Below are 143,539 nucleotides of genomic sequence, written 5' to 3' on the forward strand. Positions count from 1 at the left end.
GGCAGTCAAGTGGAGGAAACAAACTGACATGGGATAGTACAGGGCTGGGGCTCAGAGGGACTGTGCAGGGTGGAGGCCAAGCATGTGGGGGCAGAGATAGCTCACAATGGCCACTGGAGGCCACAGAGAATATTGCATCCTCTGGCAGCATAGGAAGGGTTGGGTGTAGACTAACGGAGGCCAGTGAGGAGCCCTGCTCAGCTTAACCAAAAGGGAGCTCCCATGAGGAAAGAGTCTGTGAAGATCAGCAGTCACATTTGTCAAGGCTCATCTAGTGGCCAGGAGCAGACTAAGCAAGATAGCCGGAGCAGAGGGGAACAGGATGCCTGCGGCTCTCTCCTGCTTGCTCCCAGGGCTGTTTGCACATGACCGATTTGTTCCCACTAAGAGTTTGAGCTCTTCTACCCCCGGCAGACAACAAAATGTGAGGCATTAAGGGCCCTCAGAGTCTAGGGGCATCCACCAGCTGTGGCAGCCAGGTACCCTCCACTGTCATGTACAAAAGGTACATACAGGCCTTGTCATTGTCACCAGCCACTGCCACAGCCCCTCCCCACCCCTACTCCTCTCCCCTCTTGGGGAAAGAAATAGCAGGGGCTGGCCTGCCCATCCATGACAGGGGACTGACAGTGGACATGCTCCCAAAGAACACTTGAAAGAGCTCACACCTCCCCCCTCCATGAAAGAGCCAGTGTCCCTTAATTTTCCTGAAGACAATTCAGTGGCAGGAGGGTCTCAGACGAGCCATGGTTTCGGGGAGGCTGCACTGGGTGGGATGCAGGGAGGGGAGAGTCAAATCCAGTTTGAGACTGACATTTCAATAAGCAGAAAGAAGACACTTCTGAAACCTGCCCTCTGAGGACAATACTATGATTATCCCCATTTTATAGATGAGGAGACTGAGGTCCAAGTTCGCACAGCTAGTGAGTGTGGGAGCTGGGATTTGAGCCTGGGTTGTCTCCAGGGCCTGGACTTCTAGCTTGCACATCTATCACCTCACTGGGTTCAGATTGGGGAAAAGAAATTCCCTTGGGGAGGGTCTCACCTCCCTTCTTTCTGTCAGTTTCTAAGGAGGCTTTCTTCCTTTGACCAAAATTAAATTATCTGGATCCTGAAGCTTGTAAATATATGAAACTAATGCAACCTGCTACTTATGCCAGAGTTTAAACATCAATGCAAAATGCCACATTTGAAAGAAAGCATGTGTTTGACTCTTAGCAGGATATTTCTAGAAAGATCAGGGAGTGACTTGAATTTGGGCACCAGCCTCCAGCCAAGTTCTCCATGGTTGTCTGTTTTTGCTGAGGGGGCAGCTCCCTGTGGGTCTGAGCAGGGCAGAGCTGCTGCCCTGGCCCCCAGGTTGCCTGAAAAATGCCCACCCTCCTTCCCCACTGACTGCTGCCAGCACACATTAGGTGTCTCACCTGAGGTCAGAGGAGCTGTGACCCTTTCGGCCCCCTTTAGGCTATGGCCCAGGACACTTAGGTCATTTGGCCAAGGCCACACAGGTGACGAGTGGCTGACTCTGGACAGCAATCTGAGGCAGCTAGAACTCTTCAGGACAGTATCTGCTGGATCCCACGACATTGCCTCAGGAGATACAGCTGCCTGGCTCTGGAAGCCGTCAAAGGCACAGTACACACATGTGGACGCAGCTTTGATATTTGACAGATTCTGCTTCTCCTTTCAGTGAAAGTGAAAGTAGCTCAGTTGTGTCCAACTCTCTGCAACCACAAGGACTATAGAGTCCATGGGATTCTCCAGGCCAAAACACTGGAGTGGATAGCCTTTCACTTCTCCAGGGAATCTTCCCAATCCAGGGATTGAACCCAGGTCTCCTGCATTGCAGGAGGATTCTTTACCAGCTGAGCCACAAGGGAAGCCCAAGGGCACTGGAGTGGGTAGCCTATCCATTCTCCAGTGGATCTTCCCCATCCAGGAATGGAACCAGGGTCTTCTGCACTGCAGGCTGATTTTTTACTGAGCTATGAGGGCTCAAAGTTTGTCTTAAGAAGAGCCTATCTTGAGCTGCAGGGAACTATGTGCAGAGCTCCTAATTTTTAGCTTAGAGATGAGGTCTGACAATTCACATTTTTAACAACTCCAGAGACACGGGTGTGCTCCAAAGATTGAGAACAGTGGCTCCCAAGGCAGGTGTGCAGGTGGCCTGGGGAAATCTCAGGAAGTGATCCAGGCCAGCTCGTCAGGCTTAGGTCCTGGGGCATGAAGGTCACTGAAGGATGTGCACTGATTTCAAATTCATTTCATTAGAAAGTTTGACTGTTGGTGTGCTGCTTACTCCTCAAATTGAATTTCATCATTTACAGACATATGAGTTGTCCCTGTAAGATGCCAGCATGCTTGGTCAGAATATAGGATTCTTTGACTATGGTCACTTGGCTAATATTTTGCTGAATGTGTATGGGTGTGTCTGTGTGTTTATTGTAAGCAGAATTCGTCTATTTTCCTTTTCCATCCTATTATTAGGGAGTCTTCCTTCTTTTCCTAGTGTCTGGAAAGTATTGTTTTTGTCAGATTGGAATCGTTTCTTTGGATGGTTGATAGAGTTCACTACTGAAATCATCTTTGCCTGCAAGTTTTGTGTTGGGGAGGGGCGAGTATATCAGTCAGGGTTCAACCAGAATCAGTAGGAGATGTATAAAGAGATGTAGTGTCAGTAATTGAGGGCTGGCGAGGAAGCCTAGAATCTGTAGCGCAGGCTGTGAGGAAGGACAGGCTAGAACTTTCTGGCAGGAGCTGAAGCTCTACTCTTAGGGCTTTTCAATGGATTGAATCAGGCCCACCCAGATTATCCAGGATAATCTCCTTTAAAGTCTACTGATTATGGGCTTTAATCACACTTATAAAATATATTCACAGCAACAACTAGAAGGGTGACTGAGTAACAGGCTACTATAGCCTAGTCAAAAATAAAATCAGCCATCATGGGGTGGGGAAACTTTTAAATGCTCATCCCATTGTTAAACAGTTATAAGGCTATTTGGACGTTTCTAAGTTGCATTATTTCTATGAATTGTATTTTATTTCAAACTTTCTGTTTTTGCTCATATTTCTTATTATCGTTTAAAGTTCATAGCATTTATAATTACAGTCTCCATTCCATTCCTGTACCTTCTGTCTTCTTTCTTGATTAATCTCACCAAAGTTTTGCTACTTTTCAAACAATAAAATATTGGTTTTGTTCACCCTCTGTATTGATTGTTTTTCATTAATTTCTGTATCTTCGTTCATTCACTTTTTGGGGGGAGGGCAGTTATTTTCTTTTTCTAATTTCTTGAGAGGGATACTTAGCTCATTAATGTTAGCCTTTTCTTTTATAACCACACATATTTGTGGTTAATATTTTCCCCTAAGCACAACCTTGAATGTATCCCACAAATTTTGATATGTAGTATTTTCCCTATCAAAACATTCAGTATATTTTCAACTTTTATTATGATATTTTGACCTATAGTTATATAGAAGCATGTTGCTTCATTTCCAAACAGGATGTGGGTGAAAATGTCAAGATAGGAATTTGGGAGTAACATTATTCAACTCATAGCCCTTGATAGTGGTTGGGATATACTTTTATATCCTCTTTCCCTGGTCCCTACACCCAGCTTCAATAAGGGTCAAAGAAATATACATATTCAACTTTAATAGACAAGGTCAAATAGTCTTCTAAAGTTCTTGTACCCATTAAGCCTCCCTCTAGCCATGCATGAGAGTTCTAGTTGCCCTCACATCCTTGACAACATTTGGCATTCTCTGTTTTTTAAAAATTCTAGATCAGTTCAGTTCAGTCACTCAGTCATGTCCAGCTCTTTGCGACCCCATGGACTGTAGCACACCAGGCCTACCTGTCCATCACCAACTCCCAGATCCTATTCAAACTCATGACCATCTAGTCGGTGTTGCCATCCAACCATCTCATCCTCTGTCATCTCCTTCTCCTCCTGCCTTCAATCTTTCCCAGTATCAGGGTCTTTTCCAATGAGTCAGTTCTTCACATCAGGTGGCCAAAATATTGGAGCTTCAGCTTCAGCATCAGTCCTTCCAATGACTATTCAGGACTGATTTCCTTTAGGATTGATTGGTCGGATCTCCTAGATCTCATAGTTTTAATTTGCGTTTTCTGAGAACTAATGAGACTGACCACCACACAAAACAACGGTGTGTCCTGATGAACAGAAATTCATTTGCATGTAGTTTTATCTTTAGAATTTTACAGAGGGTGAATGCAGTATTTGGTGAGAGGATCCTTACAGAAATAATTAGGGAAAAATGAGGTAGTTACAGAGGGTCCTAGTCCAATACGGCTTCTTAAAAGAAGAGGAGATGAGGACCCAGACACACACAGAAGAAAGATCGCGTGAGGATACAAGGAGAAGTTGAGTGAGAGAAGCCAGACGTGTAAGAGCATATACTGTGTGGTTTCATTTATGTCAAACATAAAAATGGGAAAACCTAATGTCTGCTACTAGACAGCAAGAGAGGGGTTCCCCTCAGGGAGGTAGTGCCTAGGAGAGGACCTGGCAGATAGGCTTCTGGGGTGCTGGCCAGATTCTGTTTCTTGACCTGGGTGCTTTTGCATAGATAATGTTCTTTATGTGAGCTGACATCAAGCTGCACATTTATGTATGGTCTGCATATTCATTTTAGGGTCTATTTCACTTCTATACAAAGTAAGAAAACCACAAAGGCACCAAACTTGGAGTTTTGGGTTTTATTTTTTTTAATAATCTGAAGGATTGGAAGATAATTAGCAGGAATGGCCTTCCTTTCTTTGTTACTGGACAGCATCAGCTTTTTATTTTTTTTTCCACTGATGGTGTCACAGGGCACCTTGTTGGGATACACACGTGAGGGATTGGCAAGAGCAGAACCACCTGGTGCACAGAGCCCCTGGTTGTTGGGTGGGGAATAAAAGGGAGCCTGCATGGAGTCAGGGAGACCTGGTTAATCCATGGCAGAGTCCAAGTTAGGACTCCAGCCCCATCCTGGACTCCATGTATCACAGCATGCCCCCTGTCTAGTCTTCGGGGCCCTCAGTGCAGTGGGGACAGTGCCAGCCCTACCACTCCTTGTGTCCAGTGGGCCTTGGTCTGAGTTTCTCCCCACTGTGACTTGGGGTAGGCTCCTGACTCACAGCCTCACAAGCAGCTACTTGCCCAGCTCAAGTACTGCTTGCCGCTGAGGTTGTGAATATAAAGGTCAGGGGAATTCTCTTTGGGCTCTACAAGTCAGGAGGTGCATAGGCCCTGAGGGTCGCAGAGGCCTACAGGGCAATCCTGTGGGATACTTGAAGGTACGTGTGAGTGTCTGCAGGCTATAAGACATTTCAGGGCTGTGTGGTTCTCTCTCTCTCTCTCCCTCACAGACACAGACACACACACACACATGCTTAATCACAGAAACCATTAGGGTCACCCGTGCTTGATTGGCTAAGCGTGCCCACAGCTGGCTGTTTTCTGAAGCCCATGGAGCTGAGCGGGGAATGGGGCCTCCCAGACTGCTGCTCTGGGGATGGTTGTGAAAGGCACAACATGTTACCACAAGATGAAGCTCACAGCTCAGCAGTCACCAGACTTCGCTTGTGGCTAGATCCGGGCACACAATGGAGATGATGTCACTAGAGCTTCACGTTATTTCATCCAATTAACTGAGAGTTAATTAGTATGTCCGGAGTGCTTTGAAGCTGAAGGGCGCTGTTTATTCACGACTGGGGTGGAAGCAGTGAGCTGAGAGGCAGCACCAGGAGCATGGACAGTGGAATGGGAAGATGGGCCAGGTTTCTGCCCCTGACTGGCTGTGAGGTTACTAGGAGACAGGTGTCAAAGTGTTTGTAGGAGTGTTCTGAAGCTGCCACAATAAAGTGCCACCCATGGTGGGAGTAAGAGGGGAGCTTAAAACAACACACATTTATCTTCTCAAAGTTCTGGAGGCCAGAAATCTGACATCAAGGTATATGCTGGGCCATGCTCCTTCAGAAACCTCTTGGAGAGAATCCTTCCCATGTCTTCCAGCTTCTGGTGGCCCCAGGCTTTCCTTGGCTTGTGGCTGCATCCCTCCCACCCTCTGCCTCCATATCCACATGGCAGTCTGTGTCTCTCCTCTCCTCATTAGGGCATCATCTTATTGCATTAGGGTCCCCCTGAGTGCCCTCATCTCAACCTGCCCTACCAAGACCCCATTGCCATGTCAGGTCATGTTCAGAGGTACTGGAGGTTAGGGAGGAACACAGTGGCCCTTGAATGCTTCATTCTTATGACTTTCCCTCCCTTGCTACTTCCCTCAGCATAGGCTTCTACAAGGAGCTGGACAGAAGACTCTAGGAGGGGATTATCATTGTAATAGGTATTCTTTCATGAAAAGGCTTTTCTTCTTAGACCAATCTCAACCATCCCTGAGTGTTGGCCCCTTATCTGAGCAATGAAGGGGCTGACCTAGGTGCCCTCACTCAGTTACAGATCCTAGAGGAGAAAGCTTGGCCAACTGGGTGCTGGAGTCTGGCCCCAGAAGACTGCTACACGGAGCCTGGCTCTTCCCAGGCAGTCCTAGGCCAACTAGGATTCATGAAACATGGTCCTGGAGAATTTCCTCAGCCCTGGGTCATGCCTGTTTTCTCATTACTGTGTTGCTTGGTTTTCATGCCTGTGGCCTCCTATAGCAGAGGCCTCCTCTGGCTGATACCCCAGGAAGTTTCTGCCTCCCCTTCAGTTCCATTTAGCTCAGCTCTATGGAGCACTCACGCTGAGGTGGGGAGAGGTAGGCTCCATGGGGCTGGCACGACAGGGGTCACAGGGAGCTTCTGAGCAGGCCCTGTCTTGGAGGACTCTTTAGTCTAGGGGGACACAGGGAGAAGAGCCAGGAATCTTGGGCTAGAGCCATTGGTGGAGGAAGCAGGCACAGGGGGAGCTTCAATTGGCCAGGCTGCTGGCCCAGAAGAGACTTGTAGGAGTTAGCCAGCAAAGGGGACAGGAGGCATTTTAGGGAGGGGCCCTTACATGCTGCTATGGGTCTCCCAGTCCAGGGAGAGTCCCTCTAATGATGCTTGGCTGTAGATGTCAGAAGTTCTCTTGGGACCCTCCACACTGAAAATAGCCACTCAACATTCAGCAGTCTGAGCCAGAACTGGATTTGGAATAGGGAGTAATCTGGCAGTCATGTTAACAGGACAGGGACCTCTGGAGCCCTTGAGCTGCAGTGGCACAGGGCGCCATCTCCCATCTCAGAGCCATGGGACCTTGGGGCTTGTCCCTACCTCTCTTGCAGGGCCAAGTCTCTATAGGCTTGGTCTCGGTACCACCGGGGCTCATATTGGGAGTCCCCTCAGTTCACTGTGGCTAGATGGCCTTTGGCTGCATGGCCTTAGCTCAGCCTCTGAGCTTCTCTCTCCTGAATACTAATCCCAGCCCCAAAAGGGGCACAGAGAACATGTCCATATCCCAGTCCCTCCCCTACTAGGACATGAGGTACAGCCCCAGGATCAGAGGCCTAGTTCTGGGCCTGGAGGAAGTGCTGAATAAAGACTTGTTCACCTGGGACATTGGATTCTCAGGCCTTTCTGAACCCACCCTACAGATCCACCTACATTTCCCAGCATCTTCTAAGCCAGTGCTGTCATACTTGTGACCTCTGTACAGGTTTGACAACCATCACTTGGTGCCAAACCAGCCCAGTGAATGATCTGAATAGTATTTGGCAGACAGGGCTCCAGGGACCTAGCAGTTTGCTCAAAGCTCTTGGCCCATCAGAGGCAGGTTAGAGTGTTAGGTAGGCAGCCCTTTGGCATTTTACCAAGGGCCTCGCCTCTCTCTCCAAGCTCTGCGGGAGCTGCCGCACCCTGGATTCATGGCTGCTGAGCCTGTCAGGACTTGTCTGCCCTTTGGCCCCCTCTTCCAGATGGAGGCCTGCCACATACCAGGGCCTAGTACCTTCTCTGCTTCAATGGCCTGCTCAGCACCTTCTGTGTGCATCTACCCACAGGGCTTCAACTCTCCCTGGCCACTGTTTAAGTGAGTTGTCTCACTGTCTTGTCCTTGCATTCAGATAGAACCTCATGCTTGACTGGTTTTGGCAAACCTTAGAGGACCAGGACATTCCTGCCCCAGTGACCATCAGGCCATAGTAATCCTTTTCGGAATCCCATGTACCTCATTAGCTACCGTGATAGGTTGATTGATGGTTCCCAAAGATGTCTACATGTTGGGGAGAAAGAGATGTGGCAATGGAAGCAGAGACCTCCACTTTGAAGATGGAGGAACCAGCTACAAGTCAAAGCTTACAGGCAGCCACTGGAAGCTGAAATAGGCAAGAGAATAGATTTTCCCCCTAGAGCCTCCAAAAGCAACCACCCTGTTGGCACTTTGACTTTGTTTCAGCGTAACTGATGTTGAACTTCTGACTTCTAGAACCCTAAGAGAATAAGTTTGCATTGTTTCAAGCCACAACATGTAAATAAATGAACGTAGCTGTGTACCAAGAAAACTGTATTGACCAAAGCAGGTAACAAGAAGACTTGACACTGACTTCACAGTTTGCAGACCTCTGCTCTAGAGGAAAGGAGCATCTGAGTGGGACTCTCTGAGTAAGGGCTCTGTCTTGGTCAACTCTGTATCCCTTTGGACTTAGCAGGGAGTCTGTTAACAGTTTCTGAATTGATGGTCCCCAACCCCTGCCACACCCCCTCCATCCCATGGAGAAGAAAGCCAATGGCTTGTGCACCTACTAGTACCTGCTAGACAAGGCATCTTGCAAGAGTTGGGAGATAGGCTGTAGTATAAGACAAAAGGAGGGATACTCTTCTCTCCTTTTCTTCCCTACCTAGGTCCCTCTAGAAAATTCTCTGGGCTGAAGGAGCTAACGTGAACAAAACTCCTGGGGCTGAGTGAGAGTCAGGCCCAACAAAGGTAAGTCTAATTTGGAGTCCTCTGAAAAGGAAAGATATAAGCATCTGAATGCAGAGTTCCAAAGAATAGCAAGAAGAGATAAGAAAGCCTTCCTCAGAGATCAATGCAAAGAAATAGAGGAAAACAACAGAATGCGAAAGACTAGAGATCTCTTCAAGAAAATTAGAGATACCAAGGGAACATTTCAGGCAAAGATGGGCTCAATAAAGGACAGAAATGGTATGGACCTAACAGAAGCAGAAGATATTAAGAAGAGGTGGCAAGAATACACGGAAGAACTGTACAAAAAAGATCTTCATGACCAAGATAATCATGATGGTGTGATCACTCACCTAGAGCCAGACATCCTGGAATGTAAAGTCAAGTGGGCCTTAGAAAGCATCACTATGAACAAAGCTAGTGGAGTTGATGGAATTCCAGTTGAGCTATTTCAAATCCTGAAAGATGATGCTGTTGAGGTGCTGCACTCAATATGCCAGCAAATTTGGAAAACTCAGCAGTGGCCACAGGACTGGAAAAGGGCAGTTTTCATTCCAATCCCAAAGAAAGGCAATGCCAAAGAATGCTCAAACTACCACACAATTGCACTCATCTCACACACTACTAATGTTCAAAATTCCCCAAGCCAGGCTTCAGCAATATGTGAACTGTGAACTTCCAGATATTCAAGATGGTTTTAGGAAAGGCAGAGGAACCAGAGATCAAGTAGCCAACATCCGCTGGATCATCGAAAAAGCAAGAAAGTTCCAGAAAAACATTTATTTCTGCTTTATTGACTATGCCAAAGCCTTTGACTGTGTGGATCACAAGAAACTGCAGATAATTCTGAAAGAGATGGGAATACCAGACCACCTAACTTGCCTCTTGAGAAACCTATATGCAGGTCAGGAAGCAACAGTTAGAACTGGACATGGAACAACAGACTGGTTCCAAATAGGAAAAGGAGTACGGCAAGGCTGTATATTGTCACCCTGCTTATTTAACTTACATGCAGAGTACATCATGAGAAACACTGGGCTGGAAGAAACACAAGCTGGAATCAAGATTGCCGGGAGAAATATCAATAACCTCAGATATGCAAATGACAAAAGTGAAGAGGAACTAAAAAGCCTCTTGATGAAAGTAAAAGAGGAGAGTGAAAAAGTTGGCTTAAAGCTCAACATTCAGAAAACAAAGATCATGGCATCTGGTCCCATCACTTCATGGGAAATAGATGGGGAGACAGTGGAAACAGTGTCAGACTTTATTTTTGGGGGCTCGAAAATCACTGCAGATGGTGATTGCAGCCATGAAATTAAAAGACGCTTACTCCTTGGACGGAAAGTTATGACCAACCTAGATAGCGTATTGAAAAGCAGAGACGTTACTTTGCCAACAAAAGTCTGTCTAGTCAAGGCTATGGTTTTCCCAGTAGTCATGTATGGATGTGAGAGTTGGACTCTGAAGAAAGCTGAGTGCCAAAGAATTGATGCTTTTGAACTGTGGTGTTGGAGAAGACTCTTGAGAGTCCCTTGGACTGCAAGGAGATCCAACCAGTCCATCCTAAAGATCAGTCCTGGGTGTTCTTTGGAAGGAATGATGCTGAAGCTGGAACTCCAGTACTCTGGCCACCTCATGCGAAGAGTTGAATCATTGGAAAAGACTCTGATGCTGGGAGGGATTGAGGGCAGGAGGAGAAGGGGATGACAGAGGATGAGATAGCTGGATGACATCACCAACTCGATGGACGTTGAGTCTGAGTGAACTCCAGGAGTTGGTGACGGACAGGGAGGCCTGGCATGCTGCAGTTCATGGGGTCGCAAAGAGTCGGACATGACTGAGCGACTGAACTGAACTGAACTGAAACCATCAACTAGGCAATGCTTGTGAAAAGAGGTGGATGCTGGTGATGGAAGGTTGTAGTGTCTCCATTCCTAAACACCTATTTGTGTTCATTGGGCCCTTCACTTTGGAAAGCTGAGATGAGAACCTGTGTCCCTTGAATCTACAGCGTAATGTTGGGTGCACTGGCCTGGGGAACTGGGAGCAGTGCTCAGTGCCCTTGCCTGAGGCTTCCCCAGGTGGTCAATGTGGGTATTACTGCCTTTCTCATCTCAATGCCCATGAGTCTAGTAACAACTACTGATCACCTTCTCAGCTATGGTTCCCTCATAGCTCAGTTGGTAAAGAATCTGCCTGCAGTGCAGGAGACCCTGGTTTGATGCCTGGGTCAGGAAGATTCCATGGAGAAGGGATAGGCTACCCACTCTAGTATTCTTGCCTGGAGTATTCCATGGACTATACAAAGAGTTGGACTCTACTGAGTGGCTTTCACTTTTCTCAGAAGTAAGTACCACCCAGGACTTCAGGGACAGAGAAATGCATCAAAAGCCCCTGGCCCCTGGCTCAGAAGAGAATGGGCAGCTAAGGCCATGAGTACTGTATGATTGAGGAAGGGCTTTGATGGCATGTAGGGCAGGCTCTGTGGGAAGCCAGAAGAGAGACATCTTCATGGGGAAGAAAATGATGTTGGAGGTGAGGGTTGAAAGCAGAGGCTGCAGGCCCAGTTGTGCAGGGGAGTGGTACTCAGGAGCACAAGGAGCTGCAAGCCTAACCTTCTGGAGTTGGTGGAGGGACAGAAGGTGGGGGAGGTCACAGAAAGAGGCATTTCAGTTCAGTAGAAGGGATAGCTTCTAACACCAGGCTGTCTCACCCAGCAAGCAGAGAAGAGGCCAAGAGCTCCTGTCAGCAGGTAGAAATGCACACCATAGTTTGGAGGGTTGTGGCCAAAGGCCTGAACCATTCCTGCACTGTCTGCTGAGCCAGCCTCTGCCTTGGTTCCAGTCTTTCCCCAGTTTGGAGTCAGGGACCCCACAGATGGTGGAGCTGGCCATAGGCAGCCCCTGTCCCAGGCACACACTCTGGCCTCTGCCCCCTTGGCTTGTCCACTTTGGACCCTCCGTCCAAATCAGGCTTCTCTACAGCTGTTGGCCCCCTTCCCCACTGGCTTGAATTCTGTGTCGGGCCACAGTCATGTTTCAAAAGCTGATAATGGCTATGTGCCTCACCTGCCAAAAGACACACACTCACAGATGCCCAAAAGGCTGCATCCAATTTATGGGGTTCACAAGACCTCCCGAATCCACACAAGAATGCCAGGCCTGGAACCTCTGCTCCAACTAGGCCCGCTGGCTGCCCTGTTCCCCGCTCCTTGGGCTGCTTCCTTTGCTTGCAGCTGTCATTCTAGGATGCCAGGCCAGGTAGGTGGTGACCCGTTTCCTGAGCTCCGCTCTCCACTGTGGGGACACTAGTTGGCTCTGCCTGCAAGGAGCTCTAGGCCTGGGTGGGGAGAGCAGAGGAAAGACAATTTCCAGTGAGGAGAATCAGGGTAGCGTGCATGACAGGGGCAGAGAAGATTGGCTGCAGCATGGCAGGTGTCAAGCCAGGGGGAGAAGCTGGCAAGGTGGGCTGGGCACAGGCTGTTATGGATAGGTCACAGAATGGATTCAGGAGAAAACTGGGCCCCACTAAAGTGTTTTGGCAGCAGACAGACAGGGTGTAGATCTGTTTTAGGGGAGGACACCTGGATGGGTGTAGAGTCTGGACCAAAGCAGGCAGACAGATCAGCTCGCCGTCCCAGTATATCTGACCCAGGTATGGATGAGCCAGGGGCAGAACTAGGTCAGCCTGGCTGGGGAGGGGAGAGGGCCTGAAATGAGAGAGCTCTCCAATGGACATGAGGCACTGGGTCTGTAGCTGTTCCCAAGCTTGGAAACAAGGGCCTTCCCTCAGGCCCGATTCTGCAGACAGGTGCCACGGGGGAGAGGCACAGACTGGGTCAGTTACCCTGGGGTCATTTTGGGGATGTGTGCTCCAAGGCTATGGTGGCAGGAAAGAAAACAGGATGGTGAGGTGGGCATGTTCAGCCTTACAGGGGCTGAGGTGAGGTTCTAGCTGGACTCACTGACCTGCTGGGAGACTTCAGTGGTTCAGAACCAAAGGCGGGGCTTGTGAAACAGAATCAGTTCTTTGGTGGGCCCCCACTTTCTGACAAGTCCCCAGGGGTGTGCGGAGCCCATGGTTCCCTGGTGGTCACACTTTCCCCAAACAGGTGGGGGCCCAGAGCATTTTGGTCCTCGGTGCTCCTCAGTGAGGTCCACCACCTTCAGTCTTCCTGGCCTGCAACCTTCCTTCCAGTGGCTCCAAAAGTGGAGTCTTCCATTCTGTGCTCTGGCCTTCTCCTCCCTCTCACCCAGCAGAAGAATCCTACAGCAAGCTGACTCCTTTTCAGGGCCTTCCACCAAGACTCCATTTCTAGTTCCATAGATGGCTGCATCACTGCTTGAAGTGTTACTTCCTATCTGCGCTCCTAGGCTCTTTTTAGGGTGGCTAGAATGTTGGTGGCTTCTTGCCCCACTGCTTGAACTGTCAATGATTTCCCAGGCTGATAAGATAAAGTTTACCCAACCTCTTTAGCTTGACCAAACTTCTACTAGGGCTTCCCTGACAGCTCAGTTCATAAAGAATCTGCCTACAATGCAGGGGACCCCATTTTGATTCCTGAGTTGGGAAGATCCGCTGGAGAAAGGATAGGCTACCAACTCCAGTATTCTTGGGCTTCCCTGGTGGCTCAGCTGGTAAATAATCTTCCTGCAATGCATTAGACCTGAGTTCAATCCCTGGGTTGGGAAGATCCCCCGGAGAAGGGAAAGGCTACCCACTTCAGTATTCTGGCCTGGAGAATTCCATGGATTGTATAGTCCATGGGGTCGCAAAGAGTCAGACACGACTGAGCAACTTTCACTTTCAAACTCCTACTGCTCCGTGTTCCTCGAAGTCACAGGACACTTCCATACTTCAGAGACACAACACACTGCTAATGAAACTATGACAAACCAATGCCCGTGAACCCGACCTTTTACCTTGAAACACCATCTAGGGGCCTGTACCCAGTGACTCTTTAACCTACACGTTCTTGGCTGGAAGCCATGTATCCCTCCTCAGAACTTACACCACCTGGTCTTATTTCCTGCCTTGTATTACAGGGCCTTCTGAATGTATCTTAATTCCTCTATTCTAAGTGCCTTAGGCCAAAGATCTGTCTTATTTCTGTCTGTGTTCCCTCATCCTAGCAGTTCAGTTTTCCCCTAGGTTTGGATGAAGTTTGTATCACACACTGCACGGCATGTACAATACCTTCAGTTTATTCCAATCTCCCCAAGTGCCTCCCCACCCTTGGACAGAGGTAGAGGAAACAAAACAAAACAAAACAAAACAGATGTCTTTAAGATTACATTTCAATGAGTCTAAGAAGAAACCAGGTTCTGTAAGAACAACAGAAAATAAAGAACGCTGATTATGTGCTGATTTTTGAGAACTGTCCTAAAGGGTTCTGTGAGCATGAGCTGTGAGGAAATAGCCCTTTCTGTATCATCTCCAAGCAGATAAAGGAGAGGCTCTTCTCTCTGACCTTTCCCATGGCTTCCTGTCCACCTGCCCTGTGTCCCACCTTGCCATTAAAAGGACAAGAAGGCTCTGTGGATGATAAGAAAGGAATACACAAAAGAATGCTTTATGAAAAATAACGCAAGCAGGCACAGCAGCTGTACCTGAGAGAGAACTCGGGAGCATGCAAGGAGGTGAACAACCAGCAGTCTTTCCCCCATGGGGATTGGGGGTTTATAGTTGTTCTAGCTTTCTAAGCTTTTTCTCTCAACTCTGTGTCTCTTTGAAATGTACATTTGATGCCTCACATAACTTCTGCTTTTCTCTAGGGTATTTGTCATCTGTGGCTCCTTGAACAGTCTGCATGGAAATAAATCTAGGACCCCCTCCTCAATCAGCAAATGGCTGTTTCTTCCCTACAGCTTCTTCGGTTATGCACAGGGGACACTGGAATGATTAAGGAACCCAGGGGCGGAGAGAACACAAAACACTTCGAATAGGAAGCTGCTGCCCTGTTTTAAGAAATCGATATCCGGTCCCACGAAGATGTGTCTGCTAATTTAACTGTCCTCTTGGTCATGGAAGGGTGGATGTGCTGTCATCAAACTGGCTGGGGGAGACCTAAGCTAAGAAGACAATCACTGGAAGGAGGTTAGTTTATTGGTCTCCAGGGGAGAGAGTTATCAGCTAGGGAATGCATCGAAGGGCCAGGGCTGGGGGCACCTCACATGACCTTGCGCAGGTGATGAAAGCTCCGCACGGTCTTGTCCACAGCGTCATCCATGGTGACCAGCGGCCGGTAGCCCATGAGTTTTTTGGCTTTCTCGCAGCTGTAGTAGTGGAACGTGCCAGCCAGTGCGACCCGCATGGGTGTGAAAGTGGGCTGAAGCTGGATGACAGGACTGATCACCATCACCAGGAGGGACACAAGGAGGGCTAGATAGTAGGCCAGCCAGTAGGGGATGTGGTATGTGGGGGCCTCGTAATTGAGGCCTGTCAGGATTCGGGACAGGAAAGTCCAGAAGGGGATGGGCTCGTCGTTGGTAATGTGAAAAGCCTGCAGAGAGAACAGAAATTAGGAACTGCTTCCCAGCAGTGTGGGTAGCGGGCCATGCTTGGAGCTCAGCTGCAGCCTGCTGGCTCAGCCAAGACCAATATTTTGAGAAGCCAGAGGCCGCTCCCTGCCTGCCCACCCCAGTTCCTCCGCAGGGAAGCTTAAAAGTAAGGTGGAGATTAAGCCCACACAGAGTGCAGCATTTCTCATGGTCCTCAAGTCTGCAAATGTCAGCCAGTGAGTGACAGGCCTTTTGGGTTTGCAGCTACAGGCAACTTTCCGGCGTAGTGGGGAAGGTAATGAAAGTTTAGCTGTGGGCTAGGATTTCAAGTGAAGCTTAGACTGTACTTGGGAAGGTACGTTGGTTGTTTTAATAACTGTGTTAACCATGGTAAAGGATCTTATCTTCAGATGCTATGAATGGATCATATGACCTATCTCAAACGTGCTCTCTCCTCTCGCCATGTTGAGAGTTCTGAGTCAGAAAAGGGCCGAAATCCAGGAGAGAAAAATGAGACCCCAATGGGGAGGGGATTCCAAAAGTGGGAGTGAGAAACAAGGAAGGGGGACCAAGGAGTGTGCTCTCCCATCTCTGTGTAAGAGCTGACCATCCCTTGTCAGAGGGCTTGACCATGGCCCAGTGGGATCCTAAGGTAGGTCTACCAGGAAGCAGGGTCAAAGAAGCAGTGTGCCAACAGACGGCATCACAGGGACACACAGGAGCAGGAGGGCCAGCCACTGTTGAGCAGGTGGAAGCAGGTGAATTACCTTCCCACCCAAGGCGGTGTCCCGGGAGAGGTGCTCTGCAGCCAGGATGTGTCCGTGGACCACGTTCTCCACAAAGGTAAAGTCTACCAAGTTCTTCCCGTTCCTGCAGGTGCACAAGGAATGAGTCCCCTGTGCCTGGAGCACTCAGCTGCACACCTGGCAGAGCCCCTAGGTGTGGACTCAGGGCTGCGACCCACCTTAGCAATGCCAGCCCAGGTACACCTGGGCATCCATGAAAATGTGCTGGAGGCCAGGGCTCCTGGGCCTTCAGGGCCAGAGGGATATTTAGGGGCCAACCCATGAATCTGAAAGCCCCTAGCCCTGCCTGCCCCATCCTGGCATGGCCTATGCTAGTGGTATCTTCTCTGGGCTCCAGTTTGGACAGCAGCTCTCAACTCCCTCTAGGGCACTGTGGGCTAATGCATTGCTCTGGCCTCAAGATTTCTCTACTATCTCTTTCTAGTCCTGTGGCAGGGTGGCTGAGCGAGAGGCAGGGAGGCAAGGTGGCAAAACACAGGAATAAGGGGGGAAAGAAAGGAAGAAAAGAGAATGAAGGATGGATGGATAGATGAATAGAAGGAAGGAGGGAAGGAAAGATGTACTTGGGACACAAACCACTCTCATCACCTGCAGAGGCCCAGAGGAGGAATGTTAACACCTCCTCTTGCCTTCCTAGATGCAAGGAAAGTGGAGGGCCTAGCCCTTGACCCTGGGACAATTGTTTCCCCTCTGAGCCAGTTTCCTGAATTTCCCAATACGGACACAAATATTTTTCCAGCCTGCCTGAGAGGGTTCATGGGGAAGAAATCCATGTCTCCCTGGAACCTGTGACTACCTTATCTGGAGATGAGGTCTTTGAATATATAATTAGTTAAGATAAGGTTGTGCTAGAGTAGGGTGGGCCTTAAACCTAATGACTGGTGTCCTTATAAGAGGAGGGATCTTTTGGGAAAGAGATGCAGAGAAAAGCATGTCATGTGAAGATGGAGGCTGAGATTGAAGTGACATGTCTATGAGCCAAGGGTTGCTGGCAGCCATGTGAGGCTGGGAGCAAGGCCTGGAACAGACCCCCTCAGAGCCTCCACAGGGAGCCAACCCCACCAACATCTGGATTTTGGAGTCCTGGCCTCCAGCACAGGGAGTGAATCCATTTTTGTTATTCTCCATCTCATTTCCTGTGGCAGCCACAGGAAACGGACAACAGGCAGAAGACAAGGCCACAGGAGAAAAGGGCCGATGGTGACTGACCCTTGTTTCAGGGGCCGGTGGGCATGGAGGGCAGCATGGGGCCAACTTACCCAATCACGAACTTCATCTTGCCTTTCTTGGCTGCCTCGATGAGAATGGGGACCAACTGGGGGTCCCTTGGGCCAAAAATGCCATGAGGGCGGATGGCTGTGGTCAGGAAATTCTTCTCGGGATCATGGGCACCCAGGACTACCTGCAAGAGAGCAAAGGGAGTCTGTGGGTTGCAGACACTGAAGAATTCTACACTATTTCTCTGTCCCTTTCTCTACCCCAACACCCACATCTGAAGACACAGGACAGAGAGCTGTGTCAAAGCCAGTAAGATCCAATAGAAAGGATTGGCCTTAAAGTACAGAGAAACAGGGTTTGTCTCAAAAGGAACAAAAGTTCCCAAAGATCTGTTAGGTTGTTGCTAAAAATGGAGATCGTGATGAAATGAGATGGCCCATGTCAACTCATTCTACCGCCTCACTGAGGGTTTCTACTCTATGGTGGCAAAATCCTTGCTCATGTTTCGGTCCGAGCAAATTCAAATTACTTGCCGACTGTTCACAATGATCGGAGTTACCCAAAGGGGTCTCACTTGTGTTGACTCGTTGGGTACTCTGCTGGAAATAAGGTAAGCCTCTAAATGCCTCTGGGAGGCTCTCTGTGCTCCAAGGAGCAAGGGGACAGACCCAGGACTGGAGCTTGCAAATGGCGAGGCCTCCACCTCTGCACTGAAAGGCCCTTGGGTTTCCCAGCAGATGAGCTCTTCTGGGATGTTCCAAACTGGAATAATATTAAACAGATGGGGAGGCGGGGGGTGGGGGGGGTGCTGCAGCTGGTGCTCAGACTATGCAGGGAAACTCAGGCCAATTCAGTGTTAAGCTTTGCTTCCATATGTACTGGCTATGAAAGGAAACCTCAGTGGGTGCGGTCCACTACCAACACCTGGGAGAGTCACTCACAGCTGCCCAGCTAAGGCAAGCTGCCCGTGGCTGATGACACCCACAGTCCGCAGTGTAGGGTGTCCACCCGGTAAAATTCTCCCGGATGTTAGTCCTGGAGCTGGTGAATGTCAAGAGTCCCCGTTATGTGGCCCAGACCACTGCTAAAATCAGGAGCTCCCTAGTGAAGCTGACTTGCCAAGTGGAAAACCACTTTCTCTTAAAATAAAGCAAGATCCTTCCATTGTTTGCTTTTTTTTTTTAAAGAGGAGGGGGTGCAAGAGTACTAGGAAGGTGTATTCAAATGAAAACACACTTGAGTGTTTGGCTGAATTTTGCCTGCCACTTTGGATTATCATAAAGTCTGATTTCTGGAGCAGAGGTTGAGTGCAGGCGTCTAGAGCTGCATGGCCTCAGGAAGCTTCTGAATCTCTGTGTATCAGCTGTCCTCAACTGTCTTCTGTAACCTGGTGAAGATCACAGTACCTGCCTTAAGGGGTCATCATGAAGCTTAAATGAAGCAATTCCCCGTAAAACACACAGAGTAGCGTCTGGCCATATTAGCATATTCTGTTACTGTTTTTTCTGTTATCATCTTTAGAACTGAATTTCATCCACAAATTTTATTTCACAAGTTATGTAGTTAGGCTTCAGAATACTAACATTCTATGCTTACAAACATTTTTCTTAAGAATCTAAATCCTGCAGATGTTCATGGAACTCTTTTGTCACTGACTCAACCAATTGTCAGGTACGTACTCTCTCTTGTAAGATCTTTGTCTCTGTGTAGTAGTCAATGGGTTTCATGGCGTAAGGGCGGTCTTCAGTTCCATTCTTGATGTCAACACCCTCAAAGGTGACACTGGCACTGCTGGTTAAAATGAGTTTCTAGTAGAGGAGAAAATTAGATGTAAAAAAATGAGTCAGGAATGATCACTATATAAACACCATGAAGGTCATGTAGGAAAGGAAATCAAACGGCACATATTCACTTTCTTTACTATGATGCCTTCCCTTTTCAGGCCTTCTTAAAACAATGCAAAGATCACTATCTTTTGCAGGTATGAGGATTTGAGACGCATTATGGTATGACATTCTAAAACAGTAGATTTTACATTTTCCCTCATCTTATCACAACTGAGGGACAGAAGACACTTCTGCTCCCAACTTTGGCACATCAGTATACATGCACAGGCATGGTGAAATGCTGTTTGACAGGAAGGTGCTTTACTTATGAGGGTCCCCAGCTTTCAGCTATCTGGTTAAGGGCAGGCCATCCTAAATTGAACAACATTAGTGCAAATCACATCTCTATCACTTTTATTCAATGTGGTCCTGCAAGTCCTAGCCAGCATGGTAGGATAAGGCAAACAACAAACTATTAAATATACTGATTTGAAAAGAAGAAACACAACTATCACTATTTCCAAGTGTTGGAAATGTCTATATACAAAACACTACAAACATACAGAAAATGTTAGACTTCAGCAAATTGCAGAGTACAAAATTGATACACAAAAATTAACTGTGTTTCTATGCAGTAGCAGTGGAAAATGAAAGATATTTCAATCACCAGAAGTGAGGTATATGGAATAAATTTAACAGAAGATGTACAGAACCTTTATGAAGTAAAGTCAAAGGTCTACTGAAAGGCATTAAAGAGAGAGAGAAATACATAGCAAGACTCCATATTGGAAAAGATGTCTATTCTCTCCCAAATTAGTTTTAGGTTTGATGCAATTACACTAACATTTCTAATAGGCTTTATCAAGAACTTGACAAGCTGGTTCTAAAATGTGTATGAATGAGCAAAGGGCTAGGAATAGTCAAGCAGAACAGAGTTGGGGAGTGACTTGTCCTACACTAGATACTGAGGTTCATCCTAGGGCAGGGCACAGGGGCCTGGGCACAGACAGGGCCACGAAGCACAAGAGCCGGGAACAGGCCCGCAGAGACAAGCTGGATAGGGCTCTAACCATCAGGGAAGGAACGATGGTACAGTACATGCTGCTGAGCACCCAAACATCCTCTGCTTACCTCAGAACATATACAGACAGAAATTCCTAGTGGATTAGAGACGTAAATGTGGGAAGTAACACTTTAAGCCTCTGAGAAGAAAAGCAGTCAATGATCATTTCATCTCTGTTGAGAGAGATTCCCTAAATACCACATAAAACCCTCACTTCCTACACGGCTACCCACCGAGCTATCCTGCCACTTCAGTGACTATACCAGACTGTACTGTATTTCAAGACAAAGAAATCTCAAAAACATAATGCTGTGGCAAGAACAAGTGCTTTATGAAAGAAGGCAAAAAAGGAATCAAGAAGAAAGTGGTTGACCCATTTTCTAAAAAAGACTGGTGTGACGTGAAAACATCAGCTATGTTTAATATAAGGAATATTGCGAAAACACTGGTCATGAACCAGTGGTCAAGGAACCAAATCGCATCTGATGGCCTCAAAGGTCATGTTTTTGAAGTGAGTCTTGCTGATCTGCAGAATGACAAAGTAGCATTTAAAAAATTCAAGCTAATTACTGAGGATGTTAAGGGCAAAAACTGCCTAATTTCCATGCTATGGATCTTACTTGTGACAAAACGTGCTCCATGGTCAAAAAATGGCAGACCATGACTGAAGCTCACGTTGATGTCAAGACTACTGATGGTTACTTGCTTCGTCTGTTTAGTGTGGGCTGTACTAAAAAATGCAACAATTAGATTCAGAAGATCTCTTAAGCCCAGCACCAGCAGGGTGCTTACCTTAGCTGGGCAGCTGTGAGTGACTCTCCCAGGTGTTGGTAGTGGACTGCACCCACTGAGGTTTCCTTTCATAGCCAGTACATATGGAAGCAAAGCTTAACACTGAATTGGCCTGAGTTTCCCTGCATGGCCTGAGCACTAGCTGCCCCCCATCTGTTTGCTATTACTCCATCTGGAAGAAAATGATAGAAATCATGACCTGAGAGGTGCAAGCAAATGACCTGAAAGAGGTGGTCAATAAGTTGATTCCAGATAGCGTTGGAAAAGACATAGAAAAGGCTTGCCAATCTATTTATCCGCTCCATGATGTCTTTGTTAGAAAAGTAAAAATGCTGAAGAAGCCCAAATTTGAATTGGGAAAACTCATGGAGATACATGGTAAAGGTAGGAGTTCTGGAAAAGCTACTGGGGACAAGACAGGTGCTAAAGTTGAATAAGCTGATGGATACGAGCCACCAGTTCAAGAATCTATTTAAAATGCAGATTTTTAATGGTGACATATAAAAGATCTAATTTGTGGTAAAAACAACAACAACATAATGTTGAGGGGAAAAAAAAGCAAGTTGCAGGAAGATATATTCAGTATATTATTTTTACCAAGTTTTAGAATTTCTGTGTTGGCTGTGCCACATAGCATGCAGAAGGACAGCAACGACACTGAGGATGGGTAAGGGCGGGACTGCAGCATCACTAGTAATACTGTCACCTCAATGTTGTGATGAGTGTATGGGCGCTATGTTATTCTCAGATCTTTTCTGCATGCCCAGGATGGTCGAATGAAAAACAGCAGAGTGTAATTCACAGAGCTCCAGTTAATACAGGCAACAGCAGAAAGCAGTAAGGAGTGAGATTCACAACTGTCACTTGATTTGCTACTCTACAAGTAACCAGGGGCTACTAACGTTGCTTAATAGGTGAGGAACCAGATTTGGAGAACTAAGTGATGCCTCTCTGCTAGTACCTCAGACCAGAGAAGGAACAATTTCCACCATAATGTAGCTTGCTGCATTGTTATAAACCCTGGTTCTCTGGATCATCATAATGGGTACCAGCCACTAGCAAAACAGCGCCCCTATCAGCCAAGCCCCTGATGCTTGGGGCAGTGACAGTGACATACGCCACAGATGCCTTGCGAACAAGAGAAGAAAGCTGTTGACCAGCTTCTGGTGTCATCAGTTGGCACAATAAGAACAGGCAACGTCTGGAAAAATATATGACAGTTCCTTAAGACAGTAACAATGATCCTGTATGCAAGGCAGCAAAAGAGACACAGATGTAAAGAACAGACTTTTGGACTCTGTGGGAAAAGGCGAGGGGGATGATTTGAGAGAATAGCATTGAAACATGTATATTACCATAAGTAACATATGACCAATAAAGGTCGATGCATGAAGCAGGGCACTCAAAGCCGCTGCTCTGGGACAACTCAGAGGGATGAAGTGGGGAGGGAGGTGGGAGGGGGGTTCAGGATGGGAGACACATGTGCACCCATGGCTGATTCATGTCGATGTATGGCAAAAACCATCACACTATTGTAAAATAACTATCCTCCAATTAAAATAAATAAATTTATTTTTTTTAAAAAAGCTTAAACACAGAATTACTATATGATCCAGGAATTTCACTCCTGGATATTTACCCCAAAGAAGTGAAAACAGAAAGTGGAGCAGATTACTTGCATAAACATGTTCACAACAGCATGATTCACAATAGTCAAAACAGCCCAGGAATCTACCAAGGGATGAATGAAGAAACAAAATGCAGCATAGCCCTCCAATAGGCTGTTATTCAGGCTTAAAAAGAAGGAAATTTTGATCCTATTACAGCATGAATGAACCTGGAAGGTGTTATGCCAAGTAAAGTAAGTCAGACACAAAAGGGCACGTGTTGTATGATTGCACTTGTGTGGGGTCCTTAGAGGAGTCAAATTCATAGAGACAGACAGCAGGATGATAGGTGCCAGGAGCAGGGAGAGGGGGAGTTAGTATTTAATTGGTATAGATTTCAGCCTCCTTAGGAAGATAGGAAGATGAAAAGGTTCTGGAGATGGATGATGGTGGTGGTTGACAGCAGTGTGAATGTGCTTAATACCACTGAACTGTACACTTAAAAATGGTTAAAATGGTAAATTTTATGTTTTATATATATTATCTATATTAAAAACATGTTTTTTAAAGCATAACAAAAAACACAGCAATTTCTAAATTTTGTCACCCTTTAACCAAAGACTAATAAGGCTTAGGGTCTTCATATGGTTTGCTCAGCAGCTCCCAGGTCGAAATTTTAGGCTCTTTGCAACACTTAAGGAAGCAGGCTTGGTTAGCCCAGGAAGTGAACAAAAGCCCTGGCCCCCATGCACTTGGGAAAAGCCATCACACGTTCTTGACAGCACTCATTCCAGCTTTCCCCTTACCTGAACCCCAGCCTCTTTGCAAGTTTCAATGACATTCTTGGTGCCAATGTAATTCACTCTATAAAAGAGTTCCCTGTTGTTACTGGATGGTGGGGGCGATGCGCAGTGGAAAACTGTGCTTACACCTTTCAGAGCTGGGTACAGGTCCTGGAAAGCAAACAAAGACAAAAAAAAAATCACTCCTGCTTTATACAAGTAAACAGCCTCCTTACATTCCCAGTGTCCAATCTGGGGCATGAAGGTGTCTTGCCCTTTTATAAATCTCCAATCAACACAGAAATACATTCTCACTGTAAAAGATTCAAAGACACAGAAGTATATTAGGTAGAAACCATACTGTCCCTTTAACCACCTCCCTCCCTACTACCATTGCCCCAATAAAAATTGGTTTGGGGCATGAGAAGCCTGTGGGATCCAGAAAAAGTCAACATCTGTGCCTTTGTGCCTCATGGGTGGTGGATGGTGGGTGCCAGGTGGGTGGCAAAATCCAGGGCACCTGGAGTTAAAACTCCTGGGAAAGATGAGCCCATAGATACAGATTCTGCACCATATCAAGGTCCCATACTTCAACAGTGTAAATATCCTATACACAGGAGTAATCCTTTCTGTGAAACAAGACATACAACAAAGAGTAACTGGAGATGGATTGCTACCCCTGAGAGATCTGGGGCTGGAAACAGACAAGAATGAAAAGGACTCCAGAGCCAACTTGAAGACATGCCCACTGACAAAAGAAAGATGGGACAATCTGATCAGCAGTAGTCATGGACGGATGTGAGAGTTGGAGTACAAAGTAAGCTGAGAACCAAAGAATTGATGCTTTTGAACTGTGGTGTTGGAAAAGACTCTTGAGTCACTTGGACAGCAAGGAGATCCAACCAGTCCATCCTAAAGGAAATCAGTCCTGAACGTTCATTGGAAGGACTGAGGCTGAAGCTGAAACTCCAATACTTTGGCCACCTGATGCAAAGAGCTGACTCATTTGAAAAGACCTTGATGCTGGGTAAGACTGAAGGCAGGAGGAAAAGGGGATGACAGAGGATGAGATGGTTGGATGGCATCACCCATCAGTGGACATGCCGCTGCTGCTGCTGCTAAGTTGCTTCAGTCGTGTCTGACTCTGTATGACCCCATAGACGGCAGCCCACCAGGCTCCACCATCCCTGGGATTCTCCAGGCAAGAACACTGGAGTGGGTTGCCATTTCCTTCTCCAATGCATGAAAGTGAAAAGTGAAAGTGAAGTCACTCAGTCATGTCCGACTCTTTGCAACCCCATAGACTGCAGCCTACCAGGCTCCTCCGTCCATGGGATTTTTCAGGCAACAATGGACATGAGTTTGAGTAAACTCCGGGAGTTGGTGATGGACAGGGAGGCCTGGCATGCTGCAGTCCATGGGGTCGCAAAGAGTCAGACATGACTGAGCGACTGAACTGAACTGTACTGAAGAATAAGAATTCCTTTTGCAAAGTGGCAAATAGAGTCAAGCATTGAAAAAAAGGTGCTGGAGTGGCAGCTCCATGGTGGTGGAGCAGCTGTGAGGAGATACCCCACGTCCAAGGGCAAAGGAGAAGCCCTAGCAAAATGGTAGGAGGGGAAAAACTGCATTTAGAATCAAACACTGTACCTGCCAGAGATACTCAGAGGGCTCAAACAAACCTTGTGCACACCAGGACCCAGAGACCCCACAGACACTGAGACAGAACTGTGTTTGAACATCTCCTGTGGAGGTATGGGTCAGCAGTGGACTGCCACAGAACAGGTGTCTCTGGGTGCAGCAGACCTGGGTATGGCAGAAGCCCTCTTGGAGGAGGTCGCCATTAACCCACCATAGAGCTGCCAGAACTTACACAGGATTGGGGAAACTGACTCTGGGATGGCACAAACAGAACCTTGTGCACCAGGACCCAGGATAAATGAGCAGTGACCCCACAAGAGACTGGCCCAGACATTCCTGTGAGTGTCCAGGAGTCTCTGGTGGAAGCAAGGATCAGCAGTGGCCTGCTGCAGGTTTGGAGGCACTGAGTGTAGCAGTGCTTGCATGGGACCTTTTGAAGGAGGTCACCATTATCTTCATTACCTCCACCATAGTTTTAGTTCAGTTCAGTTCAGTCGCTCAGTTGTGTCCAACTCCTTGTGACCCCATGAACCGCAGCATGCCAGGCCTCCCTGTCCATCACCAACTCCAGGACTTTACTCAAACTCATGTCCATTGAGTCGGTGATGCCATACAACCATCTCATCTTCTGTTGTCCCTTCTCCTCCTGCCCTCAATCTTGCCCAGCATCAGGGTCTTTTCAAAGGAGTCAGCTCTTCGCATCAGGTGGCCAAAGTACTGGACTTTCAGCTTCAACATCAGTCCTTCCAATGAACACCCAGGACTGATCTCCTTTAGGATGGACTGATTGGATCTCCTTGCAGTCCTAGGGACTCTCAAGAGTCTTCTCCAACACCACAGTTCAAAAGCAGCAATTCTTTGGTGCTCAGTTTTCTTTATAGTCCAACTCTCACATGCGTCCATAACTACTGTTCGTTTCCAAGGCAAACCATTCAATATCACAGTAATCCAAGTCTATGCCCCGACTAGTAATGCTGAAGTTGAACTGTTCTATGAAGACCTCCACAGCAGGCTACAGTTCTTGGGGTTGCAAAAGAGTTGGACATAGCTTAGTGACTAAATAAGAATGGTGAACGTTTAATCTTAGCTTTCATTTTTACTTCTTTACTTGGCATTCCTCTGTATCTTTTTTCAGTAATTCTATGAATGCAGGGATTCTTGTTCAATTCATTACAATCCACTAATATTATCTTTTGTGAGGCTCAAAATGTCCCAAATTTGGCCAGCAGAAGCTCTTCAAATTGGTTCCTGTGGCCTTTTAACATGTTCATTGGCTTGGCCAATGGTTGGTCAGCATCACAGTGGTTGCCCACAACTTCCTCATCCTCTGTACAAAAGGACTGAGGAAAGCTGGTTTTTTGAGGCATTAGTCCCCTGACCTCTCAGGCTGATGGCTTTCTGATTAAAGCCGTTATTCCTGCCCCAGGAACTTGCCTCCCGATGTACTGGTCTTTCGTGTGGTAAGCAGAAGTCCTTATCAACTCTGTCAGAAGTGACCCAACATCTCTCCTATGGAGTGGAATCTCAGGACTTTGCCCGGCACTTAGTGAAAACCCCTCTTTAAAGGGCTCTCACCACCTCCAGTGGCCAGGAGGAGCTACCCCACGCCCGAGGTCAGGGGCAGCGGCCGAGAGGAGCGACTCCACATCCAAGGAGCAGTGGCTACGCGGGCGCAGGAGGGCCTAGAGGAGCTACTCCACATTCAAGGTCAGGAGGCGCGGTGGTGAGGAGATACCCCTCATCCAAGGTAAGGAACAGTGGCTGTGCTTTGCTGGAGCAACCATGAAGAGATACCCCATGTCCAAGGTAAGAGAAACCCAAGTAAGATGGTAGGTGTTGCGAGAGGGCTTCAGAGGGCAGACACACTGAAAACATAATCACAGAAAACTAGTCAATCTAATCACACTAGGACCATAGCCTTGTCTAACTCAAAGAAACTAAGCCATGCCCACGGGGCAACCCAGGGCGGGCAGGTGATGGTGGAGAGGTCTGACAGAATGTGGGCCACTGGAGAAGGGAATGGCAAACCACTTCAGTATTCTTGCCTTGAGAACCCCATGAACAGTATGAAAAGGCAAAATGCTAGGATACTGAAAGAGGAACTCCCCAGGTCAGTAGATGCCCAATATGCTACTGGAGATCAGTGGAGAAATAACTCCAGAAAGAATGAAGGGATGGAGCCAAAGCAAAAACAATACCCAGCTGTGGATGTGACTGGTGACAGAAGCAAGGTCTGATGCTGTAAAGAGCAATATTGCAAAGGAACCTGGAATGTTAGGTCCATGAATCAAGCCAAATTGGAAGTGGTCAAACAGGAAATGGCAAGAATGAACATCGACATTCTAGGAATCAGTGAACTAAAATGGACTGGAATGGGTGAATTTAACTCAGATGACCATTATATCTATTACTGCAGGCAGGAATCCCTCAGAAGAAATGGAGTAGCCATCATAGTCAACAAAAGAGTCCGAAAAGCAGTACTTGGATGCAATCTAAAAAACGACAGAATGATCTCTGTTCATTTCTAAGGCAAAGAATCAATATCACCGTAATCCAAGTCTATGCCCCAACCAGTAACGCTGAAGAAGCTGAAGTTGACTGGTTCTATGAAGATCTACAAGACCTTTTAGAACTAACACCAAAAAAAAGATGTCCTTTTCATTATAGGGGACTGGAATGCAAAAGTAGGAGGTCAAGAAACACCTGGAGTAACAGGCAAATTTGGCCTTGGAATGTGGGATGAAGCAGGGCAAAGACTAAGAGTTTTGCCAAGAAAATGCACTGGTCAGAGCAAACACCCTCTTCCAACAACACAAGAAAAGACTCTACACATGGACATCACCAGATGGTCAACACCAAAATCAGATTGATTATATTCTTTGCAGCCCAAGATGGAGAAGCTCTATACAGTGAGCAAAAACAAGACAGGGAGCTGACTGGCTCAGATTATGAGCTCCTTATGGCCAAATTCAGACTTAAATTGAAGAAAGTAGGGAAAACCACTAGACCATTCAGGTATGACCTAAATCAAAACCCTCATGATTATACAGTGGAAGTGAGAAATAGATTTAAGGGACTAGATCTGATAGATAGAGTGCCTGATGAACTATGGACCTCTTGAGGTTCGTGACATTGTTCAGGAGACAGGGATCAAGACCATCCCCATGGAATATAAATGCAAGAAAGCAAAATGGCTGTCTGGAGAGGCCTTACAAATAGCTGTGAAAAGAAGAGAAGTGAAAAGCAAAGGAGAAAAGGAAAGATATAAGCATCTGAATGCAGAGTTCCAAAGAATAGCAAGAAGAGATAAGAAAGCCTTCCTCAGTGATCAGTGCAAAGAAATAGAGGAAAACAACAGAATGGGAAAGACTAGTGATCTCTTCAAGAAAATTAGAGATACCAAGGGAACATTTCAGGCAAAGATGGGCTTGATAAAGGACAGAAATGGTATGGACCTAACAGAAGCAGAAGATATTAAGAAGAGGTGGCAAGAATACACAGGATAACTGTACAAAAAAGATCTTCATGACCAAGATAATCATGATGGTGTGATCACTCACCTAGAGCCAGACATCCTGGAATGTGAAGTCAAGTGGGCCTTAGAAAGCATCACTATGAACAAAGCTAGTGGAGTTGATGGAATTCCAGTTGAGCTATTTCAAATCCTGAAAGATGATGCTCAATATGCGAGCAAATTTGGAAAACTCAGCAGTGGCCACAGGACTGGAAAAGGTCAGTTTTCATTCCAATCCCAAAGAAAGGCAATGTCAAAGAATGCTCAAACTACCACACAATTGCACTCATCTCACATGCTAGTAAAGTAATGCTCAAAATTCCCCAAGCGAGGCTTCAGCAGTACATGAACCGTGAACTTCCAGATATTCAAGCTGGTTTTAGAAAAGGCAGAGGAACCAGAGATCAAATTGCCAACATCTGCTGGATCATCAAAAAAGCAAGAGAGTTCCAGAAAAACATCTATTTCTGCTTTATTGACTATGCCAAAGCCTTTGACTGTGTGGATCACAATAAACTGTGGAAAATTCTGAAAGAGATGGGAATACCAGAGCACCTGACCTGCCACTTGAGAAACCTATATGCAGGTCAGGAAGCAACAGTTAGAACTGGACATGGAACAACAGACGGGTTCCAAATAGGAAAAGGAGTACGGCAAGGCTGTATATTGTCACCCTGCTTATTTAACTTCTATGCAGAATACATCATGAGAAACACTGGGCTGGAAGAAGCACAAGCAGGAATCAAGATTGCTGGGAGAAATATCAATAACCTCAGATATGCAGATGACACCACCCTTATGGCAGAAAGTGAAGAGGAACTAAAAAGCCTCTTGATGAAAGTGAGAGAGGAGAGTGAAAAAGTTGGCTTAAAGCTCAACATTCAGAAAACGAAGATCATGGCATCTGGTCCCATCACTTCATGGGAAATAGATGGGGAAACAGTGGAAACAGTGTCAGACTTTATTTTTTGGGGCTCCAAAATCACTGCAGATGGTGATTGCAGCCATGAAATTAAAAGACACTTACTCCTTGGAAGAAAAGTTATGACCAACCTAGATAGCATATTGAAAAGCAGAGACATTACTTTGCCATCAAAGGTCCGTCTAGTCAAGGCTATAGGGTTTTTCTAGTTGTCATGTATGGATGTGATAGTTGGACTGTGAAGAAAGCTGAGTGCTGAGGAATTGATGCTTTTGAACTGTGGTGTTGGAGAAGACTCTTGAGAGTTCTTGGACTGCAAGGAGATCCAACCAGTTCATTCTGAAGGAGATCAGCCCTGGGTGTTCTTTGGAAGGAATGATGCTAAAGCTGAAACTCCATTACTTTGGCCACCTCATGCAAAGAGTGGATCATTGGAAAAGACTCTGATGCTGGGAGGGATTGGGGACAGGAGGAGAAGGGGACAACAGAGTATGAGATGGCTAGATGGCATCACCGACTCGATGGACATGAGTTTGAGTGAACTCTGGGAGATGGTGATGGACAGGGAGGCTTGGCGTGCTGTGATTCATGGGGTCGCAAAAAGTGGGACACGACTGAGTGACTGAACTGAACTGAACTGAAATTAGTTTTTGAGTACTTTGTTAGATTCTTCATAAAAAAATATGTCCCGGGCTCACCTTGTACCTCCTACCTCTGCCCCAGATTCCTGAATAGGATATTTTCCCAAGGACCCCTGGTTCGTTTTATGGGCAATGGTGTATAGAAAGTAAAATCTGAGTACTACAAGTGCTTATTGCTATTGGGGTATTAATCCATGATGCCCCCAAGGAAAAAAAAAAAAACAAACCAGAATTAGATCTAGCCTTTACCCCTTTATTTCACTAGAAATATGATATAAAGCATAGACATGAGTTTTAAGTTTGCAGTATACACATTAAAAAAGTAAAGAGAGGCAATTCCCTGCTGGTCTAGTGGTTGGGACTGTGTGCGTCCAGGGCAGGGAGCCTGGGTTCAATTCCTGGCCTAAGAATGAGGATTCTGTGACCCTTGCAGAGCAACCAAAATAATAAATAAATAAAATGCTCAGATTGAGCAATGGGGGAGGAGGTAGGGGAGGAGGACTGTAACCCTAAAATGCCACCCACAGCAAAACTAACATTTGTGAGTGAGGGGAAAACAGCAACAATAGCATGGGATTTGGGGGGAGTGGTTTGAAGGGGAGCTGCCTTCATGGAGCGCATGTTCTCTGGGTGGGGGCACAGATACCTAAGTTGACACAGAATATATCAGCTATGCCAAGTGTTATGCAGAAAGACAAAGTCCAGGGAGTACCTGGTGGCTCAATGGCAAAGAATCCACCTGCCTATGTAGGAGATACAGGTTCAATCCCTGGTCGGGGGAATATTCCACATGTCTGTGGAGCAAATAAGCCCGTGGGCCTCAACTACTGAGCCTGTACTGTAGAGCCCCGAAACTGCAGCTCCTGAAGCCTGCACCCTAGAGCCCCTGTTCCACAAGACAGTGCAATGAGAAGAATGTGCACCACAATGAGGAGTAATTCCTGCTCCACCAAAACTAGAGAAAAGCCCAAGCAGCAGTGAAGACCCAGCACAGTCATAAATAACCACACAAACAAATAAAAATTATTTAAAATAAAAAGAAACACAAAGCCCAGCAATTTCACTTTTGGATACATACTCTGGAGTAGCAGTTGGCACACTACAGCCTGTGGACCTTTTGTCAATAAAGTTTTATTGGTATGCAGCTGCCACCACTCACTCATGTATTGGCCATGGTTGCTTTTGAACTATCTGTGTAGAGTGCAGTAGTAGTGACAGAAATAACAGTTACTGATTCTCACTAGTAACAATAGGTGTGTGTGTTAAATTCTTTCATATAACTTCACAATTTTTCAAAAAAAAAATTATCTTTTGGAAACAACTTGGCTGGCCTCTGAGCAGGGGGAGTCTGGTAGTCTCCCTTCAAGGGGCCTGGCGTAATCGGCAAGGCTAAATGGTCTGTTACCTGTTGGCTGCAAAGGTCACCCAGGAAAAACTGCACGCGAGGATTGTCAAACCCTTGCCGAATATCAAATACATTGACGGCATAGCCTCTTGCTAGCAACTGCTCCACCATGTGCTGACCCAGGAACCCACAGCCTCCAATCACCGTGCACCTCTTGGCCTGCAGGAAGAGAGGAATGGCAAGGGGTAAGGGTGTGCTGAGAATTGGAAGCTCTAAGAACCTGGATCCACATACCATGAGCCTCTGAAATAGCAGGTCCATCTCTTAGTTTGAAACTTTTCTTGAATCAAGTTGGAAGTTTCAAATAATTCTGGTGTTTTATCACCCATGGCAACCTTCTCTCCTGGGATTAGTAAGGAGGGAAGAGATAGCAAATTATACTGAGGCAGACTTTGATCACACTGGATGACCTGAGGCAAGTTCTCTGGCTGTCCAGTGGTTAGGACTTGATACTTTCACTGTGGTGGCCTGAGTTCATTCCCTGATCAGGGAACTAGGATTTTACAAGCTGCATGGTGTGCCCAGCCCCCCACCTCCACCAAAGTGATACCTTCTTGCTCCTGATAGCTGATCATTGGGCACTTTTAAAGAAAAAAACAAACCACACACACACACACACACACACACAATCCAAACATGCCATCCACTCAATTGACAGTGTGCACTTAGAACATCAGAAAAAAGAAAGTAGTTTCCATACTTGCAGAGGAAAGTAAGGCCCCTTTGCTCTCCAACCACTACAGGGCTGGGCTCTGTGGCTTTGGGTTCATCACCTAAACCCTTCTCCCCTTAGCACATCCATCTAAGACTATGCTGTTGCCTGACGGGATCTCCTGGTGGGGATGCAGGGAGGATCAGTGAGCTGTTCATCAGCCAGGCCCAGGGCTTTGCTTTCCCTTCTCTGAGCTCTGAGGAAGTTGACACATCAGGTGAAAGCTATGATGCTTGCATTTCAGCTCTGCAACACAGGTACATCATGCAAAATGTCTTCAGACTGTGGTGCTGGAGAAGACTCTTGAGAGTCCCTTGGACTGCAAGAAGATCCAACCACTCAATCCTAAAGGAAATCCGTCCTGAATTTTCATTGGAAGGACTGATGTTGAAGCTGAAACTCCAATACTTTGGCCACCTGATGTGAACAATTGACTCATTTGAAAAGACCCCGATGCTGGGAAAAATTGAAGGTGGGAGGAGAAGGAGACGACAGAGGATGAGATGGCTGGATGGCCTCAGTGACTCAGTACACATGAGTTTGAGCAAACTCCGGGTGATAGCGAAGGACAGGGAAGCCTAGCATGCTGCAGTCCGTGGGGTCACAAAAGAGTCGGGCATGACTGAGAGACTGAACAACAACAACCCATGTACTCTTTTGGCTAAATTCCAACTCTGTTAACTGGTGATAATGGAAGGACAGAGCACCACATACAGGACTTAAATATTTTGACTCCAGGGAGCTGATGCAAAACTGTAGCTGGTGCACGCTGATGAAGCTGGGTACAAGGGGCCCCGGAGGAGGACTTGTTATACCTCTCCTCCTTGGGGTCTTTCTAAAACCATATCTGGGCTTCCTTAAGATGACAAACCCCCATTTTCTCTGAACTTATGTATAGTAAATCAAAGTTGGGGATAGAAAGTAGAGATTTTAAAGAAATTCTGCTGATTAAAAAACCAACCAACCAACTTGCTATGTATTCCTTAAGTACCTATATAATTGAGACATGCAGGAGACTGTAGGGGAGCCAGAGCCTCTTCGATAAATCTGCCCCTCTCAACCTGGCATCCCACCTGCAATGGAGATGGCTCTGAAGCTTCAGCATCATTTCTTCAGGTATTCATAATCTCCTGACAGTCAGCCTCACTATGCTACCTTCCCCACCAAAGTATCTTTTAAGCCCACTGTTGTCTATGCTTAGATGACTGCCATATATCATAGCATGCTACATTATTTACACCTTTACTAAAATTTCTAACACTTGCCCAGCGCATAGGCAAATGAAATCCACAAATTCCACTCAATCTCCCTTTTGGCAATTCCTTCCCTTCCTGCTCTCCCCAAGTCAGCTGCATAGGGAAAGGCAGCTTTTTAGAATAACTCCAAAGGAGTTCAGAGTCTCTTGTTTATAGTATTTGGAGTCAAAAGTTACAAATTGCTTCAAAATGTTGACAGTCTACTTTAAGAAAAATCAAATAACCTTGCTATCATATCTAGTGTAATTTCTTTTTTAAAAACATTTATTGGAGTACAGTTGCTTTACAATGCTGTGTTTGTCCAGTACAATTTCATTTCATGATTTTAAAGTAAGTCTCTCTTTGACAGAGTGATGTGGATTCTTATATTGAAATGTTGCACCCATATTGCCTGGAAAGCATGGGTCAGTGGCTATGCCAGAGAGCGTTTTATAATGATGAGAACAGAGCTGGCATTTACCCCAGAGAAGTCATAGTGTGATGGGGCCATGGTCCTCGGTTACAGGAGATTATGTGAAATTATCACTTACTTTTCATGGCCATGAAAGATGATGCAGTTCAAGTGGGTCCAACAGACAAGAAGGAATATGTACTAATAATAAAAATGAAATTCCAGATTGGAAACAGGTAGTGAGACTCAAGAATGGGTTATTGCAGGGAGTTAAACAATCAACACCTTGGAGACAGTTTTAAGAATAGGGAAGAAAGCCATCTAGAAAAACTATTTCATTGCAAAATGATCTGGAGATAACAGAATATTGTAGGTCCCTGGGTTTCTTCCAATCTTTCCTGATTTCCCTTTTCATTAGCAGTGGGCCCTTTTCTCAGAGAAGTCTTACACAGAATGTATGTGTAAGTTAGGATGAAATTGTTCTTTTTATTATAGTAGTTTAAATGTGTAACTTTTACTTTATTCTATAAAGTCAATTGATGAGAAAAAAACCATCATCCTAATCCAGACTGTTTTTAGTTGCTGAGTATCAGTAAAACCCTGATGCACACAAATGAACTACAGACAGCAAGGACCTCTGGTGGTTTGTCTGAGCAGTAGAATCTCAGATTAATCCTCAATTACAGAGGCACAGAGAAGGCCTTACTCTGAGCTGAACTAAAACCAATGTGATCTGGTGACCTGTGGCAACCTCTTGGGAAGCTTTGATTAAGTAACATCTGACATGAACACATTTTACCTCAGTGTGATTTCATGTCTGAAGTGTTAGTTCATTGAAAGTGTAATGAACCCTCCCTTCATAGATCTTTGTAAAGCGTCTCTGGGAGGCCTGACAATTCCCTCAAGTCCCTTCTTACACTGGCGAGGTTAGAGTTTAAGAGGCCTTGCTAGTGCCCTTGCTGGCCCTGGGAAGGCTTCTGCAATTATACCTAGAAGCACAGTTTAACCTGCTGGAGGCCACATGAGGACACCTAGGTGACAGGCAGTAGTTACTGCCACTTGTGTGAGTGAGGCTGCCTGGCACTGTAACTGTGTGTGCGAGCCCAGGGCAGACCAGTGAAGGAACCCCCACTCCTCACCACAAGCTGGACCCAGCCCAACCTGTAGAATTGTGAACAAAGAAACAGGTGTTGTTTTAAACTGCTAAGTTCTGATAGGGTTTGTTACAGAGCAGTAATTGATACCTTAAATAAGGACATATCTTCTGTAAAGAAACACTTACTCGATACTAATTAATTTAATATGGGTAACCCAGAGCTATGTTTCAATGGCACGCTGTTATGTATGTGCTAGACTTTCCCCTTATCTGGTTTTGGTTAACCTTTTTTTGTGTCAATACTCACTTTTGGAATGTCTTCTGTTGGCTCACCAGCTGCTTGTTCCATTTTCGCTCCAAATGTGGCCCTGTCTGCAATCAACGTTTATCTCCTTAAAAACATATTTAGAGGCAGACATTTATGTTGTATAAACTGAAACATCTTTTAGCTGTTAGTGTGTTGTGTGGATAACATCCCCCCCAACCCTGAGTTTTCAGAGTGCTCAACTGTAGCTGCAGCTGCTGGAAGAAGCACTCAGGGAACATTCCTGGGATTCAGACTGTCCTCTGAGATGGGCCTGGGTGGGCCCATAATTCACTACCATATACTTGGACTAGAGGCAGAATGGGAAGCCACTTAAATAACCTCATTCATCAGTTACAATGAAAAGACTATCTCTGGCATCACAGCTTTTCCCAGGGCACTCATGCGCTTCAATTTCACTCTCTATTTCTCTAGTGTCGATCAGTAGAGAAATGCACAAAATGGAGGCTCAGATTTCAGTCCCGGCACTGCCAGAAAGCGTATCAATCTGATCAAGCCATTTTTCTTTGTTGCAGCTCAATAAAACAGACTCACTGCTCATCTCCATGATGCCAGGGTGTGGGATGCTGGGAAGAAGAAGAATAAGAGGAGATAGAGCTCTCCTCCTTTGTGGAATTAAAGCTATCCTGACCACGTATAGAAAGAACTCAGAGTGGGGCCATCAGAAACCCCCTGGGAATTGGTCAGAGTATGGTGATGACCCTCCAGTTACAAAATGAGCTAAGGACTTGAAAAGACACCTCTCCAAAGAAGACATATAGATGGCCAACAGGTACATGAAAAAAAATGCTCCATGGCCTTAATCATCAGGAAAATGTAAATCAAAACTACAACAAGATACCGCTTCACCACTGTCAGTTTGACTATTATCAAAAAGTCGAAAGATAAGTGTTGGCACGGATGTGAAGAAATTGGAACTTCTGTACACTGAATGTAAAAACAATGCAGCTGCTGTGGGAAACAGTATGGAGGTTCCTTAAAAAATTAAAATAGAACCACCGAAGTACATACGATCTAGCAACTCCAATTCTGGGTATATATTCAAAAGAACTGAAGCTAGAATCTTGAAGAGATATGAGTACTCTTAAACTCTTTGCAGCACTATTCACAATAGCCAGGATGGAAACGAAGTCTTCCTTGATGGCTGAATGGATAAAGAAAATGTGGTATATAAATACAACAGAATACTATGAAGCCTTAACAAAGGAGGAAATTCCACAATATGAGACGCAGATGAACTTTGAGAACATTATACCAAGTGAAATAAGCCAGCAACAGAAAGACAAATACTGTGATTCCACTCATATGAAGTATCTAAAGTAGTCAAATTCACAAAATCAAAGAGTAGAATGGTGGTTGCCAGGGGCTGGCTGGGGGAGGGGAAGAGGGGTAGCTACTGATCAGTGGATAGAAAGTTTCAGTTAAGCAAGATGAGTAAGCTCTAGTCTGCTGTACATTGTACCTACAATCAATAATCTATTGTACATTCAAACATTTGTTAATATGGTAGATCTCATCTTACCTGTTCTTATAAGTGAAAGTCACTCAGTTGTGTCTGATTCTTTGCGACCCCCATGGACTGAGTCCATGGAATTCTCCAGGTCAGAATACTGGAGTGGGTAGCCTTTCCCTTCTCCAGGGGGTCTTCCCAACCCAAGGATCGAACCCAGGTCTCCTGCACTGCAGGCAGGTTCTTTACCAGCTAAGCCACAAGGGAAGCCCAAGAATACTGGAGTGGGTAGCCTATCCCTTCTCCAGTGGATCTTCCCGACCCAGGAATTAAACCAGGGTCTCCTGCATTGCAGGCAGATTCTTTACCAACTGAACCATCAAGGAAGCCCTGTTCTTACAACAATAAAATAACAATTAAAAAAGAGACATTCTGATATAAGCTACAACACGGATGAATTTATGCTAAGTGAAATAAGAACTTTGGACACATTATACTAAGTGAAAGCCAGACACAAAAGGACAACTACAATAGGAGTCTACTTGCATGATATCCCTAGAGTAGTCAAATTCTTAGACACAGAAAGTACAGTGGTGGGTGTCAAGGCCTGGAAGGAAGCAGGGAATTGGGGAGTGATGCTAAGTCAGTATAGAGTTTCAGTTCTACAAGATGAAAAGAGGTCTGGAGAAAAATGGCTGGGATGGTTGCATGACAGTGTGAACCTACTTAATGCCACTGAACTGTATACTCAAAAATGTTTAAAATGGCAAATTTTCAGTTCTGTCTACTTTATTATAAATATATTCACAAGAATACTGTGAATGGGAAAATAACCTAAAGAGCAACATTCTAGGAGCTGGGATTGTTACAGATCACACAAAAGCCTCAAGTCTTTTTCTTTTAAAATTGCAGGTCTCTGAATTAAAACCATCCTTTAAAATTGCAGATCTCAGAATCAAAACCAGTATGTATGCCTTTATTCCTCTAGACACACTGGGACAAAGTCTTAGGCTAAAAGGCATCTACGAAAAGAGACTCACCTTTTAAGAGTGAAATCTAAGCACCTGGCTCTACTTCTAGGAATAAATACAGAGAGAAGGGAGTAAGCCCATGGCTGCCTTCCTGCTGGGGCCAGTCCCCAGCCACCGAGTCCTGGAGACAAAAGGACAGGAGAGTCTGTCCATTTCCAATCAGGAAGAGAGAGAGACAAGTGCTCTCTCCTTCACAAACATGAGAGACCAGGCTCTTTGTAAAGGGGAAACCCAGAGCAGCTCAGAGGAGAGCGCTGGGGTAGTCAGGGCCTGGCCTGCTCCTGTGCTTGGTCAGTGCAGGAGGCTCCAATGTGGCTGCCATAAGCTCGATACCCTCCTCTGTGGCAAGAAGACGTCTGTCTGCACAAGAAAAAGGCCAACAGGATTGAAGGCTTCCCCTTACTTCTCCAAAGGACTCAATCAGCTCCATCTTGCCCTTTTTGTCACTCATTCATCTCTCCACTAGTCTGTTGACTTTTAGGACAGAAAGGCCCTGGCTTTGAATCTGCTGACAAAATCAGCAGCCTGTCTGAGAGCTTCAGCTTATGCTGTTCCTCTACCTGGAGGTGCTGCTCCCTGTCCTCCCCATGGTGAGCAGCTCTGCAGCCTTCAAGGCCTTGCTCAGTTGTCACCTCTGGGAAACTTCCTCCCCCTCTCCAGGCAAGACTAGCAGCTTCCTCAGCACCTCAGCATTGGTTTCTGCTTTCATTCTAACACTGTACACAGCTGTAGGCTCCTCATTCCCCCCAGCCCCCACCCCATGTCCATCTTGGCTTGGTGGAGGTGAGCCCCTGGAGGGCCAGCAAGGAGTCCAGAATGGAATATGGGTGGAATTGTGCTGCAGCAGCTGGTCTGAGAGGCCTCAACCATAGAGCAGGAATCCTGCTGACCTCAGTGGCTGTAGGTACACGCCCCAAGGATAAAAAGGGAGCTGCAACTTGTAAAAAAAATGTTGTAGAAAAGCACTCTGGTGCCAGCTCACTCCTCCACCCTTACAAGGCCACTGCCAAATAGAACCTGCAGAAGGCACAGCACCAACCTTCAGGGAGCCCAGCATCTGGGGTGGGACACAGGCTTAGCAGAACACTGCAGAAGTGCCTGTGAGTTCTGATGAGAGTAAGCCCAGGCAGGGAGGCAATCCCTGAGTCAAGTTCTAAAACCCTGGAGGCGTGAGTCAAAGAAGAGGTGGGTGTCCTGAGAGATATTCCAAGGCCAGGGGTGGGAAGCATGAGGCGTTGGCACGGCCAGCCTGTTCTGCGACAAGTTGTGACAAAGTGAGATCGAAGTCAGATTGGGGGCAAAGTTCAGAATGTGCAGGTGCTGTGTGTCTAAGGAGTCATCCTATGGGAGATGTGGGAGGCTTTGGAAGTTGAAATCAAGGGTGAGTGTCCGATCACTCTGGCTACAGTGTGGAGAAGACTTAACACAGAGTCTGAGGCTCTGCATGTGTCATATAAGGAGAATGACAAGAGTGAATCAGATAAAAGAATTAACAATGCCTGAAAACTGGCTAAATTTCAGAACTTTTTACAGATGAGCACAGCAGTTCCTCAGTATCCATGGGGCATTGGTTCCAGGAGCCCCCGCAGACACCGAAATCCAAGGAGACTTAGTGTCTCTTAAATAAAATGACACAGTATTTGCATATAACCGATGCACATTCTCTCATATAGTTCAAACAATCTCTAGATTACTCCTAATACAATGTCAATGCTATGTAAATAGCTGTAAATACTATGTTAATGCCATATAAATTGTTGCCTATGAAGCAAATTTGATTTTTGCTTTTGAAACTTTCTGGAATTTTTTTTCCCAATATTTTCAATCCATGAATGGTTGTGAAGGAGGAAACAGAACAGGCTCCATCTTGAAAGCAGGACTCCATCTTGGGCTGAACTGTGGACTTTGAGCTATATGCCCAGTATCTATGGAAGGATGGAAGAGTTCCAGGGCTCATACCCAGACTCTCCATCACCTAAAAGAATACCCTAATTGTCTGTGTAACCGAATATAATCATAAATTCTATTATGCTTATTGGGGTATGACCACAGGCTTATTGATAATTGCCCACTGTTAACTACCTAGGCTTAAAGCATACGAATCACGGGTTTAAGGCACAGGCATAGAATCACGGGTTAACTTTGATTGTATATTTCTTTTCCTTTGTTCAGACTAGTTTCAGAGAATTTGGGGAGGTGGGTTTGAGCACGTACAATTAGGGTATATAAGGTTTTCACAAAAACTGGTCGGGGTCCTTGGCTAAGAGAAGACTCTGCCTTGGGCCCACCGGTGTAATAAACTGCACTCCACTATCTACACTGTCCTTCTGAGTGAGTTTGTTTCCTGGAATGCATGGTTACAACAATTGAATCCATGGATATGGAACCTGCAGATATGAAGGACTAACTGTATATTATACCACTAAGATCCCAAAAGCAACCAGTTGGGAACACAGTACTGGTCTCATTCAACAGGTAAGAAACTGAGGCTTGGAGAGGTCAAGTGACTTGCCCAAAGTCACACTGCTGGGCAGAACTTGTGATTGCTCCTACACTGCCAGGCTGTCACCCTGCAGACCCACTGGGAAACAGGCTGTGGAATGACACAGAGTTGGAAGGTCCAGCAGGGGCAAAACTGGGCAGGAGGCTCAGATGCCAGGCTGAGTCTGGACTTCAGTCTGCAGTCATGGGAAACCTCTGAGGGTTTAAGAGCATGGGGGTGACCTGACCAGAACTGTTCAGTCAGATTAACCTGGTGAAGCAGGGTGGACTAGACAGGTGAGAAGCAGGAAACAGGGGGACCACTCACCACTTGTTCAACCAAGATTTACTGAGTACCTAATGTGTGTCCCCTCACTGTTCCATGTCCTGGAGTGTCAGCAGTGAATAAAACAGAGATGCCTGCACTCACAGATTCTCTTCTAGTGGATGGGCAGTAAAGAGCAAAATAAACAAATAAAATACACAGTGACAAGCAGTATGGGATTGTGGACTCAAAAAATACTCACAATCTAAAGGCTGAGAGTTATGTTTTATTTGGTGGGAATATTTAGGACTTCAAGCCTCAGGACAGCACCTCAAGTAACCCTGAGAGAACTGGTCCTAGGAGGCGAGAAGGGTAGCCAGGTTATATAAAAGTTCTGCAATAAACGGCAGGTAGTCTAAATATCAAAAGATTATTGTTAATTAAAGAAAACTAGACATCTCAAGTTAAGGAATTTAGTGCTTTTCTGTGTATGGGAATATGCAAGACATGAAAGAGTCTGGGCTCACTGAAATCATTCTTTTGATTTGCATCTCAGCATATCTGGGGCTGGTTTCCTGTTTCCTCAAGGCTCACCATAGGGTGGCTGCAGTCTGATGGCTGCTAGATGGCAGGTATTCTTTCTTTCCTAAATTCCCTCACGGTTCACCAACCCATGACATCCTTTGTTTATTGATATGGCAGGAAATATTTCATTTTTCAGGATAAATGTAGAGCAAGGTGCGGAGTTTGGGTGTCCTGGGGGCTGCAATGCTAAAGAGGGTGCTCAGTGGGGGTTTACTGAGAAAGGTGATAGTAGAGCAAAGACCTACAGGAGGAAAAGAAGTGGAGGAAGCATGCATAAGGGGCAGGTAGAGCAAAAGTTTGAAGGCAGGAGTGAGTCTGCACATCTGAATCCATTCAGGGGCTGAAGGGAGCCAGGGAAGAGGAAGCCCATACGGAAGGGCCTTGCAGATGACGGTCAGAACTCTGCTCTGCACTCAGAGTGGTTGCTGCTGAAGGCCTTAAGTGGGAGAGGAGCAGCAGAGGTGGAAAAAAGGGATAGAACTTGAAGGCTGGTAAATGGGAAAGGGGCACGAAAAGAGTCAAATATGACCTAAAGGTTGTGAACCTGGTTTATGCTCCAAGAGGGTAAAGGGCAGGTCAGAGAACACTTTCGTTTAATAAATGTCAATAAACCTCAGGCTTTTTTTCAGCCTGAGAAACGTCTGCTCTGGTTCGCTGTCTCCCTAAATACTGTGCCAACGCCCAGATGGGATGCAGGTAAGCGCTGAGAGACCTACCCTCTCACGAGCACTCATGCTTCCTTCACTCCCTTCAAAGTCCGTTCTCAGGCCCCCAGGTCACCTTCCAGGGCTGCTTTTAGTCAGGTAAGAACTAAAGTGATCCTGTCTTGGAACCTACTTTGGGGATGAGGAGTGCTCTTGAACGCACACGCTCAAAGAGTGAGCCGCGGCTGGATTAGGCTTCTAAGTCCCAGACGTTCGAACCTCCGAGACAAGGCTCGGCACATCCCTTCCATTTTTTGGATCTCAGATGCCCCGTGGGTACAGAGTCTGCTCCAACACGAAAGCTTAGGTCTTCTCTGGCCCCTCGGACCCTAACTCAAGTCTCAGGTCAGACCAGGAAGTCCTCGTCCCGGATCGTCCCACCCAATCCCTTGCCTTCTAGTCCTGTCGCCGACACAAGGGTGAGGTCGCAACCCTTACCGGTCCGTAGGCGCCCCGCTGCTTGGCCCCAGCTTGTCCACAGCCTGCACCCTTAGAGCTCGAGCTGCCGGTAGCCACCTTTTTCTCCCCGCCCGCGTGAGGCGAGGATCTGCCGAGGCTCCTCCACCAAGCGGATTGGCTTGGTTCGGTGCTGGCTCCGCTAATCTGCGCTCGCGGTATAGTTCTGCCCAATGAGGCCGGGCCGCGAGGGTACTGCGCCCCGCCCTGTGCCGAGAGTTCGTCGGGTTAGCCCCACCCACCCCAGCCCTGGGCCAATGGGGAGCGGCGGCTAGCGGTCCGCCAATGGGGAGCGAGGCCACGCGCGCGGGGCGGTGGGAACTGCGCAGAGTCGGTGTGTACGTCGGTTGCCGTAACAACGGGAAGTGGAATCCATCCGGGATGGTGAGTGCTTGCTTCGGTCTCGAGCCTCGCGTTCAGAGGCTGAGCCCTTCTCAGGCCTTGCAGGGCCCCGCCGCCTCTCCTGCGCGGTTCTTGGCTTCTCTGAGAGCTTTTGCCGAAGGGCAGGGTAGGGATGCCTGCCGTCCTGCTGGGCCTGTGATTCGCCACCGTCTCCCCTTCAGCCACAGCCGCTCTCCCCCGCCCCCACGGGTTCCCCTGGCCTTTTCCAGCCCCTCCGGAGACCGTCCCTGGGCAAAAAAGACTCGGATTCTCAGAATGTGGCCTCCCGGCCGCCTCTGCCAAAAGTTTACGCACGGAGATGGGGCGGGGGGGGAGGGGAGGGAGAGTTTATAATGTTTGGTTGTTAATGTGTATTTAAAACGTTAAATATAGGGACTTAGGGAAACACTTTGAGCTTCTTGGAGAAGGCTCAGGTGTACTATGGAGAAGGCAATGGCCCCCCACTCCAGTACTCTTGCCTGGAAAATCCCATGGACGGAGGAGCCTGATAGGCTGCAGTCCATGGAGTCTCACAGAGTCGGACACGACTGAAGCGACTTAGCAGCAGCAGCAGGTGTACTAAGAGAATTGAATTTTATTATTCTATATTGACAGAATATACATCTTACCTTAGTAATATTTGGCCAAATCTAGAAGTAATCAGAAAATTGGAGAAATTAGAGCAAAGCAGAGCAGCGTTCTAGGACCTTTTTAAAATTAAGGATCCTCAAATTGGGAGAACTGATTATCCGTATGCAGTTGTCCCCAGTCAGCTCCTTGGCTAGCTCTCTTTGGGGATGATTTTCAATAAGAGGTCCAAAAGAACAAGGGATCTCCTTGCTTACACAAACAATAGTAAAGAAGGAGGGACAGACCATGCATAGAAAGATTCATTGCTCTTTCCAGTAAACCCTGATATCTCTCCTGTTAAGTTTTGAAATCTGTTGGTATAAACTATTTTAAATGATGTGGTTGTAGCTGTTTATTTTTTGGTAAAATGTGGACTCTATTACATAATATTTTGCTTCTGTGTTTGTAAAACTTATAAAGGCCTCTAACTTTAAGAAGGCAAACATGGCATCGACTACCCAGCGAAAAAGGATGAGTCCTAAACCTGAGCTTACCGAAGAGCAGAAACAGGAAATTCGAGAAGCCTTTGATCTCTTTGATGCTGATGGAACTGGGACAATTGATGTTAAGGAACTTAAGGCAAGCTCTATATATTCCCGCTCTGCTGCCTCGAATTTCCTCTGCCTCTTTGTCTTCTGTGCTGTGTTTTCATGTCTTTATTTACCTCAAGAATTATTAAATAAAATTAAGTTGCACATATCAATTTGCTTAATGTTATAGTGATTCCTGTTCATTTTAACAGGATTGTAGCAGAGGCTGGCTTACTGCTGTCAGCACTGTCATTGGTTCTGCTCCTGGGTTTAGATGTGCATGTTAAGATGATCCTATTTTCATTGTAGGTGGCAATGAGGGCCCTGGGCTTTGAACCAAAAAAAGAAGAGATCAAGAAAATGATAAGCGAAATTGATAAGGAAGGGACAGGAAAAATGAACTTTAGTGACTTTTTAACTGTGATGACTCAGAAAATGGTAAGTTAGCTAAGATGATCAGCATATTTTCCACCAATAATGGTGGACAAATTTGAATCTAGATATGAAAATGTCTTCACTGAAAAAAAGTTAATGCAGACTGGAGAGTTCAGCTGATAAAAGAGAGTAGCTGTGACTGAGAACTAGGATGTTTAGGGTCTACTTGATTTTTTTTCAAGGCCACAAAGTCAAAGTCATTTTACCCTCTGCAAAGAAGTAAAAGTGGGATCTTCTGTGACCCAGTACCTGTAGTCAGGGAGGCTGTCACCGAGACCATGTGACATCCTGGCAGGGAAGAGGGGATGGGCTGTCACTTTTTTTACTCTTTCTCCAACAAGTATGTCAGTGTGATAAGCACAAGCAGTAAAACCTTTAATAGTACCAGTAATGTTACGCATTTTGACAAGGCAAAGTCCCTGAACTTTAAAGTTTGAAATTCTTTCCTCTCCCATCTGTTAGTATTCTGGATAGCCTCAGCCTGAGGCTGTGTTTTTTACCGCAGTGAGGATTTGGTCTTTCACCACTTCCAAGGTTGAATTCACCCATTCTCTAGTCTCCAAATGGTCCAGAGAGATGCTAAGATGTCACCTCACCTGTCACCCTCAGTCCCCTGAGTGTCCCACATAAGAAAGGTGTTCCCTTTGGTCCATTTCTCTTTGGCCTCCTGGCTCCTCCTTAGTTTGGCTCATCTACATTCTACTGACCTGTGGAAAAGTAGCTCCATCAATGTGTCAGGTGAGCCTCCCAATGCACAAGCGTGTTCCTCCTTTAATAATCCTGTTGCTTTGAAATCATCTAATCACATCTGTATTTTTCTTTAGGGACTGATTTAAGAGTTCAGGAAGTTTAACATTCTGTAATAACCTAGTAAAGCTGTCCTGCATTCAGAGTTGGTTCCCAGATTGCTCTTATTAGGAGCTCTCACTATCTTTAGCTACCTTTCAGGAATATTTGAAGTTGGAGCTCGAGGAAATTTTACTCTTTTCTTCTGTTAGAGTACTGGGGATCCCAATAACAATTTGTGATCTCATAACAAGTGAAATAGCCTTTTATTTCCTTCCTTCTCCTCCATCCCCACCAAGAAGATTCCTCTTCTAGCAGCTTAAACAGTATATTTCCCCTAAGTCTAACTCCACCTTCTGTTCCCATAACTTAAAAACAAATCTACTTTCTCTTTGGTTTGTACAGAAAATGTTCTAAATGCAAACCTTTACATTTCCTTTTTAGCCTCTGGGTTTGTAATAATTTCATTGTTTATTTTCTTTTTCTGCTCTGGTTGCTGTGTGATCTTCTGTGACACAGCACCGGTAGTCATGGAGGCTGTCACCAAGATCCATGTGACATCCAGGCAGGGCAGACGGGATGGGCAGTGGTGGGCTGCAGGACACAAGTCAATATGAATCGCGAGTGTCTCCCTGTTGTCATGTGTTTTATGTTCTGCTTGTTAAGTCTGAGAAGGATACCAAAGAAGAAATCTTGAAAGCCTTCAAGCTCTTTGATGATGATGAGACTGGGAAGATATCATTCAAAAACCTCAAACGTGTGGCCAAGGAGTTGGGTGAGAACCTCTCTGACGAGGAGCTGCAGGTTTGTGATACTCAGCCTGGAGCCCCATGTGACTTTTTTGAGTTCCATTTTCTCTGGTTATATTTGAAGAAAAATGAGTGTTCTCTTGTCACTCTGCTGACTACTTAATTTCTCTTTTCCTAGTGAGACAAACTTATGGATGCTGCTCCCAGAAAAATATACACATGGATAGTTTTAGGTTTTAGGAATTTCCCTAGTCAGGGAGGCTTTTGAGCTGCTTTCTAGGCGATGCACATGTGGCAAAGTATGACTTGGTTTTCAAATGACTTTTCAGGAACCAAGCTTAATATAAAAGTCAGCCCATTTGCAGCAGGTGGACCATATTGTCTATTCGTGCATCATTATGAAAGCTAATTACTTAGTCACACTTTCGTTACATTTATGAATTGCTCTAAATGGAATCCTTCCTGTCCTGCAGGAAATGATTGATGAAGCTGATCGAGATGGAGACGGAGAAGTCAATGAGCAGGAGTTCCTGCGCATTATGAAGAAGACGAGCCTTTATTAAAATCAGTCTCAGCTTTTCTACCATGAGCACAGGGAACTCGGTTTAGTGCCTGCCGTTGTGTGAAGCCTGGTTTTTGAAAATGTAAATTATTTTTCCCCACTGACGTCTCGGTATAACTTTAGTAACAACTCTAAATCTGTTTTCAACTTTTGAAAGTGTTCTTTGAAATTGAGGTTGTTTGTAAGGTTACTGGGTGACTGCTTTAATTCCCCAGGGCAGAACAAAAGCATGTTAGAATGGAGAAAAGGGTCTTTGAGCTTTCACCCACCTGCCATTCTGCCTTGTATTGCTTAACTCTTGTCCTGCATTCCCACATTTATGCCACCGCCAAACAACTTCTTCTCAAGCACACATTGTACCCATGTCACCACAAGCAGAGAGCATCTCTTCAATGGTTCCAATTTTAATTGACACCTGAGTGCAGCTTTCTCTTTTATAAAACCCAGTGAACTCTTCCTTGCATTTGGATGTGTGTGTGTGTATGTATGGGCTATTTGTTTTATCTTCAAATAAAGGCTTTCTTATTTGAGCTCTTATTCTCTAAGGATGAGTTCTTTAGCCTTGATTATGAGTTCAGCTTCTAAATCACTTTGTCGAAGGTAGCCTGGTAGATCCCAAACTCCTTGCCAGCCCGAGAACAGAAAACAAAATAACCCTTTCCTACTGACATGAATTGGTTTTTGCCTTGGGAACCTGTCAGTTTGTGAAATTAGTTGATCATTTTGCATCAGCCTAAATGATGTCCTAAAAATAGTTTTGGCAAAGTGTACAGCTGGAAAAGGGTCTTACTGGTAATTTGTGCTTAGGGCAAATAGGTGAGAGCCAGGTGATTATGACAGTAGGTAGAGCTTAGCCAGCCTCTTGTCAGTTGATTTGCTGTGTGGTGTCTCAGAATCTCAGTGTAGATTGGGTCCAGTGACCTTGTCCAGCTCCTTCTTGGCCCTATTGGGATGAACTACAAGAGAAATCCTGGCAGATGCCATTAAAGTGTCTGCCCCAGACTGAAGGTGGGGAGCAAGAAGGGATGAGGAGGAATGAAAAATGACCAACATTCACCCGTACATGGGTTTCAGACTTTTGGTAGGGCATCCTTAATCCTGGAGAGGGTTGCCTGATTTAGCCAATAAAAAGACACCTAGGTCAGTTTGAATTTCTGATCCTAGAGAGGGTTGCCTGATTTAGCCAATAAAAAGAGGACACCTGGGTCAGTTTGAATTTCTGATCAATTTTTTTTTAGTATAAGTATATCCCATTTGGCCATTTTGTTGTTTATTCATCATTGATCTGAAATTAGATCAATTTACCTGGGTGTCCTATATTTGAACTAGCAACCCTATGTGTGCTATGTGTTAAAGAGTGACCCCAGGCTTTGTCTCTGCACAGTAGCATCCAGGAGGGACTACTTGAGAAACACTGAGGTGGGGGAGCCTTGGAGCAGGGTTCTCACGTGGGCTTCACCTCTTCCTGGCTGTGTAATTTGCTGCAGGCTACTTCTCTGGGCACCCCAGGCTTCTTGTCTGTAGGGAGAAGAGTTCTGCTTAACTCAAAATCACTGGGGGGTTCAATGAAAACTTAACAACAAAGGCCTAGATTTACAGTGTCTGGGAAGGAGGCATTTCAGAAGTATTCATTCTCACTCATTCTTTTGTTGTGTTTGTCACAAGCTTTTTGTTAAATGTGGGTCCGTGAAGCTTTTTTAATTACTGTCCCCACAGTTGAGTTGACAGCATTTCCTGTGAGGATTTGACCTTCGTCATATTGATGTTTTTTAATAACAGGCATATGATCTGATAAAAGACATACAGTATTGGAAAGGAGTGAAAAAAGTAGGCCCCACTTGCCATTTCACTGTTAACTGTCACCCTGGAAACATTCTTATCTCCTGTCTAATGTTATCCTAAATGAAATAAAGTCAGAATTTCTTGGAGGAAGGGAGAGTGGCAAGTAACATGTTATCCCAAAGGATACTGAAAGTGAAGTTGCTCAGTCATGTCTGACTCTTTGCGACTCCATGGATTGTAGCCCACAAAATTTTCCAGGCAAGAGTACTAGAATGGCTTGCCATTTCCTTCTCCAGGGGATCTTCCTGATCCAGGGATCAAACCCGGGTCTCCTGCATTGCAGGCAGAGGCTTTACCTCTGAGCCATCAGAGAAGCCCAAAGGATAAGGACACATAATGTTCTTACCAAATCTGTGCAGTTGCTCAGTGGAGGGTCAGAAAGATGGGGACGGAGGAGGATCTGAGGCCAGTTCATGGCAGAAGAGAGCTGCAAGGGGGTAGGGAGCTGTGAACAGAGAGGAGCCTGGGGTCAGTTAGCTGGAGGGGATGGTAGGTGAGGCCAGTGAAAAGAGAAGGGAGTAGAGGTTAGTTGATACGAGGCTGGCCCAAGAGGTGTAGGGGGAGTGGTTGGGTAAACTCTGGGCAGTATGGGGGTGGATAGGAAGGGAGGAACAAGGTGGCTCAGTTCCTGAGGATGGTCTGCAGAGCTGGAGGGGGATAGTGGGGATGGGCAGAGAAAGAGAGGGAACAGGGGTCTGTCCTGTGAGTGGACCAGAGAGACGTAGGGGCACTAGGACAGAGTAGACTGGGAGGGGTAGCAGAGGTCAAGTCAACTGGGGATGGGTCACAAAGATATTGGGGACTCCAGGGAGACTGGGAAGTAAGGGACTGAGGTCCATCCATGTGAGTAGGATAAAGTGATGGGAGGTGAAAGGAGAGGGAGAGGGAGCAAGGGTTGGTTTCTGTGCACATGGATCAGGGCTGTAGGAGCTTGGAGGTGCTGAGGGGAAGGTATGAGATCATGTTCAGCTGGAACAGAGAACTAGAGTGCGATCAGAGGTGATGGGGAGGGATAGGGCACAGAGCTCAGTTCGTGTTGGACCAGAGAGCTGTGGGAGAGTGGGTGTGGAATTTTCATGATACAAGATTTTGACAGAGACCAGTTCACAGGAGGATGGACTAGAGAGCTGTTTGAGAGCTGTGGGGAGGGGAAAGAGGGAAGAGGAGGGAGCAGGGGTTCCTACATTGGTGCTTTGGAACTGTGGTGCTGAAGAAGACTCTTGAGAGTCTTTTGGACTGCAAGGAGATCCAACCAGTCAATCATAAAGGAAATCAGCCCTGAATATTCATTGGAAGGACAGATGCTGAAGCTCCAATACTCTGGCCACCTAATGCAAAGAGCTGACTCATTGGAAGAGACCCTGATGCTGGGAAAGATTGAAGGCAGGAGAAGGGGGCGAAAGGAAATCCTGGTGTGCTGCAGTCCATGGGGTCGTAAAGAGTTGGACACAACTGAGTGACTGAACTGAACTGAATTTAGGAGGACTTGTGGGCTGCTTCCTAGATAAAACTTAGACAACAGCCTTGCAGATATGTCCCTTGCCACTAGGTGGAGTCCCAGGACAGAGAGGCTCCAAGGAAAGCTATGTGGAGCACAGTGATTTAAGCTAGATATTCTCAGGTGCCTTGAGAGGGCTGTGGTTCCACCCAGCCTTGGAGTGTGATGGAGAGGATGCCACAGTGTCTGGAATCCTGGCAGAGCTGAGGACCCCTCAGAAAAGCTACCAGGTGTGAACACTGATGGAATGATAGCTTGTCTGGTTGGATATTTGAGTAAATTTAATTAAAAGAGAATAAAATGACATGTTTGCATTTCTGAGTGTTTGCAGGGGAAAATTGTTTATCTACTACATGGCCTTATTGAGATCCCAGCTACACTGAACATTTCTCAAGGGAAGGGTACAAATGTGCTTTTGACTTCTTCATAGCCATGCTTTGTGCCCAGTAAGATGCTCTATTCACGATCAGTCCTCCTCATTTGCCAGTGTTGTTGATCCTGTAGCAAGTGTTTATTAACTGATTGAGGATTCCAACATTCTGTGGCTTTTTTCTATTCATTGTGCCTTCTTATGGCCTGAATTGTCTTTCCTTAAAAGATATGTTGCAGTCCTAGCCCTCAGGACCTCAGAATGTGACTATATTTGGAGATATCTCTAAGGTGGGCCCCCATCCAATCTGACTGGAAAGGGGAAATTTGGAAATTTGTATGCAGGCATGCATAGAGGGAAGCCAATGAGACAGAGACAATTATCTGTAAGCTAATGAGAGAAGCATGGACTAGATCCTTTCCTCACAGCCTTAGACAGAAGCAGTTCTGCCAAAGCTTTGATTTTACACTTCTAGATTCCAGAACTGGGAGACAGTAAACGTCTATTGTTTAAGGCCCAGAATCTGTGGGACTTTGTTGTTTCAGCCCCAGCAAACTCATACGTGTCTCTCTCACTGAAAAACTTCCTTTATTCCTCCAAGTATCTTCACCAGAAGTGCACATGGTGGTGTCAAGGAAACAGAAATTGGACATGGAGGTATGTAGCCTCACCCCCCACCTGCAGAAATGCGCCCCCCTTTAATTTAGAGTGTAAGCTTGTATATGGATGGGAGCCCATCTCCTTGGGAGATGTTGTACATGGATGAATATTTGTGTAATCCCTCATAGAAATAGGTCGAATGATTACAAACAGCCTGAAAAGCATCGGAAAAATGAATGACCAGAGACAGTGTGACAGAATTTCAGATGTGGTTAGGGTTGTTGATTCTCACCTGGTATCTAGAGTTTAAGAGCAATGCTTTCAGAATGAATCTGGCTCTCTGGAGAACAGACACAAACCTCATGATGGGTACTGTGAAGTAGTGGGGAAATGTCTCTGGAGCTGGACAAGTGAAATTCCATTATGTGACCTCTGGCAAGTTATCTAGAGCATCAGTACTTCACTGGTTTCATCTGTCAAAGGTTTTTATTTTATTTTATTGGAGTATAGTTGATTTACAATGTTGTTTCAGGTGTTTCAGTTTCAGGTGTAGAGCAAGGTGATTCAGTTATACATATACATGTATTCATCTTTTTCATATTCTTTTCCTACATAGATTCTTACAGGATATTGAGTAGAGTTCTCTGTGCTTAATGCAAGTCCTTGTTGGTGATCTGTTTTATATGTAGTAGTGTGTATATGTCAATCTCAATTTCCTGATTTACCCTTTGCTCCATGTTTCCCCTTTGGTAACCACAAGTTTATTTTCAAAATCTATGAGTCTGTTTTGTAAATAAGTTCATTTATATTATTTTTTAAAAATTTGAATCCCTGTGTGAGTGATATTGTATGATGTTTATCTTTCTCTTTCTGACTTACTTCAGTCTGTATGACAGTCTCTAGCTCCATCCATGTCTCTACAAATGACACAATTTTGTTCCTTTTTATTGGCTGAGTAATATTCCATATATGTATACCATATCATTCCTCTGTTGATGGGCATTTAGATTGCTTCCATGTCCTGGCTGTTGTAAATAGTGCTGCCATGAACACTGGGGTGCAAGTACCTTTTCAAATTATACTTTTCTCCAGATATAGACCCAGGAATGAGATTACTGAATCACATGGTAGTTCCATTTTTAATTCTTTAATGGACCTCTATAATATTTTCCATAGTGGCTGCACCAATTTACACTCCCCATAGCAGTGTAGGAAGGCTCAGAGAGGGTTTATTAATAGAATCTACCTCAAGGGCACTTGTAAGGATTAAATAATCCAATATATCTAAAGAGCTTAGAACAATACATTGCACATAGTAGGCATTCAAAAAACATTTGGTGAACAAGGAAATTCAGAATTTGGCTAAAATCCTCAACTATAGGGTTTGGTAGTTACAGCATTTATGGTACAATTTATGGAGATACCTTTAGAACAAGAATTCCTAACCTGGGACCCTTTTGCTTCAGAGGTCCATGAATTACCCCAAGGAGGTTCTTAAACCTCTTAAATAGCACGCATGATTTGTAGGTACAGGCAGATGGGCAACTTTCATCAGAACTAAAGAGTTTCTGACACACTGCCTCAAAATTGGGCATTGCCATTTGGTGTGTGGAGGGAAATACATAAACCTGTAACATTATGTTGAATTTCTTCAGTCACCAAATGTTTTTTGAATCCATACCATGTGCTATACACTGTTCTAAGCTCTTTATATATATTGGAATATTTAATCCTTAATTGTGTAGTAGTAGTAATAGTTATAGTGTGTGAGACCTGATTTGTGGTCCTCTGTCCACACAGGTATTCCCTGAAATCTGCCTCTTCCCTGGCTCTGCCCTGGTATTTACATGGGTGAGCCCCAGCATCATTTCCATGCAGAGCCTGAGACTGATGCTTTCTTGCCACCCTGGGGTCTGGGAATCTCTGCCATGTGGTCTCTGTCCCTGTCTAGACCTCCTCTCCCAACCCTTTTAGCCTTTATTAGCTTGAAAGTCAATCTTCTTGAAGGAAAATACTAACAAAAGATGATTTATTTTCTTTAAGAAGTTTTTCTTTCGCCATGCTGATTAAAAGGCCTTTTACTTATTTATCTTCAGCAATTTTTGAAAGCTTCAATCCATTTTCAGGTTTAGCCTTCCTGAAATGGTTCTTTGGGATTCATACCATTGCTTTTATTAAAAAAAAAATCAAGCAGTATCTCTTTTCTTTCATTCTATCTTTTCAAATTATTTATCATTTTTCACTTCCCTGGTAGCTGCTGGAGAAGGGATAGGCTACCCACTCCAGTGTTCTTGGGCTTTCCTGGTGGCTCATTCGGTAAAGAATCTGCATGCAGTGTGGGAGACCTGGGTTTGATCTCTGGGTTGGAAAGGTCCTGGAGGAGGGCATGGCAACCCACTCCAGTATTCTTGCCTGAAGAATCCCCATGAACAGAGGAGCCTGGTGGGCTTTAGTCCATGGGGGTTGCAAAGAGTCGGACACAACTGAGTGACTAAGCACAGCACAGCACAGCATGTCATTTATTCAGCAATAATGAGCATCTATTTTGACTCAGGCCCTTAAGTAAACAAAATACAGACACATGGGATTTACATTCTGATGAAGGAGACAGAAAAACAATCTCAATAAAATAAAGTGAGAAAATATAGAAAAGGATGGAAGGCTGCTATTTTAGACAGGATGGTTAGGGAAGGACTCTGTGCGGATGTTGTTGTTCAGTTGCTCAATTGTGTCTGACTCTTTGCAACCCCATGGACTGCAGCACACCAGGCTACCCTGTCCTTCACCATCTCCCTGAGCTTGCTCAAACTCAGGTCCATCGAGTGGGTGATGCCATCCAAGCATCTCATCCTCTGTCATCCCCTTCTCCTCCTGCCTTCAGTCTTTCCCAGCATCAGGATCTTTTCCAATGAGTCAGCTCCTTGCATCAGGTAGCCAAAAGTATTGGATCTTCAGCTTCAGCATCAGTCCCTCCAATAAATATTCAGGGTGATTTCCTGTAGGATTGACTGTGGGGATGACATTCAAGCAAAAACCTGAAGCCATGAGAAGATCTGGGGAAAGAGTACTGCAGCAGAGAGAATGACAAGTACAAAGACCGGTGGAACAGTGAGGAGGTCCATGTGGCTGCAGCAAAATGAACAAAGCGAAAAATGTCAGGTTGCAGAAGGCAGGGGTTGGGTAAGGTAAGGCCTCATAAACCCCATAAGTGCGGGGGGCGCTCCGCAGAAAGAGAGAGGTAGTGGAAATTCCCTCACCAAAGCCGAGGCGCCCGAGGAGAGATGAGCCTGCTGTCTGCCAACCCAGCCTCTCGGCAAGCGAGAGACAATCAGACACGACAGGGATTCCGTCTAAGCAGTTCCGCTTTATTGCCACAAACTCTTGGTTTATATAGGCAAGCAAGGGGGTTTTGCGAGGGTTGGACCAATCACATTAAAGGTCAAATTGTAATATGCCATAGTTGCACCAATCACGTTAAAGGTCAAATCTTAATATACCATAGTTGCACCAATCACATTAAAGGTCAAGTCGTCATGCACTTCATGTAGCAAGAGTCTATGGTGATCACGCGCTGTCCATGTGCAGGGAAATCAAGAGAGCCAATGAAAAGTTTTGACAAACAACTTAGGCCACACCCTCATCTCTTCCGCCAGGCGCCATCTTAGCTCTAAACCACAAAGCTAGCCCTTCTCTTTTCAAGGTTTCCCATTTAGGGCCCCACAAGTAAGGGTTATATTTTGCAGACAGTGGACTGTCATCACTGAGAACTGAGCAGGAAGATAACCTGCATTGTACTGAAAAGTATCACACTGGTAGCTGTGTTGAGAATTGCGTATAGGAGCAAGGGTGGAAGCATATATCTTTCTGTAATATGAGCTCATTTCCCTGCATAGCCACATGGCTGACTTTTAAAAGTCTCATTTGGATTATCTGAGATTGGCAAATTTCTGGGATAGTATTTGCTGTGGAATTTGAAGTAATGAAGGCAGATTTCCCCTTTTTACAATCCTCCTTTTTCAGAGTCATCTTCCCTTCTAGAGTCTTTAGCAGTAGTGCTGCAAATTGTGTTGTGTGCTATTTTGCTTTCTTCCTTTTTCGTTCTGGAGTCTGCTTTCTCAGTTCCTCTAATCTAAGTTCATGTTTGATGTCCACCCACGCTTGACTGTCATTGTTATAAACCTCAAAATGTCATTATTATTTTTCTCCCAAATTCTGGTCATTTCCTCATCCATAGTCAGGTTTAATCAATCATTCTACATGCAGTGGTCTATAACTCCCAGACCCACGATTTCCCAAACTCTTAGTCCTTTCAAATCCATAAAGAATTGGGGCAATCTTGATCCTTGAATCATCAGCATTGGGCAGGAACTATTATTACCCCATATTACAGATAAAATACCTGAGGCCCAGAAAGGTTAAGCACAGCAGCTAAGACTCAAGCTCAGAGTTTCTGGCTCTAGAGTTCATGACCTTTCTACTCTTATCACTCTGCTGTCTAAGACAACATGCTCCTTGTTTCAATTAGCTTAAATACTTTTAAGTGAAAACTAGATGGTTGAACCTATTCTTTTTCTCTCTGGGTTGATTAACATGTTTTTCTATTCTTAATTTCTTACTTAAAATTTTGATTTTTTATAACACCTATCAAGGAAATCGCTTAAATACACCACAGCTTTCTGCTATGGGTTTGGTCTCCAAAGCAGTTCATATGACCGGTCCAACTATTAATTTTTTGTGTCAACTTGACTGAATCGTAGGGTGTCAAACATTATTTTGGGTGTTTCTATGATGATCTTTTTGGATGAGATTAACATTTACATCTATAGACTAAGAAAAGCAGATTGCTCTCCTTAATGTGGTTGGGTCTCATTCAATCAGTGGAAGGCATGAGTAGAGCAAAAAAGGCTGACAATTCCACTGAGTCACAGAGAAAGAATCTCTTCTTTGAACTGGAACTCTGGCTCTTCCTGGGTCTTGAGTCTGCCAGCTTTCATACTGGAACCACACCACTGGCTGTCCTCATTTCTAGATCTTCACACTCAGACTGAAACTTATGCCATCAGCTCTCCTGAGTCTCCAACTTGCTAACTCACCCTGCAGATCTTGAGACAAGTCAGCCTCTGTAATCCTGCCAGCTAATCTGTCCCTGTCTGTCTTTTTATCTTTCTTTCTCTCTCTATATATATACATGCATATGTATATTCATGTAAAACAAAACCAATAAGAGATGATTTATATATATAAAACCTTCTATTCTGGAGAACCTCAACTAATACAGCCAGCAGAGGGCAATGTCTTCTCAAACACTACCTGTTACCCATTTGAAACTGTTGGACATTTGTTTTCTTTAAGAGGGAGAAATTCTTTCTGATTCTTCTTCCCCCCTCCCCCAGACAAAGGAAGCAATTTCAAAGAGGGAAAAGAGCATAAAGAATTGTTAGTATATGTGATAGGGTAAGGTCATTCCAAAACAGAACCAAGACTTCCTAGGTGATATGTTCTGCATGAAAGTGAAAATGAAGTCACTCAGTCTTTGCGACCCCAAGGACTGTAGCCTACCAGGCTTCTCCATCCATGGGATTTTCCAGGCAAGAATATTGGAATGGGTTGCCATTTCCTTCTCCATGAGAAAAATACTAAAATTCTGCTGCTAGTGATAAAACTAGTCAATACAGCTTATTCTTCCAAGACATCAATGACCACATTATAACCAGTGGGGTAAACTATAAGGTAAGATTTCAGGGGTGGAATTTCTCTAACAGAAAGAACAGTGGAAGGGGTGGAAAGAAGGATGGAAATTGATATTAATTACACAATGTGTATATTCATTATATATAATTTTACATTCATGCCTATATAAGAATATAAATACAGAGAACAAGTTTTGAAAGGATGCACACCAAACTTTTAACACTGGTTTTCTCTGGGGAGAAGAGGGAGGGGGCTATAGTGAAATGGACTTCTTCCTTTTAACGTGCTTTGGGCTTGAATTTCTTAAAACAAGATTGTATAAATCTTATATGACTTTTCTATTTAAAAATGTTAGTAAATAACACTTCACACATACTAGGATGGCCAGAAAAAAATGGAAAATAAATGTTGGGGAGGATGTGAAAACATTGGAACCCTGGTTCATTGCTGGCAGGAGTACAAAATGGTGCAGATATTTTGGAAAACAGTTTGGTGATTTATCAGAAGATTAGACATTAAACTGCCATATGACCCAACAATTCCACTCTTAGATGTATCACAAAAAGAACTGAAAGTACAGACCTAAAAAGAGTTTACACATTCATGTTCATAGCAACATTATTTACAATAACCAAAAGGTGGAAACTCAAGTGTCCATCAACAGATGAATGGATAAACAAAACATGGTTTATATAATACAATGGAATATTATTCAGCTGTAAAAAGGAATGAAAATTTGATATATGCTATAATATGGATGGACTCTGAAAACATTTTGTTTAGGGAGAAAAATCAGATACAGAAAGACAAATACTGTGTTTGCCCACTTGTATCATGTACCTAGAATAGACAAATACATAGAGATAGAAAGTAGAATGGGCTTCCTGGGTGGCTCAGTGGTAAAGAATCCACCTGCAATACAGGAGATGCAGCTTTGATCCCTGTGTCAGAAAGATTCCCTGGAGGAGGGCGTGGCAACCCACTCTAGTATTCTTGCCTGGAGAATCTCACGGACAGAGGAGGCTGCCACACTACAGTCCATACGGTTGCAAAGAGTCAGACATGACTGACGTGACTGAGCACAAGCATGAAAAAATAGAATACAAGTTACCAGGGGCTGAGGGGAGAGGAGGGAGAGAGATTATTTAATGGGGACAGAGTTTTCATTTGTGATGATGAAGTTTTTGAGTATAGGTAGTTGCAATGGTAACTATTTATGTCATGAAATTGTACACTTATAAACAGTTTAAATGACAAATATTATGTTATGTATATTTCACTGCAGTAAAGCAACCTGAACAATTCTTAAGAGTGAGGCCTGGACCTGTGTTTGTTCATCATTGCAAATGTAGAGCCTAGTACAATGCCTTGTGCACAGTAGGTACTCAATAGATACTTGTTGCATGAAAAATAAATGACTAATAAACTTAAAAAATTGTCTTCTCATTTGGGCAACCACTGTCAATTGTCAATTATTTGATGCACAATAAGAAGTGTCAATACAAGCCTGAAATTCATATATTTGGTTGTTGTTAATGGCACCCCACTCCAGTACTCTTGCCTGGAAAATCCCATGGGCGGAGGAGCCTGGTAGGCTGCAGTCCATGGGGTCGCGAAGAGTCAGACACAACTGAGCGATTTTACTTTCACTTTTCACTTTCATGCATTGGAGAAGGAAATGGCAACCCACTCCAGTGTTCTTGCCTGGAGAATCCCAGGGATGGGGAGACTGGTGGGCTGCCGTCTATGGGGTCGCACAGAGTCGGACACGACTGAAGTGACTTAGCAGCTGCAGCATAAAGATGGTGTATCAGTTAATGAGAGTTAACTGTTGTATCAAGCAATCTCTGTGTCTCAGTGAGCTAACTCAAGAAAGGATTATTTTTCACTCATGTCATAGTTCAAATCACTGGAAATGGCTTGGATGCTGCCTAGGCTTGACTCCATACAGGATATCAGGGACCAAGCTTCCTTCTTTCCAGTAGCTCCAAAGGCCCCTAGGCACTTCAAAATCTCCACTGACTTCTTTGCACATGGCTGGAAGATGAGTAAAGAGACAGATCTTGGAGGACCACATGTGAGATTTGAGTGGCCAGACCTGCAAGTTTCATAGTCTCTTTCCCCTACATTCATTTGGTGAGAAATCAGTCACATGTCTACACTGAATCAGAAGGGACTCTGGGAAATGTATCCCAACCACAAGTAAAGTAGGAAAAAGAAATGGTTTTTGATGAACATGTAGAATCGCCTCACATTTATTCTGAATGTTGCTGTGAGAATCCTGCAGTCCCTGCTCTTTTCCCTGTGTATTGTGTAACAGCCTTTGACCACAGCAATAAAATAGATAATATATATGTAGGGAGCCCAGGCTGCCCAGGACCAAAGTCCTGAGAGCTTTGGTGTTTAAGAAATGGAAAGAGGAGGAGAGGCAAAGTAAAGAGACTGAAAATAAGGAAAGTGACTGCAGAAAATTTAAGGGAATGAAATGTCATAAAAGCAAGGGGAGGGTGTGTCAGGAAACAGACCTTAGCAAGATTTCTGGAAACCAAAATGTGGGGGCCTAGGATGAAATGTGGTAAGTAGAGAAATGTATGTAGAACATTTTTGAGAAAGTTGACTATAAAAGGATAAGAAGAGAAGGATAGTACCTAGTGGTCATGTGGAAGTGTCACGGGAATGAACTTTAATTATTTTGTTTTTAATGGGAGAGAGTTGAGAATGTTTGAACATTTAAAGGGAAATAACCATAGTAAATAAAACCAGTGTGGTATAAGACCAAGAAAAAAAATGGATTATTGGAACAGAAGAAATGGTCTTGAAACAGACTTGAGTGTATATAACAGTTTGGTTTGTGTCAGGGATGCTGGGAAAGGATGGACCGTTTTTGATGTACATATGTATGTGATTGCCTAGGTCTTTATATTTCTTTTTTTCAGAAAGGATTTAAGGACACTTAAAAAGATATGTTCTGGTGGCAACATAAAACAAATGATTAAAGAAGGAGAAAATGATATGCTGGGACAATGAGGTGAAACATGCATTTGGGTTTGTTGAGTTTAAACATCTTTGACCATTTTAAACATCAGTGCTGAGCTGATTTTAGATACCTTGATCAATTTGTGCTGTAATCGATTAGATGAGTAATTCCATTTATATATTCCATTATATATTCCAATAAATTCCATTTATTGCTCTGCAGTATCACTTGTCAGGCAGAGACTCACATTTATTCTGAATGTTGCTGTGAGAATCCTGCAGTCCCTCCTCTTTGCCCTGTGTATTGTGTAACAGCCTTTGACCACAGCAATAAAATCTGACATGAACATTAGGTGCTAACTGTTCTGACTTCAGAAACAGCTTCTAAGTCACACAAGAACCTTGCTTTCATTTCTCTATAATTATATCTTGTTTCTGACCCCAAGTCAGCCATCCTGTGCTGTATTTACCCTGAAGTCTTTCTCCTAAACTGCTTGATACCCTTAAGCCTCCACATACTCTTATGTCTACAATGTCCACTTATTTCTTCTCTTCCCCAACAGACTCATTGTCATCCTACATGATCCAGCTTATCTGTCACATACTCAAAGGGAATCTTTCATGATGGCTTGGCTTGGATCTATGCTCCTTTCTGTGTTTCCCTAGCCCCTGATCTCTTGTCATCGCTCTGGTTCTACTAGGTTAGCAAGTCATCTACTCCACTGACCTTCAACTCTGCATCCTTGGGGCCTAATACCTGGCACAATCAGAGTTGTCACACTATGCATGGAAATTTTGTTGTAGAGAGATAGGGATTTGCACTTAACAGTCACAACTATCATTTTGACCTGCATGATGATCACAGATTTCTCAAGTGTTACATTTCTGATTTGTGCAATTTTTTGGTTCTCTTTATTTTTAAAAACTTTTTATTTTATATTGGGGTATAGGCGATTAACAATGTTCTGATAGTTTCAGGTAAACAGGTATGGACTCAGCCATGCATATACATGCATCTGTTCTCCCCCAAACTCTCCTTCCATCCAGGCTGCCATATCTGTGCAATGTTTTTTCCTGTGGTTTTGTATGTATATTGTACCTTGACGAAGCACTGTTAACAAAAAAATCCATCCTTTTAACCAACTGCAGTTGTTTTTGCTTTCCAGGGGAGAGCCATGGTTTTCTCTGGGTAGGTAGTTCTTTTCTTAGGGAGATACTTGGCTCTCTTGGGGATGAAAGGGGAGAATCACAGAGACGAGAATTTCACTCCACCCCCACCCCCGCATGAAGGCAACAGAATTTGCATTTTCCTGGTACAGTCACTTTAACACTAAAGAAAAGTATCTTCTAGTGTTGAAGGGCTTAGGGACCCCATGTGACTGCTACTTTGCTACTGACACTTTTCAAAGGCCTTTCATGTCCACTCTTTTGTTTGGTATTCTGGACAGAAAATGTCAATATGGCCTCATTGTCCTTCTGTGAAAGGATCTATCCAGGGTGATCATCTCAACCTGGAGCACAGGTGCCAATGACCAGGAAGCTTTGAGAAACTGGAATCTTGGGCAGAAATGTACTGGTCATGGGCCCTGGGACAGGAGACGTCCCTTAGCCTATGGGATGACAGAGAGAAACAGATCCAGATGTTTTGAATTGGATAAGCTTCAGCGCAACCCACTCAGGCTGCCTGAGATATCAACACAGCCTTGAGTGTCAGACTAAGCTGAATCCGAGTCCTGGCTTGGGCTGCTTGGTAGCTTGCATGACCCCAAGCAAGGTACTTAATCCCTCCAAATTGCAGGTACCTGCTCTGTGAGATACTTGTGGTCTGTACCTCACACAAGTGGGAGCACTGAAGGACACATTAGTCTGTTGTGTGTGTGTTAGTCACTCAGGCGTGTCTGACTCATTGTGACTCCATGGACAGTCCATGGAATTCTCCAGGCAAGAATACTGGAGTGGGTTGCCATTTCCTTCTCCAGGGGATCTTCCTGACCCAGGGATCAAATCTGCGTCTCCTGCATTGCTGGCAGATTCTTTACCATCTGAGGTACCAGGGAAGCCCTCTATTATCTGCTGGGGCTGCCATAATGAAATACCAATGATTGAGGGGCTTAAACCTATTGTCTCCCACTTCTGAAGGCTGGAAGTCTGAGAGGGGTGAGTATATCTGTTCCTTCTGAGGCCTCTCTCCTTGGCATGTAGATGGCAACCTTTTCCCTGTGTCCTCATGTGGTCTTCCCTCTGCCTGTCTGTGTCCTAATCTCTTCTTCTCATAAGGACACCAGTCATATTGAGTTAGGGCCCATCCTAATGACCTCCTTTAACTTAAGGGGTCCTTAACCCCCTTAAGGATCTTATCTGAAAATCCAGTCACATTCTGAGGTACTAGTGTTGGGACTTCAACATAGGAATTTTGGGGGACTGAAATTCAGCCTTGAGCATATATCATCCCAGGGTCTGACAAACACGTTGTTGTTGTTATTCAGTTGCTCACTCATGTCCAACTCTTTACAACCCCATGGACTGCAGCATTTCAGGCTTCCCTGTCCTTCACTATTTCCCTGAATTTTCTCAAATGTATGCTGCTGCTGCTAAGTCGCTTCAGTCGTGTCTGACTCTTAGCGACCCCATGGACTGCAGCCTACCAGGCTCCTCTGCCCATGGGATTTTCCAGGCAAGAGTACTGGAGTGGGTTGCCATTGCCTTCTCTGGCTTAAATGTATAGTGTACAATAAAAGAAACGAGCAAGTATGTTATAATCATATTCAATGTGTGTATGTGTGTGTGCGCATGAAAAAGTGTTAAACAAACTTACTCTGTAATCTTGAATATGAATGGAAATTATCACTATGAACTATGAGATATTTTATTTTTAACCTTTGTGTGTATATAATTCCTAGCACCAAACATTGACATGATCTAGAAATCAGCCCAGCAGCAATGAGCCTTCTTGAAATTTCATTTCCCACTTAAAATAAAACAACAGCAAAAACAAAAATGGAGGTCTTTGAGAATATAGCTTGTTCCAAGTGTGGGGCAAGGAACATAACAGATAAGCATGGAACATCTTGTCATACTGCAAAATGAAGATTAGTAGGGTGGTGTTCAAAAGTCTTAGGATCCCAACTACCTGCAAGGGACTCATACTGGCCATAGAGGAGACCACTTCATGATCAGTAAGAATGAAACTGTAATTGATTAAGACAGATAAAATTTGTCTAAATATACAAGCTCAAAATGATATTTTACTTTATTTTTTATGTTTTATGTTTTATTTATTTTTTAATTTTTTTAATTTTAAAATCTTTAATTCTTCAAAATGATATTTTAAAATGACAATTTTGGGAGGATGCTAGAAGGTTAATATTTTCTTTTGGAAATTGGGAAATAAAGGGAAAGATTCAAGCATTTGTCAGTCCTTTCTTGTACAAACTGTAGATGAGGGAAAGAGTGTCTTTATAGAAGTATTCCAACAAAGAAATGAAGGAGTAAGATAGCCTTGGATTATTACCATTTACAACCTCTAATAAATTAAAAATCTAAGCATTAAGAATCAGTGGGTACTGACAATACAAAAACAGACAAAAAGATACAATGTGCCTCTTGATGAAGAATGCTGTCCCACCTACAATGTAGTCTTCCCCACAAAATATCAAACTTGAGTCTGATTATACCTCTAAATCCAACTGCCAATGTGCAACACATGTTGAGGATACTTGGGCCTGTTAAACCACGATATGAGTATGCAATTGATGGAATGCTGCTAAGGGAAACTCCTCAGGGCAAAGAATTTGGTTCCTTTGACAAACAAATTATGGAAGGGAATAAAAGAGAGAGGGAACACCTGTAGATTAAAAGACTCTGAAAATATGTTTATGTATGTGTGTGTATGTGAGGGGCTTCTCAGGTGGTGCTAGTGGTAAAGAACCTGCCTGCTGATGCAGGAGATGCAAGAAACGTGGGTTTGATCCCTGGGTCGGGAAGATTCCCTGGAGGAGGGAATGGCAACCCACTCAAGTATTCTTGTGCAGAGAATCCCATGGACAGAGGAGCCTGGCGGGCTGCTGCCCATGGGATCACACAGAGTCGGACATGACTAAAGTGACTTAGCATGCACACACACATTGCAAAATAAAAATTCAGGGCTGCTCGTTTAAAAATTAAATTTCAAAATGGTGAGAACAGAGCATTATACCAAGCATGCAGAGCACTTCTAAGCGTAGGGCCCTTTGGGACTCCCTACATTGTACACTCTCATCCATGAGACTAGCTTGGTTCTAACCTTGGGCCTGCTCCTTAACCCAAGCAGGTGTGTACTATGTGATCATCTTGGGGAAACTGCTTTACAAACTGCCAAGTTCTGGGCTTGAAGATTGAAGAGCTTCCTGAAGCCCATTATGATCTAGTTCTTGGTATCTTTGGGGCTCATTTTGGACTTTTCTCATTAGTTTGTGTACTCTACTGCACTCTTTCCTCATCATCCTCTCAAGATCTCTTGCCCAGTATGCAGCCCCCTTTCACTTGGCTATTGGCCAGGTCCTTCAATCTGAAAGGATCAGAGTGAAGGGGTACGTATCATCCATTCCTGGGGCTCAGATTCACAGCTGTGCTCATGCCTCTGCCCTTGGGCTAGAGCAGTCTTGTTCTTGTGGCAGCCTGGGAAATCCCAGTGTTCCCTAGCAACAAGGCTGAACCAGAGCTGTTGCTAGGGAAACCCTGGGATTTCCATAGTTACCGAGAGCTCTGTGAGCATCTCCATTTCCATAGCTGAATATATTTGGTGTCAGCAGAAGAGGAGAAAGGAGAGCTGATGTTCTGTTGCCAAGGGGGGGCTGGGCTAGTTCTTCTGAATCTCATTACCTGCACAAAGAGGAGCGAAAACATCATCAGCAGGGACAGGATCACTCCTCAAAACTGACAAATGGCTGATCTCTCTTTTTACACAGACCTCCAAAAAATGATGCTCAACTTGGTGTTAAGTAGTCTGCTGGGATCCCACCATAATATGTTGCATCTACACATCTGTGTGCCCTCCCACTCCTAGTGGCTGGATCTTACTGAGACTGTGTCCCCAGGGCCCTACATAGGGCAGGGCATCTTAACCTCTTTGCTCATCTAGGGAAGCCTGTAGCGCCTGTCTCAGAATAATGTTTCTGAATGTATTAAACAAAATAAGAAGGGTTACAAAGGAAAGCAATTGTATTGAAATACAGTTATCAAAATATTAAAAAACACAATTGTGATATTGTAAAATATAAGTGCATTTTCATTGATGCATTAAATAATATGATTGAATGACAGGTCTAGTAATTATTGTAATTAGGAAGTAGTGACAAGTGTAAAGAATGTTTGGAGAGAGCTGCTGCCATGGAGACATGATATGAAAATACTAGGTATCTCTCTTGGTGACAAAGTTGCTAATCTTCCTGTAGTTGGTTGCCTGCACTAGTGAAAATAAAGAATATTCTTTCCCCCATCTAATACCACAGAACTTCCTAAATTTTACTAGGCTGTGGGCTTTAATTTTTGATACTACATGCTGTATGAATGAATGAATGCATGAACAGGTGATAAAAAAATAGCTGAGTAAATTTTCCAGGTTCCTTGAGCAAGTGACTAGCACAGTGACCCACTTACCTTCAGATACCCTGCTTCCTTTAAGAGCTAAGGAATTTCAACAAATGGCTTGGAATAAAACAATGGGGTAACTACATGCTAAAGAATGTTGGACCCTTATCTTAACTAAATAAAAAATTAACTCAAGATTGATCAAAAACCCTAACATAAGTGCTGAAACTAAAACTCTTAGAAAAAATAGAGGAGAAAGTTCATGAAATAAGATATGGTAGTGGTTTTCTGGATATGACACTAAAAGCACAGACAACAAAAGGACAAATAGATAAATTGGACTATATAAAACATTAAAACTTCTGTGTGACAAAGGAAGCAACCAACAGAGTGAAAAGGCAACCCATGGAATAGGAGAAAGTACTTGCAAATCATATATGTGTTACAGGGTTACTCTCCACAATATATAAAGAACTTTTACAACTGAATATTAACAAAACAAACAACCCAATTTGAAAATAGGCAAAGGGCTTGAATAGAAATTTCTCCAAAAAAGATATACAAAGGGCAAATAAATGCATGAAAAGTTGTTGAACATCAATAGTCATTCAGCTCAGTACAGTTCAGTCACTCAGTCCAGTTCAGTCGCTCAGTCATGTCTGACTCTTTGTGACCCCATGAATCACAGCACGCCAGGCCTCCCTGTCCATCACCATCTCCTGGAGTTCACTCAGACTCACATCCATCAAGACCGTGATGCCATCCAGCCATCTCATCCTCTGTCGTCCCCTTCTCCTCCTGCCCCCAATCCCTCCCAGCATCAGAGTCTTTTCCAATGAGTCAACTCTTCATATGAGGTGGCCAAAGTACTGGAGCTTCAGCTTTAGCATCATTCCTTCCAAAGAAATCCCAGAGTTGACCTGCTTCAGAATGGACTGGTTGGATCTCCTTGCAGTCCAAGGGACTCTCAAGAGTCTTCTCCGACACCACAGTTCAAAAGCATCAAAGCATAGCCAGGACATGGAAACAACCTAGATGTCCATCAGCAGATGATTGGATAAGAAAGCTGTGGTACATATACACAATGGAGTATTACTCAGCCGTTAAAAAGAATTCATTTGAATCAGTTCTGATGAGATGGATGAAACTGGAGCCGATTATACAGAGTGAAGTAAGCCAGAAAGAAAAACACCAATACAGTATACTAACACATATATATGGAATTTAGGAAGATGGCAATGACGACCCTGTATGCAAGGCAGGGAAAGAGACACAGATGTGTATAACGGACCTTTGGACTCAGGGGGAGAGGGAGAGGGTGGGATGATTTGGGAGAATGACATTCTAACATGTATACTATCATGTGAATTGAATCGCCAGTCTATGTCTGACGCAGGATGCAGCATGCTTGGGGCTGGTGCATGGGGATGACCCAGAAAGATGTTATGGGGAGGGAGGTGGGAGGGGGGTTCATGTTTGGGAATGCATGTAAGAATTAAAGATTTTAAAATTTAAAAAATAAAAAACTAAAAAAAAAAAAAAGCATCAATTCTTCGGTGCTCAGCCTTCTTCACAGTCCAACTCTCACATCCATACATGACCACAGGGAAAACCATAGCCTTGACTAGATGGACATTAGTCGGCAAAGTAATGTCTCTGCTTTTGAATATGCTATCCAAGTTGGTCATAACTTTTCTTCCAAGGAGTAAGCATCTTTTAATTTCATGGCTGCAGTCAACATCTGCAATGATTTTGGAGCCCCCCAAAATAAAGTCTGACACTGTTTCCACCGTTTCCCCATCTATTTCCTATGAAGTGATGGGACAAGATGCCGTGATCTTTGTTTTCTGAATGTTGAGCTTTAAGCCAACTTTTTCACTCTCCTCTTTCACTTTCATCAAGAGGCTTTTTAGCTCCTCTTCACTTTCAGCCATAAGGGTGGTGTCATCTGCATATCTGAGGTTATTGATATTTCACCCAGCAATCTTGATTCCAGCTTGTGCTTCTTCCAGTCCAGCGTTTCTCATGATGTGCTCTGCATATAAGTTTAATAAGCAGGGTGACAATATACAACCTTGACATACTCCTTTTCCTATTTGGAACCAGTCTGTTGTTCCATGCCCAGTTCTAACTGTTGCTTCCTGACCTGCATACAGATTTCTCAAGAGGCAGGTCAGGTGCTCTGTATTCCCATCTCTTTCAGAATTTTCCACAGTTTATTGTGATCCACACAGTCAAAGGTTTTGGCATAGTCAATAAAGCAGAAATAGATGTTTTTCTGGAACTCTCTTGCTTTTTTGATGATCCAGCAGATGTTGGCAATTTGATCTCTGGTTCCTCTGCCTTTTCTAAAACCAGCTTGAACATCAGGGAGTTCACGGTTCACGTATTGCTGAAGCCTGGCTTGGAGAATTTTGAGCATTACTTTACTAGCATGTGAGATGTATGCAATTGTGCGGTAGTTTGAGCATTCTTTGGCATTGCCTTTCTTTGGAATTGGAATGAAAACTGACCTTTTCCAATCCTGTGGCCATTGCTGAGTTTTCCAAATTTGCTGGCATATTGAGTGCAGCACTTTCACAGCATCATCTTTCAGGATTTGAAACAGCTCCACTGGAATTCCATTACCTCCACTAGCTTTGTTTGTAGTGATGCTTTCTAAGGCCCACTTGACTTCACATTCCAAGATGTCTGGCTCTAGATTAGTGATCACATCATCATGATTATCTGGGTCGTGAAGATCTTTTTTTTTTTTTTTTTTTTTTTTTACAGTTCTTCTGTGTATTCTTCCACCTCTTCTTAATATCTTCTGTTTCTGTTAGGTCCATACCATTTCTGTCCTTTATCGAGCCTATCTTTGCATGAAATGTTCTTTGGTATCTCTAATTTTCTTGAAGAGATCTCTAGTCTTTCCCATTCTGTTGTTTTCCTCTATTTCTTTGCATTGATCGCTGAAGAAGGCTTTCTTATCTCTTCTTGCTATTCTTTGGAACTCTGCATTCAGATGCTTATATCTTTCCTTTTCTCCTTTGCTTTTTGTCTCTCTTCTTTTCACAGCTATTTGTAAGGCCTCCCCAGACAGCCATTTTGCTTTTTTCCATTTCTTTTCCATGGGGATGGCCTTGATCTCTGTCTCCTGTACAATGTCATGAACCTCATTCCATAGTTCATCACGCACTCTATCAGATCTAGGCCCTTAAATCTATTTCTCACTTCCACTGTAGAATCATAAGGGATTTGATTTAGGTCATACCTGAATGGTCTAGTGGTTTTCCCTACTTTCTTCAATTTGAGTCTGAATTTGGTAATAAGGATTTCATGATCTGAGCCACAGTCAGCTCCTGGTCTTGTTTTTGTTGACTGTATAAAGCTTCTCCATCTTGGGCTGCAAAGAATATAATCAATCTGATTTTGGTGTTGACCATCTGGTGATGTCCATGTGTAGAGTCTTCTCTTGTGTTGTTGGAAGAGGGTGTTTGCTCTGACCAGTGCATTTTCTTGGCAAAACTCTTAGTCTTTGCCCTGCTTCATCCCACATTCCAAGGCCAAATTTGCCTGTTACTCCATGTGTTTCTTGACTTCCTACTTTTGCATTCCAGTCCCCTATAATGAAAGGGACATCTTTTTAAGGTGTTAGTTCTAAAAGGTCTTGTAGGTCTTCATAAAACCATTCAACTTCAGCTTCTTCAGCATTACTGGTTGGGGCATAGACTTGGATAACTGTGATATTGAATGGTTTTCCTTGGAGATGAACAGAGATCATTCTGTCGTTTTTGAGATTGCATCCAAGTACTGCATTTCGGACTCTCTTGTTGACCATGATGGCTACTTCATTCCTTTTGAGGGATTCCTGCCCGCAGTAGTAGATATAATGGTTATCTGAGTTAAATCCACCCATTCCAGTCCATTTTAGTTCTCTGATTCCTAGAATGTCGACATTCACCCTTGCCATCTCTTGTTTGAGCACTTCCAATTTGCCTTGATTCATGGAACTGACATTCCAGGTTCCTATGCAATGTTGCTCTTTACAACATCGAATCTTGCTTCTATCACCAGTCACATCCAAAGCTGGGTATTGTTTTTACTTTGACTCCATCTCTTCATTCTTTCTGCAGTTATTTCTCCATTGATCTCCAGTAGCATACTGGGCACCTAATGACCTGGGAAGTTCCTCTTTTGGTATCCTATCATTTTGCCTTTTCATACTGTTCATGGGGTTCTCAAGGCAAGAATACTGAAGTGGCTTGCCATTCCCTTCTCCAGTGGACCACATTCTGTCAGACCTCTCCACCATGACCCACCCATCTTGGGTTGCCCCGTGGGCATGGCTTAGTTTCATTGAATTAGACAAGGCTGTGGTCCTAATGTGGTTAGATTGACTAGTTTCTGTGAGTATGGTTTCAGTGTGTCTGCCCTCTGATGCCCTCTTGCAACACCTACCATTTTACTTGGCTTTCTCTTTCCTTAGGTGTGGGGTATCTCTTCACGGCTGCTCCAGCAAAGCACAGCCACTGCTCCTTACCTTGGACGAGGTGTATCTCCTTACCACCGCCGTTCCTGACCTTCAACATGGGATAGCTCCTCTAGGCCCTCCTGTGCCTGCGCAGCCACCGCTCCTCACGTTGCTCCTCCTGGCCGCCAGCCCTGGCCTCGGGCGTGGGTGGCTCCTCCCAGCTGCCGCCTCTGGCCTCCGGCCCGGGGTGGCTCCTCAGGGTCACCGCCCCTGGCCTCAGATGCGGGGTACCTCCTCCCAGCCTCCACTGACCTCGGACGCGGGGTAGCTTACTAGTCATTAGAGAAATGCAAATCAAAACCACAATGAGATTCCACCTCATATCCATTAGGATGGCAACTATTTAAAAAAACAACAGAAAATAACAAGTGTTGGCAAGAATGTGGAGAAATATCATACTGATCCAGCAATTTCTCTTTGGGTACATATCCCAAAGAATTGGAAGCAGGGTCTTAAAGAGATATTTGCACACTCGTGTTCTTAGCAGAACTATTCATAATTAACCAAGAGGTGAAAGTAACTCTAGTGTCTATCAATGGATAACTGGATAAACAAAATGTGATATATAAATACAATGAAATAGTACTCAGTCTTAAAGGGAAGGAAATTCTAACATCTGCTACAACATGGATGAACTTTGAGGACTTTATACTCATTGAAAGAAGCCAAGCCCCAAAGGACAAATGCAATATAATTTTACTTCTATGAGGTCCCTACAGCAGTCAAGTTCATCGAGACAGAAAAGTAGAATGGTGTTTTCAGGGGATGGGGGAGGGTGTGGGGAATTAGTGTTTAATGGGAACAGACTTTCAATTTTGCAAGATGAAAAGAGTTCTAGAAGTGGATGGTGGTAATGGCTGAACAATAATGTGACACTTAACAACAGTCATGATAGCAAATTTTATGTTATGTATATTTTACCACAATTGGAAACATTGGAGGGAAAGGAGGAGGCACCTTCTTGATTTGAGAATACCTTGTCAGGGAAAAAGGTGCCCATGAATCCTGGCAGGGGACCAACAGGAAATCAACAGCATCTCTTCATTGTCCTGCAACCTGATGAGCGAGCCGGTATTTGGGACAGATGAACTGTGCAACACAACTGCCTCATGGGACATCAGAGAAGGATGCCTGCTACAAGGAAGTCTTTGGAGGGCCCTGAGGGATCTGTCAATAGCTTGCAGCTCTCAGGTTTTCTACACTTCTCATTCTCAGCTCCTCAGGTCCTGCAGACTGGGCTGAGACCCACACAGCCTTATCGGCTTCTTAGCCAAACACCAGGAGAAGTGAAGCTACAGGAGGCATTGCCCCCAAATTCCACAACTGAGTCATCAGAAGGGTGGAGTGCCTGCACCAGGTTGCTCTCACAAGCCACAGAAGCTCAAGGATACAAATGTTGTGTCCCTAGAGGCCCCCAGCATGGCAGGTAAGAGCCTTGCTTGAGGGGTGAGAGGACCCTTGGGCTCAGATTGTAAACAAGTGGGGAGAGTGGCAAGATGCAAGGCTGGCTATGGGGCCAACATACTCAGTGTGCAGGACCCTGTGAGCCAGGGAAAGCGATTTGGAACTTACTCTGAGGAAAGCAGGGAGCCACTGGAAGGTTTAAGCAGGAAAGAAATCTTATCTAATTTATTTTTTTAGTTAAGATCTGTCTAATGACTGTATGGAGAGCAAAAACGATACAGGCTATGGATGTGAGGCTCTTGCACAGCCCTCCCCACTAGGGACAGCTCAGAGAACTGAGCCCCAGCCCCATGGGCTTACTTGGCAGCAGCTGAGACACAGTGGGCAGAGATCCTAGCCTGCCATCATCTTCCAGGTGGGCTTGTGCTCCTGACTTGGAAGTGGGAGTCAGGGTTCAGGCATCAGTTGCAAACTAGTAACTGTAGGGAGGGCAGGGGGCTTCTGGTGGGCTTGGATATATAGGGGCTGCTGAGAGGGTCAGTTGGGAAAGCAGAGGAGTCCCTCCTTGGACAGATTGCTGTAGGGCAGGGGTGCTGGCCGGCAAGAGCCTTAGTGGCAGAGGCAATCAGGTGACTAAAAGTGAGGAGGTGCCGGGGAGATATAAATGTTGCCACTTCTCTCCCCTAAGGTGGCCTTACCCTCAGGAAGAGGCTCCCTCTTATCGAGATGGTTGCCTCATGTGTCTTCCCAGGCTTTCCTGCAGAAACTTTGCTTCCTATCTCCAGCACTGTGGGCTCAGTTTACAGTGCAAATTATGCATTTCTAGGGACACCATCTGCCAAGTTTTGTGATTTCGATTTCTGGCCATCACCGTCGTATTTTGCAGAATTATGCAATGAAGAAAGGACTGCAAGCTCTCCACTTTATTTGGCAAAATAGAGACAGTGGAGGCTGAAGTTACATTCATTCATCCATTTGTTTAACTAAAATGTATTGAAAATCTGCTACTTGACACAGGAAGAATCATAAGAACAGTTAAGGAGCCAGGCTTCAAATAAAGTATAAAGTCCATGACTAAACCTGTGTCCCTTCTGCCCTCTAAATTCTTGAAAGGTGCCCTGACAGCCATGAGGCATACCTGAGGGCCTATATAACCCAGTTCATCTGCCTTCTCATGAGCAGGCTTTCCAAGGTGGCAGGACCCTGGGAGATCATGGGCTCAAGTAGGCTGAGCCCAGAGCAGGGAAGAGAGATGTTCTTCTACCCCTTCTGCTTGTGGAAGTCAGAATAAGGTATGAGGCAAGTTTCGGGGATCCGGTCCCACAGCCTGGCCTTCATAGATCTATCACAGGCACCTGCAAGCATGCAGCAGTGTCCAGGGACATTGATTTAGGACTTAGCACACTATAGAATGACAGACCGGGGCTGGAGTGGCACGGCTTTTGCCGAGGGAGAAACCGCTGCTCTCTGCCTTTCTTCTGTTTCCATTTATTGTAATTATTGGTATATCTGGATTTCTTGCTACCATCCTATTTATTTTGGGCTTGCTCTTTCTATGCATCTTTGTCCTTCTTTCTTGTCGTCTATTTGAAGTTCTTTAAAATTTTTTTTTAAAATTCCTTCCCCCTCCTACTAGTTTGGAAGCTAGACATTCTATTTTTTTTTTAGTGGTTTATTCTAAATATTTGGAAATTGAAATAAACAACAATGCAATTTAAAATAGCTTTAGAAAGTATGAAATGTTTAGAGATAAATCCAAAAAATATGTAGATCTATACCCTGAATACTACAAAACATTGCAGATGATGCAGACATAAGTTAATTAAACTAATATACAATTTAAATTAATAAACTAAATATCCTTTTTTTTTTTTTTGGCTGCACCAGGAATCCCACCCACACCCATTGCAATGGAAGTATGGAGTCTTAACAACTGGACCACCAGGGAAGTCCAGGTAGATGTCTTATACAAGGATTAGAATATTAAATATTGTTAATACATAAATTCTTTCCAAATTCATTGCTAGCTTAATGCAATTCCCAACTAAAAACCAAAAAACTTTTAAGTATAAATTGGCAGTTTGATTCTAACTTTCATATGGAAATAGATAGAACCTCCATAGCTAAAAAACTAAAAGAGGGAAGAAATATGGATGAAATTATACTACCTGATTTTGAGGCTTATTATGAAGTGAGGCTTATTATGAGTTTTAGATCAGGAAGAGGAACCAGAGATCAAATTGCCAACATCCATTGAATTATTGAAAAAGCAAATAGAGTTCCAGAAAAACATCTACTTCTGCTTTATTGACTATGCCAAGGCCTTTGACTGTGTGAATCACAATAAACTGTGGAAAATTCTTAAAGAGATGAGAATACCAGACCACTTGACCTGCCTCTTGAGAAATATGTATGCAGGTCAGGAAGCAACAGTTAGAACTGGACATGGAACAACACAGCGGTTACAAATCGGGAAAGGAGTACTTCAAGGCTGTATATTGTCACCCTGCTTATTTAACTTCTATGCAGAGTACATCATGAGAAACGCTGGGCTGGATGAAGCACAAGCTGGAATCAAGATTGCCGGAAGAAGTATCAATAACCTCAGATATGCTGATGACACCACCCTTATGGCAGAAAGCAAAGAACTAAAGAGCCTCTTGATGAAAATGAAAGAGGAGAGTGGAAAATGTTGGCTTAAAGCTCAACATTCAGAAAACTAAGATCATGACATCCAGTCACATCACTTCATGGGAAATAGATGGGGAAACAGAGGAAACAGTAGCAGACTTTATTTTGGGGGTCTCCAAAATCACTGCAGATGGTGACTGCAGCCATGAGATTAAAAGACGCTTACTCCTTGGAAGGAATGTTATGACCAACTTAGATAGCATAATAAAAAGCAGAGACATTACTTTGCCATAAAACAAAGGTCTGTCTAGTCAAAGCTATGGTTTTTCCAGTGGTCATGTATGGATGTGAGAGTTGGACTGTGAAGAAAGCTGAGCACCGAAGAATTGATGCTTTTGAACTGTGGTGTTGGAGAAGACTCTTGAGAGTCCCTTGGACTGCAAGGAGATCCAACCAGTCCATCCTAAAGGAGATCAGTCCTGGGTGTTTATTGGAAGGACTGGTGTTGAAGCTGAAAGTCCAATACTTTGGCCACCTGATGTGAAGAGCTGGGTCATTGGAAAAGACCCTCATGCTGGGAAAGATTGAAGGCAGGAGAAGGGGGTGACAGAGGATAAGATGGTTGGATGGCATCACTGACTCAATGGACATGGGTTTGGGTGGACTCCGGGAGTTGGTGATGGACAGGCAGGCCTGGCGTGCTGTGGTTCATGGGGTCGCAAAAGAGTTGGACATGACTGAGTGACTGAACTGAACTGATTCTGACTGGTGTGAGATGATACCTCATTGTAGTTTTGATTTGCATTTCTCTAATAATGAGTGATGTTGAGCATCTTTTCATGTGTTTATTAGCCATTTGTATATCTTCTTTGGAGAAATGTCTTTTCAGTTCTTTTGCCCATTTTTTTGATTGGGTTTTTGGTTTTTCTGATATTGAGCTGCATGAGCTGCATTAATTCTTTGTCGCTAAGCCTTCTTTATGGTCCAGCTCTCACATCTGTACATGTTCAGTTCAGTTCAGTCACTCAGTCATGTCCAACTCTTTGCGACCCCATGAATCGCAGCACGCCAGGCCTCCCTGTTCATCACCATCTCCCGGAGTTCACTCAGACTCACGTCCATCTGGAAAAATCATAGCTTTGACTAGATGGGCTTTTGTTGGCAAAGTCAAGTCTCTGCTTTTTAATATGCTGTCTAGGTTTGTCATGGGCTTCCCTGGTGGCTCAGATGGTAAAAAATCTGCCTGCAATATGATAGACCTAGGTTCAATCCCTGGGTTGGGAAGATCTCTTGGAGATGGGAATGGCAAGCCACTCCAGTAGTCTCACCTGGAGAATCCCATGGAGAGAGGAGCCTGGTGGGCTACAGTCTGTGGGGTTGCCAAGAGGCAGACACAACTGAATGACTAACACTTTCACTTTCACAGGTTTGTCATAGCTTTTTTTCCAAGGGACAGGTGTCTTTTAATTTCCTGACTGCAGTCACTGTCCTCAGTGATTTTGGAGCCCAAGGAAATAAAGTTTGTCACTGTTTGCATTGTTTCCCTATCTATTTGCCATGAAGTGACGGGACTGGATGCCATGATCTTTGTTTTTTGAATGTTGAGTTTTAAGCCAACCTTTTCACTCTCCTCTTTTACCTTCATCAAGAGCCTCTTTAGTTCCTCTTTGCTTTTTGCCATAAGGGTGGTTTCATCTGCATATCTGAGGTCACTGATACTTCTCTCAGAAATCTTGATTCCAGCTTGTGAATCATCCAGCCTGGCATTTTGCATGATGTACTCTGCATATGAGTTAAATAAATGGGGTGACAATATATAGCCTTAACATACACCTTTCCAAATATTTGGAGGTTCCTTAAAGACCTAAAAATAGAGCTACCACATGACTGAGCAATCCCATTACTGCAAATATGCAGAGAAAACCATAATTCAAAAAGTTATGTGCACCTAATGTTTATAGCAGCACTATTTGCAATAGCCAGGATATCTAAGTAACATAATTATTCATCAACAGATGAATAGATAAAGAATATGTGGTGCATTTATCCAATGGAATATTACTCAGCCATAAAAAGAATAAAATAAATCCATTTGCATTGACATGAATGGTCTTAGAAATTGTTATACTGAATGAAGTTAAAGAAAGACAAATATCATATTATATCACTTAGATGGAGGGATTCCCAGTGGTTCCATTGGTAAAGAACCCACCTGCCAATGCAGGAGACACAAGAGATGTGAGTTTGATACCTGGGTCAGGCAGTCCCCTTGGAATAGGAAATGGCAACCCACTCTAATATGCTTGCCTAGAAAATTCCATGGACAGGGGAGACTGGTAGCCTGGCAGCCTGTGACAGTCCATGGGTCACAAAGAGTGGGACACAACTGAGTGCGCATGCACACACACACATACACACATCACCTAGATGTACAATCTAAAGAAATGGTACAAATGAACTTATTTACAGAATAGGAATAAAGTCACAGATACAGAAAACAAACTTATGGTTGCAAAGAAGAAGGTAGGGGGAGGGATAAATTGAAAGATTGGGATTGACATATAATAACAGTACTATATATAAAATAGATAATTAATAAGAACCCCCTGTATAGTACAGGGAACTCTACTCAATACTGTGTAGTGATCTATATGGGCAAAGAATCTAAAAAGAGTGGATATATGAATATATATGACTGATTCACTTTGCTATACAGCAGAAAATAACACAACATTGTAAATCAACTACACTCCAATAAAAATTAATTTTAAAAAAGGAAAAGAAAGAAAAAGGAAAAAGTACCATAAATTAACTACACTTCAATAAAAAATTGAGAGCACCCCACTACAAAAGATAAAAAATCTTCTGCATGATGAAGGAAATCATTAAAGTGAAAAGCCAACCTATCTAGTGGGAGAAGGTTTTTGCAAAAGATATATCAGATAAAGGTTAATATCTAAAATATATGAAGAACTCATGTAACTCAACAGCAACAAAAGACAAGCTACCTGATTTTAAAATGGGCAGAGGATCTGAATAGACATTTTTCCAAAGATGACAAACATGCAGATGGTGACAGGCACATGAAAATATGTTCAACATCACTAATTATCAAAACATCACTAATTATCAAAACTAAAATAAGACATCACCTCACACCTGTTAGAATGGTTAGGATACAGCATGCTTGGGGCTGGTGCATGGGGATGACCCAGAGAGATGTTAGGGGGAGGGAGGTGGAAGGGGGGGTTCATGTTTGGGAACACATGTACACCCATGGTGGATTCATGTCAATGTATGGCAAAACCAATACAGTATTGTAATTAAAATAAAGTAAAAATAAAAATTAAAAAAAAGAGATAAGGAATAACAAATGTTGGAGAGGAATTAAAGAAAAGGAAACATTTTCACACTGTTGGTGGGAATGTAAATTGGTGCAACCACTTTGGAAAACAGTACAGAAATTCCTTTAAAAATTAAGACTAGAATTACCATATAACTCAGCTTTCACTTCTGGATATTTATCCAAAGAAACTGCTAAGTCACTTCAGTCATGTCTGACTCTTTGCAACCATTTGGACTGTAGCCTACCAGGCCCCTCTGTCCATGGAATTCTCCAGGCAAGAATACTAGAGTGGATTGCCACGCTCTCCTCCAGGGTCTCTTCCTACCTCAGGGATGGAACCTGTGTCTCTTATGTCTCCTGCATTGGCAGGTGGGTTCTTACCACTAGCGCCACTTGGGAAGCCCATCTGAAGAACATAAAAACACTAATTTGAAAATATATATGGAATCATATGTTCATCATAGCATTATTTACAAGAGTCAAGACATGAAAACAACCTAAGTTTTCATCAATGGATGGCTGGATAAAAAAGATGTGGAGACAACATGGCTGGACCTTGAGGATATTATGCTAAGTGAAATAAGTCAGAAAGAGAAAGAGAAATACTGTATGATTTTACTCATATGTAAAATCTAAACAAAACAAAACCAATGAACAAACAAAACAAAAACAAATGCATAGATGCACAGAACAAATTACCAGAGGGGAAGGGAATTGGAGGTGGGTGAAATGGATGAAGGTCAATTGTACAGGGAGATGGTAATTAGACTTGTGTTGATTACTCTATACCATATATAGATGTTGAACTATAATGCTGTGCATCTGAAATTTATATAATAAAAATTATTTTCTCTGTAGGAAAAATCCTAACTTTTTGAAAAGAATAAATATAAAAGATTTGATGAGAGAGGAAATATTTAATCACTGGAATTACTCAGAAATGAGGATTATGTTGATAAAATAAGAGTTTCTTTTTAAAATAAACTATTTTTAGAGCAGTTTTAGGTTCACAGCAAGACTGAATGGAAAGTTCTGTGAGTTCCCACATACACTTTGCCCCACATGCACAAGCTCCGACACAATCCATATCCCACACTACATAGTACATTTGTTACAATTAACTAAAAACTGTTCCAAACAGAAATCACCAGACCCAGATGGAGTTAGAAATTTAAAACACAGTGCCATTTAATGACCCAGATAACCATGATGTTGTGATCACTCACCTAGAACCAGGAATCCTGGAGTGTGAAGTTAAGTGGGCCTTAGGAAGCATCACTACAAACAAAGCTAGGAGAGGTGATGGAACTCCAGCTGAGCTATTTCAAATCCTAAAAGATGAAGCTGTGAAGGTGCTGCACTCAATATGCCAGCAAATTTGGAAAACTCAGCAGTGACCACAGGACTGGAAAAGGTCAGTTTTCATTCCAATCCCAAAGGCAGTGCCAAAGAATGTTCAGACTACCAGACAATTGTGCTTATTTCACATGCTAGCAAGGTAATGCTTAAAATCCTTTGCTGGGGTCCAGTCCTGGTGGATCCAGGGAATTCGAAGGGTGGATAGAGTTGGCGTCTTAGGAAAGAATTATTTAATTAGAAATATAAAGAGAGATTAGGAAAGAATAGTGTAGTAGGAAAATTAGTGGAGAAAAGAGGCTGGATAACTTGGTTTACGTGGAAAACCAATAAAGTTCCAAGACAAGGAACTTGCACCACCTATGTAGGCCACCAGCACCCGCTTGAATAGTGGAGGGTGCTCCACCTTGGGCTTCCTCTCCTGTGGGTCTTAGAAGCCAGGGCAAATAAGTATACGTGGTGAGCTTCCACACTCCAGATGGGAATTCAGCCTGAAAAAGAGAGGGAGGGAGAGGGAGAAAGAGAGAGAGAGTTGACACAGGGGAGGCCAAGCTTGTGCAAAAACCCCATAACTTTATTTTTAAAAGGTGTTTATATACCCTAAGTTTTACATAATGGAAGATAGAGTCATTCATGCAGGGGCAGCAGTCCTGACCCTTTCTGTATATCTTTTTGTATATGAAAGGTATCAGGTGATTTACATTATCTTCTGGCCAAGAGGCCTGTTAACACTTTATGGATCTCTTCCTTAATGAATGTTAATCTCATTTCCCCTGAAGTGTTTTTCTTTAATCTGCATCACCCTCAAAGCACTAACATTGCATCCTTATAGAACAAAGGTGCAGTGGGTTATAACAAAGAAGGTACTTAACTCAAAGATCTGTGTTGCTACATCTTTTTTTTTTTCTATATACCAACTATATCAACAAATAAAAGATATGAAAATTTGGCAGCAAGTAATGGCTCATCAATGAAAACTTTAATCAGTTTTATTCTAATGATTTTGACTCCTCAGAAGCCCCTACATTCCTAGGATGTTTTGAGCTTCCTGTGCCTCTCGTGGTCAGGAGGCCACAAACAATCACATGTGCAGCTGTAAGAGTCCTGTAGGCAGGCTAGAAAGCCATCAGAGGGGTTTTTGGATTTCAATACTCTTATTATGCCCAGGAGACTTATCTAAAAGCTCTAAATTAACTTTTTCCAGAAAAAGGTGGTGGGGGGACAGCCCCCTGTTAATGTCAGAAGTGTAAGCGAAAAGCATAATGCAGTATGGGAGGCAGACTCTGGTTTTGGGGGTAGATGCTTGAGAAAATCCAGCGAGGCTCCCTTAAGGCCGGACTCGCCTTTGCCTGTTGGACCCCTTAACCTCATGACCTTTGCCATGGGCGGGACTCCTCATGCTGGCTCCCGTCAATCCTTCAAGCTAGGCCTCAATAGTGCGTGAACCGAGAACTTCCAGGTGTACAAGCTGGATTTGGAAAAGGCAGAGGAAACCGATATTAAGTTGCCAACATCCACTGGATCATAGATAAAGCAAGAGAGTTTCAGAAAAAACATCTATATCTGCTTCATTGACTGCTGAAGCCTTTGACTGTGTTCAGTTCAGTTCAGTCACTCAGTCGTGTCCAGCTCTTTGCGACCCCATGAATCGCAGCACGCCAGGCCTCCCTGTCCATCACCATCTCCTGGAGTTCACTCAGGCTCACGTCCATCGAGTCAGTGATGCCATCCAGCCATCTCATCCTCGGTCGTCCCCTTCTCCTCCCACCCCCAATCCCTCCCAGCATCAGAGTCTTTTCCAATGAGTCAACTCTTCATATGAGGTGGCCAAAGTACTAGAGCTTCAGCTTTAGCATCATTCCTTCCAAAGAAATCCCAGGGTTGATCTCCTTCAGAATGGACTGGTTGGATCTCCTTGCAGTCCAAGGGACTCTCAAGTCTTCTCCAGCACCACAGTTCAAAAGCATCAATTCTTTAGCACTCAGCCTTCTTCACAGTCCAACTCTCACATCCATACATGACCACAGGAAAAACCATAGCCTTGACTAGACGGACCTTAGTCGGCAAAGTAATGTCTCTGCTTTTGAATATGCTATCTAGGTTGGTCATAACTTTTCTTCCAAGGGGTAAGCGTCTTTTAATTTCATGGCTGCAGTCACCATCTGCAGTGATTTTGGAGCCAAAAAAAAAAAAAAAATAAAGTATGACACTGTTTCTACTGTTTCCCCATCTATTTCCTATGAAGTGATGGGACCAGATGCCATGATCTTCGTGTTCTGAATGTTGAGCTTTAAGCCAACTTTTTCACTCTCCACTTTCGCTTTCATCAAGAGGCTTTTTAGTTCCTCTTCACTTTCTGCCATAAGGGTGGTGTCATCTGCATATCTGAGGTTATTGATATTTCTCCTTGCAATCTTGATTCCAGCTTGTGCTTCTTCCAGTCCAGCATTTCTCATGATGTACTCTTCATATAAGGTAAATAAGCAGGGTGACAATATACAGCCTTGATGTACTCCTTTGACTGTGTGGGTCACAAACTGTAGAAAATTCTTAAAGAGATAGGAATACAAGACCACCTTAGCTGCCTCCTGAGAAACCTGTTTGCAGGTCAAGAAACAACAGTTAGAACTGGACATGGAACCACAGATTGGTTCCAAATTGGGAAAGGAGAATGTTAAAGCTATGCATTGTCACCCTTATATGCAGAGTACATTACCCAAAATGCCAGGCTAGAAGACTCACAAGCTAGAATCAAGACTGCCAGGAGAAATATCAACAACGTCAGACATGTGGATGACACCACTCTAATGGCAGAAAGTGAAGAAGACCTAAAGAGCTTATCGATGAAGGTGAAGGAGGAGAGTGAAAAAGTTGGCTTAAAACTCAACATTCAGAAAACTATGATGATGGCATCTGATCCCATCACTTCGTGGCAACTAGATGGGGAAATAATGGAAACATGACAGACTTTATTTTCTTGGGCTCCAAAATCACTGTGGACAGTGACTGCAGCCATGAAATTAAAAGATGCTTGTTCCTTGGAAGAAAAGCTATGACAAACGTAGACAGAGTATTAAAAAGCAGAGACATTACTTTGCTGACAAAGGGCTGGATAGTCAAAGCTATGGTTTTTCCAATAGTTCATAACTGATGAAGAATTGTTATCTAAAATATACAAAGAACTCTTAAAATTCAGCAGCAAGAAAATTCACAACTTGATTAAGAAATGGTTTAAAGATCTGAACAGATACCTCAGCAATAAAGAGTTACAGATGGAAATAAGCATATGAAAAGATGCTCTACCTCATATGTCACCAGAGAAATATAAATGAAAGCAATAATTAGATATCACTGTATATCATTAGAATTGATAAATTCTGAAACACCGATAACATCAACTGCTGGTGAGAATATGGAGCAACAGAAACTCTTATTCATTGCCAGTGGGAATGCAAGATGGTACAACCACTTTGGAAGACATTTTGGAGGTTTCTTACAAAACTATACTCCTAATCACACAATCCAGCAATCATACTCATTGGTGTTTACTCAAAGTAATCGAAAACTTCTAAAAAAAATTAAAAATTAAAAAAAAAAAGAAAACTTCTGTCCACAAAAAATCTGCACATAGATGTTTACTCTTAATCATCAAAACTTGAATGCAACCAAGGTATACTTCAGTAGGTAAATGAATACATAAACTATGGCTTATCCAGACAATGGGTTCATGGGGAGTCACTTCAGTCATGTCCAGCTCTTTGCAACCCTTTGAACTGTTCATGGGATTCTCCAAGCAAGAATACTGGAGTGGGTTGCATGCCCTCCTCCCAGGGATCTTCCTGACCCAGGGATTGAACCTTTGTCTATTGTGACTCCTGCATTGTTAGGGGGGTTCTTTACCACTAATGCCACCTGGGAAGCCCATCCAAAGAACATGAAAACACTAATTTGAAAATATATGTGGACTCATATGTTCATCATAGCATTATTTACAAGAGCCAAGACATGAAAACAACCTAAATGTTCATCAGTGGATGACTGGATAAAAAAAAATGTGGAGACAACATGGATGGACCTTGAGGATATTCTGCTAAGTGAAATAAGTCAGAAAGAGAAATACTGTATGCTTTTACTCATACATAAAAAAATCTCTGTACCTCCCTCTACGTTTTGCTGTGAATCTGAAACTGCTCTGAAAAGCAAATTATGTTTTAAAAAATTGTCAGACTCAAGTTCCAACATTTACATAATCACATTAAACCACATGGTCTACATACATCAAATAGATGACAGAAAGTGGAAGAGTGAATTTAAAAAAAATGACTCAACTGTATCACATGCTTGATACTCTTCAAATATAATGATTTAAGTATATTGAAAGCAAACAGGAATATCATTGAAGCTTTATTTGTAATAGCAAAAAAGTTGTAAACAGTCAAATTGTCCTTTACTAAAGGAATGATTACAGAAACTGCTTCTTGCATACCATGGATTCCTTGTTGCTCAGTCGCTCAGTCTTGTCTGACTCTTTGTGACCCCATGGACTGAAGCAAGCCAGGCTTCCCTGTCCATCATCAGCTCCCAAAGCTTACTCAAACTCATGTCCATTGACTTAGTGATGCCATCCAACCATCTTGTCCTCTGTCATCCGCATCTCCTCCTGCCTTCAATCTTTACCAGCATCATTCCCATAAGGTGGCCAAAATATTGGAGCTTCAGCTTCAGTATTATTCCTTACAATGAATATTCAGGACTGATTTCCTTTAGGATTTAAGATGGTAGGCACTAAGAGAGGGCATCAGAGGGCGTACAGACTGAAACCACAATCACAGACAACAGGATAATCTGATCACATGAACCACAGCTTTGTCTAATTCAATGAAACTAAGCCATGCTGTGCGGGGCCACCCAAGATGGACAGGTCATGGTGGAAAGGTCTGACAGAATGTAGTCCACTGGAGAAGGGAATGGCAAACCACTTCAGTATTCTTGCCTTGAGAACCCCATGAACAGTATGGAAAGGCAAAAAGATAGGACACTGAAAGATGAACTCCCCAGGTTGGTAGGTACCCAATATGCTATTGGAGATCAGTGGAGAAATAACTCCAGAAAGAATGAAGGGATGGAGCCAAAGCAAAAACAACACCCAGTTGTGGATGGGACTGGTGATGGAAGCTAGGTTTGATACTGTAAAAAGCAATATTGCCTAGGAACCTGGAATGTTAGGTCCATGAATCAAGACAAGTTGGAAGTGGTCAAACAGGAGATGACAGAGTGAACATCGACATTCTAAGAATCAGCGGACTAAGATGGACTGGAATGGGTGAATTTAACTCAGATGACCATTATATCTACTACTGTGAGCAGGAATCCCTTAGAAGAAATGGAGTAGCCATCATAGTCAACAAAAGAGTCCAAAACGCGGTACTTGGATATAATCTCAAAAATGACAGAATGATCTCTGTTTGTTTCCAAGGGAAACCATTCAATATCATGGTAATCCAAGTCTATACCCTGACCAGTAACGCTGAAGAAATCAAAGCTGAACAGTTCTATGAAGACCTACAAGACCTTCTAGAACTAAAACCCCCAAAAGATGCCCTTTTCATTATAGGGGACTGGAATGCAAAAGTAGGAAGTCAAGAAATACCTGGAATAACAGACAAATTGGGCCTTGGAGTAACTGAATGAAGCAGGGCAAAGGCTAATAGAATTCTGCCAAGAGAATGCACTGGTCATAGCAAACACCCTCTTCCAGCAACACAAGAGAAGACTCTATACATGGGCAGCACCAGATGGTCGACACCGACATCAGATTTATTATATTCTTTGCAGCCAAAGATGGAGAAGCTCTATACAGTCAGCAAAAACAAGACCAGGAGCTGACTGTGACTCAGATCATGAACTCCTTATTGCTGAATTCAGACTGAAATTGAAGAAAGTGGAGAAAACCACTAGACCATTCAGTTATCACCTAAATCATATCCCTTATGATTATACAGTGGAAGTGAGAAATAGATGTAAGGGACTAGATCTGACAGACAAAGTGCCTGATGAACTATGAACAGAGGTTCATGACATTGTACAGGAGAGAGGGATCAAGACCATCCCCAAGAAAAATAAATGCAAGAAAGCAAAATGGCTGTCTGGAGAGGCCTTACAAATAGCTATGAAAAGAAAGGAAGTGAAAAGCAAAGGAGAAAAGGAAAAATATACCCATTTGAATGCAGAGTTCCAAATAATAGGAAGGCAGATGATAAAGCCTTCCTCAGAGATCAATGCAAAGAAATAGAGGAAAACAACAGAATGGGAAAGACTAGTGATCTCTTCAAGAAAATTAGAGATACCACGGGAACATTTCATGCAAAGATGGGCTCAATAAAGGACAGAAGTGATATGTACCTAACAGAAACAGAAGATATTAAGAAGAGGTGGCAAGAAAACACAGAAGAACTATGGAGAACAGTGTGGAGATTCCTTAAAAAATTGCAAATAGAACTACCTTATGACCCAGCAATCCCACTGCTGGGCATACACACCGAGGAAACCAGAATTGAAAGAGACACATGTACCCCAATGTTCATTGCAGCACTGTTTATAATAGCCAGGACATGGAAACAACCTAGATGTCCATCAGCAGATGAATGGATAAGAAAGCTGTGGTACATATACACAATGGAGTATTACTCAGCCGTTAAAAAGAATTCATTTGAATCAGTTCTGATGAGATGGATGAAACTGGAGCCGATTATACAGAGTGAAGTAAGCCAGAAAGAAAAACACCAATACAGTATACTAACACATATATATGGAATTTAGGAAGATGGCAATGACGACCCTGTATGCAAGACAGGGAAAGAGACACAGATGTGTATAACGGACTTTTGGACTCAGAGGGAGAGGGAGAGGGTGGGATGATTTGGGAGAATGACATTCTAACATGTATACTATCATGTGAATTGAATCGCCAGTCTATGTCTGACGCAGGATGCAGCATGCTTGGGTCTGGTGCATGGGGATGACCCAGAAAGATGTTATGGGGAGGGGAGGTGGGAGGGGGGTTCATGTTTGGGAATGCATGTAAGAATTAAAGATTTTAAAATTTAAAGAAATAAAATAAAATAAAATAAAATAAAATAATAAAAAAAAAGATCTTCACAACCCAGATAATCATGATGGTGTGATCACTCACCTAGAGCCAGACATCCTGGAATGTGGAGTCAAGTGGGCCTTATAAAGCATCACTATGAACAAAGCTAGTGGAGGTAATGGAATTCCAGTTGAGCTATGTCAAATCCTGAAAGATGATGCTGTGACACTCAATATGCCAGCAAATTTGGAAAACTCAGCAGTGGCCACAGGACTGGAAAAGGTCAGTTTTCATTCCAATCCCAAAGGAAGGCAATGTGAAAGAATGCTCAAACTACCACACAATTGCAATCATCTCACATGAAATGGCAACCTACTCCAGTACTCTTGCCTGGAAAATTCCATGGACAGAGGAGCCTGGTAGGGTCCATGGGGTCGTGAAGAGTCAGACACAACTGAGTGACTTCACTTTCACTTTCACACGTTAGTAAAGTGATGCTTAAAATTCTCCAAGCCAGGCTTCAGGAATACGTGAACCATGAACTTCCAGATGTTCTAGTTCATTTCAGAAAAGGCAGAGGAACCAGCGAACAAAATGCCAACATCCGCTGGATCATCGAAGAAGCAAGAGAGTTCAGAAAAACATCTATTTCTGCTTTATTGACTATGCCAAAGCCTTTGAATGTGTGGACCACAGGAAACTCTGGAAAATTCTGACAGAGACGGGAATACCAGATCACCTGACCTGCCTCTTGAGAAATCTGTATGCAGGTCAGGAAGCAACAGTTAGAACTTGACATGGAACAACAGACTGGTTCCAAATAGGAAAAGGAGTACGTCAAGGCCGTATATTGTCACCCTACTTATTTAACTTGTATGCAGGGTACAGCATGAGAAACGCTGGGCTGCATGAAGCACAAGCTGGAATCAAGATTGCCGGGAGTATCAATAACCTCAGATATGCAGATGACACCACCCTTATGGCAGAAAGTGAAGAAGAACTAAAGAGCCTCTTGATGAAAGTAAAAGAGGAGAGTAAATGTTGGCTTAAAACTCAACATTCAGAAAACGAAGATCATGGCATCCAGTCCCATCACTTCATGGCAAATAGATGGGGAAATAATGGAAACAGTGACAAACTTTTTTTCTGGGCTCCAAAATCACTGCAGATGGGACTGCAGCCATGAAATTGAAAGATGCTTACTCCTTGAAAGGAAAGTTATGACCAACTTAGACAGAATATTCAAAAGCAGAGATATTACCTTGCCAACAAAGGTCTGTCTAGTCAAAGCTATGGTTTTTCCAGTGGTCATGTATGGATGTGAGAGTTGGACTATAAAGAAAGCTGAGTGATGAAGAATTGATGCTTTTGAACTGTGGTGTTGGAGAAGACTCTTGAGAGTCCCTTGGACTGCAAAGAGATCCAACCAGTCCATCCTAAAGGAGATCAGTCCTGGGTGCTCATTGGAAGGACTGATGTGAAGCTGAAAGTCCAATACTTTGGCCACCTGATGTGAAGAGCTGAGTCATTGGAAAAGACCCTGATGCTAGGAAAGACTGAGGGCAGAAGGAGAAGGGGACGACAGAGGATAAGATGGTTGGATGGCATCACCGACTCAATGGACACGGGTTTGGATGGACTCTGGGAGTTGGTGATGGACAGGGTGGCCTGGCGTGCTGTGGTTCATGGGGTCTCAAAGAGTCGGACACGACTGAGTGACTGAACTGCAAGGGACCGTTAAGGGTCTTCTTCAGCACCACAGTTCAAAGACATCAATTCTTCAGCTTTCAGCTTTCTCTTCTCTCTTCTTCAGAAAAAGAGGAGAAGTTAAATGCAAAGGTCCAACTCTCACATCCATAAATGGCTACTGGATAAACCATAGCTTTGACTAGATGGACCTTTGTTGGCAAAGTGATGTCTCTGCTTTTTATTATGATGTCTAGGTTTGTCATTGCTTTTATTCCAAGGAGCAAGCATCTTTTAATTTCATGGCTTCAGTCACCATCTGCAGCGATTTTCGAGCAAGAAAATAAAGTCTGTCACTCTGTCCACTGTTTCCATATCTATCTGCCATGAAGTGATGGGCCTGGATATGCCATGATATTCGTTTTCTGAATATTGAGTTTTAAGCCAACTTTTTCACTCTCCTCTTTCAATTTCATCAAGAGGCTCTTAAGCTCCTCTTTGCCTTCTTCTGTAGGGTGGTGTCATCTGCATTTCTGAGGTTATTGATGTTTCTCCTGGCAATCTTGATTTCAGCTTGTGCATCATCCAGCCTGACATTTTGCATGATGTACTCTGCATAGAAGTTAAGTAAGCAGGGTGGTAATATACAGTCTTGACATACTGCTTTCCTGATTTTGAACCAGTCTGTGGTTTCATGTCCAGTTCTAACTGTTGCTTCTTGACCTGCAAACAGGTTTCTCAGGAGACAGCTAAGGTGGTCTTTTACTCCCATCTCCTTAAGAATTTTCCACAGTTTGCTGTGATCCACACAGTCAAAGCCTTTAGCATAGTCAATGAAGAAGAAGTAAATGTTTTTCTGGAATTCTCTTGATTTTTTGGTAATCCAACGGATGTTGGCAATTTGATTTGTTTCCTCTGTCTTTTCTAAATCCAACTTGAACATCTGGAGGTTCTTGGTTTACATACTGTTGAAGCCATTCAGGTAGGATCTAAATTAAATCCCTTATGATTACACAGTGAAAGTGACAAATAGATTCAAGGGATTAGATCTGATAGACAGAGTCCCTGAAGAACTATGGGCAGAGGTTTGTAACGTTGTACAGGAGGTGGTGATCAAAACCATCCCCAAGAAAAAGAAATACAAAAAGTTTGCCTGAGGAGGCCTTACAAGTAGTTGAGAAAAGAAGAGAAGTGAAAGGCAAAGGAGAAAAGGAAAGATATACCCACCTGAATGCAGAGTTCCAAAGAATAGCAAGAAGAGATAAGAAAGCCTTCCTAAGTGATCAGTGCAAAGAAATATGGAAAACAACATAACAGGAAAGACTAGAGTTCTCTTCAAGGAAATTAGAGCTACCAAGGGAATATTGCATGTAAAGATGGGCACAATAAAGGACAGAAATGGTATGGGCCTAACAGAAGCAGAAGAGATTAAGAAGAGGTGGCAAGAACACACAGAAGAACTACACAAAAAAAGATCTTCATGGCCCATATAACCACGATGGTGTGATTAATTACCTAGAGCCAGACATCCTGGAGTGCAAAGTCAAGTGGGCTTTAGGAAGCATCACTATGAACAAAACTAGTGGAGGTGATACAATTCCAGCTGAACTATTTCAAATCCTAAAAGATGATGCTGTGAAGGTGCTGCCCTCAGTATGAGAGCAAATTTGGAAAACTCAGCAGTGGCCACAGGACTGGAAAAGGTCAGTTTTCATTCCAATCCCAAAGAAAGGCAATGCCAAAGAATGTTCAAACTACTGTACAATTGCACTCATTTTACATGGATTAGTACTCAGCAATAAAAATGAACAAAGTCTTCATACATGCATTAATTTGTATGGTTTAAAGGGCATTATTCATAGTGAAAACATCCTATATCCAAAAGTATTATACAGTATGATTGCGCATATGTAGTTTTCTTGAAATAGCAATGTTATACTATTGGAGAAGAGACAATTGGTTTCCATGGGCTGGAATTGTGAGTGTAGAGGTGATTATAGAGGTGATGACCGAATGTTTGTATATCTTGTCTACACTCACAAAAGACTGACAGAACTATACTAAAACATTGTATCAACATCAGTTGATATGGTATCATAGTAACTCCTGGGTGCAACTGGATGAAACCAACACAGAACATTTCTGTATTGTTTGTGCAACTTTGTACACTTTAAGTGGGTGAATTTCATGGTATGTGAATTATATCTCAATAAAGTTTTTTTTTTTTTGGAAAAGGAAGTTACAGCTTATGAGCAATGCGATGTGATTTATTAAGTTGAATGTTTGGGAGTATTAGAAACTTTTCACAAACAACTGATATCTGTATTTACTGAATCCATTATTAATTTAATTAAACAACGCATAAATCCCTATCGACAGCCTAATTCTGTGAGATCTGCCTTTCTTCTGTAAAAACCAAGCAGGCAGTGTCTTCAGTGGCAGTTCTAAGTCCCCACATATCCCCACTGCACAGATGAAGAAACTGAGATCTTGAGATGGGATGGCACTTGCAAATTAATAAGTCAGTGGCAGAACAGTGACTAGAATTAGAATCTCCTAACCCCTTGTCCAAGGCTCAAGGACACTGGACAACTTTTCCTTAACCTTCTTACTATCTGTTGCTTCCTCCTCCTTTCTGCTCACTCCTCCTTCAAAACAGCCATTTCAATTATTTGCTTCATAAAAAAAAAAAATTATCTTCCTTCTCTATCTCCTTCCCTTCCTCCTCTCTTCCATATCTTTTCCTCTTCTTCTATTCCTTCATCACTTCCTCCCTTCCTATTAAAAAAAAAAAACAGGTCTACTATTTTCTTGGGGAGTGAGTTCAACTGGTTCTTTGTAGTCTACTGTAAACAAGGCCAGACTTTCCCCTCAACTCCCACCATTCTTCAAAATGTCAGATTCATCCTCTGGGGATTGCTTTACGAGCCCTAGACAGTTAGGATGACAGATCTGGAAGCAGTTCGAGGAAGTCTGTCACACAAGAATGAGTTGAAGTGGGTTGAGGCAATTGCCATTCCACACAAACCTGGGGCTATGCACCTTCTTGGTTTCTTAATCTTCTCCTTGACCCCTCTTCTCAGTGCTGCTGAGTGTCTATATTCAAAGTAGGAAGCATGCATTTAAATCATTGCTTGGATGGAGGGCCACTATTTTTTCCACTAGTAAGGATATTTTATCCACTAATAAGGATACTCGTCTGTCTTGTGGGCTTCCCAGGTAGCTCAGTGGTAAAGAAACCGCCTGCCAATGCAGGAGATGCAGGGTTCAATCCCTGGGTCAGGAAGATTCCCTGGAGAAGGAAATGACAACCCAGTCCAGTATTCTTGCCTGGGAAATCACATGGACAGATGAGCTTGGTGGGCTACAGTCCATCGGGTCGCAAAGATTTAGCGACTAAACAACAAGACTGCCTTGTATTTTCAGTCTTTATTTTTCATTATTTAGAAGGTGACTCATGTCCAGATATTGGAATGAAGGAGAGAAGAGGCCTTCAGCAACAAGTGATATGGGTAGAGGGTGTGGAGAAACTTATTCATTAATGCCTGAAGTCTTGCCACAGGGTAGACTGTCGTAAGGAAACACATAGGGCCTTGGGTAGGCGTGGGTGCTCTGTGGGATAATGTGGTCCAACATAGTCTTCTCCACAACTTGGAGAGCCGTCCTCTTCAGGAAACCAGATCTGGGCTGACTATCCAGTTCTGACTTACATGCTGTCTCTCTGCTTTTGTCTCTCTCTCATCACTTTCTAAACCATATTTTTGTATTTGAAATAACAGAACAGACTATCAGCTCCAGGATGTCTCTCTTACATGCAAAGGATTGCTTCTCCTTTCTTTCCTTCTTCAGTGTTTCTATATGGCTGATCTATTTCTGCAATCTTTATATTCAGCTTAGTGATCAGATCTACTCTTTCTTTCTCTTCTCTCTTCTCATTTTTTTCTTTTCACTATTTCACCTGGAAGGTGACTAGAGTTGAGGCTGTCACTATGGTGTATCCAGGATGAGAGATGTGTGGAGCCTGATGTAGGAAGCACCATGGATCAATCAGTTGAGAGCATAACCAATTCTAAGATGCTGCTTAGACCTGGAAAAGACACAACCATAATGTGTGCACTCTTGGTGAGTCTCCCATAGGAATTATGAGCTGTGTGAACAGTTGTAGCACTTGGTGTTTCTTCCATTGAGGCAGAAGGCCCAGGCAAGTGAGGAGACAGGCTCCACATTTTGAACCAGTGATTTGATTCATTCACTCATTGATCCATCAGGTATTATTGAATACATACTGAGAAAGAACACCAAGTGAACCAAAGAAAAACGTGAACTTAATTCAATCTGGGTGGGACAACGATGTGAGAGAGTTTTCAGTTCGGTTCAGTCCCTCAGTCATGTCCGACTCTTTGCAAACCCATGGACTGCAGCACCCCAGGCCTACCTGTCCATCAACAACTCCCGGAGTTTACTCAAACTGATGTGCATTGAGTCGGTGATGCCATCCAGCCATCTCATCCTCTGTCGTCCCCTTCTCTTCCTGACTTCAATCTTTCTGAGCATCAGGGTCTTTTCAAATGAGTCAGTTCTTCACATCAGGTGGCCAAAGTATTGGAGTTTCAGCTTCAGCATCAGTCCTTCCAGTGAATATTCAGGACTGCTTTCCTTTAGGATGAACTGGTTGGATCTCCTTGCAGTCCAAGGGACTCTCAAGAGTCTTCTCCAATACCACAGTTCAAAAGTATCAATTCTTCAGTGCTCAGCTTTCTTTACAGTCCAACTCTCACATCCATACGTGACTACTGGAAAAACCATAGCTTTGACTAGATGGACCTTTGTTGGCAAGGTAATGTCTCTGCTTTTTAATAAGCTGTCCAGGTTGGGCACAACTTTTCTTCCAAGGAGCAAGCATCTTTTAATTTCATGGCTGAAGTCACCATCTGCAGTGATTTTGGAGCTAAAAAAATAAAATTTGCCACTCTTTCCATTGTTTCCCTATCTATTTGCCATGAAGTGATGGGACCAGATGCCATGATCTTTTTTTTTTTTTTTTCCTGAGTGTTGGAGAAGACTGTTGAGAATCCCTTGGACTGCAAAGAGATCCAACCAGTCCATTCTGAAGGAGATCAGCCCTGGGATTTCTTTGGAAGGAATGATGCTAAAGCTGAAACTCCAGTACTTTGGCCACCTGATGCGAAGAGTTGACTCATTGGAAAAGACTTTGATGCTGGGAGGGATTGGGGGCAGGAGGAAAAGGGGACGACAGAGGATGAGATGGCTGGATGGCATCACTGACTCGATGGACATGAATCTGAGTGAACTCCGGGAGATGGTGATGGACAGGGAGGCCTGGTGTGCTGTGATTCAGGGGGTCACAAAGAGTCAGACACGACTGAGTGACTGAACTGAACTGAACTGAAGGTTGAGTTGGGTTAGGTTTTAAGCCAACCTTTTCACTTTCCTCTTTCACTTTCATCAAGAGGCTCTTTAGCTCTTCTTTACTTCCTATCTTAAGGGTGGTGTCATCTGCATATCTGAGGTTATTGATATTTCTCCTGCCAATCTTGATTCCAGCTTGTGCTTCCTCCAGTCCAGCATTTCTCATGATGTACTCTGCATATAAGGTAAATAAGCAGGGTGACAATATACAGCCTTGATGTACTCCTTTCCTGACTCGGATCCACTCTGTTGTTCCATGTCTGGTTCTAACTGTTGCTTCTTGACCTGCATACAGATTTCTCAAGAGGCAGGTCAGATGATCTGGTATTCCCATTTCTTGAAGAATTTTCCACAGTTTGTTGTGATCCACACAGTCAAAGGTTTTGGCATAGTCAATAAAGCAGAAGTAGATGTTTTTCTGGAACTCTTGTACTTTTTCAATGATCCAAGTCTCCAAAATCACTGCAGATGGTGACTGCAGCCATGAAATTAAAAGACACTTACTCCTTGGAAGAAAAGTTACGACCAACCTAGATAGCATATTGAAAAGCAGAGATATTACTTTGCCAAGTAAGGTACGTCTAGTCAAGGCTATGGTTTTTCCAGTAGTCATGTATGGATGCGAGAGTTGGACTGTGAAGAAGGCTGAGTGCTAAAGAATTGATGCTTTTGAACTGTGCCCTGGGATTTATTTGGGAGGAATGATGCTGAAGCTGAAACTCCAGTACTTTGGCCAACTCATGGGAAGAGCTGACTCATTGGAAAAGACTCTGATGCTGGGAGGGATTGCGGGCAGGAGGAGAAGGGGATGGCAGAGGATGAGATGACTGGATGGCATCACTGACTCGATGGACGTGAGTCTGAGTGAACTCCAGGAGTTGGTGATGGACAGGGAGGCCTGGCATGCTGTGATTCATGGGGTCGCAAAGAGTCGGACACGACTGAGCGACTGAACTGAAATGAACTGAACTGAATGGATGCTGGCAATTTAATCTCTGGTAGAGAGTTTCAGGGAGTTACAAACAATGACATAGTGAGAAGAGTCTATAATTACCTTGAATCCTGAGGTTTCTTGCTAGGTAGAAGCTATTACTCTTGGCTGAGACTGAGGAAGAGGTGGTGGTTAGTTGATGAGGATAGGTGTAAAGGATGTGGTGATTGTGGGCTATGTCGACCTTGAGCTTCTGCCAGGTGACCATGTGGGGCTGTCCAGTGGACAGTAGGAAACATGTCTGTTAGCAAAGGGGCCTGGGCTGGACATCATGTTAGGCTGCATTAATAGGGATCATTGGAGACCATAGGTTTAATTTAAAAAGATTATTGTTTATGTGAAAAGACATTGGAGACCATAGGTTTAATTTAAAAAGATTATTGTTTATGTGAAAAGATGCTCCACATTGCAGATTATTCAGTTCAGTTCAGTCACTCAGTCGTGCCCAACTCTCTGCAATCCCATGGACTGCAGCACCCCAGACCTTCTTGTCCATCACCAACTCCCAGAGCTTGCTCAACCTCATGTCCATCAAGTCGGTGATGCCATCCAACCAGTTCATCCTCTATGGTCCCTTTCTCCTTCTGCCTTCAATCTTTCCCAGCATCAGGGACTTTTCAAATGAGTCAGTTTTTCACATCAGGTGGCCAAAGCATTAGAGCTTCAGCTACAGCATCAGTCCTTCCAATGAATATTCAGGACTGCTTTCCTTTAGGATGGACTGGTTGGATCTCCTTGCAGTCCAAGGGACTCTCAAGAGTCTTCTCCAACACCACAGTTCAAAATAATCAATGCTTTGGCACTCAGCTTTCTTTGTAGTCCAACTCTCACCTCCATACATGACTACTGGAAAAGCCATAGCTTTGCCTAGACAGGCATTTGTTGGCAAAGTAATGTCTCTGCTTTTTAATATGCTGTCTAGGTTGGTCATATATTTTCTTCCAAGGAGCAAGCATCTTTTAATTTCATGGCTGCAATCACCATCTGCAGTGATTTTGGAGCCCCTCAAAGCCACTGTTTCCACTGTTTGCCCATCTATTTGCCATGAAGTGATGGGACCAGATGCCATGATCTTAGTTTTTTGAATGTTGAGTTTTAAGCCAACTTTAACTCTCCTCTTTTATCTTCATCAAGAAGCTCTTTAGTTCTCCTTTGCTTTCTGCCATAAGGGTGGTGTCATCTGCATATCTAAGGTTATTGATATTTCTCCCAGCAATCTTGATTCCAGCTTGTGCTTCATCCAGCCCATCATTTTGCATGATATACTTTGCATAGAAGTTAAATAAGCAGGGTGACAATATACAGCCTTGATGTACTCCTTTCCCGACTTGGAACCAGTCTGTTGTTCCATGTCTGGTTTTAACTATTGCTTCTTGACCTGCATACAGATTTCTCAGGAAGCAGGAAAGGTGGTCTGGTATTCCCATCTCTTGAAGAATTTTCCATAGTTTGTTGTGATCCACACAGTGAAAAGCTTTGGTGTAGTTAATAAGCAGAAATAGGTGTTTTTCTGGAACTCTCAGAAAAATACAAATCAAAACCACAATGAGGGATCACCTCACATTGATCAGAATGGCTATCATTAAAAGTCTACAAAGAATAAATGTTGGAGAGGATGTGGAGAGAATGGAACCCTCCTACACTGTTGGTGAGAATGTAAACTGGTACAGCCACTATGGAGAACAGTATGAAAGTTCCTTTAAAAAACTAAAGATAGAGTTACCATAGGATCTTGCAATCCCACTTCTGGCCATATATCTGGAGAAAACCATAAATTGAAAAGTACATGCACCCCAATGTTCATAGCAGCCATATTTACAATATCCAAGACATGGAAGCAACCTGAATGCCAGTCAGCAGATAAATGGATAAATAAGATATGGTATATACAATGAAATACTACTCAGCCATGAAAAAGAATGAAAGAATGCCACTTTCAGCAACATGGACAGATCTAGAGATGATGATACTAAGTGAAGTAAGTCAGACAAAGAAACACAAATGTCATATGGTATCTCTTATATGTGAAATCTGAAATATGACACAAATTAACTTATCTATGGAACAGAAATAGTCTTGTGAACATAGAGAACAGACCTGTGGTTCCCAAGGGTGAAGGGGATAGGAGAAGAGTTGATTGGGAGTTTGGGATTAGCAGATGTAAACTATTACATGTAGGATGGATAACAAAAAGGTCCTATTGTAGAGCACAGGGAAATATATTCAATATCCTGTGATAAACCATAAAAGAAAAGAATTTTCTTTTTCTTTCTTTTTTTTTTTTTTTTTTTAAAAGACTGTTGCTTAGATAGTGGCCTACATGCTATAGGATGCCATCTCCTCTCCTGAAAACAGAGCTAGGAACTAAAGTTGCACTAAGATTAAATTTAGGAAACACTTAAATGGGAGAAAGTTTTCTTGTATTTAAATTTATTTTTTCTGTGTATTTGTGGCTCATGTATTGTTGCTGTTCAGCCTCTCGGTCATGTCTGACTCTTTGTGACCCCATGGAATACACTATACAGTTATAATAATGACATTTCCATCTTATACTTGTTATGTCAAGACACTTTTAAGACTTTGCTCTTGATAGTCATTGCCAAGACTGAGCTTACAACCTTTCACCACATCCCCCAATATGCAGAAACTTATCTCCTCAAGCCTAACGTGTGAGTTTTAGGCAGTTGGCAGATCTTTGGTAACAAAAATTCAGGATAAATAGATCGGAGACCTGAAGACAACTTTGGGCTCAGGTACTTGAAGGCTGGAATTCTATGATATGATGCATAATTTATCTAGTGGATAGTGGCTGTCAAAATTTTAGATGTGGAATCTCTTATTCCAAGTGAAGCCTTCCACAGAAATCCACTTCACAAATATAAACAAGGCTGAACACTCTGGTGGAAGTGAGGTCTGTAATCCCAGAGTTCTGCCTACCCACTCACAGAAGTTGGCTCTGACACTCAGCCATAGCACTCCAAAGACTTCCTGACCACAGCTGGGAAGGCTCTGTCCTGGAAGACCCTTCTTCAGACATGGACCTTATGCTCCTGCAGACACCTATCTGTGTGGACTCCATTCTGTCCAATGCACTAACTTCTAAACTTACTGTCTGGGTTTCCAGCACCATCAACAAATATCACCTTAATCTCTGCATTCTTAACATAAGTTATGATCCTGTTTCTTGTTTCCCAAATTCTTCATTGCCCAGAGAGTTTATTTCTGGAGTTGTTAATCAGCTCCACTGATCAGTTTGTCTACTGTTTAATCAATAACACAGGATATTTTTAAAAAATTTTTATTTATCTTTTAATGGAAGGATAATAGCTTTACAGAATTCTCTTGTTTTCTGTCAAACATCAGGAAGAATCATCCATGGGTATACACTGATTACTACAACCTGTTCTTAAAATCAGGTATTTTAAGAAAGTAGATTTTTATCCTATTTTTTTCCTATTTAGAAAAATTTATTGAACATAATTCCTGCATCACAGTTATTGAAAGAAAAACTTAAGTTTCCCTGAAAGCACCCTGTCATTTTACATGATCTATACCTTAAAAGTTTTCATATTAAAAATACAGGTTAAATATGAAATTAGTAAAATGCAGCATATAAAACATCATGCTGAGCAAAATCAAGTCCAAAAGAAAAGTTACCATGTATCAATGGAATAGTTCCCACAGTATTTATGATGTTTCCTATGTAAATCATATTTGAATGCAACTTTTAGAACCATATTTAAATGTATTTTGCAATTTGTTAACTAAGCATCCACATTTTCCTTCCACCACATAATCTGTTGCTCTGATTATGTTGGCAACATCTGCTAGGATCCACAAAATGCAGCAAGATCAGTTATTTCTCATGATTCGAGAAATCTGGTTCACCTTTAGTGTAGTTTCCTGAGATTTCTGCCCCACTGAAGTAAAAACCAGGATTTTCTTTCTGGAATCTCCCTAATGTAAATTTTCTCTGCATTTGGTCTTGAACCCAAGGGTGAGCTGCATATTCATATTCTAGAAGAGAAGTCCAACAATTTGCTGCATCTCTCCTCATCTTTGTAAGAACAATACGGATCATTTTTCTATCCTCCAGAGTCCATGTTCCCTCATTAGCTATTGCAGAGTCAGAGTTTGCCCCGCCACTACCTTGAGGATCTTGTGGCCACCCATAGCCACTGCCACATGCTTGCTCTGCAGGCTGCACTGGCTATCCTGGGTGCAAGTGCCTGACGGTATTTGAACTTCAGTGAACACCTCCTCCAAGGTCTGGTACCACTGGCCCCATGGCGTTCCACATGAAACCACCCCACTGCAAGCCTCAAATGGGGCTGACATACTCTAGTCGCCTCCTGGCCATGGTGGCACTGAGCAAGCAGCTACTGTACTTTTTCATAATTGTTTTAGCTATTCTTGTTCTTTTGTCCTTCCATTAGTTTTTTTGTCCTTCCATAAACTTTTTGAATCGCTTGTTTATATCTACAAAAAAAATTCTGCTGGAATTTAAAGCAATTTTGACATTGCTTTAAATGTATGGATCAATTTAGTGAAAACAGACATCATCACTACGTTGAGTTGACCAATCTATGATACTTATCTCTATTTATTTACTATTTATTTAGGTCTCGATTTCTTTCATTAGCATTTTGTAGCTTTCAACACATAGATCTTGTGCTTGTCTTGTTAGATTTATACCTAAATGTTGCAATTTTGGAAAATGGTAATTTTTTTCTGAAGAGGAAATTCATATATTAATGGAGATAATTTAAAAGATTTCTTGTTACATATGAAATGAAACTTAGTGGATATTTCTGGGCACATAACTTTTCAGCTGAAACGAAAGCCTTCTAAAACTTACAATTTTTATAATAACTTAGGAATCTATTTGAGCACTACAGAAGCAACATATACTCATCACGGAAATCAGAGCATTTGAATCAGTTCTAATGAGGTGGATGAAACTGGAGCCTACTATACAGAGAGAATTAAATCAGAAAGAAAAACACCAATACAGTATACTAACACATATATATGGAATTTAGAAAGATGGTAACAATGATGCTATATGGGAGACAGCAAAAGAAACACAGATGTAAAGAACAGACTTTGGGACTCTGTGGGAGAAGGCGAGGGTGGGATGAGTTGAGAGAATAGCATTGAAGCATGTATATTACCATATGTGAAATAGATCGCCAGTCCAGGTTCGATGCATGAGACAGGGTGCTCAGGGCCGGGGCACTGGGATGATCCTGAGGGATGAGATGGGGAGGGAGGTAAGAGAGGGTGTTCAGGATGGGGGACACATGTACACCCATGGCTGATTCATGTCAATGTATGGCAAAAAAACATTAAAATATTGTAAAGTAATTAGCCTTCAATTAAAATAAATTAATTAATTAAAATAAAGAAATCAGAGTAAATAATACTCATCATAACTCATCAGAAAATGGTGTTTAAAAGTTTTGGTTTCTAATTTTTAAAATTGTAGTTGTATGTAAATACAGTAAATTTTATGTGTTGATCTTATATCTTTCAACCTTGGGATTTTCTTTGACTCCCTCCTAGGTTGCCAGATGTGAAAAAGCCCACAGAGTGCCAAGCCAGCAAATGATCCTACGCCCTTCTGAAGCTGTACCCTCACTACAAGAGGTTCTTCCAGGTGCCATGGTGCCAAGTGCTTCACCCTTTGAAAAGATCATGGGCTGGCCCGCCAGGTACCTGCCCACTCAGCCTAAGTCCTTGGACCCCAGAAAGTAAAGGTTAGAGTCACAATAGGGTTTTTTGCACCAGAGAGGAATCTAAAGACAGCTGTACCAGTACCTACTGTGTACTAAACTCTGACTGGTGCCCAAGAAGGCTGCTAGGGATAACAGGAGGCAGGGTCAGGCCTGCACATTGATTTATGGCAATTTCTGTCTATAATCTCATTAAGCAAGAATGTTCTCCTTTCTTCTGATGCAAGAACAATCTCAGCCCAAGTCTCTGCTACCCTCCACGTGGCTGAACTTGCCTGAGCATCTGCACAGGTGCCATTAGGCACACTGAAAATCAGGGATTTCTTGTGAGGCATGTATCAGACAAGAGACAGAAGAAGGATGATTACTTACTCTTTTAAAATTGAAGCTGGCATGTCAATTAAGGAAGCATTTTTCACCTAGTAGGAATATTCTAGAGTTTTAGGAATTCAGCCTTAGTAGATGTTTGTTTCATGGTCTTTCCTCATCTACAAGGGAGATGCTATGGACTCAATAGTGTCCCCCTAAAATTCATATGTTGAAGCTTAACCCCCTATGTGATGTATTTGGGGATGGAGCCTTTGGGACGTAATGAGGTTTAGATGAGGTTTTGAGGGTAGGGCCCTCAATATGAGATCAGTGCCCCTATACAAAATGATACCACAGAACTTGCTTCTTCTCTCTCTCTCTCTCCCTCCTGCCACGTGAGGGCATAGTGAGAAGGGGGCCACATACAAGCCAGGTAGAGAGTTCACACCAGGTACCAACCATCAAGCCATCTTGATTTCTAGCTTCCCAGGCTCCAGAACTGTGAGAAATAAACATCTGTTGTTTCAGCTACACACAGTCTATGATATTCTGTTATGGGAGCCTGACCCCACCCTGGTTAATAGCATGTGATCCTGGGAAGATGCCCAAACCCTGGGGCCCCAGTTCTTCATCTGTGCAGCAAACAGGTATGAGGAGCCCTGTCTGTAGGACTGCAAGGATATAAATAAAGCACCTCACACAGAACCTGGTTTGATCTTTATGATTAGCAGTTATTTGTACTAGTATTTGGATCTCAATTTCACAACTCTGGGCTCTGGGAAATTTTGTTGTTGCTGTTACCTAAGATATCTTAGACAGCATGCAACACAATATGACAGAGAATGCTAATTTAGCCAGAAACTTTGTTTTATTAATAAAACTTAGCAGGATCTCCTTCCTTGAGGATCTACCACTTAATTCAGGCATGGAGGAGTCTTCCCCAGCTGGATGCAACTCAAAGCTTCTACAATTTGTCAAGAACCAACTCCTTCTCTCCCTCCCAGCTCTCCCATCCAAACTATGATTTTCACTAATTCCACCTCTACCAAAAATCTATACACTACTTAAGAGTTGCCCCTAATACTCTCAAGATTACCTAATAATAATGCCATGGACTCTGGCTCTCCCAGACCAGGGAAAACAGTGCTTGTCCACAGACTTCTTGGCATCACTCTCAAGAGGTGTGACCACATATTGAAAAGAAATCCTAGCAGATGGAGAGTAGAAAACAACTACTTCATCCCTGTGGCCAACAGCAATGCGACAAGAGTCAAGGCCCCTTCCCTCTTTTCCCAGGATGAGATCTCTCTAGGGTTTACCCAGGATCCAAAAGGACTGCAGTCCATGGAATTCTCCAGGGCAGAATACTGGAGTGGGTAGCCTTTCCCTTCTTCAGGGGATCTTCCCAACCCAGGGACCAAACCCAGGTCTCCCGCATTGCAGGTGGATTCTTTACCAGCTGAGCCACAAGGAAGCCCTCCAAAAGGACACCTCATAGTAATGATCCATTTCAGATTTTCCCCTCACCCTCAAGACACACAGTTTGCAAGTCTGAGGGCTGCCACCACTGAGCTTCATCACAATCACCTCTCATCGTCATCTCTCACAGGAACTCTAGCTTCCCAAAGCCCCAAACTGCCCTGGCTCTGGCACTGACACTCCAGTGCTCCTTCTGGAGCCCCACCACCCTGCCCCATGTTGCCCTGTTCTGTGGGATTAGGGACATCTCTCCATCTTCCTTCTGTGACTGCAGTTCTTAGACCATTGCTCTAGGTGTGGGTGTGTCCTGCTTCTCCCAGTGTCCCCACTGCTAACACAGGGCCTTCCACAGAACACAGGCTCTATGAAGGTCTTGGGAATAAATAAGCCAGTGAGCAGAGGCTTATTCATTCAGATTTTCTGCTACTTTCTTAAATAAGCCAAACAAATCCAGGTTATACATATATATTTTAATTTTACAGAATGACAGAAGAAGAGGATAAAAATTCAATAATTAACAACCATTTACTTTTATTTCTCTATTTCTTGATCCCATTAATTGTACTGCTAATTATTTTCACATTTCCAAGTAAATTCCTGTTCCAATGCTATGTTATCTAATTTGGGATCACAATAAATGACTGAAGGCTTCCTAACTGATTTTACAAATAGCAAAACTCAGTCTTGAATTGGATAAGTACAAATACACATGAGATCAACATGAACTCAGATCAATTTTCTCATACCTTCTTAAATAACCCAGGAAAATCCAAATAAACAGAGATAGCTTAGATGTACAAAATGATAGTCAAAAAGTATAAGAAGCAAGACTTCACTACAATCAGTTTTTATTTTAGAATTCTTCCACCAACTGTGTAACTACTAAGTAAGTTCACATTTCCAAAATCATTCTAATTCCATATATCTTGTTCAAAACCATGAAATAAAATGGAAGAGTTCCTAATTTATTTTTACAAAATAGCAAAACTCTTGTTCTTTAAATGGGTAAGTACAAACACTGTGTGATCAATGTCATTGACATAGTTAGACACTGAAACTCCTTAAGCCTTCTATTAAAAAGGAGTAATACCTGAAAAATTCCTAAAGAAAATAGAGGTGAGTCCCCATGTCATTGTAGAGAAAAACAACACAAAGATGCCACATACCAGGTTCCCCCAATGGGCCTAGGCCCTCACTGCTGAGAAGGCTGACTGCTCCCTCGTCAGTCACAGAGGGAAAGATCAGCCTCCCTTCCTGCCCCCAGGACAAGCTGTTGGACGTGGGCCTGGAAGGAGCTTGGCTGCTTCTCTGGCTCAGAGTTCCCCTTTCTCCTCCCTCACAGCCTCTGCAGAGGGGGTGGAAGGAGCTGGGATGTTTTCAACTGACTCTGTCCAGATATTCCAGGACTTTAAATTTGCTGGTCTCCGCATAGGCCCGGGGACCCCACAGGAACTCATAGCGAGCAGGATTGCTGTCAGGCACCTGCCGGTACTCTAGGTAACCCTCCTGCACCCACACTTGGGTCAGCAGCTCCCTAGGCTCCCCATAGATGTAGTGCTCACTCCCGGGACACACTCCTATCCTGCTGAGTGCACCCCAGATCGCCTCCTCAGGGGCACAGTTGACCTCCACAGCAATCAGGCACAGGACCATCACCAGGAGGCCAGCCTTGGGCAACCTCTGCTCATCCCTCAGCGTCTCATTCAGGGTGAGGCCCAGGGTGGGGACCAGGATATAGGTGTAATCACTGGGGTCCACCTCCTTCACCTCCAAACCAAAGACCAGCTGCAGGTACTCTGAGGCTTGACCGAGGACCACCGCGAAGTGGTCCTGGTAATCTATGAGGATACTACTCAGCACTTCTGCCTTTGTGATTGGCTCCCTGGCAAGATACCTACTGACCAGGAATTGTACCAGCTCATTCTTCTTCACCCGTAGTGCATCTTGGAGTGAGGACCTGGCATGTTCGTGGTCATGCGAGGTGCTTGGCACTTCATCTTGCCTGCTGAGGCCATGGTCTTCAGATTGGCTCCCTGGAGTGGCAGCCATGGCAGTGGGAGAGGGGCAGACACCTGCAGGGGCCTGGGGGAGACTGGCTGTTGCAGCAGCAGCCCCCTCCTCCAGGGTGCCCCAGACCGGGAGAGAGGAGGAGGAAGCGGCATCTCCTTCCACCACCTGCTCCACCTCCTCCACCTGCTCTTCTTCCTCCATCTGCTCCTCTTCTTCTATTTGCTCCTCCTCCTCCTCCTCCTCACTCCAAATGAACTGTGCCTCCATCAGATCATCGTCCTCTCCTGGATCCTGAAAGACTCTCTCAGGCAGGCGGAGCTCATGCATCCCAGGCATGATGACTGGGGTGGAACTGCAGACAGGAGTGAGGAAGAGGGACAGATAGGGACCACAGGCCTGTGGGAGAGGGGGGTTGTGAGCGGCCTCAGCTGAGAAACCCACCCTGGGCCGTCTGACTCAGGCCACTTATAGGTCTCCTCTTGAGGGGTGCTCTCGGGCTTCATAGACGAGCTCCTGCTGAGCAGCCTGACCCCTGGCTACCTGAAGGAGGATGTGAAGTGGCTCCCTAGGGTGCAGGCAGCACAGCTTGAGGTTCCGGGGCTGACTCGGAGGGAGAATTAAGGCCTTGTGGAGTCCCCTCTGTTCTGGGATAGGGAGTCCCTGGTGCACACTCAGAGGAAAACAACTCACCTTGACTCCTGGCGCTTCCTGGATCTCCTCTGCTTTCTGACCTCAGGACACCGGCCTCAGACCTCTGCCTTTGCCTCCTGGTTCCTGGAGCCCCTGTGAGAGAAATGGAAGGGGCACCTTGGGGGTAGACTGTGGCACAGACTTAGGCCTTCTGTGATGGTAGGAGGGGTGGAATCTGTGACGTCCCCCCATTGTGCAGTGGGAGGTCCCCTCGGGGATCCCTTGTAGTGCTCACCTTTCCCCTGGCCGGCCTGGACCCTCCCCTTTGGGACCTGCAGAGAAACTCAGAACAAGACCCGAGTCTGGACAAAAAGTACTGAAGGGCCCCACATGCGGCTGTACCTGCCCAGGGTCTCCCACGGGTCCTAGGCTGGGGAGATGCTTGGGCCTCAGCTTCTCACGTCCTGCCAGGCCTTCCAGCACTGACCACAGGGGCAGGGGTCTGCTCAGTCCTCCCTCGAGGTCCGGGGAGTCCACCCTCAGCGGACCTGAAGCCTCTGCCCTCTGCCCAAACACCTCACCTCCCGAGGCCCTAAGCCAGAGGTCAAGGAAATACTCACCCTGGCTCACCCCGTTCCAGGGCCTCCATGAGCCCTTACAAGGGCCAGGATCCCTGCCTCCCTACTGCGGTATAACCACCTCAGTCATTCCTCACATGGAACCTAGACTCCAGGCAGGACTGGGGATTGTCCCGTCTGCCATTTTGAGACCCCACAGCTATCAGAAGGTCCCCAGTCTCTCTGAGACCCGATGTCAGGATATGCTGCACATGGTCTTTCCACCCGGGGAATACCAGGGTCCCCTCTGGGGTCCAGCTCCCCTCACTCCTCCCTCAGGGTCCTCACCTTGACTCCCACTAAGACCTGGGCTCCGTCTTCTCCACACCTGAGGCCCGGCTTCTCAAACCGGGGCCCCAGTCTCTCTGAGACCCGGATGTCAGGAAGCCCGCCCCTTGTACCAGGTCCCCAGTCTGAGACCCGGATGTCAGGAAGTCCGCCCCTTACACCAGGTCCCCAGTCTGAGACCCGGATGTCAGGAAGTCCGCCCCTTGTACCAGGTCCCCAGTCTGAGACCCGGATGTCAGGAAGTCCGCCCCGTGTACCAGGTCCCCAGTCTGAGACCCGGATGTCAGGAAGTCAGCGCATGCCTGTTGCGCTCATCCTACTCCACGGTCTCCCTGGACTGACAACAGAGATGGGCTTCTCTGGGGTCCAGGGTCCTTTAGTTCCTCCTCAGAGTCCTTAACTTGACACTCCACAGACCTGGGAATCGGCCCACCTGAGGCCTCGCCCCATATGCGAGGTGCCCAATATGAGACCCGGATGTCAGGAAGTCAGGCCATGCCTGTTGTGCTCATCGTACTCCAGGGTCATGCAGGACCAACAGCCAGGATGGGCTTCTCTTGGTCTCCTCTGATTGGAGTCCAGCATCCCCTCAGTCCTCCCTCAGGGTCCTCACCTAAACTGCTTCAGAACCTAAGAATCTCCCCTCCAATCTCTGAGGCCCCGCCCCTTCTATCAAGTCTCCAATGTCTCTGAGACTCTGAGCTCATGCCCCTACCAGAGTTGCCCTGGGCTGACCGCAGGTGCCGGGACCTGTGGGGTTCCCTGTGTCCTCCCTCAAGGTCCTCATCTTGAGCCCTGGCAGGTCTCAGGATGCCCCTTGTGTTGACTGGAGGCGGAACCCTCACGCCAAGGCCGTCACTGCCCTGAGACCCCCAGGGGGAATCTGTGGACATGACATCAGGGCTCCAAGCCCAGGGCTTCCCCGAGCTGAGATGATGCCCTGGGCATTCCTCAACCCTCCTTCTGCTCTTCACTTTGACTCTCAGCAGGTCTGGGTACCACCCTCTCACCCCGACCTTGCTCCCCATAGAACCAGGCTCTACCCAGCCAGGACCCCTGAGAGGCAAGCGGGAGTAGGGGGCTCATTCCTACAACCCTGCCAGGGTCTCCCAGGGCTGAGAGCATTGACAACCTGGATGTCCTGGGGTCCCAGAGCCCCCCTCAGGGTTCTAGCTTGACTCCTAGCACAGCTGGGCTCCTTCACTCTGCTGACCTGAACCCAGATACCTGACTCAGGCCCTCACTCCTCCCTTCCCATCGGGATCAGTGACGTCCCATCTGGACGCCATGACCCCTGGTCCCCCAGGGCTGTCGGGAGGGCTGCACATGCATCCTCTGGGGACCCTCAGTCTCCTCTGGTTCTCACCTTGAGTCTCTGCAGGATGCGGGCCCCCTCCCACTGCCCACCTGAGACTGCACCCCACAGACCAAGCCTCTGACTCTGCACGTTCACTGAGAAACTGAGGAGGAGGTGGGGGGCTCAGCTTGACAGCTCGGACTGGGGCCCCCAGGAGTCCCAGCAGGGGTGGAGTTGTATTCTATGGGACCCTCTGTTCCAGGGTGACTGGACCCCCTCATCCTCACTCAGGAGGGGGCCTCATTAACCCTTGAGAGAAGGTTGCAGTCCCAGCGCAGATGCTGGATGGGGAGCTATTGTGCCCATGACCTTGGGGGAGCACAGGTAACCAGATACCTTCCCATGGGGGCCCCTCAGCAGCAGCCAGATTTTAGAATCCTTTGTTCTGCCAGACTTCTTTTCTACACTGAAGAGGTTGAATGGTGGAATTTGGTGAAGTCCTGTTGTTTTCAGGTTGTCTGCATTGTCCAGAAAACTCAGGAGTGGCCACAGTACTGGAAAAGGTCAGTTTTCATCCCAATCCCAAAGAAGGACGATGCCAAATAATTCAAACTACTGCACAATTGCATTCATTTCACATGCTAGCAAAATTCTTCAAGCTAGGTTTCAACAGTATATGAACCAAAAACTTCGAGATATACAAGCTGGATTTAGCAAAGACAGAGACCGAACAACAACATAGTCAAGCGCTGATAATTTCATGACAGAATACCTACCCTTACTATTTGTGGTTAACTTCTTATTCTATTTTTCATCTATTCCTTCAGTCAGTTCAGTTCAGTCGCTCAGTCATGAACGACTCTTTGTGACCCCACGGACTGAAGCACACCAGGCTTCCCTGTCCTTCACAATCTCCTGAGTTTGTGCAGCATGTCCACTGAGTTGATGATGCCATCCAATCATCTTATCCTCTGTTGCCTCCTTCTCCTCCTGCTCTCAATCTTTCCCAACATCAGAGTCTTTTCCAAGGAGTCACTTCTTCGCATCTGGTGACTGACGTATTGGAGCTTCAGCTTCAGCATCAGTCCTTCCGATAAATATTCAGGGTTGATTTCCTTTAGGATTGACTGGTTGGATCTCCTTGCAGTCCAAGAGACTCTCAAGAGTCTTCTCCAGCACTATAGGTCAAAAGCATCAATTCTTCAGCCCTCAGCCTTTTTTATGGTCCAACTGTCACATTCGTACATGACTACTGAAAAACCATAGCTTTGACTATACAAATCTTTGTTGGCAAACTGATGTCTCTGCTTTTTAATATGCTGTTTAGTTTTGTCATAGTTTTTCTTCCAAGGAGCAAGCATCTTTTAAAAAAACTTTATGGCTGCAGTCACCATCCAGATTTATTTTGGAGCCCAAGAGAATAAAGTCTGTCACTGTTTCCATTGTTTCCCGATCTATTTGCCATGACATAATGGGACCATATGACATGATGGGACCAGATGCCATGATCTTTGTTTTTTGAATGTTGAGTTTTAAGCCACCTTTTCCACTTTCGTCTTTCACCTTCATCAGGAGGCTCTTTAGTTCCTCTTTGCTTTCTACCATAAGGATGGTGTTATTTGCATATCTGAGGTTATTGATATTTCTCCTGGTAATCTTGATTCCAGCTTGTGCTTCATCCAGCCCAGCATTTTACATGATGTACTCTGCATATGGCACAGATGGTAAAGAATCTGCCTGCAATGTGAGAGACCCAGGTTTGATCCTTGCGTGGGGAAGATCCCCTGGAGAAGGGAATGGCAACCCACTCCAGTATTTTTGCCTGGATAATCCCATGGACAGAGGAGCCTGCAGGGCTACAGTCCATGGGATGGCAAAGAATTGGACACGACTGAGTGACCAACACTTTCACTTTCACTCTGCATGTAAATTAAATAAACGGGGTGACAATACACAGTCTTGACACACTCCTTTCCCAATTTTGAACCAGTCTATTGTTCCATGTTCGGTTCTAACTGTTGCTTCTGACATGCATACAGGTTTTTTTAGGAGACAAGTAAAGTGGTATGGGATTCCCATCTCTTTAAGAATTTTCCAGTTTGTTGTAATCCATACAGTCAAAAGTTTTAGCATAGTCAATAAAAAAGAAACATGTTTTTCTGGAAATTTATTATGATCCAACAGATGTTGGCAATTTAATATCTGGTTCTTTTGCCTTTTCTCAACCTAGCTTATACATCTGGAAATTCTTAGTTCACGTATTGTGAAGCTTAGCTTGAAGGATTTTGAGCATTAACTTGCTATCATGTAAAATGAGTGCAATTATCTGGTAGTTTGAACATTCTTTGGCATTGCTTTTCTTTGGGATTAGAATGAAAACTGACCTTTTCCAGTCCTGTGGCCACTGCTGAGTTTTCCAAATTTGCTGGCATATTGAATGCAGCACTTTCACAGCATTATCTTTTGGGACTTGAAACAGATCAGCTGAAATCTCATCACTTCCACTAGTTTTGTTTGTAGTGATGCTTCCTAAGGCCCACTTGACTTCACACTCCAGGATTTCTGGCTCTAGGTGAGTGACCACACCATCGTGATTATCCAGGTCATTAAGCCCTTTTTAAATGATTCTTCTGTGTATTCTTGCTACCTCATCTTAATCTCTTCTGCTTCTGTTAGGTCCATACCATTTCTGTCCTTTATTGTGCCCATCTTTGCATGGAATGTTCCTTTGATATCTATAATTTTCTTGGAGAGATCTCTAGTCTTTCCCATTGTATTGTTTTCTTCTTTCTTTGCATTGGTCACTTAAGAAGGCTTTCTTATCTCTCCTTGCTATTCTTTGGAACTCTGTATTCGTTTGGGTGTATCTTCCCCTTTCTCCTTTGTCTTTCACTTCTCTTCTTTTCTCAGTTATTTGTAAGGCCTCCTCAGACAACCATTTTGCCTTCTTTCATTTCTTTTTCTTTGGGATGGTTTCGATCACTGCCTCCTGTACAATGTTACAAAGCTCAGTCCATAGTTCTTTAGGCACTCCTATGGTAGAAACTTAGATTATTGATTTTAGAACTTTTTTCTTTTCTAATTTGTACTTTCAATGCTATAAATTCCATGTTAGCACTGCTTTTGCTGCAGCCTACAAGTTTTGATAAGTTGTGCTTTTATTTTCATTTAGTTCAAGATATTCTTTTCATTTCTCTGAGATTTCTACTTTGACCCATATATTATTTACAGATCTGTGGTTTAATTTTCAAGTAGTTTGGAATTTGTCAACAATTTTTGTTATTGATTTCTAGCCTAATTCCATTGTAGACTGAGAAGGTGCATTTTATGGGCCTGAATGTGATCTATTTTGGTGCATGTTTCATGTGATCTTGAGAAGAATGTGTATCCTGTTGTTGTTGGACGAAGCAGTCTATAGATGTCAATTATATCCAGTTGACTGCTGATGTTTTTGGATTCAGTTATGTGAGAGGAGCTACCCTATGCCCAAGGTCAGGGGTGGCAGCCGAGAGGAACCACCACACGCCCGAGATCAGGGGAGGTGGCCGAGAGGAGCAACCCCACGTCCAAGGAGCAGTAGCTGCGTGGGCTCAGGAGGGCCAAGAGGAGCTACTCCATGTTCAAGGTCAGGAGGGGTGGCTGTGAGGAGATACCCTTAGTCCAAAGTAAGGAGCAGCGGCTGCGCTTTGCTGGAGCAGCCATGAAGAGATACCCCACATCCAAGGTATGACAAACCCAAGTAAGGTGGTAGGTGTTGCGAGACGGCAACAGAGGGCAGACACACTAAAACCATAATCACAGAAAACTAGCCAATCTGATCACACGGACCACAGCCTTGTATAACTCACTGTAACTAAGCCATGCTGTGTGGGGCCACCCAGGATGGGCAGGTCCTGGTGAAGAAGTCTGACAGACTGTGGGCCACTGGAGAAGGGAATGGCAAACCACTCAGTATTCTTGCCTTGAGAACCCCATGAACAGTATGAAAAGACAAAATGATAGGATACTGAAAGAGGAACTCCCCGGATCGGTAGGTGCCCAATATGGTCCTGGAGGTCAGTGGAAAAATAACTCCAGAAAGAATGAAGGGATGAAGCCAAAGCGAAAACAATACCCAGTTGTGGATGTGACTGGTGATAGAAGCAAGGTCCAATGCTATAAAGAGCAATATTGCATAGGAACCTGAAATGTCAGGTCCATGAATCAAGGCAACTTGGAAGTGGACAAAGAGGAGATGGCAAGAGTGAACGTTGACATTCTAGGAATCAGCAAACTAAAATGGACTGGAATAGGTGAATTTAACTCAGATGACCATTATGTCTACTACTGTGGGCAGGAATCCCTTAGAAGAAATGGAGTAGCCATCATGGTCAAGAAGAGAGTCTGAAACGCAGTATTGGATGCAATCTCAAAAATGACAGAATGATCTCTGTTTGTTTCCAAGGGAAACCATTCAATATCATGGTGATCCAAGCCTGTGCCCCAACCAGTAATGCTGAAGAAGCTGATGTTGAATGGTGCTGTGAAGACCTACAAGACCTGTTAGAATTAACACCCCAAAGAGATATCTTTTTCATTGTAGGAGACTGGAAGGCAAAAGTAGGAAGTCAAGAAACACCTGGAGTAACAGGCAAATTTGGCCTTGGAATATGGAATGAAGCAGGGCAAAGGCTAATAGAGTTTTGCCAAGAAAATGCACTGGTCATAGCAAACACCCTTTTCCAACAACACAAGAGAAGACTCTACACATGGACATCACCAGATGGTCAACACTGAAATCAGATTGATATATTCTTTGCAGGCAAAGATGGAGAAGGTCTACACAGTCAGCAAAAACAAGACCGGGAGCTGACTATGGCTCAGATCATGAGCTCCTTATTGCCAAATTCAGACTTAATTTGAAGAAAGTACGGAAAACCACTAGACCATTCAGGTATGACCTAAATCAAATCCCTTATGATTATACAGTGGAAGTGAGAAATAGATTTAAGGGACTAGATCTGATAGACAGAGTGCCTGATGAACTATGGACGGAGATTCATGACATTGTAGAGGAGACAGGGATCAAGACCATCTCCATGGAAATGAAATGCAAAAAAGCAAAATGGCTGTCTGGGGAGGCCTTACAAATAGTTGTGAACAGAAGGTAAGTGAAAAGCAAAGGAGAAAAGGAAAGATATACCCATTTGAATGCAGAGTTCCAAAGAATAGGAAGGCAGATAAGAAAGCCTTCCTTAGCGATCAATGCAAAGAAATAGAGGAAAAGAACAGAATGTGAAAGACTAGTGATCTCTTCAAGAAAATTAGAGATACCAAGGGAACATTTCATGCAAAGATGGGGTCGATAAAGGACAGAAATGGTATGGACCTAACAGAAGCAGAAGATATTAAGAAGAGGTGGCCAGAATACACAGGAGAACTGTACAAAAAAAGTGCTTCATGACCCAGATAATCACGATGGTGTGATCACTCACCTAGAGCCAGACATCATGGAATGTGAAGTCAAGTGGGCCTTAGAAAGCATCACTACGAACAAAGCTAGTGGAGGTGATGGAATTCCAGTTGAGCTATGTCAAATCCTGAAAGATGATGCTGTGAAAATGCTGCAGTCAATATGCCAGCAAATTTGGAAAACTCAGCAGTGGCCACAGAACTGGAAAAGTCAGTTTTCATTCTAATCCCAAAGGAAGGAAATGCCAAAGAATGCTCAAACTACCGCACAATTGCACTTATCTCACATGCTAGTAAAGTAATGCTCAAAATTCTCCAAGCCAGGCTTCAGCAACGTGAACTAAGAATTTCCAGATGTTAAAGCTGGTTGTAGAAAAGGCAGAAGAACCAGAAATCAAATTGCCAACATCTGCTGGATCATCAAAAAGCAAGAGAGTTCCAGAAAAAAAACATCTACTTCTGCTTTTTTGACTATGCCAAAGCCTTTGACTGTGTGTATCACAAGAAACTGTGGAAAATTCTGAAAGAGATGAGAATACCAGATCACCTGACCTGCCTCTTGAGAAACCTAAATGCAGGTCAGGAAGCAACAGTTAGAACTGGACATGGAACAACAGACTGGTTCCAAATAGGAAAAGGAGTACATCAAGGCTGTATATTGTTACCCTGCTTATTTAACTTATATGCAGAGTACATCATGAGAAACACTGGGCTGGAAGAAGCACAAGCTGGAATCAAGATTGCTGGGAGAAATATCAATAACCTCAGATATGCAGATGACACCACCCTCATGGCAGAAAGTGAAGAGGAGCTAAAAAGCCTTTCGATGAAATTGAAAGAGGAGAGTGAAAAAGTTGGCTTAAAGCTCAACATTCAGAAAACGAAGATCATGGCATCTGGTCCCATCACTTCATGGGAAATAGATGGGGAAACAGTGGAAACAGTGTTTTTCGGGGCTCCAAAATCACTGCAGATGGTGACTGCAGCCATGAAATTAAAAGACGCTTGCTCCTTGGAAGGAAAGTTATGACCAACCTAGATAGCATAATAAAAAGCAGAGACATTACTTTTCCAACAAAGGTCTGTCTAATCAAGGCTATGGTTTCTCCAGTGATCATGTATGGATGTGAGAGTTGGACTGTGAAAAAAGCTGAGGGCCGAAGAATTGATGGTTTTGTACTGTGGTGTTGGAGAAGACTCTTGAGAGTCCCTTGGACTGCAAGGAGATCCAGCCAGTCCATCCTAAAGGAGATCAGTCCTGGGTTTTCTTTGGAAGGAATGATGCTAAAGCTGAAACTCCAATACTTTGGCCACCTCATGTGAAGAGTTGACTCATTGGGAAAGACCCTGATGCAGGGAGGGATTGGGGGCAGGAGGAGAAGGGGAAGACAGAGGTTGAGATGGCTGGATGGCATCACCGACTCGATGGATATTAGTTTGAGCAAACTCCGGAAACTGATGATGGACAGGGAGGCCTGGCGTGCTGCGATTCACGGGGATGCAAACAGTCCTACACGCCTGAGCAACTGAACTGAACTGAACTGAACTGAACTGATGTTCTTATAGAATTTATGCCTGCTTGAATCTGTTCATTTCTGATACAAGAATGTTGAATTCTCCAGCTATGATGATAGTGTATTTATCTATTTCTCTTTGTGATTCTCTCATTTTTTGTCCTACATAGTTTAACCTTGTCTTGTTAGGCACATATGTATTAAGAATTGTTATATCTTCTTGAGGCATTGACCCCTTTGTCTTCATGAAATGGCCTTTTTATACCTGATGATAACTATTTTTTTTTCACTTTGATGTCTTCTCTGTTTGCAATTCGTATACTACCTATACTTTCTTTTGGTTAGTGTCAGCATGGTATGTTTTTCTTCATCCATTTACTTTTATAAAATTATTTATTTGGCTATGTCAGGTCTTAGTTTTGTGACATGGGCTCCAGAGTGTGTGGGCTCAGTGATTGTGGCATGTGGGCTTAGTTGCTCCATGGTTTGTGGAGTCTTCCTGGACCAGGAATCCGACCTTTGTGCCCTACATTGCAAAATGAAATGAAGTGAAGTGAAAGTCGCTCAGTAGTGTCTGACTGACTGCGACCCCATGGACTATACAGCCCATGGAATTCTCCAGGCCAGAATACTGGAGTGGGTAGCCTTTCACTTCTCCAGAGGATCTTCCCAACCCAGGGATTGAACCCAGATCTTCTGCATTGCAGGAGGATTCTTTTCCAGCTGAGCCACAAGGGAAGCCCAAGAATACTAGATTGCAAGGTGAATTCTAAACCGCTGGACCACCAGGAATTCCCCTACTTTTAATTCATATAGGTCTTCATATTTAAAGTGGGTACTGGAAGACAACATAGTAATAAATCTCTTTTTTTTGATCCACTCTGATAATCTCTATCTTTTAATTGGTGCATTTAGACCATTGATATTCAAAGTGATTACTGATATAATTGGGTTAATAGTTACCACACTTGCTGTTGTTCTCTATTTGGTGCCCTTGTTCTTTGTTCCTATTTTTGTCTTCTGCTTTTTTTCTGCCTTTTGTGGTTTTTATTCAGCATTTTATATAATTTCATTTGTATTCCAAAATTGATAGCATATCAATTATGCTTTAAATTTTTTTGTTATTTGTTGACTTATAGTGTGCAATATATTTTTTCTTTATCATTATTATTATTTTTTTTTAACTTGGCTAATCCATGTTTACTTTCACATAACACTATTCTGTTTCATGGTTAGTGTTACTACATTGTAATAACAAGATAATCCTAATGCCTCTTTTCTGCCCCTTATAATATTGCAATCATTTACTTCACTTTTATATAAGCATATATACATGTATATGTGTATATATACATTCATATGATATTAATATAAACATACATGCAGAAACATTGTTGGCATTATTTTCAATAAAGTATTATCTGTTAGATGAATTAAATTTTTTAAATTTGTTTTTATTTTACTCTCACTTATTCCCTCTCTGATGTTTTTCCTTACTTTCTGTAGATTTGAGTTCCTGACCCATATTACTTTCCTTCTCTCTAAAGAACTTCTTTCAAAATTTCATGCAAAGCAGAGCTACCGGAAACAAATTCCCTCAATTTTTGCTTTTCTGATAAAATCTCTATTTCTTCTTCATATTTGAAGGGTAATTTTGCAGGATACAGAATTCTAGGGTTTTTTCTTTTCCTCTGAACAGCTTAAATATTTCACATTACTCTTTTCTTGCTTGTGTGGTTTCTGAGGAGAGGTCAGACATAATTCTTCTATTTGCTCCTCCATAGGTAGGTGTTTTATCCCCCTCTGACTTCTTTCAAGATTGTTTTACTCATTTTTGATTTTCTATGGTTTTAAAATGATATTCCTAAGTGTAAGGTTTTTGTTTTTGTTTTTAACATTTGTCTTACTTGATTTTCTCTGAACTTCCTGGATCTGTGGTCTATTTTCAGTCATTAATTTAGGGGAATGCTCACTCATTATTATTTCAAATATTTCTTCTCTCATATTCTCCCTCTTTTTCCTTTTGGTATTATCACTACACTTATGTTACACCTTTTGTAGTTTTACCACAGTCCTTGGATATTATGTTCTTTATTTCCCTTGTTTTCATCCTCTTTGCTTTTCAGAAATGAGGTTTATATTGAGATATCCTTAAGCTCAGAGATGTTTCCTCAGACACGATCAGGCTACTAATAAACCTAGCAAATACGTTTTTATTTCTGTTAGCGTTTTTGATGACTTAGCATTTATTTCAGGTTCTTTCCTAGCATTCCCATCTCTCTTCTTACATTGCCCATATGATATCTTGCATACTGTCTACTCTATCCATTAGAGCCATTACATATTAATCATCCTAACATTCCTGCTAGGTCTGATTCTGATGTTTGCTTTTTCCCTTTAAATTGTGTTTTAACCTTTTGATATGCCTTCTAACTTTTTCTTGATAACTGGACACAATTACTGGATAAAAGGAACTGCTGTAAATCGCCTTTAATGTGGTGGTAAGATGTCAGCGGAGGGGAAGTTTTCTGTAGTCCTGTGTTAGGTCTCAGTCTTTTAGTGAGCCTATGTCTCTGAACCGTGAACTTCACAAGTATTGATATTTCTCATTTTCTCTGCCTCCACACCTTGCTTGCCATGGGATGACTATACTGAGCTGGAGTTATTTCTCTACTTCCACATAGAAGGCTACAACTGACTTGAGTTGGGTATTTTCCTTCCCTGTAGTCAGTTACACGCTGATAATACCATAGTAGGTCAGGCTCTGGTTAACTAGTTTCTTCTGAGGCTAGGACTTGTTGAGAAGTATAGCATGTTTTGTTGTATTTCAAAATGGTTCCTTTGCACCATTGGAAGGAGTAGCAACTTCCAATTTTCTTACATGCAGAACTGGAAATTCAAAGCCTAAAAATTATTTTTGAGAAAGCTATAAAGAGGATGAGAGAGATAAAATGTCATTTGGGGGAGATGCTATGGTTCAGGGGTATTTTGTTTTATTTTTTTATTATTAGTTATAAAGAGACAAACATGTTTAACTGCTGGTGACATGGTTTATCCAAGGAATGCAAAGAAATTTAACACTAGAAAATAAGGTAGCAACAGAAAGAGTTGAGATGACATGAATTATGGGAGGGAGGAGAGGAAATGGTAGCTCCTTCTGTCCCCTTTTTCCAGCACTGATAGTCTTGCTACCTTTGTAGGCTTTTGTTTTCAAAGAACAGGAACTTAGCAGTGGCTTGGGAGAAAGCCACTTGGGCCAATGATTTGTTTATTCTGCCTCCCATTGTACCAGTCTTTTTGCTATCTCTGGAGTTCAGGAGAGTGGGTCTTGACCCACTCATACATGTATGACTTGACAGTAAGATTCCAGATGCTCAAAACAAAGGGATATTGGGCTGACTACTGACAGCTTGAACAAACATACATGTCTTTTACTGACTTGGAGCTAGACCCAGGTTGTTGATGTGATGGGGACAATATCATACCTCTCTTCCCACATGAGTGAGAACTCTTGCTAGCCAGAAGGACTTGGAGGCCTTGGCCTCTCTCCATTTTTGCTCTGATGAAGGTGTCCTTCAGATCCTCCTGTCTTGCAGAAAACCCTTTCTGTAGATCCTCACTACTTAATGGAGCAACAGAGGGGCTTCTCTTTTCCGAGTCAAGGGTACTCTAAATGGGGAGAGGGCAGGAATCATGGACTGATTCCACTGTGATCACAGAGCTTCCAGAGATGCCAGTGGAAGGGCCTCCCCCTCTGGCACATGAGCTGCCACCAGTCTCGGTAGGATGTCATAATGTGTCTTAATGAAGTCCTTTAACCGTCAAAATGTGATTTGAAGCTCTTGGGTGGAAAGGCTACATGTTGGCAGTCTTAGTCTTGGAGTGAGTATGGAGTCGCACATAAATAGGACCACAAGGCCATTAGCTGAGGGACCCTACAGGAAGAAGGAATACATTTTGGTCATCTCATTCACCCATGAGGAGTTGCTAGCTCAGATCTAGGCCTACCACTATTTCTGTTCCACAGAGTCCATTTAGACAGTCCTCACTCTTGATAGGACTCTCGGAATAATTCAGAAATCCTGAGATTCCAAAAGAAGTTTACTTGTAGTTCTGTCAGGGATTTCACTGAAGACTGAAGTCACTCACCTTTAGCTCTAGTCTACTTTGTTCAGGACTCAGCTATGGTGGAGTTTACTTGCTCCTCAGTTTTGGTTTTAGCATCCTGGGTGCGGTTAATCTCTCCTTGTAGCTAGCATTGAGTATAAATCCTCAGTGGTGAACCTGGAGACAGCTAGGAGATATGTTTTGGCTGTTAGCCACCATGACTTCTGTAATTTTGGTAGTGCAACCCATTTGAAACAGCAAAGGGGATGTCTTCCCTGTTCCTGAGGAAAAGGACTGAGAGGAATGTCTGTCTACCTGAAGCTCCTTCTGGACACTCTGCCTACACCCACATACCATGAAGGTCTTACTTCAGCCAGTGGCAACTACCTCAGATGACAGGTGATTGGCCCAGAGTAGCTGGAAGGACAAATTGGAGTCCTATCCATAGAGAAGGTGCAGCTTCCTCCAGAGGCCAAAGAACCCTCCTTTAACAATGGCAGGAACTCTCACTGATGAATGGCAGCATTTTGGAATTTTAATGTTTGTTGCTGTCTCCTGTGTCAAGGTTAAAGATGAGAAGGAAGAAGAGGAAGCAATATCTGTGTGAAGATCAAGGTAAAGTCCCAGTGGTTGTTAGTACTACTCAGTGATATATGGTTCACCTCCTTTGGATATATACCAAACTGAACAGCCTGGCTCCTTATAGTTGGGTCAGCATACACATTCTTGCTAATGAATTGTGAGTGTGAGTGCTGTGTGTCCTTTCTAAGTGCAACACTGAATCACTAGTGTGGGGACCAACCCCCTTCCCTTCCCCTTGCTACAAATATTAGAGAGGCACATGTCATTGAAGCCTCTGTCAGCTTGTCCCTCAGTGGCTGTGATAAGCAGAAACTACTCTGATGACCTGTAATGGACACACAGTATGAGAAAGAAATAAGTCAGTGGGATTTTGGGATTGTTACCACAGCAGCACCCACCTAACCTCTCCAAATTATTGATTTTCCTATAATAAATTGGGATTATATAACCAGCCATTATCTGGTGGTGTGATGGAGTAGAATGTTTTCTACTCATTGGAAAAGAATGTGATATTAAAGGGAAACTCTCTAAGAAACTGATTTGTAATTGAAATTGAGAGATCTAAAGTCAAGGATGCAGGACAGCATTCTATTGCACCAAGTCTTAGCCTGGCTGTTGAAATAATTTATGTTCAAACTGTGGCCCTTGCTCACTGTACAGTTCCTGAGTTGGACAAAAACTTGTTTGAGTCCCATGAGGAATAGGCCCTTATACCCCATAACTTGTTTTCTAATCCTCACTTTCTTTTTTTCCCATTTTCCCTATTATTTTTAAACATATCAGTATAAAAAATGTGCTTATGTTTGTTAAAAAATAAAATAATCTTGCCTCAGTCCAGTATAACTTACTAATTCTCTTGAGAGTCTGATGAAGAAAAGAGATTGGGAGAGACCTGGATGGGAGAAATGGCATTGTGGCAGCACCAAGGGGCCCCTGGGAGACCCTTCCGGGGCTCAGAGGAAGCTGAGCCATCATGGGAGCCTGGAGAGAGACCTTTCTGAAAGCCTGGAGAGGTTGTGGCAAGGATCTTTCACCCTGAGAGTTAGGGAAGATGTAAATGAGGAAGGAGACCACATCCCCCTTCTCTTACCCCATGTCCCTTAAAGTAGTGGTATAGTTAGTGGGCAGCAAGTGATAGTAGGACTATTCAAAGACCACAACTCTACTGGGGCCATAGGTCACTTTCAGAACCTGAGTTGTTGGCAAGAAATTAGCCAGCAGAGAAGAACTTGGAAGCTAAGGGCAAGCCCCAGACATATTGTGAAAGCTACCCTTCCACCCCCAACTGCATTTTCTCTTTCTACGTGTACCTATGACAACACCAGCTCCCAGCTCCTTGGGCAGATCACACCTGTTAGGTGTGAATGCATAGCTGTCCTATTCTGCATGGGGTCACAAAGGATCACAGAGGAGAGAGATTAGGTTATTGTTCCTATTGCAACTCCGAGGTTTTCATCAAAAGGTGTTTGGTAGTGGCCACACTGACAAATGTGGGCCATAGTGATGAGCTTCTGCAGAACTGGCAGGATGTTTTCACGTGACTATGCAGACTTTTTAAAACCTGACCACACTCTTCTTCCCACCCTGACAGGGCAGGGCTTTCTTGCTTTTTTATTCTGCACATCTACATTGGCAAAGGAGGGTTTTTTTTTTTAAAGTGTTCTTTATGAAACCCCCCCCCCGCAATAGAAATGTGTTCACATTGTATTTGACACCACAATGACTTGCCATGTTTTTAAATTTTTGTTTTAAATGATTAGAATGAGTTGTGCAAGAGCATAAACAAATTTCAACTGTGACGTCACTATTTTCCCTCCTCTTGAAAACCATGGATTCAGATGTCCTGGGGGATGAGGAGGTGGAAATGCAAAGCTGTGGGGAGGCAAAGGTGATGAATGGAAGGTAGAGGTTTCCTGGACCTAGATGGAGGTCCCTCCCAACATAACAAACAGGAAACACAATGACTCATAAGCATATTTGCAATTATATATATTTATTTCCTCCTTTTGGCTATTTACAAACTTTTATTTCAGCATATTTTCAGAAACATGAAATTTCATGTTTCTTCATATTTTCCTTTTTAAAAGTGAGAACTGGTCAATGTTTCTTTCATGCAAAAGTGTGCATTATGAGGACGAAGAGCAAACCAGGTCATCTTGAGTGATCTCTGCTGTTTTGGGCCCTTTTTCCAGTCAGACCATCCAGGATACATGGCTCTTGGTCCTCTTCCTTTCTTGGTTTTCACTGCCTGGGCCTGGTACCACTCCTGAAGACCTGCATGTATGTGGCTTTGCTGTATTTCGTCTGCTTCCAGAATGGCACTACTTTGGCTGCCCTCTGAAGAATTCAGTTCTGCTGATGACTGCTGATGCCGGGGATGCAACCCGGCAAGATAGTGGATGCAAAGTCTTATGCATGTTGAGTTAATAGAGGTGACCCTGATCAACTGGGGGTATTTCATAATTAAAGTACATCAGGGAGACACTGTAACACCCTCCCCCCTCCCTACCCTGAAAGCCCAACACTGGTAACAGAGATTTCATATTGATCACAGGACATGATACAACAAACACAAACACACTGCACTTTCAGTGGGACAAATCACAATTTCCTTTAGTGCTCATCACCAAAGCAGGGTACCATGCAGGTGGATAGCTTAGTAAATGTATTCGTTATTTAATAGCTCAAAGGGTTAGCTATTTTATGTACAGAATAAGGAAACCCCATTAGGAATGGCTGCAGTCTCCGCAAAACTCAGCTCTAAATATGCAAAGACTTCGCAGCCTTGCTATTAACAAGATGACATGAATTGTAAGAATACATTTGACAAGCTCCAGTAAGATAACAGAGATCGATTGTTATCTCTGAAAAGGTGTTCCACAGTGGCAGATGGAATGGGCAAGAACTTGGTGGGAATCATGTCACATATCCCCACAACAAACTGACACCTTAAAGGCACAGGAGTCTCCTTCCCGTGGTAGTGATGGAGAAGGGGTTTTAAGGGGAAAGTTAAAGGGAAGAGAAAGTGAAGGGAAGTAGAGTCAAGTCAGGGCTGCTCCATCCCAGACTAAGCTAGACTCTTCCCTCTGCCCAAGCTCCAAATTCTCTATCACCACAACACTCTGTGATTGGCTAGGGTGAGAAAGCCTCCATGGGCTGAGCCCCAGGAGCACCCTGCCAGATGCCCTGACTTCCAGAGTTACTTGGTGTGAGGTGAGGAATTGGGAGGGGATGTAAGCAGCCAGCTGGAGGCAGCGAAGGGTGGGGCTCAATTACGATGCTGGGGATAGAACATGCACAGAAGGAGACAAGGGGAGATCTGGCAATGCACAGGCTAAAACAACCAAGTCGATGGCAAACTCAAACGTTCAAGTTTCTGGAGAGGTGTCATTGCCAAACCTCCGCTTCACCTGGACACATACTCTCACACTGTGAGTCACAGTAGTACAACTGCTCTCATTGCAGCACACTAGGGCCAGGTATTCTTTCTTAAGGTATAATAAGGTCTAAGATCTATAAGGTACATGGATCTATGGAGATATTTACAACTGGGCTCTTTGCCCTTGCTCTGAAGTCTTCCTGAGCATTTCTGCCAGACACACCTTAAATCCTTCTGTTTTTGTCCTCACTGATCCAATCTGTCTGTATGATCTCCCATCCCAAATGAACTGCTCGCATCCTGCAGGGCTCAAAGGCACTCCTGGGTACTGGAAACCCAAATCGAAATCAATCAACCAATGTTTAAGCCCCAGAAAGCAAGCCTTTCAAATAGCCATGATGGGAGCTTCTAATGTGAGGTCACTGCTCATCCCCCCACCTCTCTGTGAGGGGTGTCCAAAAAGAAAAAGGCTATCTTAAACATTCCGGCAGCATCTTTCTTGTTTTTAGCTGTCTCACAAGATGTGTGTGTGTGTGTGTTTGTGTGTGTGTGTGTGTGTCTGTATGCAGATATGAGGGTAAACGTGTGATGCTGCATGTGAACATACATGTGTGTGGTTGTGTTTGTGCATTATCTGTGTATATATGTACAGACTGCTGAGCACTTCCTACCTCAAGGCACTAAATGATCACTTCCTGAGACTACATTCACATTTTCTGCTTCTTCCATCCAGGAGACAGGAGTGGATGGGAACCGGGAGACCCTGCTCCCTGGGACAAGGGAATTGGAAAGAAACATTCAGTTAAGTAGCCTGGTCAGATACACAACTTCCCCCCCCTCCCCGATGTGGGAAAAGACCAAGAGAATTCTGGTGGTTCTAGAAGGGCCACCTACAGGGAATATATATGCTTTCAGGTGTATTTCCTTTCACACCCATTTCAGATAAATAAACATAGCTTATAAAGACACATACATAAGTCATAAGTTTACACACTCTTTCATAGGGGTGCACATACATTTGCATCTACATGTTATATATACAATCTTACACACATCAATATAGACTTACACTGATGTACATAGAACTATACAGCTTCTCAAGTGATTGTATGTGCATGCAGAACTAAACCGATGCAGACACACACCCAGGTATACACAGAAACACAAATATAGGAACACGGTTAACAGTGTAAGTGGCTGAGGGGCTGCAGGAGAGGCTGCCTACATAGGAAGGAGGGACATCAGCTGAGTGTTTCACCAGTCTTACTCCCCCACCTCCTGCATCAATGAAGTGGAGCTGCTTGGCAAGTTGGCCTGCAGCCTACTGCCTTCTTCCCTTAGGAGCCCACTGGGTAGGCAGTGCCCATGTTCAGTGTGCTCAATTCACACCTATTGGCTGGTCACTGGCTTCTTTCTGCAACTCCAGGTGCTGTAGAACGAGGTCTGATGCCCGGCACATAAGCAGAACCTGATGGAACACACCGTTTTGTAAAAGAGAGGGGCAAGAGGGGAGAGCCTCAGCTGACAGAGTTAAGAGGACAAGAAGAAGGAAGAGCAAGTGGGATGACTCCATCCCTCATTGGATGCATGCCCTCAAGCATGGTACATAAATTCCATTTTTCCCGCTCAGAACACTGGAGACAATGTGCTTTGCCTTCCCTGACTGACAGAACTCTTGTGAGGGTTCAGCAATGTGATGTGTGGGTGAGCTTGTTGACACTTACTATGCACTAGACAAACAGAAAGAATTATTATCTAGACTCACAACAGTTGTTCATCTGCTATTCTAGATTAGATGGTGAACTTTCCTAACTCTAGTCTTCATTCACCAAGTTCTTGCACTGTGTCTAGTGATGATCAACTCAGCATCTGACCAGACAGAACCTGATGGAACACACCGTTTTGTAAAAGAGAGGGGCAAGAGGGGAGAGCCTCAGCTGACAGAGTTAAGAGGACAAGAAGAAGGAAGAGCAAGTGGGATGACTCCACCCCTAAGGCCCTATCATCAAGCATTTTGAAGCAGAAACATACACAAGAGAAGTTTCAATCCCTCCAAAGATGCTGGCTCAATCTGAGTGATCTCCAAACCAGCATCATCATGCTCTGCAAGCTCCTGCTGGAAGCATGCTCTCTCACTTATCCTGACATCTCACTCAGCACCCCTATCCACCCACCCTGCACCAGAACACTACACTCAAAATGCAACAGAAAAAATAGTGGGGAAAAGGCACTTTCAGAATTCCCAAGTTCCCTAGAGCCACCTCCTGCACTTGCAAGAGATGGCTAGCCCTTCTACAACCCAATTTGGTTTTCTCTTATGAAACCCTAAGCAGAGGGTGAGCAAGGACCATAATCACTAGGAAGGGGTGGGGGGGGGAACAGAAGAAAAAACTAATGAAAAAGAAAATTCAACACATCAGTGGGACAGAAAAGTCCCCAGAAATGTTTTTGTACACAGGGCTCAGATCCTTCCTGTCCTCCAATTTGGCTCCTCTCTGCCCTGTAAACATTTCCAGGTGGCTTTTCTGTCTTAATTAGGTGTTAAAAGTCATTGACAATGTGATAGTCTTCAGAAGGAAAGGAAATTCAGTGTGTTCTTTACCTCAAACTCCTCCTCAATCCCTTCCCTTCTGGCCAGAATACATCCTTTTCAACTACTCCCCACGTCATGTTTATTAAGAAAAAGGTAGAATGGACTCAAGTGCCCAATAACTATAAAGTAAAATGAAGACAGAAAAGAAGGCAAAATGGAACAAAAAGGAACTATGAAAGGACCACAGCACAGTGTCCCTGCCACCTGGGGACACTAGGGAACTAATAGATATGATACACCCAGTACACGATGTTGAACACCACAAAGGCAAGAGGGAAGAGGAGCCGGGAGCATCGGTCAACCTTAGGGATGTAGTCAGGGTGAAAGAGATCGGAGGAGAACCCTTTACTGAAGGAGCAGCCAGGGCTTGGGGGAAAACTGTCATCAGACTCTGAGTTGGTCTCCTTGTCTCCATCAAAGTCCATAAAATCATCACTATGGAGGCTTCGGGTACTGTCAACTTTACGCTTGAGTTGCTCCTCAAGGTCAAGGTAGCCGCTCTCAACTCTGACATCATCGGGTAAGCTATGGATATCATGAAGGGTGTTACAGATCTCCTGAAGCTCATAGGTTGCTTCTTGCACACGCCTCTGGCCACGGACAAGCAGACGCTTCTTGCTGGGGTCATTGTCTTCACTCTCATCGGAGTCAGAGCTCTCTTCAGGGTCTTCTTCTGGGTCATGGGCCTCAGCACGGTTGCAGATTTTGGTGGGAACAACACTGTTATCAACATCAATACCATTAACTCGAATGCCATCATCATGCACCACCTGCTCTGAGGTGGACGGGAGATCACTCAGACTTTCTGCGGTGGCCAGCGAGGCCCCATCAGAGAGAGAGGACAGTGAACTGAGGCTTTCTGAGGAGGCCAGTGGTGCTTCCTTTGTGAGGGAGGTCAAAGAGCCAAGACTTTCTGGGCTTGCTAGGCCGGCCCACCGTGGGCTGGAGGGAGGAGAGTCAGTTTCATCTTCTAGGTGAACCTGGCCATTGAATGCTGTATGAACAACCACTGTTGGGGAGGGAGGAGAGGAAGGACTTTCCTCATCAGCACGATTGATGGGCTCGTCCACTGGGTAAACTGCCTCTTCTTCCCGGCGTCTCTTGTGCACATGGTGCTGAGGAACAGGACCAAGAGGCTGTTAGCATATACAAGGCTGTTAGCCTCCAGGACTTACGCTGCCCACTCTGGAGTGCTGTGCAGTGGGCAGAGGAAAGACCTTCTCAGGCAGGTGGGGGTGGGCTCCCTGTGAAGCAGGGACACTAACACACTGCCAGCAGCAAAAGACTCAGCATGGCTTTGGAGTCAGAAGAGCAAAGGAAGGAGAGGTAGGTCAGCCTCTCTGGTGTCTCTTCCTTGCAGCTTCCCTGTGTTCCCCTTTCCTTCTGGCTCCATGGCCTACCCTTTGAAGCATGCTGAGTAGACCAGATCTGAAGCCCAAAGGTCTGGGGAAGTCTATCTCTGCCACTTGTTAGCCTTGTGACCTTGGGCAATGACTCAACCTATAAAGGAGTGATGATAAATTGTTCTACTTCTGTCTTATCTGGTGTGTGTGTGTGTGTGTGTGTGTGTGTGTATGTGTGTGTGTGTGTGTGTGTGTTGTGTGAAGATGAAAGGAGCTAAGAAATTCAAAAGGTTCAAGTGCTAATCTTAGGTTTAAGAGGTGCTCAAGGAAAGTGGATTGTCATTCAAAAAGCCAAACCTGCTCTGCCTCTTGGTAGCGGTAGCGCTCCATGACTCTCAGGGCTCTTCTGAGTTGCCTCCGAGAATGCCGGGATCCTCTTCGGTTGTAGAAAAGGTAGTTGATGTAGACATACTCCACCAAGGACAAGAACACGAAGAAGAAGCATACGACCATATAGATGTCAATGGCCTTGATACAGGAAAATTGGGGGAATTTATTCCGCAGATGTGAGTTGATGGAGTTCAGGATAAGCATTGAAGTCAAACCTATAAACAATACAGCACACAGTTAGTCCCCTCAGGAGGCTGAAGTTCTTGCACAAGCCATCAGCCCCACATCCCACTGGAAGGGAGCAAAGGCCATCTCTGAGGTCAAGAGGGCCCTTAGCAAAAGGTCTAGCTTTCCTGGCTTAGGACCTTGGCTCAATTGCCCTTTTAGCTTCTTCACCCCCATCTTTAGGCCCAGCCTGTACTTCAACAGTTCAGCGACTATTGTTCTTAGGGTCAAGTCAAGAATCTCCAGCCATGGTTCATAGTGAGTTACACATCTAGCCCCATTTTACCCTACGATGCTCCTTCCCTTTTTTGCCTCCTAGTATATAGGCTTTCCTGTGATCCATCCCTCAGAAGGTTTGGTGAGCACTAAAATATTGCACAAATATAAAGATTTAGTGTACTGTGTGCTCCTAAAGAAGAAGGCTAAAAAGTCTGCCCCAAGGATGGTGAAGGAGAAAGCAGACCAGAGTGTGGGATAGACAGGCGTTCTGAAGAGTGGGACCAAATACATTTGGGAGCTTTGGCCCCTCCTTGGTACTGCTCAGAAGTCTTCGATACTCCCCATTGTTTAGACATGAAGTTCCAACCACTTAAAGTGGAATTTGAAGTTATTCCCAAGTCAGCCCAGGCTTTCTTCCTGATACTCTCCCCACTTCCCCAGTTTGTGCCCCAGGTAAAAGTGTGAAAGTTGCTCAGTCATGCCTGACTCTTTGCGACCCCATGGATTATACAGTCCGTGGTATTTTCCAGACCAGAATACTGGAGTGGGTAGCCTTTCCCTTCTCCAGGGGATCTTCCCAACCCAGGGATCAAACCCAGGTCTTTTGCATTGCAGGCAGATTCTTCACCAGCTGAGCCACAAGGGAAGCCCAAGAATACTGGAGTGGGTAGCCTATCCCTTCTCCAGAGGATCTTCCCGACCTAGGAATCAAACTGGGGTCTTCTGTATTGCAGGAAGATTCTTTACCAACTGAGCTACCAGGGAAGCCCTTAGTACCCTGCAATTTACCCTTTATCTGTAAACAAGCTACTTCCTCTTTCAGGGAATACTGAGACTAATGTCTCTGCCTCCTGGAAGTCTTCAAAACCCAGGTTGAGCAGTACTTTCCTACTGCAGTTATAGCCAAGAAGATGCAGGTCATTTCTTCTTCTGGACTCTGATTGTGTGTATCTCAGCCTTTTATTAGACATTTGTCAAGGGCAGTTCATCTAGAAGGCCTCTGCTGCTTCATAGGCATTTTGATATGCTTCTTAATCAGTGTTTATTGTATTCCATTTCTAATATAAATTTGTGACTTATCCATTCATTTATGTATCTAGCAAAGAGAAATTCTGATAGTTTGGACCCAACATATCAAGATACCAACCCAGATGTCTTTTTGCATCTGTCTCCAATGTTGGTCTCTCTGCCGGGGGTTGGCTGGGCACCTGTAAAAATGCCTGTTAGTCAGGCCCCATCTTGTTCCCTTGCCTGTGCAGTCACACACTGCTCCTTACTCTCAACTTTTTTCTGAGCAAGATGAGCCAAGTTCTTCCCTGAGATGGGGACAGGACTTACCGACTGTCACCCTGGCTGCAGAAGATTCATAGTTCATCCAAAATGATATCCAAGAAACAACAGTGGTGAGGATGCTGGGCCAATAGATCTGCACAAGGTAACCGGTGACTTCCCTTTTGACCAGGAACCTCAGGATCAGGCGCACATAGGAACCTGGCCAGGAGACAGACTGATATTAGGGTGGCAGGGCTGAGGGGATTTTCAGGGTGAAGTACAGGATGATTGAGGGGAAACCAATGGCCACTTGATACAGGAAAATTGGGGGAATTTATCCCGCAGATGTGAGTTGATGGAGTTCATGATAAGCATTGAAGTCAAACCTATAAACAACACAGCACACAGTTAGTCCCCTCAGGAGGCTGAAGTTCTTGCACAAGCCATCAGCCCCACATCCCACTGGAAGGGAGAAGTGGAAGTCCCACTATCCCAGCCTGGGAAGTCTGCAGACCTGACCCCTTTTGCTGCCTTAAGGCCAGTGACAATGACACACATTAGTAGGCCCATGTGGCTCAGCAAGTCTGCTATCTCTTCCTTCCTTCCTCAGTTGCTCCATGTCAACTGAAGTTGAAATGGGAGAGAGAGGAGATATTTCAAAGGTGCCACAGATGGAGCAGCTGGCCCTGAAAGGAGGCCTGTGTAGTGTCAAACCCAGCTAAGTGCTGCTGCACTCATTTCCTCACTGGCAGAAGGTAAGCCTCTGGGACTTCCTGAAGGGGGCTTTGCAAGGTGTCCAGAACAAGAAGAGAATAGGACAGAAGGCAGAAGAGATTCTAGAGGTCAAAGGCAGAGGTCACCAGGAGTTCCCTAGCATACAAAAGAGACAAGAGACAGGAGAGAAGGAGGGGGTCAGACTCACCTGTGTAGAAAAACACCTCTTTGGTACTGATCGTCTTTCCCAGGAAGCTGAACTGAGGGATGTGAAGCTTCTCTGTCCCCTGGACGGCGTTCCCACTGCCTTCCCAGTAGAGCAGGATGTCATCAACTGTGTAGCCATCTACAGGGGTGAAGCGAGCAGAGTCAAAGGAAGCAGGCACAGGTGGCTTTCATACCAGAGGAGTTTATAAAAACCAAAGGATAGGTGGAACCTGCAGTTTGCAGTTTTGTGGGTCTGACCCTGGGGCAGCAGGACACATGAAAAGAGAACTTTCAGTCTGGAGTTTCTTATCCAGGAAGAAAAGCAGAGTAGACAGATGTGCCATGAGCTTGTGCACAAACTCTCCAGAGCACGGCACATTCCCATATGGGACTATTTCCATCCTGAAGGCCACCTTCTCCCTGATGCCATATATATATATATATATATATATACACACACCCCTGTCTGTCTGTCCATCTGTCTGTCTATCTATCTACCTAGGAGTGAAAAGGTGGGGAGGGAGTAGGGGACATATGCAGTCCCTCTCACTGTCAAGTGCACCTTTGGTTTCCTCATGGCCCCACACCCAGGAAGGGAAGAAGGGGCCATGGGAGACGAACGTACAGCTCTCCACCTCCAGCTTGCAGGTCTGCTTGTCCAGAGGGAATTTTTCCAGATTCATGGAACAAGCTGCTGTGGTGGTGAGCCTGCAAAGGAAAAGCAGAAGGAAGAGGAAAGTGAGTCCAGCCCAGGCAAGTAACTTCCTGAGAAAACTGCAGGGGTGGAGTGGGAAGAGGTAACCCAAGGACTGGCCCACACTGCCTACATTAAAGCTGGGTACTCCTCTTCCTTTATTGTTTCCTTCTTTCTCTTACCCTCCCTTCCTTCCCTCCAGAGGAAAGATGAGTTACAATAAAGATGAGTTGTGTAAGGAGGAGAGAGGAAATCTGTATGTAACAAAGAAACCAAAAAGTGGTGCAGGACTAATAGAGATGAGAACAGATGTATGGCATGTCAGAAAACCTTGGGGTGTCAAAATGGAAAGGACCCTGGAGGAAACTGAATGCAGAGTCGGAAAGGGGATTTTCTTGCTGAAGAAGCAGCAAGACTGTTAGGAGGAAACCATGACACTGAGGCAGCTGAAGTGCTAGATCTGACGTATGTGGTGTGCACACACTGATGTGAGCAGTGACCCAGACACACCTTTGGCTATGAGAACTGCCCCTGCAGCACATCCGTCTCTGTGCATCTGCTTATGAGTGTCCTAAGGCTTAGCAAATGCCAGTGAGTGTAAATGGGCAGGAGGGATTAATATCTCTGAGGTTAGCTATGGAATGAGGCTTCAATTGCCATGTGGGAAGTCCTATAGAAGAATCTGAGGAGGGATCTTGGAAGACCTGGGGCCATGGGAGAAGGGACCAGTTGGGAATAGGATTTACACAAGCTTTCTGCAGCCCCAGCTGGGAGCCTCTGGACTCCTCTTTGTCCTGCTCTTCCCAGCTGCCAAGCTTGTCTCTTTCAACTGTTAAAGTGATTTCCATTTTGTACAGTAGGTGGTGTGTGTGTGTGTGTGTGTGTGTGTGTGTGTGTGAAAGAGCTATACCCTAGTAGGTACCTGTTGTAGAAATTTTCTGAGATAAATTTATCTCTTACACTTGTCTTACAAGATGGTTTGTAAGAGGTGAGGCTGTGAGGAGGGCTTTGGTGACCATCTATTATGTTACAAATAGAGCAGCGGGGCATTCCAGTGTGCGTACATTCTGCTTGTACAAAGCCATAGGCAGTAGATGCACAACTGCACACCCCTGGGCCCCCTGGATGCTGCATAATATATGACCAAAGGCAGAGATCAGTCCTGCCAGGGTGATCCCCAGGCCCCTGGGGAACTCACCGGATGCCATACCGCACGGTTCCATCTGGGTGAAGCTGAAACACGCGGTTTTCCACAGTTGCATCATGAACAAAAGCCTCCTTGCTATTTAGAAAGTAGCAGTCAGGGACCCACAATTTCTCAAGCAGCCGATAGTCCAGGGTCAAGTTCAGGTTGGTCTCATGATATGCTAAACGTGGATCTTTCCAGGTCTGATGAAAAAACATCCTAATGGTATAGTCCTGAGGAGAGAAAGTTAAATCCTAGTTGTAAGTGGGGTTGTTCAGCTTTTGGTCCTCCGAGTTTGTGTGTGTGTGTGCATGCAGGTATATGAAATTTGTCTTAAATATAGACAAGTAATGAAACATGTAAGAATGTTCAATGTTAGGGATAATAAAATGAGCTCCATATAATTAAAATTCAGGTTAAGAAATACAATGTTCCCAATAGCTTTCAAGCTTCAGTGTATCCCCTGCAGATCATATTTCCCACATCTCCCAGCAGTAATGCATTATCTTAACTGTCAATGGTAATAATTTTGCTTTTTACATTTTTTCTCCATGTTTTCCTAAGTTTTATTGCCTATGCTTTTCTAAGAAATGTATTGCTTACTTGGACTTACTTAAAAATTTTTTTCTGAAAGAAATCACACTCTCTGTGTTCATAGCTTGCTTCTTTCACTCAACATTGTGCTTGTGTGTTTGTTCAGCTTGACGTTGATAGTTAAAATTTGTTCACTTGTATTGCCGGATAATATTGCCTTATATAAATATACCATATATATTACTATGTGATGACACCATACATACCAAAATCACAATGAAATAAGAACTATGAAGCCAAAGTTCCAGTTTATATTCCCACTAAGTGCAGATGAGAGTTCCCAGTGCTCCTGCCTTGCCTATATTGGTTTTGTCTGACTTTTGACTTTTTGCTGGTGCAGCAGGTATGTAATGGGTTCTCACTGTGGTCTTATTTTGCATTTCACTGATTAATAATAAAGTCAAATATCATTTCATAAGTGTATCTGCTACTTGGATTTCTTCACAAAAGCGAAGTTCCTGTTTGCATTTTCTGATCATTTTTCCATTGTTTTAAAATATTCTTATTAAGTCACAGGAATTATGTGTATTTTCAATACCAATCATTTGTGTTGCAAATATCATAGTCCAATCTGACTTTTCCTTTCAAACTTTTCATACTGGTTTTGTTTCTTTCTTTTACAAAGCTGAAGTGCCAAAAGTTTTGGCTAAAGAGAATATTATTATAGTTGAAGTTACCAGTATTTATTTTTATAATCTGTGTTTTCTGTGTCTTTAAAAAAAAAAAAACTCCTTACCTATCTCAAAGACACTAAAACAATATCTTATATTTTAAAAGCTTCATAGATCTTTCACTTTTAGATCTATAATACATCTGGATTTATTTTTCATTTCAGGTGGTTGTAGTTTCTGAAACCTATTATGTTCCTCCATGTGGGCTCTGCTGCAGGTCATAACAACAGGAGTTCACTTATGACCCTGCTCCTTGTCTCATGTACCTGGTCCCCCGCCCCAATGCTGGAGCTGACACACTTACCATAGTCACTTCTGAGATCTGTTCAATACTGGAGACATAGATAGACACTCCCACTGGCACAGGGGTGCCTACAACACAGGAAGACACTATTACATTCAGGGTAGGAAAAAGGGTAAAAAACTGCCTGAGTTTGAGCATCATTTTGGCACTTACTAGCTGTGTGACCTTGAAAAAGTTACCTAACCTCTCTGAGCCTCAGTTTCCTCAGAATGGGGATAGTGATAGTACTTAACTCATAGTTAATTAATGCAAGCCAAGCACTTAGAGAAGGGCCTGGCTCACAGTATGCTGAAAAGAAAGGGTCAGGCCAAAATAAAGAAAAAATAAGGTGATGAAGCACTCTTTTTCTAAATGTTTTCTGGATAAAAACTCAAGAACAATGAGACCCAAAACAAGATATATGCTGTGCATGAGCATATTTGTGTGAGTTCATGTGAATGTGTCTATGTGTGAGTGAATGTGTGTCTTTGTGGGAATGAAGAATGAATGTGTGAGCTGTGTGCATGAGTGGATGTGGTCATGTTCACAGACATGAGTAAATCTGTGCATGTATTCATGTGCAGGTGAATGTGCCAGTGTGCACATGAGTATATGTGAGCATGCCTGTGTGTGAGAAAAATGCATGAGTGTATGTGTATACTTGAATGTGTTGTGTGGGAATAAATATGTGAACATGTGCATGTATGTAGGAATGTTGTGTGGGAGTGAATTATAAGTATGTTCCTGTGCAAGTGAATGTTTGTGTGTTCATGTATGTGAGAATGTGTGACTTTGAATGTATGTGAGCTTGTTAATGCACAAGGCAATGTGTGAACATGGGTGTGTTTGTGAGCTTGTTTGTGTATGAGTTAATTTGTAGGTGTGTTTGTATACATGTGCATGTTAATGCATGAATATATTCATGTGTGAGTGAATTCATGAATGTTGTTTGTGAGCATGTTTGTGTGTGAGCGAATGTGTGAGCACATTTCTGGGTGAATGAATGTGTGAGCACATGCGTGTATTTGCATATATCATGTGGGAGTGACTATGTAGGTTTTGTGTGTGAGCCTGTTCACTTGTTAATGTATTTGTGAGCATGTCCATGTGTGAGTGAATGCATGATCATGTTTGCATGTGAAAAGTTGTGTTTGGGAATGTAAGTGAACTTATGAGTACGTGACTGTATGTGTGAGTGAGCATGCTCATTGTGTGTATATGTGAATACATTTGTGCATGTGACTTTGTTCATATGCAAGTGAAAAGTGTGATAAGTGATGATGCTTCTACACTCACACTCATCACACTTATGAGTGTGTGTGAGTTTATGTATGCATGTTGATGTGCTTGAGAAAACATTTGAACATGTCCAAGTGAGTATCGTTGAATGTGTGTTTGTGACTGTGTTTATGTGTGAGTGAATGTGCAACTATGTTGATGTGCAAGTGAACCCATGAGCATATTCATCTGTGTTAGTGCGTCACTATACACCTATGAGTGAATGTGTGAGCATGTTCATGTGTGAATGTGTTTGTGAGTTGGTAAAAATTTGGACATGTTTGTATGTGAGCATGTGTGAATGTGAGTGTCTTCATGTATGTGAATGTCAAACCATGTGTGAATATGTGTCTATGTGTGAGTGAATGAGTGATTTTGAGTGTTTTCATGTGAATGAGTACATATGTGAGGGTGTTTGTGTGTATTAATATGCAACTGTGATTGAATCTGTGTATGTGTGTATCTGTTTCTGCCTCCTGGCTTTCTTTTTCAGGACTAGGTGTTAGCACTGCCCATTCCAATGTGATAATGAATGTGCAAATATGTCATAACTATGAAGTACCGTAGAAAACATTTTTATTGTTTCCTCATTGACTCAGGACTCCCTCCACCCAGCCCCACAGCTGAACCATTATTCTATGTGTATTATATCACACTGCTGTTACAGAAACAGGCATGATGCTTCTGATTCAGCCTGCTGGCTTCACTGCAGGCTGACTGCCTAGAAACTAATCTAGAAAGTGCTACTGGGAATCCATGTATGAATGGCATCTGAGAAGTAAATGAGACTCCGTGTGAGGGCATAACCAGCTCCAGCATTCAGGGCTGTTGTGAATGATCCCTGGCAAAGTGCTTGTAGTGATAAGGGTTTCTAGAAAGGCAGTTTTTCTTTATTATAGCTTTTCAGGCTCTCTGCATGCCTTTAGAGGAGGATGAAAGCTGTGTTAGGCAGGCAACAAGCCCCAGAAGGGCAGGGCAGCCATCCCCTTGGCTAGCTCACTCTAGTGTCAAACCTGTAATCCTGGACCATTCTGTATCACTCAGGCAATCCCATCCTTTATAGCAGAATCCTGGGGATCTGAACCCTAAAGTGCCAGGGCTCTGCTTTGTCTAAAGGCCCCCAGTTAAAGCGGCAAGTGGAAACGTGCAGTCCACATTCCCCTCAGCAAGCCATGAGTTCTGGCCCAGGAGTGCGACCTGAAGGAAGGGAGCTTGAGATCTTTTTTTTTTTTTTTTTTTAATTTACCCACATAGAGGGAACACCTTATGTGCTAGCGGTGGTCATAATGAGAGCTTAACTAAGATACCACACCCCTACAAGCATAACAGAGGGGAACAAGAAGCTTCCAGATAAGGTGTCTAAATGCTATCTTTGGGGTGATGGTGTCAGTCTCATATCCCTTTGCTGTCCCTCCTGATGGACTCAAGAAGGCAGAAAAAGTGGGAGGGGTAACCACTTCTGTCCCTCTTGGCAACTTTGCAATCCCAACTCTACTCCCTCCCTAGCATCCATCAGAGTACCAGAGGAAGAGGAGGTAACAGAAGGAGTGATGAAGGTGGTCCATTTATCCTTTGCTCCATACCTATGTCATGCCAAGTGACAGGCTAAGCAAAGCTGTTAGGGACCCGCTTCTGCAGCACTATGGAGTCCCACTTCTCTTGCTCAGAAAGAAGCAGCTTTGTTAACTTTCCCTGGCCCCTCCTATGCCTCCTCTTCATCTTCCTTCTCAAGGAAGTAACATCTCCCATTTGAAGCTAACCACAGTTGGGTCACATCTGCGCATGTGTGCCGGTGTGCGAAGACCTGAAACTCTATTTGACTTCAGAATCTGACTCTGTGTACAGTAGGAGTGCTGGGTTACCCCATCCCTAAACCCCCTAGCCTTGCTCTCCCATGATTGCCCCCTCCCTCCCATAAAAGAGCCCCAGACTTGGAGCCTGTAGTGCCTCCCTCTGTCTAAATGCTAGAAGGTTCTGCCTTGTCCTTGTCCTCCCACCTTCACCTACTCTTTGGCCAAACTGGGGGCCGAGCTGCTATCAGACTCCCCATGCGTGTCCATGAAGCTTAGTGTAATCCAGGAGGTTAGATATCAGGTGTAAACAAATTCAGGTTAGCTCAAAATATGGCAGCGAGGTGCCTTGAAGATCTGTGGGTCAGGAGCACCTGACAACCCCCAGAGGTTGCCCCTTGCTCTGTTTCCTCTGTTCCCTCCCCCTGGCCCTGTGTGCCTGCAGAGACGGCAACCTGAAGCAGTGGGGAGAATGTGCTTGATGTACTCAAATGGCTGCTGGTCAGCCTTTGCTGAAAAACATGAGAATGACAGAGGAAAAAAAATGCAACAGCTACACCCTTGACACCTGACATTCGTTGCTTGGTGCAACTGGTTCAGTGGGGTGCTGGCTGTGCCCTGGCACTTGCCTTCTGTCCTGTCCACTCCAACTTCCCAGCCCCTAGTGTACACTCACCTTGGATCCGAGGGCTGTACCGCCTTCTGCCTTCACACTTGAAGGAAGCAAAGCAGCAAAGAGGATACCAGTCAAGTGCCCCGCCCCCAAACCTTAGGACACCGGGAAACCAATAGGTCTTCAAGGTAGCTCCTAGGCAGATCACAGAGCCCCTAGTGGTCTACCACAAAGGCAATTGCTAACAGCTGTGTGCCCTTGAAAGCGGAGGCATTGTGTATTCAGAAGACCTCTATTCATACAAATGTGCTAATGTGAACATTAGCATCCATTAACCCTTTAGAGTGGGTGTCTAGTTCTACCACCTGCAGGAAGGGAAGTGCTTGCTCTGACTTAGCCACCTTGCTTTTTAGCTCTTTCCTGGTTTCCTTTGAGCCAAAATGTGATTAATGTCTATTTAAGGCACCCCTCCTCTTGTCTCTCCTTGGTCTATGTTTCCTGGGCGTCGCTCAGCCAGAGAACGCTATTCCTATTCCGTGCGGTCCAGGTAGGTTCCTGTCATTTTGTGCTGTGAGATGGCCCACCTCCCTTTCCAAAGCGGGGGCCAGGGTGGGGTGGGATGAGGGGCTAGGCAACAACAGGAGAAATTGATGTATTGGTTTCCTGGAGTTTGTTACTTCAGTTTCTTTGTCATTTCTCAACTCTGTGCTTGAGATCTGAGGTGTATAGATTTTACTTAGCACATAAAGCTATCAGAAGTTCCTAACGTAATCAAGTGGGATTCATATGAAGTCCCATGCTGACTGCAGTGTGTGCAATAAACTGAACTTGGCGGGAGCTGAAGGCTTGGGGAGGGTGAGCAGAGGCAGCAGAACCTGGGCCCCGGGTATACAAAGTAAACTAGGCAGAGAAGACCATGCCCTTAGTTTTCAGCTAGCTGAATGGGGGTAAGAGCCCAGGGTTCAAAGAATGTGTGTACAAGTGGAACGTGTGTCCTCCCCACAGATGGAGCAGAGAACTCCAGCCGGAGAAGCACACCTGGGGTGACAAGTGCTTCTGCGGTCCAGGCAATGTGCTTCAGGCTCAGGCCGATGTACAGGAGTGTGGAGGGGGCACAGAAGTGGGAGAAATACCGGCAGAAGAGCCACAGGCCCAGGACTTGGGGCCTGGGAATGCTCTGCTGGGGTCTCTGGAGGGTCAGGAAGGGGGGTCTGCAGAGGCAGAAGGGCCCAGTCCAGAGGAGTGCCCCTGGTCAGCTCACTGGGTGGGGCTGGTTTGCTATGTCTCAGCTCTAGTACCTGGACGTGTCTTACCTCCAAAATTGGGCCTCAGACGGCCATCATAGTTCGACAGCACCCTGTCCAAAATCTTGTGAACTGTAGCTTCATTTGCACAATTTTTGCTGGAACAGAGAAGTCATTCGTAGGTATTGGTCATCAGTGAATGCTGTATCACTTCTCAGAAAACAAACAGCAAATAGCACCCCTGGCATCAACTCGCCGGGGCCTTCTCTCCGCCCGCACACATGCAGACACGTGCAGTCACTGATGCAGACACGTGCATCATACATGTACACATGTCTCCCCGCTCCCTCCCCTTCCTCCAGTGAGTCAGCCAGAAGCGCAGCAGTGACGCAGACTCTTCTTTCCCCCTCCCCCTCCACAGCCTTAATCCAAAGGGTGGGGCATAAAGACTGGCTTTTTGTTACCAGGCAGAATTGGGGGGTTGGGGGGGAACTGTAGGGGAAGTGGAGAGGAGAGGGTGTGGGCAGGCATGAGCGCTCATAGAAACATATTACCTCAAGCCCCCTAAGGAGCCCCACCTTACTATCAGCCTGGATGCACTTTACCCCCTCAGTACCTCCATGAGCTGAGCCCAACCAGCCTGCATCCTCTACCTCACTCACATTTCCCCTACCTGGGCTGGGGCTGGCAATTTGCTATCACGTCTATGTGAATCTTGTTCTTGCGCACCTCTGTTTTCAAGACTTGGCATGTGACATATGGCACAGAGAGAGCCTTGCTCATGTAGTAGAGATTTATGAGCCTCGTCAATCAAACCATTTCTGATCCTTGGGTTTCAGAGCCATCCTCAAAAACATGCATTTTTGGAGCAGGCATCTCTTTGGCTAAGCGTGTGTTTCCAGCCTAGACGTGTTTTGGGTGAGCACATGTAAATGGACCCAGAGAGCTGGCCTTTCCAGAAGTCTCTGATACGCCCTTTCAATTCACATAGACCTTCACTGGGGCTTCTTTTCCCCCAAAGGGGGCTTGTGAATGAGAATAGGCCCTGACATCACTATAACTCTTAGTATCTTTCACGCAGTGACTATGGAACGTCAGCCCCTGCAGATCTCGTGTGTGTGCGTGCGTGTGTGTGCGTGTGCGTGTGTGTGTGTGTGTTCACTAGCGCAATCTGGTATCTTGGGTTGAGGACATTGCAGAGCTCTCTGCTGGAACCTTGCCCAACTATCCCCCTCCCCTTTTTCCTCATACATGTTCTTTTCTGGTTTGCCATTTGAAAAATTATTCTCAATCATCTTTTAAAAAAATCTCAATTATCTTTAATGAGAAAATTTCAAAGTGTGCACATGAATGATTTCCAAATTAAAGCAATGCATTTCTGTGTGTTAAGGACCACACGCACTACCCATATGCCAGTGCTCAGGATCTGTGGCCATCACAAACACACATTTTCATGTGATCTCCACGTAAAGGCTGACTGTTTAACATCTCTTCAGATATTTACAGACCCAAACAAACTAGAAATCAAACACCAAATCTTAAAATGTTTAATTGGAGTCACTACAGAACTGCACCCATCTCAGGCCACACGGTCATATGTTATACAGCCACCGATCGCACTGTCTGGGCTCAGATGAGGCTGAGTCAATAATTTCTGTCTGCGGCATCGGAAAAGGTCCCTCACTGCTCAACACACAAATTCACGAATACACGCACGCGCCTCAGGGAATAGAGAAAAAAATCCGGACTCAAACAGGTGTCTCCACAGTTTTGTGAATTTCCCATCACCCTGTACTCCCACCCTCAATCCTACAAGTGCTAAAGGGTGTGACTGGGAAAAGCTGACGGGCTTTGGTCCCTGGGGATGGATAGCAGATCTTGGGGGGGAGGGCATCCTTCCCCGCAAGCCCCCGGGGCTGCAGTTAACAGGTGGGCTGAAGCACCAGGGCTCTATCTCAAACGGTCGCCCCTACTCTCAGCCCACCACCCTCCAGGGATCTGGAGGCTGGGCCGGCGCGCCAGGGATCGGCGAGCCCGGGTCCAAGTCTTCCCCAGCCCGCTCCGTCCAAGAGGTCCGAGGCTGCCGCCGGTCCTCTCCTGTCGCCGCCATGCCCCACCTGGCGGTTCCCGCTTACCAGTCGAAGAGGTTCAGGACGACTTCAGGCACGGTGGAGGAGAGCTCTAAGTGGAATTTCGGGGTGGAACTGAGGTCGCTGCCCTCTGCGAGCCAGGTTCTGATGAGCAGCAGAAGCACAGCGGCTCGCAGCATCCCTCGTATGCTCATGGCTGCGCACTCCAGGGCTTTGGAGGGCGCGAGAGGCTGCGGTTCCCCGCCGCCGCCGGGGAATGGGACCGAACTAGCGAGGACAGTGCGAGGCGAGAGGGAGCTGGGGGGTCGCGAGGAGTCGCCTCTAAGGAGACTGCAGCGAGAGTTTAGGGAGCAGGGGGAGCAGGAGTCGGACTGGAGTCCAGAAGCCAGGCTAGTGTCCGACCCGGAGCCTTAGGACGCGCCCGGCGGCTGCAAGGTGCGCTCCGTCTGCAGCCGCTCCAGGCTGTGACTGGGCACCCAGCCCCGCGTCCGCTGGCTCCGCCCACTCCGACGGTCGCGCTGGTAGAACCAATCCAGCAGGTGCCAGAAGCCCCACAAAAAAGGCGCGCGCTCCAGCCTCCGCCCTCAGCAGGCGCACCGCCCGGCCCCCCGCCCCTTCAGGCCTCCGCAGTCTCGCCCCCGCCAGTCACCGGGGCGGGGCCGGCCCGGGGGAGGGGAGGAGCGTCGCTGCCAGAGGGCTGAATGCGCGTCCTCAGCGAGGCACCCGATGGGTCGTGTTTTCTCTCGGCAAAAAAAAAAAAAAAAAAAAAAAATCAAAATGTGCGTGTCTTTTGAAAGACCGTGTGCCCAAGAGTTTTGTTTTTCGCGGTGAAGGGAGTGAAGGAATTTGCTCTGTCTGGATGTACCTTCTGACAGGGCTGCACACTTCTGGGTCCCCAGGACAGAGATCGGGAACTGGAAGTGTTCATCGACTGGGATCGCACTGAGGTGTGACGGTCCCAGAGCCAGGGCCGGCATCTGGGAAGGGGAAGGAGGCAAGGACCAGTGTTTCAAGGGACTGAATCCTTGGAGAGCCGGCGACTCTGATGCTCCTGCATTTTGGGGCCATCAGGTGGAAAAGCCAGGAATTTTGACTATAGGGCCACTCTCCTATGAAACAAAAGGCTCTCAGAGGATAGGAAAATTCTTTCATCCCAATCCCCTCTGTCCTTTCTATCTCAGATCCTTGAAAAAACAAGTTCAGAAAGAAGTCCTTCAGAGTCGTGTACCAGGCGGGCAATTCCTAAGGCATGCCATTGAGAAGGGTTGCAATGAATATGGATTCACTCATGGTTCACTCATGGTTAGCTCGGAGAAGGAAATGGCAACCCACTCCAGTATTCTTGCCTGGAGGATCCCAGGGACAGAGGAGCCTGGTGGGCTGCCGTCTATGGGGTCGCACAGAGTCGGACACGACTGCAGTGACTTAGCAGCAGCAGCAGCATGGTTAGTTAGAACATTCATACAGAGATGGAGCTTTCTTCTCTTTTCTTTCAGGATTTGGTGAATTGAGACTACTTGTGCCCCGAAAACCTTCAGTTGCCTGGTAGATTGGGCTCCTCCTCGCCCCACACTGCCCACAGTCTGTCCGTTTCCCCAGCAGCCTGCGGACCTCTGAAACCCAGAAGTGCGCAGCCTTGGGCATCCAGGGATGCTTCCAGCCACTGCGCTCTTGCTGCTCATCAGAACAGTTAAATGTAACTCTTTATCCCCACATTCTTAACCACCTTAGAATCAAACTTTTAGAAAATGTGTTTCATAGTTTCCTGCCTTAAAAACAAACAAACAAAAAAAAACAAACAAACAAACAAAAAACAACGAGCAGATCACCCTCATGCCTTCCTTCCCCTTCACCCCACCACTGGAGCAAATGGTCTCCTTCCCACATGAGTGCAGAAATAAAGATGATGGGACCTATATGTCACTGACTATTACATACAGGGGAGAAAGCAATGGCACCCCACTCCAGTACTCTTGCCTGGAAAATCCCATGGATGGAGGAGCTTGGAAGGCTGCAGTCCATGGGGTCACTGAGGGTCGGACATGACTGAGCGACTTCACTTTCACTTTTCACTTTCATGCATTGGAGAAGGAAATGGCAACCCACTCCAGTGTTCTCGCCTGGAGAATCCCAGGGTCGGGGGAGCCTGGTGGGCTGCCATCTCTGGGGTCACACAGAGTCGGACACAATTGAAGTGACTTAGCAGCAACAGCAGCAGCAGCAGCAGCAGCATTACATACAGGAGTGGATCAATAAAACCCATCCCTGCTACTAGCCGGCCTGCCCTTGTTGTCTCCGATCATCCGGGAATATTATAGAGAAAATCCTTGCTTGATAAAAGTGAGAGGGTCGTTCCAGATCATTTTGTCCCAGCCTCTTGACTTTAATATGGGGAAACTGAGGCCCAGAGAAGGAAAGGGGATGAGCCCGAGGTCACATAACAGTAGATGCCCAAACTACTTCCAGAATGTTTATTTATTTATTTATTTTTAGTGTGATTCAGGGATGACTGGAAATTCAAGCAACCACCAGCAGATGGGAGTAGACTTATTTAGATGCAAATGTTCCCAGTACCCCGGAATTGAATTCCACAGGCAACTGGTTGGTCCCTCGTTTGTCAGGGGAAAACAAGACTGAAGCCTGAAGTTCAATGCCTAGGCGCATTTGTGACTATGGAGATAGTCATAAAGTTGACGATGATGCATTCACTTTCAGACTTTACATCCCAGGGGGTGTTCCCCTGCTTCTGCTCTCCCTAGAGGTATTGCTTGGCTGAAATTTCTAACTCACAAGATAAATAACCCCACAAAAGACAAGAAATACAAAAACGACAGTGTAATCTGTACTCGCTGAGCTTTTCTCCAGTTAATTTATTAGAATATCTGTAACTATGCAGATTGAATGGACTTAAACCTGAATATTGAATGGACTTACACCTGAAGCCCACTTTGGCCACCTGATGCAAAGAACTGACTCATTGGAAAAGACCCTGATGCTGGGAAAGATTGAAGGCAGGAGAAGAAGGTGATGACAGACGATGAGATGATTAGATGGCATCATGGACTTGATGGACATGAGTTTGAGCAAACTCCAGGAGTTGGTGATGGACAGGGAAGCCTGGCATGCTGCAGTATATGAGGTTGTAAAGAGTCAGACACAACTGAGCAACTGAACTGAACTGAACTGAAACCTGAATATGGGACCATGATGTAGGAGAAAGAACACTGACCTGGAAGTCAGCCCATCTGGGTTCCAGTCCAGGTCTGCCACATGCAGCGAATGTTTCAGTTTGGCTGGAGTGTAGGGTGTATTTGGAGTAAGACAAGGTGTAAGGGAGGTAAGAGGCAAGAGATTAGGTGGCCTGGTGAGCACCACACTCTGAGTGCACAATAAACAATTGAGGCAAGAGAGAGGCAGTTTTGGACCTAACTGTCCAAAAAAAAAAAAAAAGGAATTTGATTTTTATTATAGAGTCAGCTTGTGCTTTTGAAAAGATTGTGCAAGGGAATGGCTCAATCAAATGGTGTCTTGGAAGATTCCCTTGTAAAGGAGAAACTGGAAGGAAGAAAAACTGAAAACGATGACAATAATTAAGATGCAGTGAAACCTCAGAATTCCAATGGCATTTTTCACAGAAATCAAAACAACAACAACAACCCTACAATTCATACAAAACGGTAAAATATCCTGAAAACCCAAAACAATACCAAGAAAGAACAAGGCTAGAGACATCACAATTGTGGATTTTAAACTATTGAAAAACTGTTGTAATCAAATAGCATGGTATAGCATAAAAATAGACATAGAACAATGAAATAAATTGAGATCCCAAAAGAAAGCCCACACCTATATGGTCAACTCATGTTGGACAAAGGAGCCAAAAAGACTTAATGGGGGAAATGAGTCTCTTCAATACATGGTGCTGGAGAAATTGGATTAAACACATGCAGAAAAATTAAATCAGATCCCATCTTGCACTACTCATAAAAATTACTTTGAAATGGTTGAAGACTTAAATTTGTTGTTCAGTCACTCAGTCGTGTCTGACTCTTTGCGACCTCATGGACTGCAGCACGCCAGGGTTCCCTGTCCATCACCAACTCCTGTAGCTTGCTCAGACTCATGTCCATTGAGTTGGTGATGCCATCCAACCATCTCATCCTCTGTCACACCCTTTTATTCCTCCCTTCAATCTTTCCCAGCATCAAGGTCTTTTCTAATGAGCTTAAAGACCTTAAACTGTAAGACTACTGGAGGAAGAATAGAGGAAAAGCTCTTGACGTTGGTCTTGGCAACTGTTTTTTTTTTTTTTTTTACTATGACATCAAAATTATAGGCAACAAAAAGCAAAAAGCAAGTAAGGCTATATCAAACTAGAAATCTTTTGCACAATGAAAAGAAAGCCTAAGGAATGGGAGAAAATATTTACAAACCACACAACTGATAAAGAGTTAATACAAAATATAGAAGGAACTCATACAATTCAATAGTAAAAAAGCAAAAAAAAAAAAATCTGACCAAAAATGGGTAGAGGAATAGACTATTTTCCCAAAGAAGATATAAAAATGGCCAACAGGTACATGAAAAATCAACATCACTAACCATCAGGTAAATGCAAATCAAAACTACCATGAAATATCACCTTATACCTGTTAGACTGGCTATTGTCAAAAAGACAAGGGACAACAAATGTGGATGAGAAAAGGAAATCCTTCTGCACTATTGGTTGGAAGTATACATTGGTACAGTCACTGTGGAAAATAGCATGGAGATTTGTCAAAATTTAAACACAGAACTACAATATGATCCAGCAAACTCACTTCTGGTTGTATATGCGAAAGAAATTAAATCAGGATCTCAAAGAGATATCTGTACTCCCACATTGATTTAAGCATTGTTCACAATAGCCGAGATATAGAAACTAACTAAGTATTCACTGATGGATGGATAAAGAATATGTGGTACATATACATAATAGAATATGGTTCAACCATCAAAATGAAGGCAAGACTGTCATTTGGGACAACATGGATGGAGTTTGAGAGCATAACCCTAAGTGAAATAACTCAGACAGAGAAAGACAAATATTGTATGTTCTCACATGTGTGGAATCTAAAAAATCCAAATTCAAAGAAGCAGAGTAGAATGGTGGTTGCCATGGACTGAAGGTGGAGAAAATGGGGACATATAGGTTAAAGGGTTCAAATTTCCAACTGTAAAATGAATAAAGTAATTTGATAGCTCAGGTAGTAAAAAATCTACCTGCAATGCAGGAGATCCTGGTTCGATCCCTGGGTTGGGAAGATC

The 143,539-nt window shown here is 44.2% G+C and overlaps 4 protein-coding genes, 1 long non-coding RNA gene and 2 pseudogenes across 9 annotated transcripts; 2 read left to right on the forward strand and 5 right to left on the reverse strand.

Moving 5' to 3' along the window:
* Nucleotides 1–14,077: 14,077 nt before the first annotated feature.
* NSDHL (NAD(P) dependent steroid dehydrogenase-like) lies at nucleotides 14,078–42,482 on the reverse strand. Of its 3 annotated transcripts, XM_042242572.2 has the most exons (9): nucleotides 42,346–42,482; nucleotides 37,882–37,917; nucleotides 35,374–35,458; nucleotides 31,612–31,770; nucleotides 23,513–23,659; nucleotides 19,098–19,226; nucleotides 17,460–17,602; nucleotides 16,162–16,264; nucleotides 14,078–15,396 (listed from the first exon to the last, which is right to left on the reverse strand). In XM_042242572.2, exons 3-9 carry the CDS (start codon nucleotides 35,413–35,415, stop codon nucleotides 15,064–15,066), a joined length of 1,056 nt encoding a protein of 351 aa, XP_042098506.1. In that variant the 5' UTR covers nucleotides 35,416–35,458; nucleotides 37,882–37,917; nucleotides 42,346–42,482; the 3' UTR covers nucleotides 14,078–15,063. The 3 variants fall into 3 exon arrangements, with proteins under 3 accessions (XP_042098506.1, XP_027818742.1, XP_027818741.1); XM_027962941.3 differs by lacking the exon at nucleotides 37,882–37,917 and having other exon boundaries at nucleotides 35,374–35,438; XM_027962940.3 differs by lacking the exon at nucleotides 37,882–37,917.
* Nucleotides 19,288–21,575, forward strand: LOC105605667 (small ribosomal subunit protein eS1-like; annotated as a pseudogene).
* CETN2 (centrin 2) lies at nucleotides 41,831–46,966 on the forward strand. 3 transcript variants are annotated; one of them, XM_060407603.1, is made up of 5 exons: nucleotides 41,831–41,899; nucleotides 43,795–43,953; nucleotides 44,214–44,342; nucleotides 45,792–45,929; nucleotides 46,348–46,966. In XM_060407603.1, the coding sequence occupies exons 1-5, from the start codon at nucleotides 41,894–41,896 to the stop codon at nucleotides 46,435–46,437; spliced, it is 522 nt and encodes a 173-aa protein (XP_060263586.1). In that variant the 5' UTR covers nucleotides 41,831–41,893; the 3' UTR covers nucleotides 46,438–46,966. The 3 variants fall into 3 exon arrangements, with proteins under 3 accessions (XP_060263586.1, XP_060263585.1, XP_060263587.1); XM_060407602.1 differs by lacking the exon at nucleotides 41,831–41,899 and adding an exon at nucleotides 42,648–42,747; XM_060407604.1 differs by lacking the exon at nucleotides 41,831–41,899 and adding an exon at nucleotides 42,718–42,871.
* A 6,268-nt stretch (nucleotides 46,967–53,234) lies between these two features.
* Nucleotides 53,235–54,111, reverse strand: LOC132658854 (uncharacterized). The gene is made up of 2 exons (XR_009598939.1): nucleotides 54,004–54,111; nucleotides 53,235–53,872 (listed from the first exon to the last, which is right to left on the reverse strand). It is a non-coding gene; the product is annotated as an uncharacterized LOC132658854 (long non-coding RNA).
* Nucleotides 54,112–97,284: 43,173 nt separating this feature from the next.
* On the reverse strand, nucleotides 97,285–97,766 carry LOC101113043 (nudC domain-containing protein 2-like; annotated as a pseudogene).
* A 4,562-nt stretch (nucleotides 97,767–102,328) lies between these two features.
* On the reverse strand, nucleotides 102,329–103,297 carry LOC101105393 (melanoma-associated antigen 8). The gene has a single exon (XM_015104764.2). It carries the CDS (start codon nucleotides 103,295–103,297, stop codon nucleotides 102,329–102,331), a length of 969 nt encoding a protein of 322 aa, XP_014960250.1.
* Nucleotides 103,298–119,423: 16,126 nt separating this feature from the next.
* Nucleotides 119,424–138,489, reverse strand: GABRQ (gamma-aminobutyric acid type A receptor subunit theta). Its single transcript, XM_042241868.2, has 9 exons — nucleotides 138,278–138,489; nucleotides 136,212–136,300; nucleotides 131,239–131,306; nucleotides 129,682–129,902; nucleotides 128,415–128,497; nucleotides 127,791–127,928; nucleotides 126,935–127,087; nucleotides 125,120–125,367; nucleotides 119,424–124,534 (listed from the first exon to the last, which is right to left on the reverse strand). The coding sequence occupies exons 1-9, from the start codon at nucleotides 138,424–138,426 to the stop codon at nucleotides 123,641–123,643; spliced, it is 2,043 nt and encodes a 680-aa protein (XP_042097802.1). The 5' UTR covers nucleotides 138,427–138,489; the 3' UTR covers nucleotides 119,424–123,640.
* Between the last annotated feature and the right edge of the window lie 5,050 nt (nucleotides 138,490–143,539).

This window comes from Ovis aries, chromosome X (assembly GCF_016772045.2).
Source record: "Ovis aries strain OAR_USU_Benz2616 breed Rambouillet chromosome X, ARS-UI_Ramb_v3.0, whole genome shotgun sequence".
Lineage (NCBI taxonomy): Eukaryota > Metazoa > Chordata > Mammalia > Artiodactyla > Bovidae > Ovis > Ovis aries.

What these genes read in the sequence shown, in the direction of transcription:
- NSDHL (XM_027962941.3), bottom strand. Translation starts at nt 35,415, where the DNA reads ATGGAACAAGCAGCTGGTGAGCCAACAGAAGACATTCCAAAA. An exon ending in GCAAAGAGGCTGGGGTTCAG is followed by an intron (nt 19,227 to 23,512) that starts GTAAGGGGAAAG and finishes CTCCTCTACTAG; the next exon opens with AAACTCATTTTAACCAGCAG. An exon ending in AAGATGAAGTTCGTGATTGG is followed by an intron (nt 16,265 to 17,459) that starts GTAAGTTGGCCC and finishes GTGCACCTGCAG; the next exon opens with GAACGGGAAGAACTTGGTAG.
- CETN2 (XM_060407602.1), top strand. Translation starts at nt 42,649, where the DNA reads ATGGGGAGCGAGGCCACGCGCGCGGGGCGGTGGGAACTGCGCAGAGTC. An exon ending in AGTGGAATCCATCCGGGATG is followed by an intron (nt 42,748 to 43,794) that starts GTGAGTGCTTGC and finishes AAACTTATAAAG; the next exon opens with GCCTCTAACTTTAAGAAGGC. An exon ending in TTGATGTTAAGGAACTTAAG is followed by an intron (nt 43,954 to 44,213) that starts GCAAGCTCTATA and finishes TTTTCATTGTAG; the next exon opens with GTGGCAATGAGGGCCCTGGG.
- LOC101105393 (XM_015104764.2), bottom strand. Translation starts at nt 103,297, where the DNA reads ATGCCTGGGATGCATGAGCTCCGCCTGCCTGAGAGAGTCTTTCAGGAT.
- GABRQ (XM_042241868.2), bottom strand. Translation starts at nt 138,426, where the DNA reads ATGAGCATACGAGGGATGCTGCGAGCCGCTGTGCTTCTGCTGCTCATC. An exon ending in ACCGTGCGGTATGGCATCCG is followed by an intron (nt 128,498 to 129,681) that starts GTGAGTTCCCCA and finishes TTTCCTTTGCAG; the next exon opens with GCTCACCACCACAGCAGCTT. An exon ending in TGCAGCCAGGGTGACAGTCG is followed by an intron (nt 125,368 to 126,934) that starts GTAAGTCCTGTC and finishes TATTGTTTATAG; the next exon opens with GTTTGACTTCAATGCTTATC.